Here is a 121896-nt window from a genome sequence, read left to right on the forward strand (position 1 = left end):
GCTTTGAGGAGAGAAGAGTGTGAATTAACCTGTCCAGGAGGGTGGGCGAGTGAATGGGCCAGGGCCCTGTGATGGGATCACCAGGCAGCAGTCCAGGTTTCTGGTCATGAATTGGAACTGAATGCAGCTGCAGGGGCATTTGTGTTTCTCTGGGTGTTGGAGCTGCTTGTGTGCAGGTGCAGTCTTGTGCAACCAAGGTGGGGTTTTACTGGTGAATGCCATGCAGGGAAGGGGGCAGTGGGGGCCCAGTATGTGATGCTGCTGCTGCCTAGGAAGCAAAGTGACGGTGTGGAGGATATTGCAGTAGTGAGGAGACGGTGGCCTCGGGGCACTTGGGTCTCCTGGATTGGGACAGTACTAAAGAGAGTGAGCTGGAAATCAAGGCATGGGTGGTGGGGATGTTTGAAATTGATGATGGAGGCAGTGCAGGCTTTGGTGATACAATCTGGGGTCTGACTTGGCAGGGGAGCAAGGCGAGGGAAGCAGAGGTGACCCAGAAAGCAAGACAATGCATAGGAAAATGGTCAAGAAATAGAAGCAGGGGCTGGTGCTCTGGTGTTAGCAACATAAGCCACCATCTGAATCTCTGCATCCCAAACGGGTGCTGCTCCACTTCCACCCCAGCTCCCTGCTAATGCACGTGGGAAGACAACAGAAGAGGGCCCAAGTGCTCGGGATCCTGCCACCCACGGAGAGACCTGGAATGGAATTCCAGGTTCCTGGCTTCAGCCTGACCCAGCCCTGGCCATTGCAGCCATTTGGGGAGTGAACCGGCAGATACAAGACTGACTCTCTCTCTTTCTCTCTCTCTTTCTCTCTATCTTTCTCCCTCTTTCCCTATCTTTGTAACTATTTCAAACAAATAAAATAAATCCTTTTTTTTTAAATAAACACAGCCATTAGGAAGCTCCCCTGTGGATTTTGTAATCATTGAGTATTTTAAATAATGGTAATATTGGCAAGGGTAGCAGTGAGTCAGGGCTGAAATCTTCATGGAATGAGAGGAGTGATGGGGTGGGGGTGCTGCTGGTAACAGCACTAAGGAGGGGAGCCTGTGCTGTGGTCCTGATGACAGCAGGTGTAGAGAGAGAGCTCAGTGGCCAGGAGAACCAAGAGGGCAAGTGTGGCACCGGGGCCATGGCACAAAGGGGCTGGCGGAGCAAGTGGTGGGGAAGCAGTGCCCCTGGGGAGAAGCCCAGGCCCAGTCAGCACTGGGAAGTGAAGGATACCTTCACAGACTGGGACGAGAAAGCACCTGGCTGACGACCAGCGTGTGTTCCACAGACAGACGCAAGGGCCTGGGGCGCTGGGCCGTCCAGAACTGGCAGGGGGCTGGGGTCTGGTGACTATGTTTATGTGCCTGGCAGCCTGGAGATTCGGAGCTTGTGTGACAGGCCCTGCCCAGGGAGGGGGCAGGAGGTCAGGGTGGGGTTGCTCTTGTTGGGTTTGATGGCTGAGGATGAGTGGTGGGGGCGGGGCATCTTGCCAGGGCCCCTCTGGTAACAACTGCATATAACAAATACTTAGGAGAGAGTGAGCGAAAAGACAAAGTCCTCGGGGTAGCTGCACGAAGGTGGTGGGATTGTGGACGATTTACCGTCGTCTTTTAAGGATTTTCCCCTGGAAGCACATCTAAGAACCTCACTCATGAACTCAGTTAAAAATTCTACCACCCTCTTGCTCATGATTTAAATAAAATACCCACTATTCTACAGGGTTCAGTGATGCTGTCTAGAATTCACTAAGGAGAAAACAGATGTTCAAAGCCACGATGGTGGTTGACACTCCTGCCACTGTCGTTCCCCTTCTGTTCGGGCTGTGTCTTTGCAGGATACCTCAGTGAAGCAGTGCCTGCCTGCCCCTGGGCTCGCTGGGCACCGCCCATCCTGCGGCAGGCTGCGTTGCCATTCTTCCTGGCCAAATCCAGACCTCTTAGTTTCTTCCAGGAAACGTGTTTCCCAAAACTGTCTGTCCCAAATCCATGAAGAGTTTTCCCGTGCCCAGGTACCCAGGTTTATAATTAGTGAGACTAAAGAATGTTTTTTTTATGTCTTTGCCAAGCCCTGGGAAGCCTCAAGAGCTGTTAGGAGTTAAGTTCCTCTTAATTTCTAGTTTGATGATCACATCTTTATTTTGATTGGAGGAAGAGCCAGTCATTCCCTTGATCAATATCCGTCCTTGTCCCCAGCAGCTCTTCTTTGCTACCAAGCCTCTTGGACCTACAAGCTACGATTAGTGCTTCATACAAACGTCTGGATCCATGATCCACCTGGCCCAATACACTCGAGGACACGTGGGGAGACTCTCTATCACACTCCGCTTTAGGGAAAGTGCATTGATTCTCCTCCAGGTTGTAGGCAGAGCACTAGTTTATCTGACGAGACAGCCACTGGATTGAAGAGACACACCAGGAATATCCTTAGCCTCAGCGTATTTCTGGAGAGAGTGAAGAATGAATGACGCATGTTCCATCAGTTTTACAAAGACCCTCTCAACCTCCAAGTATTTCAAGAGATGGACCTGGGTCCTTGCAGGAAAAGTAGAACTGCTTGAAACCAATGACACAGAAAAGTGAGTTCTTGAGTGTATAGACAAGTAGCTATGATCTTGGACCGTTTGCTCAGCCTCTCTCGTGCTCAGTTTTATCACCTAAAAGTACGAGAGAATTTGACAAAAGGCATCATAAGGTTTTCTAAAGTCTCTCAAAAGTTGGAATTCTAACTCATTTCCTTTTCCATTGTACTGCCCTGAGCTTTAAGCCACTTCCAAATCAAAAACCAGTGATTCCAACTGTAAAAAGGGCTTCAAAATTGCAATGGCTTTGCACCTGCCCACCCACAGTGCTGTCCACAGCTCCTGCCTTTTGAGCCTTCTCTGGGGACTTCTGAATCTTTCTTGTTGGATTTCACCTTGTTTACTGGAGAGACAGAGTGCTCCCATCCGCTCGCTCACTCCCTACTTTCCTGCAGTGGCTGAGGCTGGGCCAGACTGAAGTGAGAGGCTGGACCACAGTCTGGGTCTCCCATGCAAGTGGCAGAGACCCAACCGCTTGAGCCGGCTCCACATAGCCAGGAAGCTAGAATCAGAGGCGTGGAGCCAGGGCTTGACCCTAACATTCTGATACGGGACACAGGCATCTTACCCAATAAGCCAAATACCTGCCCCTCTGCGTCAAAAATCCTACATTGCAGTAGAAGCTGCACAGCTCTGTGAAAATGCGAGAAACCTCTGAGTAGTACATCGCAACAGGGAATGTAAACTACATCGCAACAGAGCTAGGTCAGGATTCTTCAATATACAGGTGATAGAAACCGGCTGCAACTGAGTTCAGTGAGAAAGGAGCGCTCACAGTCCAGGCCCTGACAAGTCCCACGTGAGCTGTCCCGGCATCTCACACAGTGGCACAGGCCTCGCAGGCTCTGCCTGTCTCAGCGTCCCTCATCTGATAGCTTCATGCCCAGGAAGGCCTTCTGCACAGGTGGGCCTGGCCACAGGCGGCTGACGTTTTTACCGGGTTAGCAATTGGAAGCAGAAACACTTCTTTCTCGGTAGCTCAGGGAAAGTCCTGGAACTGAGTGCTGCCAGCTTGGTTTGGACCACGTGACCATCCAGTAACAACAACAAACACTTACATAACAGGATGTGTCAGCTCTATTCTTTCAGCGTCCCAGTGATGGAGGTCAGGACATGCCCCCAAAAGATGGCCTGAAGGTTTTAAGCTGGAGGAATTTGAGAAAATGGTGGGAGCAGAACCGTCACTGATCCTGCCCCTTCCCCACCCCACTGCTGTTCCCATGTAGGTCACAAGACCCCGATATCAGTGGTGCCTTCTCTGTGTCCAGAGGGAACTTTTTTTTTCTTAAGATTTTATTTATTTGAAAGGCAGATGGGAGGGGTGGGGCATGAAGAAAGAGAGATCTTCCATCCTCTGGTTCACTCCCCTAACAGCCACAATGGCACGGGCTGGGCCGGGCCAAAGCCAGGAGCCAGGAACTCCATTCAGGTCTCCCACGTAGGTGCAGGGACCCAAGCACTTGGGCCATCTTCTACTGCTTTCCCAGGCCATAGCAGAGAGCTGGATGAGAAGTGAAGCAGCCGGGACTTGATCCGACACTCAGACACTCACATAGGGTGCTGGTGTGGCAGCTGGTGTCTTAACCTGCTGTGCCCCAACACCAGCCCCTAGGGGCATTCTTACCTCCAACAGGAAGAGCCGCAGAGAGGAATCCAAACAAACAGGCCTTTCTGAGTTTTGAGCCAACCCCACCAACTGCTTCCTACACTTACTTCAACACGTATTTCTCCACAGCTATCCACTCTTCATCAAACTGCATGAAAAACGCCCAGGTTTAATTGTTTCTGTGGGTCTTCATTTCCTTATGAAAATTCCTGTGTTACATAAAGCTTATACTGAATAAACGTGTATGCTTTTTCCCTTCTTAATTTGCCTCTTATTGCAGGAACCTCAGCCAGTGAGCCCAAGATGGGTAGGAGAAGAGGTGTTAGTGCAACGGTGCCGTCTTATCTGGGGTGCTGTCTTGAGCCCGGAATGCCGACTTGGGCTCTGGGCCGGCCGCCACCTCGTACACTAAGCTCAGCCTCTCCAGGACCCAGCCTGGCTTACTAGGAGTCAGGTGACCAGATGGCCCAACCATAGGCGTCAGCTCCACCCCCAATCCCTACCCACTGCAAGGCTATAACAGGACCTGCTTCCCATACACCATTTCTCTTTTCCCCTTTTGCCCTCTCTCGCCCTCTCCCTCCAGCCTGTTGGGTTTCCCCCGACCCGGCAATAAACCTCTCCTTTAACTCTGGTGTTTGGTGTGTTTTGTGGTGGCCTTTCAAAAGGTACTTTTCCTACCTGCACCATCGTATAGATGAAAAAGTTGGGGCCCACAGGGGGGAAGTCACTTGCCCAGGTCACTGAGTAGCGGTGGGGCTGGGATTTGAAATGCAGGCAGTGTGCAGGGAGAGTGTGCGGCCTTACTGGTCCTAAATGCTGTACTGCCAAGAGTCCCTGGGACCCAGAAAAGCAATGCTCAGGCTGGCCAGGCCTGGAGCACACCCAGTGTTACAGCTGTGTTCTCGCCTGGCACCCTACCTTCCAGACCCTTGAGGACTGCTCACGAATGGGTGTGTGATCATGTATGTGTGCATCATACATGGGTGTATCATGTATGTGTGTATCATATATAAACACACATAAATACTACGATGTGTATCCTTTTATAACGCTGTACATAAAGGATATATCACGTGGCTCTACGCCACACCAGGTGTCAGTGAACTTGAGGAAGCAGGTTTGTAAATGCCCACTGCTTCCGAGACTCAGCTGTGCCTGCAAGGTGTCTCCCTCAGGGGCCGGCAGCACCCCCTGACCCTAGCCATTTGGAAACAAAGCCTCAGAGTTTGTAAGACTCAGACCTCTGGATCCCAGAATCAGGAGAACGTGTCAGAAATGCTTTTTTTTTTTTTTTTAATTATTTTTATTGAACCCAGGCACTCCAATACAGAAAGCAGGTCCCAAATGACACTGGGCTAGTGCCTGTGCCCTAGTGAGTCTTTCTTATTTATTTATTTATTTGACAGGTATAGAGAGAGACAGAGAGAAAGGTCTTCCTTCCATTGGTTCAGCCCCCTAATGTCCGCCACAGCCGGCGCTGTGCCAGTCCGAAGCCAGGAACCAGGTACTTCTTCCTGGTCTCCCACACGGGTGCAGGTGCCCAAGGACCTGGGCTGGGCCATCCTCCACTGTCCTCATGGGCCACAGCAGAGAGCTGGACTGGAAGAGGAGCAGCCGGGACTAGAACCCGGTGCCCATATGGGATGCCAGTGCTGCAGGTGGAAGATTAACCTGCGCCATGGCGCTGACCCCGTATGTATAAATTAAAAAAAAAATTTGCTTGGGGGATGCCGTGAGGATTAAATGAAATAAAATATGCTCCCTAAGATTCCTACCCCATAGTAGGTGCTCAATAAGTAGCTTTTAGTATGATGGTTCTTGTTATTATTGTCAGCAAAACATTGTGTGGGGCATGAGGAGGGAGCTATTGCTCCTAGCAGTCAGAGAAGACTATCTGGAGGAGGAGCATTTGATCTGGGCCCAGGAGGCAGGAATTTGTGTTCTGTTCCTGCAGCAGGAAATATAACCTGCAAAAGCATAAAGCTCAGAGAGGCAAGGCACGTGCAGGAAGTGCTGAGTAGCTCAGAATGGCTGGGCTGCAGGTGAGGGAGCTGTGGAGGGGAAGAGAGAGAGACTGGTCAGAGGGAGTTTGTAGTGCGCACCTCAGGTTTGGGTGCTGAATACCCACCGAAGAAGAACCACAGGTGTTTTGTTTTCTTTTGCATTTATAATACTTAGGATCTAGTCAGGGCCTCCTTGGAGACAGGAGTTCCCTGGTGGGAGAGGGGCCAGCACAGCGGTGCAGTGGCGTAGGCCACCAGTTGCAACACGAGCATCCCATATCAGAGTGCCTCTTCAAGTCCTGGCTACTCTGATTCCATGCCACTTCCTGCTAATGTGCCCAGGAGGGCAGTGGAAGATGTGCCAGGGACCCTGCCAGCCACATGGGAGACCAGGATGGAGTACCCAGATCCTGGCTTTGGCCTGGCCCAGACCTGGCTGTTGTGGCCACTTGGGGAGTGAACCAGCAGATGGAAGATCTCTCACTCTGTTTCTCTCTCTATCTTTGTCTCTGTCTCTCTCTCTTACTGTGCCTTTCTTATGTATTAATAAATAAGCCTTATTCTTTAAAAAAAAAAAAAATTCCCTGGTGGCTTTAGGTGGCTCCATGACTCCTGAGGTCACTAGACTCTCCGCTGCTTGGTACATTCCCAGAGATGGTGCTAATTTGATTGTCACCACCATAGGGCGTTCTGGGCCCTAGGCCCTGGAGGACAGGAGGAGGCAGGAGAGCCCATCTCGTTTTCTGTTGGTTTGGTTTGTTTTGTTTCTGTGCAGACACAAGAGGGCAGCCCAAAGAACTGTGCTGAGCAGGTGACTTGAGCTGTTGTCTGTGGGATGGCTTCACAACCACCCCGAGGTGTTGGAAGCCTGGAGTACTACATAAGTGAATCGCCTGTTGCATTTGGTCTCTGGCACACCCAGTCCACTGCTGCCACGCCCATTTGGCATGTTCAGTATTGCATTGTACAGTGATGGCAGAAGGGCTCGAAGGTTTACAGGGAGTTTTCTGCTCTTCTTGTCTCTGTCGTTGGAGAAGGCCGGATCGTGGCTCCGTGAGATACGGACAGTGAGGGAACTGGCACAGGGCTGGGGTCACATGAAATCTTGCCCTCGGTGCCTGCTGATGTCAGAAGTGCTCAAGGGAGTGTCTGGAAGCTGGGCTGCTCTATAAATAGACTGGCTATACTGGTTTGTCTTTGGTTCGGGAATGCAAGGGCCAGAAACACCTCTGGGCGTCCTGTTGCAGGAGAGTATGGCACACTTGGAGTATTTTCAGGGATCAGACGTGGCCACAGGCTTGGGCCTGGATTAACTCACTTCATAGTCAATCTGCTTCAAGAGCACCCTTTGTAGCGGTGACAAGTGTATGCAGTGTTTCTAAATAAAGGATGTTTGGCAGTGTTTAGCTGTCACTGATTTTTTTTCTCTTTTTTTTTTTTTTTTGTTCGTCTTGAGTCAGTTGATGAGTGCTAGCACACATGTCCTAGCAGGTTGCTTCCAGGCTGAGTACTTTCTTTCTTTCTTCCTTCCTTCCTTCCTTCCTTTCTTTCTTTCTTTCTTTCTTTCTTTCTTTCTTTCTTTCTTTTTTCTTTAAGATTTATTTATTTATTTGAAAGAGTTACAGAGGGGCAGAGGCAGAGAGAGCAAGAGAGGTCTTTCATCCGCTGGTTCATTCCCAAATTGGCCACAATGGCCAGAGCTGCACTGATCCAAAGCCAGGAGCCAGGAGCTTCTTCCGAGTCTCCCATGCAGGTACAGGGGCCCAAGGACTTGGGCTACCTTCCACTGCTCTCCCAGGGCCATCTCAGAGATGCTGGATCAGAAGTGGAGCAGCTGGGACTTGAACTGGCACCCATATGGGATGCCGGCACTGCAGGCAGCAGCTTTACCCGCTATGCCACAGCGCCAGCCTCTGAGTACAGTCTAAGTTATCTTTTGAGGCCAGCATTGTGATATGGGAGGTAAAGCTACCACCTGCAATACCAGCATCCCATATGAGCAATGGTTCAAGTCCCAGTTGCTCCACTTCCAATCAAGCTCCCTACTAATGCACCTGGACAAGCAGCAGATGATGGCCCAAGTGTTTGGCCCGTCACCCAAATGGGAGATCCAGATGGAGTTCCTAGCTATTGGCTTCAGCCTGGCCCAGCATTGGCTGTTGTAGACATTTGGGGAGTGAACCAGCAGATGAAAAGTCTTTCTCTCTCTCTCTCTGTTGCTCTACCCTTCAAATAAATAAATCCAAAAGAGTTGTGATTTCAGACTTGCAATAAATACGGAAATATCTTGCATTTGTATAAAGCCCGTTCCTATTTCCGCTGGTCTTGATACCGTCCTGTTGATTAATAATTGTTAATGTTAATAAGCTCGTGGGCCCTCGCCACGTATTCAGAGATGAATTCTGAAGACTGGCTCAAATGGACCAGACAACATGGTAACTTTCAAGGATTTTATTCAGTGAGAGAAATGCGCAGGAGAGTGAGGGCTTTATTTAGGGAAAAAAGAGAAGTCTAGAAGCTAAGTTGGTTCCAAACCAAGCAGAGAGCAGGCCGGGAGCCGTGTGGAGCAAGCGTTTGGTTATGAGCAGCCCCAAAGAGGCCATGCCCCAAGGCAGGGCAACAAGGGAGGGGCCCACCATGGTCCAGGCCTTTTATTCATTCCCAAAGGGGCGTGGTTATATCGTCTGATTGGCAGGTGGGCATGCAGGTGGGGTCGGGTAGGGGCAGAGATCACACAGGGGCGTGGTGGAGGGCGTGTTCTTCCAGCTCACAAACCCAATCAATTTTATCTCTGTCTGCCTGCCTATATCAATGTGAATCAGCCCAGAACCAAGAAAGGCATAATGACCCTTCTCCCCTTGTTCCTCAGGGGCTACTGGCCCTGACGTTGGACAGCTCTCAGAGGGTCACACAGCCTGACTGTGAGAAGCTGGCCAGTGAGAGGAGCCACAGTGATGTGGTCTGCCCATAGGCCCCGTGTGGGGTCTCCCCACCATATCGCTGCAGAACAGGATGGCTTGACTGGTTTTTCTAAAGCCCCGAATTTTCATTTTCTCAGGAAAACCAGAATAGATCATCTTTTTGTTTCTTTGACTCAGTAACACACACTCTTTCATCTGTAGATTTTCCCATTTTCTGGGCTCTGGGAAGAAATTCTTACGCAGAGCCAAGGATTTCTTTTTGGCTAAGTTTCTCAGCACAATCTGAATTTCTTTGGAGCAGGAAGCAGGGAAAATAAATAACCTTATCTATACTGATTTCTCAGAGACCTGCTAAGGGGTTGAGTTTTAGAAATTCAAATTATTTCTTTTCACCTCAAATAAAGGCTTCCCTATGGGGCAGTCTTTGGGCCTGGAGGTTGAGACACCTCCTGGGATTCCCACATCCCCTATTAGAGTACATGGGGTGGAGGGCCAGCTCTGCTCCCAGTGCTGGCTGCCTGCTACTGCACACCCCAGGAGGCAGCAGGTGCTGGCTCCAGGACTTGGATCCCTACTGATGTGGGCAAGGGAGGTATCGACTTTACTCCAGGCTTTGGTTGTGCACAGAGACAACCATTCTTTGTGCTGACACGTAGAAGGTACACAAAGTGATACAGTTTATTCAACAGGTGGAAAAGTGAACAGATAGACACACAGGTGTGAGCATGATTGCCCCACTGGGAGAAATACCTGTGTGAGTGGGCAGTGGGCCAGCAGATTGCCAGAGAGGAGGAGTGGTGGGGGAGGGGACACAGAGCATACCCAGCAGCCCCTCTAGTGGTCTGGCTGAGAGAGAAGGCCCCTCTTGGTCTCTGTCGTGGGGTAGGGAGTGGAGCCTCCAGTTGTGAAGCCACCTGGGAATGACAGGGCACCCCCAAAGATTCCACATGTGGCTCAGGAGCCATATTCTCATATAGTCCCTCCTTAGGTCCTATATGAAATAGGCCTGCTGGGGCATTTCAGTTGACAAGTCGGAAGATAGAATTACGTGGGGGCTTGTGACTTCCGGCTCAGCAGACCTGTCTAGCTGCCTACCTATCCCATATCACTGCCATCCAGGTGGGAGACCTGGACGAAGTTTGGGCTCCTGGCTTGAGCCTGGCTGTCGCAGGCCTTTGGGGAGTGAACCATCAGATGGGAGGGCTTTCGTTGCTCTCTGTGGACATCCCCGCCACTTTGAACCATAGCCCTGCCTCCTTCTACTCCCAGGCCAACTTTGGAGAATCCTCAAGTCTTTACCCCCCTCTCCATTTGCACTTTGTCCAGGCAGGACACTGCCCAGGCTGTTGACAGTCACAGGCAGTGAGTGGGTCCAGCAGACAATTGTTAGGTCTCAGTTTGAGTCTTCTCTTGAGGAGGTTGTACACATTTTGACCTTGGGAAAGTTACTTAACCTCTTTAGAAGGTTTGTAAAGTGGGGGCAGCACCTTCCTCCTAGGGTTGTAGCGATGTCTGATGAGACAGTTTGTGGGAAGCAGTGAGCTAGTGTCTGCTCTAGTGATAGCAACCAAGAAACTTCAACCGTGCTTTTATGAACATACTCTTTCCTTGCTCTCCGTGACACTGGGTTTTCTTGTTTCCCCGTATCTTTGTCCCTTCTACCCCTCTCTGCTATCATAAAATGTCAGAATGTATTCCTTCCGCAAATATTTAGCAAGTGCACAGTTCACACTAGGAAATATTTTCTGGGCTCTAAGGATATAGCAGTGAGCACAGGCTACATGGAGCTACATTTGGGGGTGGGAAATTTTAAACATTATATATAGCAGATGAGAGAGAATATAGATGGTATAAGATGTATCACAGTATATAATACGAAGGCCTTCCAAAAGTTCATGGAAAATTACTGTTATAGAAAAACTGTGTATGGATTTCAAATTTTTTGCATCAAATTTGTCTTTTAGTTTTACTTGTCCATGAACTTTTTAGGTACCCTTGTATTTAAGTATACATATTTAGAATTATTATATTCACATGTATTTATTGCATGTAGATACATTTGCAATATATTTCTGGTAATACTGTATTATACCATATAATAAAATGTGATGGCTGCATACCATTTCAGATGGTATCAAGTTTTAGAAAGCCAGGAAAAGGAAAGAAGGTTGCAGTTTAGAACACAGTGTTCAAGGATTGAGTGTCACTGATGGGCTACAATATTTCACCCAAGATTTGAAGGAACTGAGGGCGAGGTATCTGTGGAATATCTATAGAAAGCCCTTTCCAGGCATAAGGAACTTCAAAGACAAACGCCCTAGGCAGGGAAGTGCAGATCTCCCTGGGTGGTTTGGTTCCAGGCTCCCTTCAGATACCAAAATCCTCGGATGCTCCAGTCCCTTCTATAGGATTTGCTTATAACCAAAGTACATCCTCCCGTATCCTTTAAATCATCTCTAGGTTACTTGTAATCCCTAACACAATGTAAGTGCTATGTAGGTGGTAGTCACACTGTATTGTTTAGGGATTAATGTCAAGAAAAAAAAATGTCTCTACCTATTCAGTGAAGATGCGATTGAAATTTTTCCATCTGCAGTTGGTTGAATCCATCTACGTGAGTCCTGCCCACACAGAGGGCCGACTGCACTTGGTCCAAGGGAGGAACAGCAGGACAGCCAAGGGGGGCTACAACAGAGGGACCCAGCACGAGTGGGGTGGGATGGAGATGAGCTCAGAGAAGCAGCCTGGGGTCAGGAGAGGGGCAGGGCCACGCATGTGCCATCTTCCAGGCATGTAGGGACTTTGTTGCGGGGAAAGTAGGGGAACCAGGAAGACTGGTTAGGAAGCTATAGAAATCCTGCAGTGTGTGCCTGCGCCTGTCCCAGACCCCCTTCCCATCTCTCTCTCTTCTAGACCACACCTGGCCTGAAATAGCACCTGTGTTGTACAGAGCTTCCAGACTGACGTCTCGCGCTCCTGTCTCTGGCCCCCCAGCCCTGCTTATCCACCTGCTTCCATTGTATCCACGATGACCCCTTAGTGCGCCCACAGGTAGCCGTGCTCCTCCACATCCCTCTGGCACTGCCGGGTTCCCACATTTTGTAGCTGGGTGCAGTGGCTGAAGCGTCTTGTCTGGCATGTATGCCAGTGGGAAGGCAGTGTGGTTGGAGCTGTAAGCAGAAAAGAGTTTGGGTTTGCCAAGCCAAGAGCAAGGTTCTCTTGTCACCCAAAATCAGGCTCCCTAAACAGCCAGAAGTTACAGGTTGTGTAGGGTTTGCTTCTAGGGAGTCCTGGGGTGGGCACGCATGCCCACTATTAGGCGTCCCAGGTTCAGCAGGCAGCAGGGAGCTGGCAGTGTTCTGAGGGGGTTTCAGGTTTCTGCATCAGAAGGGTGAAGTTGAGGAGGTGACAGCTGTTACGCCCAGAACCCTTAACGCGGCTTCTGGCAGGTCAAGGCTCATGACTGCTTACCCAGGGGAGTTCTCCTTTGGACTGTGTCTTTGTCCCATCAGTTGTGACTCATGGGTCCACCTGCCAGGCCATCTGGTTGGTTTGAACTAGGATTAAGCCAGAGTTGGGTGGTTTTCTTCTAGGGTGTGGGTGCTGCTGCGGGTGTTAATTTCAGTGAGTGGCACCACCGCCCAGCCAGCTGCTCGAGAGTCCCCATCAGAGGACCCCTGCAGCCCCTGATGCCAGGAGAGTCCCTGAGTCCCCGGGTGTGTCCTGCTGCCACTTCAGTCCTGGTCCTGTCACTCCTCAGCGACCAGGCCAGCTGCCTCCACGCTGGTAACTGCACCTACTCTGCCTTTCCAGCCGCAATTAGGACCGTCGACCGATCTTTTACACAGAGACATTGAAAAAAAACCTGCTTCTAAAGATGGGCCTTGGTCCCCATGGGGACCCGGTGGGGCTGCCTTGCGAGTTGGTCGAGGGAAGCTTACTAGCGTGCAAAGGGTTCGCTGTGGATCACAGCGCTGGAACAGAGCTAAGCCAGGGCAGTAGCTGCCCACCAATATTTGCATAACCCAAATGCTCCTTCCCAGAACAAAGAATGCCTTCGCCCTGATTAAGAATTTCAGCATCTTCCCTTGGTCACAGGAAGCCTGTTTCTGTCTGGTTTTGAATAATTATTTTATCTTACATCCTGTTACTCAGAGCACCCCACCACATAATTAGGGACTTTTTAAATTAAAAATAAAAAGACTGAGAGTGCAATACAGATGCATGTTCACTTCTTTTTATTTTTTTAAGAGTTTTATTTTATTATTTATTTGAAAGACAGAGCTACAGAGAGGCAGAGGCAGAGAGAGAGAGAGAGAGAGAGAGAGGTCTTCCATCTGCTGATTCACTCCCCAAGTGGCCTCAATGGCCAGAGGTGAGCTATCCAAAGCCAGAAGCCAGGAGCTTCTTCTGGGTCTTCCACACAGGTGCAGGGGCCCATAGACTTGGGCCATCTTCTGCTGCTTTCCCAAGCCATAGCAGAGAGCTGGATGGGAAGTGGAGCAGCTGGGTCTCTAACCGGCGCCCAAATGGAATGCCAACACTGCAGGTGGCTGCTTTATCTGCTACGCCATAGCGCCAGCCTAGCATGTTTACATCTTTGTTTTAATTTTTTGAGAAAGAGCACTGCTATACAGGTTATCTTGTTGCATTGCAGCTACAGCTAGAGTGATCTAAAAGAATCACAAATAATAAGAACAATCTGATCCTAAGATTGCTCTGGATGGGACTGATCAGTGCCTTCTGATTGCCTTGGCAAGACATTTTGGAGTCACTCACCCAACTTGCCAGGCTGTCTTTTCTGGTTCTTGCCTTCTCCCCAGCCTCATCTCTTTTTAAAATATATATATATATATATATATATATATATATATATATATTTGAAATATATACATATATATATTTGAAAGTCGGAGTTACACCGAGAAAGAAGGAGAGGCAGAGAGAGAGAGGTCTTCCATCGGCTGGTTCGCTCCCCAGTTGGCCGCAACAGCTGGAGCTGCTCCAATCCGAAGCCAGGAGCCAGAATCTTCTTCCAGGTCTCCCACATGGGTACAGGGGCCCAAGGACTTGGGCCATCTTCTACTGCTTTCCCAGGCCATAGTGGAGAGCTGGATCGGAAGTGGAACAGCCAGGACTTGAACTGATGACCATATGGGATGCCAGTGCTACAGGCGGCGGCTTTACTCACTGCGCCACAGCGCTGGCCCCCCAGCCTCATCCCTTAGACTTTCCAGCTACACTAGATTTAGCTCCACTTCTCAAGCGTACACCACTTTCCCTTCAGGTCTCGTTCTCTCCCTCTCCTACACCCACTTAAAAAACCGTTCTTCTTTAGACCAAGACCTCAAAGTAAATGTCTCAGCATGAGGTGTCTTAGTCCATTTGATGTTGCTATAATAGTTGAGGCTGAGTAATATATAAAGAAAAGAGGGATATTTGGCTCCTGATTCTTGTGGATGGAAAATCCGTTTTGCAGGGCCCATGTCGTGGCACAGTGGGGAAAGCTGCTGCCTGTAACGATGGTATACCATGCGGGCACTGGTTCACGTTCCGGCTGCTCCACTTCTGATCCAGCTCCCTGCTAATGTGCCTGGCAAAAGCAGCAGAGGATGGCCTAAGTGTTTGGGCACCCTGCCACACATGTAGGAGTCCCGGATAAAGCTCCTGGCTTTTGGATTCAGCCTGGCTTGGCCCTGGCTGTTGCAGCCTTCTAGGGGGTGAACCAGCAGATGGAAGATCCTCTCTCTCTCTCTCTCTCTCTCTGTCTCTGTCTCTCCCCCTCTCTCTGTAACTCTGCCCTTTAAATAAATAAATCTTTTTTTTAAAGTGCACCTTGCGGAGGCCCCCTGCAGCATGCCTCACAGCATAATGGGTAGCATCACATAGCAGAAGGGGAAGCAAGAGAACCGAGAGAGGCCAAATGCACTCTTTCATAGCAAGGCACTGTCTGTCACAGGAACGCATGCGCTCCCGAGAGACCTGAGCGCTGCAGGAGACCAGCACTCATCCTTCCCTGAAGGCAGTCATGAGCCAATCGCCTCCCACCAGGCCCACCTCTCAGGGAAGGTCCTGCTACCTCTCATGACTGTTATATGTAGGACCAAGCCTCCAACATGCGAACCTTTGGGGGGGCAGACCTTATCCAAACCATGGCATCCGGGGATCCTTCCCAACTCCTGGATCTGGTTATGTCTCCCATCCACACCAGCTGTCTTTCCTCTGCTGACGTCACACTGCACGTCCTTGTTGTGTGTCCGGCATCCCTGGTCAGTGCTGTGCGCCCTTCGGCTGTGTTCCCTGGGGCTCCGTCAGCGGCTGTAGCCTGGCAGCCCGGCCTCAGCCCGGCACAGGAGGCCCTCCGTAATCATCAGCTGGCTGGCTGGCTTGGGTTTTGAAGTAAATGTTAAAGTGTTTCATAAAACGAAATGTTGGCTGAGTAAGGATTGAAATTGCCACTCTCATTGGTTTGATGATCCATTTTATTAACAGGGGAAAAGTGCAGTAGTTGAAGGGGCTGTACCGGTTAAAAACAGAAACTGATGTTTGGGGGGCTGGTGAAATAAGACAGCAAGAAAGCTGACATAATCCTATGGCGGTGGATATGGGGCTTTTTAGGGGCTCAATTTCACTTGGTTCCATTAGATATGCTAATGACTTCATATGCCTAATCCTGCAAAACACTGGGTCCCACTTCAAAAAGTTGGTGGAAAATGGACTTAGCAGTTGGTTTATTTTAGAGCAAACATTTTTTGAAAGTTAAGCATAGTTTTTTCATAATACACATTATCTTTCTTTCCTTCCTTTTTTTTTTGGAGGGGGGGAGTGGTGGTGGTGAAGAAAAGCAGTATTGATTGAAAGGCACCGGGATAGGCCACACTCAAACGTGAGTGCGCGTGGCCCTGTGAGAGAGATCTGACCCCATAACGCACTTTTTCTATGAACGTTTGGGAGACCCATCATTTGCATGTGTTGCTGTGGATTCGTTCTGAGATGAGGTGCACAGTGCGGGCAAGAGGCGCAGAGACCCAGGCAGTCGGGTGAAAGCGGGCCAGAGGCGAGCAGCCCGCAGACTCGTTTATTTCCGTTGGTACAGGAGCTTAAGTAGCCAAGACAGCCAATCCAGTCAAGGGGCGGTTTATGCCCTAACCAATCACAGCCTGTTGCCAGGCAGGCTCCGTTTGTCATGTGGTTTCCAAAACCATCCAATCACAGCCTGATGCCAGGCAGGCTCCGTTGCCAGGTGGGTTTCAAAGCCATTCCTGAGTAACTGACGCTTGCTTGCCAGTGGCCATCTTGGCATGGCTTTCTCATTCCACCACATGCATGGATTGTAACTATTTTGTGCATCGGGATATGCTGATCTTTTCATTCAGTTTTCCATGGACTTTTGGAAGTGCCCTTGAAGCTGTGGGTGCCTGGTCGGTCCGGGGCTGGCTGCTGTGGGTGCCTGGTCGGTCCGGGGCTGGCTGCTGTGGGTGCCTGGTCGGTCCGGGGCTGGCTGCTGTGGTGCCAGCGTGTCTCACACGTTGCTCAGTGATGTGAGTGGAATGAAGGACAGGTTTCCCGTTTCCATCGGTGCAGGATGCCCTAAGTCCTGCCAGGAGTTTTTTCCCTTTTGAAAAGGTTATCTAAGCTTGAAGACTTCAATGTCCTTTTCGTCAGGAAATGTGTGTTTCTTCTGGGACACCAGTGGGATTAAAAATGGAGAAGGAAGTCAATTTAATGTCCTGAATCTACCTTTGGTAACTGAGAAAAGGCTGAGCTGAAAAAGAAAACAGGGACCGGCACTGTGGTGTAGTGGGCTAAGCCTCCTCCTGCGGCACCAGCATCCTATATGGGCACCAGTTTTGAGTCCCGGCTGCTCCTCTTCCAGTCCAGCTCCCTGCTAATGGCCTGGGAAAGCAGCTGAAGATGGCCCACATGCTTGGGCCCCTGCACCCATGTAGGAGACCCAGAAGATGCTCCTGGCTTTGGGTTGTCCCAGCTCCAGCCATTGAGGCCATTTGGGGAGTGAACCAGTGGATGGAAAATCACTCTCTGTCTCTCCCTCTGTCTGTAGCTCTGCCTCTCAGATAAATAAATAAAATCTTAAAAAAAAAAAGAAGAAGAAGAAGAAGAAGAACCGGTTTGCTGGTATACCACACTGGAGGGCCCAACTGCAAAAGGTGTTTGGTTGTGGCTGCAATATTTTCGTTCTTCCCTTTGAAGCACACTGCTGAATTGTGGACATGAGGATAGGAAACAAGAGATGCTCATTCCCTTCCCGCTGCCCGTTCTACTGAGGGTGACTCAAGGGCAGATTTAGATCTTCTCCATTGATTCAAAAGAAAGTTGAGTTTGTTAAGGAAAAATGGATTTTAAAACTTTGCCTCTAAAATTGTGCATTAAATATGAACAGGGGGCCGGTGCTGTGGCGCAGCAGTTAAAGCCACCACCAGCAGTGCCAGCATCCTATATGGGTACCAGTTCAAGTCCTGCTGTTCCACTTCCGATCTAGCTCTCTGCTGTGGCCTGGGAAAGCAGTAGAAGATGGCCCAAGTCCTTGGGCCCCTGCACCCACGTGGGAGACCTGGAGGAAGCTCCTGGCTCCTGGTTTCAGATCGGCCCAGCTCTTGCCACAGCAGCCATTTGGAGAGTGAACCAGCAGATCGAAGACTTTTCTCTCTGTCTCTGCCTCTGCCTCTCTGTAATTCTGCCTTTCAAATAAATACATAAATTTTTTTAAAAGAATGTGAGAAGTCACAAAAAGTATGCTGAGAAGTGTTCCTTAATGTTTTTATTTTTTGTGTTTTTAGCTTTTTTTTTTTTAGATTTATTTATTTATTTGAAAGGTAGAGAGAACAAGAGACAGAAAGAGAGAGGTCTTCCATCCGCTGGTTCACTCTTCAAATGGCTGCACCGGCCAAGGCTGGGCCAGGAGCCTGGAACCCCATCAGGATCTCTCAAGTGGTTGGCAGAGTCTCAAGCACTTGGGCCATCTTCTGCTGCCCTCCCAGGCACATTAGCAGGGAGCTGGACTGGAAGTAGAACAGCCAGGACTCAAGCCAGTGCCCATGTGGGATGCCAGAGTCACAGGTGGTGGGTTAACCCACTACGGCACAATGACAGCCGCTCCTGATGCTTGTTTAAGACTCACAGTGGGTATGGCACTGGCCTTCTATGAATAGGAATAATACAGCCCTTTGAGTACCACTGAGTGGTCTGGTCACAGGGTGCATTCTTACCCACTCGCTGAGGACATTCTGCCTTTCTTAGGGTAGGCTTGTGGTTTCAGGATGACCTTTGTATCCACAGCACTTTTGGGTGAACAGATGTGAAGCTTTAGGTCTTTTTTTTTTTTTTTTTTTTTTTGACAGGCAGAGTAGACAGTGAGAGAGAGAGACAGAGAGAAAGGTCTTCCTTTTCCATTGGTTTACCCCGCAATGGCCGCTGCGGCCGGTGCACTGTGCTGATCCTAAGCCAGGAGCCAGGTGCTTCCTCCTGGTCTCCCATGCGGATGCAGGGCCCAAGGACCTGGACCATCCTCCACTGCACTCCCAGGCCACAGCAGAAAGCTGGACTGGAAGAGGAGCAACTGGGACAGAATCCGGCGCCCCGACCGGGACTAGAACCCGGTGTGCCGGCGCCGCAGGTGGAGGATTAGCCTAGTGAGCAGCGGTGCCAGCTGCTTTAGGTCTTATTAGCTCTGTGGTCCCAGTGTGTTTAGCAGAGTTGACTTGTGGATGTGTCATTATCAGACTATCAAATTGGGGCCAGTGTTGTGGCACAGTGGGTTAAGCCACTGCCCGTGACGCCTGCGTCCCATGTCAAGTGCTGGTTCAAGTCATAGCTGCTCTGCTTCTGCTCCAGCTTCCTGCCTGCCAATGTGCCTGGGAAAGCAGCAGATGATGGCCCAAGTGCTTGGGCCTCTGCACCCACATGGGAGACCTGGATGCAGTACCTGGCTCCTGGCTTCAGCCTGGCCCAGCCACAGCTGTTGGGGCCATTTGGAGAGTGAAGAAGCAGATGGAAGGGCTCTCCCTCGCCCTCGCTGTCATCCTCTCTCTCCCTTCTTCTGACCGCCCTCTTCCTCTTGTGTGTGTATGTGTGTGTCTGTGTCACTGTGCCTTTCAAATGAATAAATACATGTATACATCTTTTATTTATTTATTTATTTTTTGACAGGCAGAGTTAGACAGTGAGAGAGAGAGAGACAGAGAGAAAGGTCTTCCTTTTCCATTGGTTCACCCCCCAAAATGGCCACTACGACCAGCGCACTGTGCCACTCTGAAGCCAGGAGCCAGGTGCTTCTTCCTGGTCTCCTATGGGGTACAGGACCCAAGCACTTGAGCCATCCTCCACTGCACTCCCGGGCCACAGCAGAGAGCTGGACTGGAAGAGGAGCAACTGGGACAGAACCGATGCCCCGACTGGGACTAGAACCCAGGGTGCCAGCACCACAGGCAGAGGATTAGCCTAGTGAGCCGCGGCGCCGGCCCATACATCTTTTTTTTAAAACTGTATCACATCTATATAAGCCAGGTATTTTTTTAAAAGACTTACTTATTTTACTTGAGAGGTAGAGTTACAGATAAACAGAGGGAGAGAGAGAGAGAGATCGTCTATCCCCTAATTCACTCCCCAAATGGTGACACAGCCAGAGCTAGGCCAGGCTGAAGTCAGGAGGCAGGAACTTCTTCCGGGTCTCCCACATGGGTGTAGGGGCCCAAGGACTTGGGTCATCCTCTGCTGCTTTTCCCAGGCCATAGCAGAGAGTTGAATCAGAAGTGGAGCAGCCAGGACTCTAATCCAACTGCCACCCATATGGGATGCTGGCACCACAGGTGGCGGATTTACCTGCTATGCCACAGTGCTGCCCCCTTGCTAAGTTTTAAATGTACATTCTGGACTTTCTGGTGTATAGTGTTTCTTTTATCTGGGAGCTGTTATGTCATAAAAAGACTTGGTTTCTGGTTTCAGGTGATCTTGAGTTTGGATGAGGTACCACCTGAGCCCTGTACCTTTTCACATCCCTCACCATGAACGTTAGATGATGGGCCTGTACAGTAGTGTCAGTGCATTGTCCAGTTCGGGTAGGGCATGCTACGGACTGCAGCGTTGCATTTCCCTATAGATAACCGCATTTCAAATAAAGACCCCAAAGATTATGGAATTCTCCTTGTCTGATTCAGTAAGGTCAACCAGCCAGGATTTCTCTGGACTGGTGCCCAAGTTTATAGTAATTCATGCTTTCTTAAGGAAACGTCAGAGATGCTGAGAACGATCCAGAGGCTGAGGGGACATAACCCTAGTATTTTGAGGAGCTATTGAATGTCGTTGTGTATCGTGCCATTATAAATACCAATTTTGAACTTAATGATGTACCTTGGTTCTGTTTATTAGAAAGTGCAGGGAAATGAAAAAGAGTTGTTCTGTGGTATCAGACATGCTTGGGTTCAAATCAGTTGCTCCTTTTGAGAGCTGGAAAGTTTTGTAACCTTTTGGGATCAGGAAGCCCGTGACAAGGTTGTTTGTTTGGAAGCTGTGTGTTTGTGAAAGCACCAAGGAGCAGACCTGAAACTCGGCAGGTGCCCACAATGATGCGCTGTCTCTTCTCCCTCTTCTCTTGCCTCTTTCGCCAGCTCGTGTTACATATCTCTATCTCGGTTTTCTCATCTAAAGAAGCTGGCTGAATCACACACTCACTCTAGAAAGTTCTACAATTCTAGGCTTTAAAGTATAAATACTTTTGTTTAAAAAAAGAAAAAAGTTTCCTACTTGAGAAAAAAAGTGGTGCCATAATTAGAAGTATGGTTGATTTGCAAATGAAAATCTCTACAGACCATGAACTGTGTCTGTTCTTTATGTTAAGATAAATTCTCCTGAGAACAAGTTAATTGGAAAATCCAGAAAGCATTAACAGTTTCTTGCATTCACCTTAAAAGAGCAGTGAAGTTCCATATCCTGCAGTCTTGAAACGAGTGAATGGAAGGATGTAAATATTTGTTGGAATGAGAGTGGAGCACGGAGAGCTCTGCTTTGTCTGCTGGTGGGTGGTAACACATCTATGGATCATTGTTTGCACTAAGCGTTTTAATAATCCCATCTGTTAAAAATGCATATTTGGAGGTACTTTGAAATTGCTATAAGCTACCTAGAAATTGGCAGGGAAGTAATCCTGGAGAGATTCCAAACTCTGCAGCAGCCCAAGAAATCCAATATAAATCAATATGTAATTATAAAATCCCATCTTTGGCCACAGCTCTTTAAATGTATTTATGTAGGCATGCTCCAGACTTTTAACACCACGAAACGAAACGTCACTGCAGAGTCGGTTGCTAGCCTCAGGTTTGCGTATTTAGGGGTAGCGTTTGATCTGCGAAGCCCACTAACAGCAGAGATTCCTCCTGCCCCCAGGTGCCATTGTCTCCATTGAGAACTTCCCACTTGCCTCCCTAGGCCTTTTAAGTAGATTACATCTCCTTTCAAAAATGAACTACTGTGTCTTACAGAAACTTTATGCTACTTTTTCCTTCCCATTGCCCCTTTTTCACACCAGGAGTTCGCTGGTTAGGCTCGCCCTGATCTATAAACACTCAAAACAAGCACCACTCGTCCCTTTGTCCCTGTCAGTAGTGTGTCTTTTTCTCACTGAACATCTTTCTTTTAATAAAAAACATCTCCTTCCTTGGTTTCTCATGAACCCTCTCTTCTGTTCCTAAGCCCCCTTTCTCCCTTTCTGTCCACGTCTCACAAGGCTCCACGTGTATCTGTCGGTGGAAATGGTTGCAACAGAGGTTCTTGTCTCTCTGCAAGGAAAGAATTTCAGGGGTGAGACAGAGAGCAGTGATAAGCAAGGCAGCAAGGTTTAATGGGGATAGAGCATCCATGAGAATGGATGGGTACCTCTCCAGACAGATCTGAGAGAGAGGGAGTGCCCAGTCATTCAGACCTGGGGAAACAAGGTAACAAAGTTGCCTGGAGAGAATACACCCGATAGGCAGGCAGGCAGGCAGGCAGGCAGGCATCCCAGTAGAGAACGAGAGCCGGATTTGCCTTTAGACTTAGAAGGGAATGGGATCCACTTCATTCCCCTGTTTCTCCTTCTCCCTACTCTCTTCTCCCGCACAAAAGGTTTCCTGGGTGCTAAGTAGATAGAATTTCTCCCAAGGATTTATTACCCAGAGTTTTACTACCCAAGGTTATCAAAGGTAGCCCTCTTGATGGTAGCAAAACAATTCTCCTGGGGTCTTTCCTTGGGGAGAAGGCTAGGACCACCGTGAAGTCACTGGGCTATGGTGCCTGTGGTGTAAAAGCCTGCTTTTGAGGCTGCTGCATTCCTTCTGCTTTGTTTTCCTTGGGCCCCTTTCACACTCATAGGCTAATTTCTATCTTCCTACCTAACACATATGTAAGTGTTTATATGTACATACATATATATAATATAAAGAAAATGTTTATGTATGTAACATTTTATTTTCATCTACTTAGAGAAAGGGAGATAGACAGAGACAGAGATAGAGCACAACTGAGCAGTTCCATCTGCTAGGTCACTCCACAAATGCCTGCAGCAGCTGGGGCTGGGCCAAGCCCAAGCCAGGAGCCAGGAACTCCATCCGGGTCTTCCATATGGGTGGCAGGGACCCAGGTACTTGGGCCTTCCTTCACTGCCCCCTTGTGCATTAGCAGGGAGCTGGATCAGAAGCCGAGCAGCCCAGACTTGCAGCAGGAGTTTGGAATAGGATGCAGGCATCGTAAGCAGCAGCTTAACTGCGCCGAGGAAATGTGGCTGCTCAGAGCTGGAGGAGGAAAGGGGTATTTGAGTAGAATCTTTCAAAACATTTAATGGGTCATTACCTCTCTAGTTATCTCTTTTAATGAAATTCTTTATGTAACTCTCTCTGTGTGTGAGAAGGAGTTTAAGAGAAGACCTAATCACAGCGAGCAGTTTCAACACAAGAAATCAGGGTTTTATCTCCCAGGGACTTGGCGTCTCTGCAGGTTTAGAGATGCCTTATCTGTGACTCCCAGCTGTTACATGTTTTTGTGTCTTGCAGCAGGGCTGTGAACATGAGGGTGGCACTAAAAGATAAGTTTATTTTGCTGCAAAAACTTTTGAAACACATGCATAATTTTTTGTAATATGCTTTTTCTGTGAGTTTATTAGAAATTCCTCATATGGGCCGGCGCCATGGCTCAACAGGCTAATCCTCCGCCTTGCGGCGCCGGCACACTGGGTTCTAGTCCCGGTCGGGGCACCGGATTCTGTCCCGGTTGCCCCTCTTCCAGGCCAGCTCTCTGCTGTGGCCCGGGAGTGCAGTGGAGGATGGCCCAAGTGCTTGGGCCCTGCACCCCATGGGAGACCAGGAGAAGCACCTGGCTCCTGCCTTCAGATCAGTGCGGTGCGCCGGCTGCAGTGCTCTGTCCTTGGCGGCCATTGGAGGGTGAGCCAATGGCAAAGGAAGACCTTTCTCTCTGTCTCTCTCTCACTATTCGCTCTGCCTGTCAAAAATAAAAAAATAAAAAATAAAAGAAATTCCTCATATGTTGGCATTTCAAACTTTTTGCACCAAAATAAGCTTAGTGGGTTTATTTATTTGGAAAGTAGAGCAATAGAGAGGGGGGAGAGACAGAGAGAGAGAGATTTTCCTTTTGCTGGTTCATTGCCCAAATGGTCACAACAGCTGGGTCTGGCCCAGGCCTAAGCCAGGAACTCCATCTGGTCTCCTATATGGCTGGCAGGGGCCAAGCAGCTGCTCCATCATCTGCTGCCCTCCCAGGCACATTAGCAGGAACCTGGATCAAAGGCAGAGTAGCCAGGATGCAAACTGTGCACTCTAATATGGGATGCTGGCCTTGCAAAGGGAGGCTTAACCCTCTATATGCCACAATACCGATCCTAATTTTATCTTTTAATTCCAATATTTAATGTACTTTTTGAAGTACCCTCGTCTATCTGTCAAATGAGTCATCATATAAGTACTGTATGGACTGAACTGTGTCTCCCTAAAATTTACTTGCAGAAGCCCTACCCCTCAGAATATGGCTGCATTTGGAGATAGGGCCTTTAAAGAGATAACTAAATTAAAATGAGGCTAGCAGATTGGGCCCTAATGTAATATGTCTTTTTAAGAAGACAGGGGCAAGCATTGTAGCACAGTAGGTTAGCATTGTAGCACACAGCCACCCCTTGTGACGCTGGCATCCCTTGTCCGAGTACTGTTTCAAGTTGTAGCTGCTCTCCTTCTGATCTACCTTCTTGCTAATGCGCCTGGGGAAGCAACAGATGATGGCCCAAGTAATTGGGCCTCTGCCACTCCCGTGGGAAACCAGGATGGATTTCCCGACTCAGACCTGGTTGTTGCAGCCATTTGGGGAATTAACCAGCAGATGGAAGATTCTCTTTCTGTGTGTGTTACTCTTCCTTTCAAATAAATAAATCTTTATAAAAGAAGAGGAGAAGCAGGCATTGTGGTGCAGTGGGTTAAGCTGCCATCCCATACGGAGAGCCTAGGATAGAGTCCACCTGACTTCCAATCCAACTTCCTGCTACTGTGCCTGGGAGGCAGCCACAGATGCGCCGAGTACTTGGGTTCCTGCCTTCCACATGGAAGACCCCATAGGAGTTCATGGCCCCTGGCTTCGGTCTGGCCAGTCCTGACTGTAGCAATTGTCTGGGGAGTGAACCAGTCGATGGAAGATCCCTCCCTCTGTCAATCAGCCTTCCAAATCAATCAATTGATCAATCAACCTGCCTTTAAAAGAGAGGCAGAGACCCCAGGGTTGTGGGAACACCCGTGTGAGGACACAGCAAGAAGGCCGCCTGCAGGTCAGGGAGAGGTTTCAGAGAAACCAAGCGTGCCGATCCCTTGGTCTCACACTGGTGGCCTGCAGAGCTATGAGACAATACATTGCATTGTGTAAGCTCCCAGTCTGTGGTCTTTTGTTATGTCAGCCCAAGGAAGAGGGGGCTTTGAAAACTTCATGGAAAATGGAATTAAAGATAAGTTTGATGCATATGGGGAGTCTTAGAAAAGCTGATGCCAAATGCATATTATAAAAGCTTTGCATGGATTTCAAAATTCTGTTGCACCAAAATAGACATATCCTTTAATTCAGTTTTTCCACGAACTTTTTTGAGGTGCCCATGTGTAGCCATAGCAATACGACATCTGCGTTGTGAACACACCACAGGATCAGACAAGAAAATCCAAGAAAGGCGATCCAGAAAACAAGATGGAACAATTTTAAGCAGGGAGTAAACTCATGTGAGAAACAGCCTGGAATGTGTGATATATGTGGTGTGTTTGAACATCTTTTTTTATTTTAATTATTGATTTATTTGAGAGACAGGGTGAGCTTCCTTCCGTTGGTTCACTCCTCAAATGCCCATGATGACTGCAGCTGGGCCAGGCTCAAGCCGGGAGTCAGGGATGCGACAGAGATCTGCCAGGTGGGTGGCAGGAACCCAGTTCCTTGAGCCATCACCACTGTCTCCCTCGGTGCAAGTTAGCAAAAAGCTGTAGTCAGCAGATGGAGCCGGGCATTGAACCCAGGCGACTGATGTGGGCCTGGGGCTCCTTAACCACTAGGCCAAATGCCAGCCCCCAGAACATTCTTCTTCCAACAAAGAAATTTCCCCACAGGCTCAGGCGTTCAGACGTGTAAGCACCTTCTACAGCGTGCAGAGAGATTCCTGTGCAGGTTGAGGCTGAACGCTCTGAATGTCTGGTGCGCGAGGGGCTACACAGACAGCAACCCACTTAGATCTGGGTGAGTGGAGATGAAACTGTGCTCAGTTAACAACAGCCCAGGCGGAGGTGCGTGGAGAGGTGCTGCTGACGCCCCGGATCACAGGCAGTCTTCAGCGGGCTTTAGGTCCCAGCTTTACGGAGTTAGCTTCAAAGACATCGTTAGAAGTCCCATGCACTGTAACTGAGTCCCTCTCTGTATTTGATGGCCTCCACCTCTGTTCTAAAAGTGTGACCTTTATAAAGCCACAAGTGACTTCTGTTCAATTCAATACATGAAAGCAGAAAGAAATGTGTTTTATGTTCCCTGATATGTAGGCATCTCTGAGATAAGTTCTTAAAAACCATCATTTCTGTTCTTTTTTCTTTCTGTTGATTTATTCCTGTTTACTTCTATTGATTGGATAGTACAATGGATATCAATGCTTTGGACAGTAATGTATCATACAGTTGATCTTGACATTTAAAATATTTAAAGCAGAGTAGCTTTTAAAAAAATCTTTTTGAAGACTTATTTATTTCAAAGACAGAGTGACAGAGAGAGTGGGGTTGGGGGGAAAGAGAGAGGAGAGAGGGAGATAAAGAGAGAGATCAATCTTCCATCTGCTGGTTCACTCCCCAAATGGCTGCAACGACCAAATCTGGACCAGGCTGAAGCCAGGAGCCAGGAACTCCAGGTGCCATCATCCAGGCGCCTCCGAGGCACATGAACAGGAAGCCTGATTGGAAGTGGAGCAACTGAGAATCAAACCCGCTCTCTGCTACGGGATGCTGGCATCACCAGTGTCAACTTAACACACAGCACCATGATGCCTGCCCCAACATGGTAGCTTAACAGGTGTTACTGGATGGAGGTTTAATGAATAAAATATATTCTAGTTGATCATCTTTCTCCTGATTGACTACATCTAAAATATTCTGGTACTTTCAGAATAAAGAGAGTGATTCCACTTGTGAAAGGACTGGGTGGCTGCCTGGAAGAACAGGAACGCCTCCTGCCGTGGGGTGTTATCTGGAGAACAGTGCTGCGGTCTAGCTACATTGAAACTTAGGGATTTTCTGCCTCTTTGGGTGGAGCAGAAAATCAAAATTGAGCTATATAAACTAGTCACCTGCCTCTTGGATCTTTTGCTTTCCCTCTTACTGCATACAAGGTCCTTTTAGCACATTGAAAGAAATGTTGTTATTGATTTTAACTCCAAATGGCCAAATCTTGTTCTGAAAGACCTACATGTTGAATTCTTTTTTTTTTTTTTTTTTTTTTGGACAGACAGAGTGGATAGTGAGAGAGAAAGACAGAGAGAAAGATCTTCCTTTTTGCCATTGGTTCACCCTCCAATGGCCGCTGCGGCCGGCGCACCACACTGATCCGAAGCCAGGAGCCAGGTGCTTCTCCTGGTCTCCCATGCAGGTGCAGGGCCCAAGGACTTGGGCCATCCTCCACTGCACTCCCTGGCCACAGCAGAGAGCTGGCCTGGAAGAGGGGCAACCGGGACAGAATCCGGTGCCCCAACCGGGACTAGAACCCAGTATGCCGGCGCCGCAAGGCAGAGGATTAGCCTGTTAAGCCACGGTGCCGGCCTAGAATTCTTTTTTTTTTTTTTTATGTTGAATTCTTAACAACTCCTGATAATTCCTTTGTATGTGTATGCATTAAGTGTGTACACATGCATGTGAGTGGGTATGCATGCCTGCTGGGTACCCTGGTATAGCGCTGTTTTTTTTTTCCCCCTCCTTTTGTGAAAGGCATTCCTTCTAGTGGAAGGAAAATCAATAGCATGTCAGCAATATTAGCTAGGACTGCATCAGCCCCCGCTGATCTGAGAAGAAGCAATGAGAATACTAGAACTATAGAATACCTTTCAAAACTGTCAGGACAGCGAGTACTTCTGAATATTTGCAGGAAATTGAACCTTCTCTTCCAAAGTGATATGAGAATTGATTTCTCACTTTGTGAAAGCTGAAATGCAAAAATGAAAATCTAGCAGAGCTTGGAGATTATAGACAAGATTGATAAGGAGCCTTCAGATGAGAAATAAAGCCATAATGATGTAATGTCAAAGTTTAAAAGCCTTGTTCCTTTTTTTTTTTTCCTTCAGGGAAAGAACAGGAAATAAGAGGCTAAGAATGTAGAAAGTCATTTGTCATTTTCCTGGGGTTATTAGGAGCCCTGGAGGGTGGTTACATTGTTTGGGAGAAGCAGGGCAAAGTTGAGCAGTGGGTGGGGTCAGTCGAGGTCACGTGGGTTCAGTGTTTTGCAAGGGGTGTGGGTCCCTGGAGTTTCCAGATGCCGCAAGGGGCTTCCCCATTCCTGTTCTCCTGCCAGCTGAGACTTTGGTAAACCCGCCCTTACTGCTTAACGGATACACATGATCTATTCTGCCAGCGAGGAAACGGAGGCTTCTCAAGGCGAAATAATAAATTGTTGGAGGGTGCACAGCTGGCGAATAAACTTGAAGGCAGATACACCGAGAATGCGGGTTCCGCTTCTGGCATTTGTTAGCTAAGGATCCTTGGTCAATCCCTTGGCTCCTCAGAGGCCCTGCCTGCTACATAGCACCTCTCACAGAGACGGGAGGCAGGAGGCTTGGTGGTAGCTCAGAACCGGTGCATCAGAAGTGCCCAACAGATCAAACAGGGAAAATAACACAACTTTTGCAAGTTACCTGGCTCTGGGCAGAGCGCTGCAGAAATACTGCAGGAAGGCAGAGAAGGAAGGGAGGAAGATTCCTCTGTTGCCCCCTGTGGCAGGGCCTCCTGGGCTTCAGATGACTGTTTGGTCCTGAGTGTTGGGGGAAAGGGGAGGGGTTAGGAAATAGCAACGTTGTTGTGTGAGGCACTAGCCATTGGAATATGCTTGGTAGTGATCCGTGTAGGTAAGAGAAAGGCCCTGCTGTGTAAAAGGAGCTAAGGTGAGAGACTCCCAGGTGGCCTTTTCATGCAGAACAGTTGGATTGTCAGCAGCACAGGACTGACCTTACCTGACCTACCGCCTTTATCCATTCCGTGGCTGAGGCTGGTTGGGTTGCTAACACAGGGGGATGTTACCGCTGCGGACATTCTCCTGCGCGCATCCCAGGCGGCTGTACTCCTGGGTGGATCCTGACACGTGCAGTGTCTGGCATGACAGCTCCTGCTGCTCCAGGTCGTTGTCAGCACTCAGTGTCAGTTTTCAATTTAAAAACATTTTCTTTTATTTGCTAGGTAGAGAGAGCGCCCATCGACTGGTTCACTCCCCCAGATGCCCACTACAACTGGGGTGCCGAAGCTGGGAGCCAGGAACCCTCCCAGGTCTCCTATGGGGGTGGCAGGGACCCAACAGCTTGAACCACTGACTTGAGTCAGCCAGCACTGACTCCCAGAGTCTGCATTTGCAGGAAGCTGGAGTCAGGAGCCTGAGCAGGCGACAGAACCCAAGCATTCCAGTATGGCATGCAGGCATCTTACCAGCATCAAGTGCCCACCCCCATAACACTTTGTCATTTTTGTCAACGTGATAGGCTCATCCTGATTTTTTTGTTGTTATAAATTTTCTGGCATCATTGCATAAACATTTCTTTATATGATTCTATATTCTTCCTGAGTATAATTTGCACCAGATGTACTTAACTTGTTATATGAGTATATTATTTATATAACCAATCCTTTATTTTTCATAAACAATGAGTAATCCTTTGGATTGTTTCCAGTTTTTTAGAGTGATAAAGCACTCTGATGGACAGTCTCTTTTAAAAAAAAAACATTTATTTATGTGAAAGAGTTACACAGAGAAGGAGAGGCAGAGAGGAAGAGAGAGAGAGAAGAGGTCTTCCATCCGCTGGTTCACTCCCCAGATAGCTGCAATGGCGAGAGCTGCGCCAATCTGAAGCCAGGAACCAGGAGCTTCTTCCAGGTTTCCCACACAGGTGCAGGGGCCCAAGGACTTGGGCCATCTTCCACTGCTTTCTCAGGCCACAGCAGAGAGCTGGATCAGAAGTGGAGCAGCCAGGACTCAGGACTGCTGCCCATATGAGATGCAGGCACTGCAGGTGATGGCTTTACCACTACGCCACAGTGCCAGGCCCTGATGGACACTCTTGTAACACTTTCCTAGAACCATCTCACTTCCTTAGGATAAATTCCTAGAAGCAGAATTATTAGGCCAAAATGTGCACAGCTACTTCATAAAGTACATGGAAAATGGAATTAAAAGATTAGCATAAGGGCCGGTGCTGTGGTGTAGTGGGCAAAGCTGCCACCTATAGTGCCGGCATCCCATACAGGCGCTGGTTCAAGTCTTGGCTGCTCCATTTCCAATCCAGCTCTCTGCTATGGCCTGGGAAAGCAGTAGAGGATGGCCCAAGTCCTTGGGCCCCTGCACCCACATGGGAGACCTGGAAGAAGCTCCCAGCTCCTGGCTTCAAATCGGCTCAGCTCTGGCCGTTGCGGCCATCTGGGAGAGCACAACCAGATGGAAGACCTCTCTCTCTCTCTCTCTCTCTCTCTCTCTGCCTCTGCCTCTCTGTAACTCTGCCTTTCAAATAAATAAATAAATCTTTAAAAAAAATAAATGTAAGGGCCCACACTGTGGTATAGTGGGTAAGGCCACCCCCTGCATGCCAGCATTTCATGTGGGCAACAGTTCAAGTCCTGGCTGCTCCACTTCGGATCCAGCTCCCTGCTCATGGCCTTTGGAAAGCAGCAGAGCAGTGGGCCCCTGCCCTGACGTGTGAGACTTGGATGAAGCTCCTGGCTTCCGGCTTTGGCCTGGCCCAGCTCCAGCTATTACAGACATTTGAGGAGTGAACCAGCAGATGGAGAATCTCTCTGTCTCTCCCTCTCTATGTAACTGTGCCTTTCAAATACATCTTTAAAAAAAATTTAAAAAGCAAATGATAAGTTTATTTTAGTGTAAAATATTTTAATTCCATGCATAGATTTTCATAATATGCATTTCCATGAACTTTCTGAGGACCCCTAATACAAGCAAAAGCCAAGTGTGTTCTGTGTGGGAGTGAGTGCCACTGAAGACAGATGTGAAGGAGGGAGTCTGCCCTTCTCACCCTGCCAGTGGGCAGGCTCTGCTGTGACAGCAAGCAGCTTGCTCTTTCTTCCTAGTCCTGCTTGTAGTGATGACCTCTGGCCTTGAAATGCACCTGCTGTTTCTTACAAACCTTCCAGGATAAAAGCGTAACTCCTCAAAGCCTTACCGTAAGGAGCAAAGGTATCACACAAAGACGGGTTAGGTCTGGTTTTGTCTTCTGCAGGCACTCACCATGCTCTTACTTTTTGAAAGCGCTTTGCATATATTATCTCAGTTAATCCTCAGCCACAGCATAAGGTAAATTCTGTTGTCATCCCCCCTTTTACAAATGCAAGAACCAGGACTTTATAACGAGGAAGCTGCCGTGCCAAGATGTAGATCCAGGCAGTCCGTCTCCTGCACGTCCGCCTGCCTCCCTGGAGCAGCACAAGCTCAGCGATGATGGAGTGTTGATGCCAGTCATATGTTGGGACTCAGAGAGGGAGGACAGGTGTGGCCTGCAGTGGACACAGAAGGCCTTGGCAAGCAGAGTGAGACTTGGATGTTTAAAAACACCATCACATCGGATTTCCCTAGCGGTTCACGTCCCACCATCCGTATCTCACAAAACGAGTTGATAAAATGCAAAGTGAATTCACGGACAATATGTTCCTGGAGTGTAACCAGCTCATCCTGCAGATTCAGTATGTGTTTAATGAAGGAAAAAAAAAAAAAAGAATTCTCTGGGGCTGGCTATGCCTGGAATGGAGTTAGCTAGGGATCCCCAGAGACCTGCTTTGTCTGTGGCAGGGCAAACTAGGAACCCAGGGCATCACAGCTCCAGTGCAAGCCTTAGCAGAATGGAACATCCTGTGCCTGACCCAAAGGAAGGCACTTCTATCTCTGTTTGTTTTCTGACATTGTTGTGGACTTCTGGGAAACCGCAGTAGCAGATAGCCAAGAGCCAAGCGCGGTCATCAGGGAAACTTTCTAAATGGTAGGGTCAAGAGGTTAGAAATAACAAAGCACTCAGGTTATAAATCTGTGTGTCCTTGACGCAAAACAAAGACTCCAACCAATATGGGAACCCCAGGGCAGGGCAGGGCAGAGCCGTGCATCTGTGGCATTCGCAATCTTACGATAAACACTTCTACTCAGCAATGCAGTATGTCATGTGCCATTTTTGTACCTGAACCAAACCTACAAGCTGCAATGTATCCTTCCAGCCAAATCTGACTTCATTATCCATCGTGTATTCAACAGCAAGCTTCCAGAGTGTCTGCTCTGTGCCAGCACGATGCTCAGGACTGGTGGGCCAAGCACAGAGGACGCGGTTCTTGGCCCTCCACTTGCTCAGGGTGGTCTTGAGGTTGAAATACTGCTTATGCTGGAGCCAGGTCCTGTTAACGAGTCCTTCCTTGACTCTAGATTTCTACAGCTGGTCCGCCTCTCAGCTGCAACAAGGTTGTAGAACCTGTAAGAACTTTGTTCTTTGGATACCTTTTCCAAAAAAAAAAAGTCCCTGAGGGACCAACCACTGCCACTTTTTGCATCCTTCCTCTCCCTCCCAAATCCGAGGTGTTTCATGTGGAAGTGGCCACAATGGCATCCAAATTTAAAATGTATTTTTATAAAGATTTATTTATTTATTTATTTGAAAGGCAGCTACGGGGTAGGGGGGTGGGAAGATAGAATGCCAGGATTGCAGGCAGCAGCTTAACCTGCTACACAGCACCAGCCCCTAAAATACAAGCTGAATTAATTTTTTTATTTTTAGATCATTGTGGGTTCATATGTACTTGTTAGGGGTACTACACAGAGATCCCAGGTACTCTTCACCTGGTTCACTCAGTGATATGATCTTGTAGTACAGATGTATTTAACACGGGTGGCATCTCCCACTCTGATTCAAATTTCCCCAGTTTTACTTGTACTTATTTGTAGGGGTGTGCATGTGTGGATTTAATCTCTATAGTTTTTTGTTTTGTTTTTTAGTTGCCTTAATTATTTCAAAGAGTAGTAGAGACAGAGTGTTAGAGAGAGGTCTTCAGTCTGCTGTTCATTCCCCAAGTGCACGAGCAGCTTGGGCTGGACCAGACCAGCGCCAGGAGCCAGGAGCTCCATCTGGGTCTCCCACATCAGTGGTAGGGACCCAAGCACTTAAGCCATTGCCTGCCACGTCCCGGCCTGTGCAGCAGCAGGTAGCTGGATCAGAAGCAGAGGCAAGACTCAATCCCAGGCACTGTGATATGGGATGCAAGTGTCCCAATTAGCAGCTTAGCTTGCTGTACCATAACAGCCATCCCAGTTACCTAGTCTTACCACACAGGTAGGATCCCTCTACCTTCCCTCTCAAACTACGCAACAGTTCCATGAGCCCTGGGTCCCTTCTATAACCCCACCCACCTCCCATTCCCAGCCCCGGCAGCCTCTTGTATCTTCATATCTATAATCGTATCATTTCAAGCCTGCTTCATAAGTGAAAGGACACTGCAGGTGGCCTTTGGGTTACTCAGCACAGTTCCCTGGAGGCTCATCCAAGTTATCGCATTGCAACAGTTTGTTCCTTTTCCTGGGTGGGTTGTATTCCATATGCTGTGGGTGTCTAATAGTTGTTTCCCATTTGCCTGATGAAAGGCATCTGGACTGTTTCCAGAGTGGGGCTGTTATGATGAAAGCTGCTGTGAACTTCCATGTATAGGATTCTGTGTGAACATGTTCAGTCTTTCTCTGGGATAAATGCCCAAGGGTGCCATGGCTGGGTCAGGTGGTTTTTGCATGTTTTAGTTCTATAAGAAACTGCCCAGCTGCTTTCCAGAGAGACCACACCATTTTACATTGCCACCAGTCATGCATGAATTGTCCAATTCCTCCACACACCTGCTGGCATGCAGTGCTGTAACCTTTTTGTGGTCTAGCCATTCTGATAGGCGTGCAGTGACGTATCCCTATGGCTCTCATTTATGTTCCCTGATGGCCAGGGACGTGCGGCATCTTCTCATGTGTTTATTTTCCATCCATGAATCCTTTCTTTCTTTCTTTCTTCTTCTTCTTTTTTTTTTTTTTTGAGAAAGCTTTTATTTAATGAATACAAATTTCATAGGTACAGCTTTAGGAATATAGCGCTTCTTCCCCCCATACCCGCCTTCCCACCTCCACTCCAGTCCTACCTCCTACTCCCTCTCCTATTCACTCTTCATTAAGATTCATTTTTTACAAGATTTATTTATTTATTTGAGAGAGTTACACAGAGAGAAGGAGAGGCAGAGAGAAAGAGAGAGGTCTTCCATCCGCTGGTTCACTCCTCAACTGGCTGCAATGGCCAGAGCTACGCTAATCAAAAGCCAGGAGCCAGGAGCTTCTTCTGGGTCTCCCATGTGGGTGCAGGGGCCCAAGGGGCCATCTTCCACTGCTTTCCCAGGCCAAAGCAGAGAGTTGGATCAGAAGTGGAGCAGCCGGGTCTCAAATCAGTTCCCACATGGGATGCCAGCACTGCAGGCGGCGGCTTCACCTGCTACAGCGCCGGCCCCTAAGATTCATTTTTAATTAACTTTATTTAGAGAAGACCAACTGTATACTAAGTAAAAGATTTCCACAATTTGCACCCCCCCTACACACACAAAGCATAAAGTACTGTTTGAAAACAAGTTTTACAGTTAATTTTCATAATACAACGCATTAAGGACAGAGATCCTACATGGGGAGTAAGTGCACAGTGCCTCCTGTTGTTAATTTAACAATTATATCTTGGGGCCAGCGTGTGGCTCACTAGGTTAATCATCTGCCTGCGGTGCCAGCATCCCATATGGACGCCAGTTCTAGTCCCGGCTGCGCCTTTTCCAGTCCAGCTCTCTGGCACCTGGCTCCTGGCTTCGAATCGGCGTAGTTGCGGCCAAGTGAACCAGGGGAGGGAAGACCTTTCTCTCTGTTTCTCTCTCACACTGTCTGTAACTCTACCTGTCAAATAAATAAACAAAATCTTTTTAAAAAAAATTATATCTTTTCTAGTTATGTATCTTTTTTAGTTATGTATCTTTTTCCCACTTTTTGGTTGTTCATTTTTTCACTATCGCATTTCGAGAAATTTTTTTAAAGAAATTTTCTGTGGTTTTTTTTTTTTTTTGTATCATGAAGCATTGATACATCTGAACAAATCAGTATCTGGGCGGTGAGGCACTGCCTTCTGCTTCACATCTTTGGGTTACTAGAGCATCTTGTCAGTGGTTTTAAAAATTAAAAAAAAAAAAAGGACAAGCTTTTGCATTTCTTTAGCCTCCCCAAGGTATGCTCGGTACAACACAAACCTCTGCAGTCGGATGTCCCGATTGTGGCACCCAGACATCACGCACAGCACCTTGGTGGCAGCAGTGCAGGGCGCCCACTCCCACCGCGGCCCTGTTTGTTTGTGGTTGACAATTGGGGCATCTGGTGGAGTGTGAAGTTGAGTGCCTGGCTGGGAGGAGGTCGGCCCAAGTGGTGCAGGGCGAGCCTGAACGTGCCATGGTGCAAACCCAAGCCTTGTTGATCTTCTGTACCAGGCACAGCTGGCAGAAGCCCACGATGGGGTCTCCGTCAGCCTTGCGTTGACCCACAACCATGCTGCTGATGCAGCTCGCTGGCCTGGGCGGATGGTTCTGGGCCTTGATGCTGTGCTGGATTTTTCTGGAAAGGAGAGCTTTCGCTTGGAACTGCTGTCCCCTCCCACGTAAGGCAATGACACATTGGGCTCTGTCATTATCCGATAACTGGTAGTCATATTGAATGACGCCGGATGCAGTCTGCTCACAGATTGGCTTGTTTCCCATTCCAGAGCGACACCCGGTCTCGCTGAGACCCCAGGGACTAGCGTGATGGTGGCTTTGGCAACCCAGAATGTTCTGCAATCCACTGTCCCTTTTGCATTCTGGGACTTTTTCATACCTTCTCAGGGCGCAGCCTGTGTTGGATTACGTAGCTTTGCAAACCTTTTCTCCCCGTCTGTATCTTGTCTTTTCATCTTCTTGACAGGAACTTTTTGCAAAGCAAAAATCTTTATTTTGATGAAGTAAAAGACCTTTTTGTGCTTCTTACTGTAGCCTTGGGTCTGTGGGGAAGGCAGACGATAGTGACAGCTCACAGTCTGTAGAATCCTGTGTGCTAATCTTTGCTCTTGAGAAGTCAATAGCACAGAACTATTGCATTTATTAAAAAAGGAATATTGGGCCTGCAGAGTCTTTCTACTTTGCTGTTTTTTATCAAAAGCTTGCCAACTGCAATGCCAGGTAATTACTAATGCTAAGCAAATACCAGAGATTGTTTCCTTTCAGTCACATAGGATATGCTGTATCAGAGATTCAGTGTAAATGTCAAGAATGGTCATTTCCAACTGGATATAATCCAGGTCGTTAAAATTAGGATTCACATTTGCATCAGGCCAGAAAACTTCTGATATTTATCAGCATGCATTCACTTCAAGCCAACTGAATACTTTGTTAAAAGATTTATTTATTGGTATTAGTAAAATGGTGTGGTCTGATCTGTGGCGTCATCTTTGCCCCGGACGCCATCTTGGGCCCTGGCCCCTGGCACCACCTTGCATAGTAGGCTGCAGTCCTAAGCCCCATAGCCCAACCACTGGTGTCAGCTCCACCCCCACCCTAATGGGATTTGCTGCTCCTTCCCTGCCCACCCCCCAGCAAAGGTTTAACAGGACCTGTTCTGGAACATGTGCGCTCTCTCTCTTTTTTTTATATATATATTTATTATTATTATTTTGACAGGCAGAGTTAGACAGTGAGAGAGAGAGAGAGAGAAAGGTCTTCCTTTTCCATTGGTTCACCCCCCAAGTGGCCGCTACGGCGCGCTGTGCAGATCCAAAGCCAAGAGCCAGGTGCTTCCTCCTGGTCTCCCATGTGGGTGCAGGGCCCAAGGACCTGGGCCATCCTCTACTGTACTCCCAGGCCACAGCAGAGAGCTGGACTGGAAGAGGAGCAACTGGGATAGAATCCAGCACCCCAACTGGGACTAGAACCCCGGGTGCCGGCACCACAGGCAGAGTATTAGCCTAGTGAGCCATGGCGCCAGCCTCTCTCTCTCTTGATCTCTCTCTTATCCTCTCTTTCTTTCTCGCTCTCTGCTCCGCCACCCCGGTTTCCCTCACCTGACAACAAACCTTTCCTCTGACTATGGTGTTTGGTGTGTTCTGTGATGGGCTTACAATTTGAAAGGCAGAGTGACACAGAGGAAAGACAGAGAGAGGCAGAGATCTTTCCCCTGCTGGTTCACTCCCCAAATGCGTGCAATAGTCAGAGCTGGACCAGGCGGGAGCCAGGAGACAGGAATTTCATCTGGTGTCCCACATGGATGGCGGGATCCCAAGGACTTGGGCCATCATCTGCTGCCTTCCAGGTGTGTTAGCAGTAAGCTGGATCAGAAGTGGCAGATTTCTTGGGACTCTGATGTGGGATAAAAGTGTCCCAAGTGTGGCTTGACAGTTTATGCCACAATGTCAGCCCCTGAATAAATTCTAAAACCCTGAGTAATTCTTTTTCCCTCTGTCCTTAAATGCTTAGTTGGGGAAAGCTGATTGTACTTTAGTCTTGTTCATGTCACCTCCAGAGGGAACAGTTCCCTGTGCTGTTTCATCAAAATGTAATATGAAAAGAAATGCATCTTCCTGGCCAGCGCCGTGGCTCAACAGGCTAATCCTCGGCCTTGTGGTGCCGGCACACCGGGTTCTAGTCCCGGTCGGGGCGCCGGATTCTGTCCCGGTTGCCCCTCTTCCAGGCCAGCTCTCTGCTGTGGCCTGGGAGTGCAGTGGAGGATGGCCCAAGTGCTTGGGCCCTGCACCCCATGGGAGACCAGGAGAAAGCACCTGGCTCCTGGCTTCGGATCAGCGCAGTGCGCCAGCCGCAGCGCGCTGGCCATTGGAGGGTGAACCAACAGCAAAGGAAGACCTTTCTCTCTGTCTCTCTCTCTCTCACTGTCCACTCTGCCTGTCAAAAAAAAAAAAAAAAAAGAAAAGAAAAGAAAAGAAATGCATCTTCCTTCACGGTATAAGGGGCTTGCATTTTCATCTTCAACATCAGGTTTTCCTTTGTGTCCTGCCTTCTCCTGGCTGCGATGGCATAGGAACACTCATACACCCAAGAAGGTGAGGTTCCCGGAAGATCACTTCTTTCCTTTTTCCTATTACTGTGCCAAGGACAGGATTATCTTGGTATCTATGGCAATTTGGAGTGGGATGGGGAAGGAATGACTGGATAAGATGCTTGTTTAGGATGTCTCACTCATTTTTGTATACCTAGCACCAAAAGCAGAGCCAGTCACACCAAAGGTGCTCAATAAATCATTGGAAAATTCACACCTTCAATAACTATAGTGTCCATGTCTGAGAATCGGTGACATCATCCAGCAACTTTTTTTTTTTTTGACAGGCAGAGTGGACAGTAAGAGAGAGAGACAGAGAGAAAGGTCTTCCTTTGCCGTTGGCTCACCCTCCCATGGCTGCTGCGGCGGGCTCATTGCACTGATCCGAAGCCAGGAGCCAGGTGCTTCTCCTGGTCTCCCATGCGGGTGCAGGGCCCAAGCACTTGGGCCATCCTCCACTGCACTCCCGGGCCATGGCAGAGAGCTGGCCTGAAAGAGGGGCAACCGGGACAGAATCTGGTGCCCTGACTGGGACTAGAACCCGGTGTGCCGGCGCCGCAGGTAGAGGATTAGCCTATTGAGCCACGGTGCTGGCCCAGCAACTTTTTATCCTTATATATTATTCATTCTGACCCCTTGAGGAAAACACTATCTTTTCCTTTTCTCTAGTGATTTTTTTCAAACCCCAGTGCATAGAAAATAAGTAGACATTTAGTAAATATTGAAGTCATTCATTCAGCAAGTATTTCTTAATATTCTGTTAAGATCTGCCGGGAATATTCACCCTTACCTGGAAGCTGGAGTCCTTTTCCCCAAGTAACCCAGAGGTGTTAGGAGGGGAGCATAGCAATTATGGCAGGGAATCTCTGAGTAGCAGATAAGTCATTGCAAGTTTTTATTTAAAACAAGATTTATTTTATTTATTTTGAAAGGCAGAGTTAGAGAAAGAGGAACAGAGCCAGGTCTTCCATCCGCTGGTTCACTTCCCAGATGGCCACAACATCCGGAGCTGCACCGATCTGAAGCCAGGAGCTAGGAGCTTCTTCTGGGTCTCTCATGCGGGTGCAGGGGCCCAAGGACTTGGGCCATCCTCCACTGCTTTCCCAGACCATAGCGGAGAGCTGGATCAGAAGTGGAGATGCTGGGACATGACATACCAGCACCTATATGGGATGCAGGTGGCAGCTTAACTCATTATACCACAGTGCTGCTCCCTAAAAAGAGATCTTTTATCTGCTGGTTCACTCCCCAAATGATGCCAACAGCCAGGTGTGATCCAAGCCGAAGCCTGTAAGTAGCCTGGAACTCCATCTGGATCTCCTCACGTGGGTGACAGGAGCCCAGGTACCTGGGCCATTGTCCAGTGCTGTCATAGGTACATTAGCAGGGAGCTGGATTGGGAGCAGAGCAGCCGGGACTTGAACTGGTGCTCACATGGCATGCCAGCTTCACAGGCAGTGACTTCGGCTGCTGTTCCACGACGCAGACCCCAGACCCCTTATGACTTGTTTTGACCTATGGCGGGGATACTTGGCGTGGCAGCTTTTTTTTTTTTAATTATTTATTTACTTGAAAGAGTTACACAGAGAAAAAAGGAGAGGCAGAGAGAAAGAGGGAGAGGGAGAGGGAGAGGGAGAGAGAGAGAGAGGTCTTCCATCCTCTGGTTCACTCCCCAGCTGGCCGCAACGGCTGGAGCTGTGCCAATCTGAAGCCAGAAGCTTCTTCTGGGTCTCTCACATGTGTGCAGGGGCCCAAGGACTTGGGCCATCTTCTGCTGCTTTCCTACAACATAACAGAGAACCGAATCGGAAGTGGAACAGCTGGGACTCGAACCGGTGACCATATGGGATGTCAGCACTGCAGGTGGTGGCTTTACCTGCCATGCCACAGAGTCAGCCCCGGCAGCTTTTGTTTTTGGTCTCTTAGAATCTAGCTGCCATGTAAAGAAATCCAGTGACCCTATGGAGAACAGGGACCCTTGGAAGAATAAGAAACTATAAAATACAAAACTAAATTATTAAAAAAATGTAGATATATAGAAATAGAAAGGCCTGGCATTGTGGGTCTGCATCCCACACAGGAGTGCACATTCCAGTCCCAGTTACCCAGCTTCAAATCCAGCTGCCTGCTAGTGTACCCAGGGAAGACAGCAGGTGATGGCTCAAATACTCGGACCCCTGCCACCCCCCTGGGAGTGTAGGTGGAATTCCTGGCTCCTAGATTCAGCCTGGCCTTGCCCTGACTGTCATAGGTATTTGGTGCATGAACCTTTAGATGGAAGCTTTGTGTGTGTGTGTTCCTCTCTTTCTTACTCTGCCTTTCGAAGAAATAATCTGAAAGAAAGAGGCAGAAGCCTGCCCCTGCCATTGCAGCCTCCCTCAGTGGTGTCCAAATGGAGCCATGTCGGATGCTCCAGCTGCAGCTCCAGCAATGGCACGCGGAGCCGAGAGAAGCCGCCGCCTTTGGAGACCTGCCCACATGGCAGAATCATGATTCGCGAGTGGTGGTTATTGTTGTAAGCCAACACATGATAGGGCAGTTTATGCAGCCTGTCATCATTGCAATCTTTAAATGAGTACAGCTGGAATGACCTGCTCGCCTTCTTTGATGCTCAGCAAGTGTGCCTTGTGCACCTTTCATTTCTTAGTTCACATCCCAGGCGTGAAGCTCTGTGTTCCTTGTTGTCTGACTGCACTTGTTACTTTAACAGTGTTGTGTTTTCCCTTGTTTGGGTAGGGAGAGGCTGTGGGAGGTATCATCAGAGACACAGACTTGTTACTGGCAGGAGACATTCTCTGCCCTCTCCCTGTCTTTTTTCCCAGGGCAGGCACAAGCCCAGGCATCAGCAAAGGGTGGTCTGTTTTCCCCCTTGGGTTCTACTTACCAAAAGGAGAGCCAGATGGCGATCAGCACTGCTTGTTTTCTTTCTTTTCTGGGGCGCTTGCTCTTCTGCTATTTAATTTGTGTATTCCAAAAAATTATTCTGTGCGGGTGCTCAGCAGAGCAGCTTTTGGGCAAGTAGCTTATGAAATAAATCGACACCACCTCCAAAAGAACATCCTCTGCTCACTGAAATGTGAGTGCCCGGTAAATCCTATTTCATCCCTCTCGCGGGGGACCAGCGGCACAGGATGGGGTGCCCAGGAATTTGAAAACAGATCAGAGTGGAAATCAGGCTCCTGCTGGCAGACTGCCCAGTGCGGGAGCTCCCTTAGGTGTGGCCTCTCTAAACTGATTCACACACACAGCTACCCACACACACTGGAGTACTACACTTCCTGGGGCCCTTAAGTTGCTGGAAAATACAGGGGGACTAGGGCATATGAGGGGGGCATTCCAGAGGAGGACTGCCACGGACGTTCATAGCAGATGTCTGTAGGAGAAGTTGCCACAGTGACTCCAGTTCATCAAGACGGGCCGTCTTGCACACTGATGGCAAGCTGTGTAGTTGCACTAGTGCTGTTCTGTGTGCTTCCTTCAGAAGGTGCCCCCGCCGATGACTGAATTCCAAGACTAAGAATGGTGTCGCGTTTGTCCCTTTAAAATTTTAAATTATTCTGAAACTGTATGTGTATGTCTGTGTGAATGGTTATGTAGTCAGTGTTCTGTCGTTTGATAACAAATTTATTATGTTTTATCCTTCTTTTCTATTGATTTGTTCTTCTTCCCGCCAAAAATAAGTATGAGGGGTCTACCAAAGTTCTTAGAAAAGATACATTATCTTGTAATTCCTTTGGGTGCGAACTTTCTGAGGCCCTCTCAAAAAACTCTGACATTTGTGTTTAGCATCCTGCTGCTTTTTTTTTTTTAAAGATTTATTTTATTTATTTGAAAGGCAAAGTTACAGAGAGAGTAAACACACACACACACACACACAGGGAAAGGTCTTCCATCTGCTGGTTCACTCCCCAAATGAACACAATGGCCAGAGCTGAGCCAATCTTAAGCCAGGAGCCAGGAGCTTCTTCCAGGTCTCCCATGTGGGTGTAGAGGCCCTAGGACTTGGGCCATCTTCTACTGCTTTCCCAGGCACATTAGCAGGGAGTTGGATCAGAAGTAAAGCAGCTGGGTCTCGAACTGGCACTCATGGGATAGGTGCCGGCATCACAGGAGGAGGCTTAACCTGCAATGCCACAATGCCAGCCCCAGGTTTATTTCTTTATATTTTTATACCTTATATGAAGAGGCTCTTACTGCATAGAATTTTCTGTGGCTTGCTTTTTTTGTTTCTCAGGCCTGTTGGTGAAATTCATCACTATTGATTTATTTTTAGCTGGAGTGCAGTCTGTGGCTTATCTTTTCATTTGATCATTTACTTTCATAAGCAAAAATTTAAAATGTCAGAATTTTATGGTTTATACTTTTTGTGAGCTGCTTTTTATGACTTGATATAATATTCTCCCATTTCCTTCAGACGGTCTAGTGTTTTTTCTTCTTTAGGTTTTTATTTGATACTGATTTTTTTTTTTTAAAGACTTATCTGAAAGGCAAAGAGGAGGATAAAGAGAATGAGCTCTTCCATCTACTGGTTTACTCCCCCAAATGGCTGCAAGCAGCCAGGGTTCAGACAGGCTGAAGCCAGAAGCCTAGAACTCCATCTGGGTCTCCCATGTGGGTGGCAGGGACTGGAATACTTGGACCATCTAATGCTGCTTTCCCAGGCACATTAGCAGGGAGCTGGATCAGAAGTGGAGCAGCTGGGACTTGAACCAGTACTTATATGAGATGCCAATGCTGCAAATGGAGGCTTAACCCACTGTGCCACAACACCCAACCCCTGTTTTACTCTTTGAATAGTTGATATATGCCCACAAGGCAAACATTCAAATTTACACAGCATGCACAGTGAGAAATAGATCTCTTCTTCATCTCTGCCTTCTGCCTAAGTAGTTCTCCTCTCTTAGCATCAATTTCTTGTCTGTTTCCCTGGCTTCTTGTTGATCTCCCCCCAGAAAAGCTGTGTATGTTTATGCACCTGCTAATATTCTGGTTTTACACAAGTGGTGGAATGCCACAGGTGTTATTCTGCACACTTTTTTTTTTTTCACTTAACTCTATGAGGATTCTTAAAAAGGTCATGGGAAATGGGATATAAAGATGTTTATTTTGGTGCCAAGGAATTTTGAAATCCATGCCTCTGAGGTTCATGAGTAATGCATATTATGAAAAAGCCATGCATGGATTTCAAATACGAGAAATATTCTCATAGCTGTATGTGGAGGATGACCTCATTCTATCACAAAGACCCAATGTGCTGTTGGATGGGTGTGCCAAGTCTCATTCTAAGGGCATTTAGGTTGTTCCCAGTATTTGCAATGGCCTTCTAACTAGTTAGTGTCCCTCGCCCATCTTTATTTGAGAGGCAGGCAGGCAGACAGACAGAGCTCCCATTCACTGGTTAACTCCCCAAATACCGGCACTATCTGGGGCTGACCCAGGCTGGAGTCAGGATCCAAGAATTCAACCCAGGTGTCCTCCATGGGTGGCAGGAACCCAGTCACTTTGGCCATCACCTGCTGCCTCCCAGCGTCTGCACTGACACAAAGCTGGAGTCACAGTCAGATTGTATCACACCCAGGCGCTGTGCCGCTGGGTCAGGTGCCCGCCCCTTACTCATCTTTAATCACTGCTTCACCCTGCTCTCAAGTGCGCCTTCTAGAATTTCCATTCCGATGCTGTCATTCCCTGTTCAGAAACCGGGAGTAGCTCTCCAGTACCCTCAGAATAAAGCTGAACTTAACCCTGAAAGCAAAGGCGTGGTCTCCACTGCCTTTTTCCAGTGTCCTTTCTGACCACACCTCCTAAATGGGTGACCGGAGGCTTTCCAAATGTACCTGACTTTATGTCCAGACTTCTTGTCTGCCTGACCTCCCTCCCCCAACACCCACATCCACTTTGAAGGGTGGAGAGCCAATCCCTGCCTCTCGGCCGGTCAACAGTACATTTTGCATCCTCTCTCTGAATACCTGTGTTTTAAACCTCTCAACACATTCTTTCCCTCGTGCACCCTGGTTAACCAGACAAGAGTTCGGAATTCTGGTTTCAGTGACTGATATTTAATCGTTCCCCCGATCAGTCCTTTCTCCTCGGACTCGCAGTTCATCGTGGCAAAGACTGTTTCACTGGGCATGAGACGGCTAAAGCGAAAAGCCACGTCCTGACTTTCAAAAGTAGCTTACAGTCTAATGGTGCATCCCACGTGGAAAATTAACACAACACGATATGTCTTAGTGCAAGTGGCAGTGGAATCATAGGGGAGAAACATCCCCCTCCTCTTTTTAAATCTCTGGGTCTGTGGCCTGATAAATGCCTGTTGAATGAAGATTCCCTCAGAGGAAGCATTTAAAGCCAGCGCTAACATCTTGCCTAAAAGCCATCTTGTATTAGGAACACACGAAGTCAGCAGATAGTAGAGATGGCGCCCATTTTTTTTTTTTTTTTTTTTTAAGCTGAAAGAGGGCAGCGTTGGTTGGCGGGCGCGAGGAGCGAGCCCGAGCGATGGCACCTGGGGAAGCAGCCAGCACCTGGGCACGGGGTCCGGCGCGGGGCGGGGCGGGGGCGGGGCGCGGGGCGGGGACTCGGGCTCGGCCCCGCCTCCCGGCCCCCGGCGGCGGCGGCGGCGGCGCAGGGCGGCCGCGCGGGTGTCGGCGGCAGCTGCAGCCGCCCGCGCCGCCCCCTCGGCCGCGGCTCCCCCGCGCCAGCCCGAGCACGGCCCGCAGCTCGCGGCGGTGCGGCCGCGCCACACGGCAAAGTTGCCGGCCCGAGCGCCGAGATGCCGGGCAGCGACACGGCGCTCACCGTGGACCGGACCTACTCGGACCCCGGCCGGCACCACCGCTGCAAGAGCCGGGTGAGAGTCGCGCGGGGGGCGGCGGCGGCGGCGGCGGGGCCGCGGAACGCGCGGGGGGCCGGGGCGCGGGCTTGGCGTTCCCCAACTCTTGCGCCGCCTGCCCGGCCGCCGTGCTGCGGTCGCGGCGGGCTTCCCCGACTCGGACCGGGGAGGGGGCGTCGGAGAGGGGCCTGCGCCGCCGGGGTCCCGGGCAGAGCCGAGGCCGGACCGCCGCGCCCCTGCCCTCCGCCGCCCCTCGGTCCCGGCGCGCTGCGGGCAGCGCGGGCTCTCGCAGACGGCCCGCGCTCCGCCTTCGTCCCCGCCAGGGAGCGCCCGCCGCGCGGCGCTGGACGCCGGGGCATCCCGAGCGCTCGCGAGCGCGTCCGCGGGGTCCCGGCCTCCCCGCACCGCCACCCCCGTGCTGGTCAGCGGGGGCCACCGCCGGGTCCCCCAGCCCCCGGGGTGGCCCGAGGCGCGCGGCCAGAGCGCGGGAGGCGGCGGCCGGGCCCCTGTGGAAGTCGGAGTCGTCTTCGCGCTGCCTCCCGGAGTTTGAGCCGTGCGGAGCAGGCGCCCTCGCCATTGTTTGCAGCGTAATTTGCTGTTGCTGATTTTGGCTGTGGGCGAAAATAGCTGCCTCCGAGCGAGCTGCGGAGACGAAGCCGCGGAGAGAGCGCTTCGGCGGCGTAGACACGGAGGCCGCAGCCGGCAGCGCCGGTCTCCCGGGAAACCTCTGCCCTCCCGGGGCTGTCGGCCGTCGAGGCTGGAGCCGCCGGCCCGCCCTTGGCGAAGGCAGCGCCGCGAAGGCGCTCCGGCGGGACGGACCTGGAATGGTTCTTGGCTGGTCCCGAGGCTGGGCAGGTGCGTGGCAGCCTGCCTGTGTGAGGTGCACGCGTGCGCGGGGCCGGGCTCCCGTCCCCGCCTGCCACCTGCGGGACCGCGGCGGCCGCAGTGGCTCCTAGGACCGTGCGGGGTTTGGTTGTCCGTCCTAATTGGAAGTCAAAATGCGTTGGCCCACAAAGGAAATCGTGAGCCCGTGGGGTGTTTCCCGGTTGCCTCCCCCTCCCCCCCTTTTTTCCTTCAGCGTCTGTTCATTTAACAGAGTGATTTAAGTTTTTACAGGTTAAATATATTTAGCGCACTGTCTCCTGCACCCAGTCTGCTCTGCTCTCCCACTCGTTCCCATTCTCTTATTTTTGCACTTTGTTTAAAAGTTTAGGGGGCTGGGTGTTGTGGTGCAGTGGGATAAGCAGCCGCTTAGGATGCCCGTTTGAGCACTGCTTCCAGCTTCCTGCTGGTGCATCCTGGGAGACAGCAGGTGATGGCCCAAATGCCTGGTTCCCTGTCACCCACGTGGGAGACCTTGATGGAGTTCTGCCTTCCTGGCTTAGGCCTGGCCAGCCCTTGTGTCCTGAAATGCCCCAGCAGGTGAAGATCTGTCTCCTCTTCATCACTCTGCCTTGCAAGCAGATGAAAAATTAACTTAAGTTTCATAACAACTTGGTATGAAGAGAGCCAGAAACTCCATTTGGGAAGAAACCGTGAAAGATGTTTAGTTACACTTGACAGGTGACCGCCAGCTAACAGAGTGAACTGAGGAAAAAGGTCTTGTCTAATGCATCTGTAATTGGGGGATGCTATAAAGTTAATGTTGCTGTTGACAGGAGCAGTTTCAGGCCATAAAACTTGGAAGCCCAGTGTCCTTTGTCACGGGTGTGATGATCTTTGTACTAACCATGAGGTTAATAATCTTCGAGAGACGGGTGGCCTGTTAGCTCATTTAAGTGACATGGCAGAACACAACACTGCTTCCGAAATGCACTCTCCATAATCTGAAACGCTGCGTCTCAGCTGCTTGGCTAGAGGGTGATAAAGCGGACAGGTAGCCCAACTGCAGACTGGGCTTGCACCTGCTTTGCTCCATTGCCCATCGCCCTCTTCTGGGGGAAAGGGCCCTGAGTGAAGGGGCGTGTTTTCTTTACAAGTCAGCTGAGGATAATCCACCTGCTAAACTGCTTTGTTTTGTGGAGATGCTTGATTTTTCATTTCTGTTGGAGAGGCAGAGAGAGCGAGCTTCTATTTGCTGGTTCACTCCCTAAATGTCTGCAACAGCTGTGGCTGATCCTGGTTGAAGTCAGAAGCCTGGAATTCCATCCAGCTCTCCCATGTGGGTGGCGGGGACCCAGTTACTTGGAGCCATCACCTGCTACCTCCCAGAGTGTTCTTGAGCAGGGCCTGGGCTCAAACCTAGGCACTCTCGTATGGGACATGAGTATCCTGAGTACCATCTTAACTACTAGGCTAAATATCAAGCAATGGCCCGAGGCACTTGATTTTTTAAAACAGACTGTTTATTAGGACTGAGTTAGACATATGTACTGATTACCCTAAATCAGTGTATTGGTCAAGTGAGAGCTAATGAGGACTAGAAGAAATCAGACAGTGAGAAATAGGGGAGAGTTAGCGATATTTAAACAAATTGTTTGAGTTACAGAGACAGAATTCCCATCCAGAGGTTCATTCCCCTGGCAGGGATGGGCTGAAGCTGAGAGCCCACATCTCTATCACAGTCTCCCCATGGGTGGCGTGCACCTGGTTGTATGTAGGTCCTCCCAGGGGGAGGAAGCTGGAGTTAGGACCCGGAGTCTGGAATGTAACCCATGCACTCCAACGAGAGATGAAGATGTCTTGGCCACTGCCGCCAACCAGGGAGATTTTATGGACTCCTACGAGCTTTGCTCAGGAGCAGATGGTGTAAGCTTGAGTCTGCCCTCCAGGCTTCTGTAGTAAAGGGAAGAAAGCAGCCGTTCCCCATGCAGAAAGTGTGCATCCCGTTAGGTGATCCTGGCTCTTGTTTTGTGGGACTCAGGTGCAACAATAGAGACTATTTCCTTAGACCTTGGGAGTATATGATGCAATAGGAAAATACCAAGTTATCCTAGGGTTTCATGTTTTAAATAAGATTGATTTAAGAGACCTTCTATCTATTGGTTCACCCCCCAAAATGGCTGCAATGGTTGGAGCTGGGCCAGGCCAAAGCCTGGAGCCAAGAACTCCATCTGGGCTTCCTTTGTGGGTGCAGGGCCCCAAGTACCTGGACTGTCTTCAGCTGCCTTCCCAGGCACCATTAGCGGGGAGCTGAATGAGAAGCAGAGCAGCCAGGACTCAAACCAGCACTCAGATAGGGGATGCTGATGTCGCAGGCAGTGACTTAAGCCACTGAAAGCCAGTGCCTGTCCCTGGTCAGGATTTGCAAAGAACTGTTAGGTGAACACATTGGGTAAATTAACTCCCCTAAAACCGCTAATGAGCGGTGCATGGAAGAGTTGATTAAACTATCAGGGATTCTCAGTTCCCTCCCAGGATGGGGCTGAGACTGTGATACCAAATTCCTGGTAACTGAATGGTCAGTTTTTAAATTCAAAATTGATACCCTGTCGAGATAACAGGGGAAACGCATCTCTCTCACGCTGGGTTTGTTCAGGCCTTTGCGGCTGGAATAATAACACGCCAGTGTACTGTTTTAACAGCGCCAACGTCTGTTTTTACAGCCAGGTGGACTAACCTAGTGAAGATGTAACTAGTGAGATTTGAGGCTGTCTCCAAGCTGACAAGTCAGGATCATTCACAGTTGTAAGCGTCATCTTTGTAAAACTCAGAAAAGGTAGTTGTTAACTTGGTGCACATAATCTCGCTCTCTCTTGAAAGAAAGAACATTCATAAGTAGAATCCTTTTTCTTCCCCGCACCCTAGATAGTGCAACCCTTTCGACTTTGTGAGGATACAGGCAGTCTCCTTTCTATACAGTGGCTGATTTTTGTTAACCAATTCTGTGTGAATCAATTTTTTCTTAGTTCTTCTGTTAAATGTTCTGAAATGCCCCCGTCAGCCACCTGCTATGGCAGTGGGCAGTCGGGGCTGCAGGTCAGGCAGGCAGTGGGCAGGGCCCCAGGCCACCGAGCCTCCAGGTTTGTGGGAGCGATCGTGAGTCTCACGTGGGAGAGCGTGCGCTCCAGTGTTCTCCGTCCTCGTCCACACGGAAGGTGCATCTTTTCCCTGTTGTTCTTTGGTGCCACCACTAATCAGAACTGCTGCGTGGAGTGCCTCCCTGCCACCTCTGTCAGCAACGTCCCTGGGGCTTTGACTTCTCTATGGAATTGGTTCCTTCCTCCCATGTCCCCTGGTCGTCTCCCACCCTAGACACTTTAGACACGCACTAGCTTCTATTCCACCCCACATGCACGGACCAGATTATTTTTCCATACGGGCCCGCCCTGACCAAAGGCAGGTGCCCAGAAGGAGGGTGTCGCCCTAGTGCTGCTTGCTGCTGGTGTGGCCTTGGACCCGGTAATCATTCTAATCCTTTGTTTCCTTTTCTATACAATAGAGACATTGCAAAGAATAAATTCAGTAGTGTCTGTAACACGTCTAACTCAATGCCAGGTACGCAGAAGGAAGGCAGTAGATGGTAACCTTTTGTTCTTGACAAGGTTTCGTAAGCTTGCAAATGGGAAGACGGCTAATTTTGTGAAGTGTTGGCTTCTCCAGCATTTTGTGCTTCCTCCTGTGTTGCCCATCACATTGATTGCTTCCATGCTTTCTGTCGGCAGGTGTTTGTAGGCAGACACTGGCACTCGGAGAGCAAGAGGCTTCATTTGTTCAGATTGTTATTGAGTATTTTCTATGGGGCAGCTGCTATTCCAGGTAGCGATGGTCTCTGGAAGCTTAGTACCCAGTGGCGTATCTTTTTTTTTTTTTTTTTTTTTTTGACAGGCAGAGTGGACAGTGAGCGAGAGAGAAAGGTCTTCCTTTTCCATTGGTTCACCCCTCAATGGCTGCTGCGGCCAGTGCGCTGTGGCCGGCACACTACGCTGATCCGAAGCTAGGAGTCAGGTGCTTCTCCTGGTCTCCCATACGGGTGCAGGGCCCAAGCACTTGGGCCATCCTCTGCTGCCCTCCTGGGCCACAGCAGAGAGCTGGACTGGAAGAGGAGCAACCGGGACAGAATCCGGTGCCCCGACCGGGGCTAGAACCCGCTGTGCTGGCACCGCAGGCGGAGGATTAGCCTAGTGAGCTGCAGCGCCAGCCAGTGGCATATCTTAATTGTATTGGGGGCTCCCAGGTGCCGTCCTTGTCTTTCACAGGAGGCAATGGTGGTAAGTACTCAAGTCTCCAACATCTGAAATAGAACCTGGGGTCGAGCATGACTGCCACCTGTAGTACATCTGTAAGTGTCAAAGGGTTTGTAGGCCGGCGCCGTGGCTCAATAGGCTAATCCTCCACCTTGTGGCGCCGGCACACCGGGTTCTAGTCCCGGTCGGGGTGCCAGATGCTGTCCCGGTTGCCCCTCTTCCAGGCCAGCTCTCTGCTGTGGCCCAGGAAGGCAGTGGAGGATGGCCCAAGTCCTTGGGCCCTGCACCCCATGGGAGACCAGGAGAAGCACCTGGCTCCTGCCTTTGGATCAGCGCGGTGTGCTGGCTGCAGCGGCCATTGGAGGGTGAACCAACGGCAAAGGAAGACCTTTCTCTCTGTCTCTCTCTCTCTCACTGTCCACTCTGCCTGTCAAAAAAAAAATAATAAATAAATAAAACAAAGGCTTTGTAAATAAGATGCATGGTTGCGTGGTGAGGAATGCCCAGGGCCACCGAGAAGCAGAGGATGCCGTGGCCCTTCTCACAGCTCAGTCCCAAGCTGATTGCATGCTCACTCCCGGGTAGAACACAGGGTGAGCGCAGACAGACTTCTACTGCAAGTGACGCTGACCCCACGACCTAGTCACCTGGGTCGTCTGTGAGTACTGTTGACAGTGATTGGTTTCAGCCTGGAGAGTTCATGAAGGAGACTGTAAAAGATGGTGAGTGTCTTCCACTGAAGCCGGTGTGTGTCCTGTAAGCCATGCCTTGCTGTGTGCCTGCCAGAGAAGGGGTTGCCCGCTGCCACCAGCACACCCGCCTGTGGCCCCGACATAGAGCGCCGAGACAGCTGCAGCCACACTGGGGCCTGGGAGGCGTTCTGTTAAGACACTGTGCCTGAATTTCCAGGGCTGGTGCTGGCCACAGAAAGCAGCCCCGTCTTCCATGGAAATGGCTCACACCTTGACCTAAGGAGAGTCTGCAGCGTCCAACCCTGCGGCTGCTTAATTGTTTCTGTGTTTTCAGTGGAGAGGGGTAGAGAGAGGAGAGGAAGAGAACCATGAATCACGGAGCTGTGATTCAGAATGAGAATTTCACACGCCTTGGAGAAGGAACATGAGGATGTATGGTTTGTGCCTGATCCAGCTGCTTCTGTCCACTGGGAAAGATGCCGCCTGAAGGGAAACAGAGTATAGCTGTTGGTTATTCCTCTGCAAAAAAGCACAAGAGGGGCCGGTGCTGTGGTGTACTAGGTGAAGCCTCCACCTGCGGTGCCAGCATCCAATGTGGGCGCTGGTTTAAGTCCCAGCTGCTCCACTTCCCATCCACCTCCCTGCTAATGGCCTGGGAAAGCAGTGGAAGATGGCCGAAGTCCACTGGGTTCCTGCCACCCGTGTTTGAGACCTGGAAGATGCCTCTCTGTCCATCTCTGTCTGTAACTCTGCCTCTCAAATAAATAAGTAAATCTTGAAAAAAAGGTATAAGAACATAAGTGGGAAGAATGCAGTAGTAGGCTGATAGTTCCTCGTGTACTGACTGCTTCCTACAGCAGGAGACGTTAACACTTCAGATACGCTATCTCCTTGATCCTGGCAATGCCCTCTATATGCTTTCACAGCACAATGGGAAAGCCAAGGTCCACACTGATTAATCGTTGTCCAAGGTCTTGTGGTGATTAGGAAATGCTGTTAGAGCTAGGATTTGAACCCAGCCTGATGCGTAGCCTATTCCCTCTCTGCATCTGTGATGAGCACCGGCGGGTCGCCCAGTCGTCACAGACCAGGCGGGTGCTCCGTGCTGCAGGTGCATGGCCTCTGCAGGGAGACTTCACAAATGGTACGCTCTGCATTCTCGCAGAACACGCTTTGCCAGTCTCTTGCGTGTAGTCATATGTCCCAGCAAACATTTGTGAATGAATCATACAGAATGGTGGATTCTCAACTATTTTTTTAAAATTATTTTTATTTAAAAATCTTTATTGATTTGAAAGGCAGAGTAAGAGGGAGAGACAAAGAGAAAGATCTTTCATCCTTCACTCCCCAGATGGCCGTTGACACCAGGTCTGGACCGGGCTGAAGCCAGGAGGCAGGAACTCCCTCATGGTCTCCCACATGGGTGAAAGGGGCTGTCATCTTCTGCCTTCCAGGTGCATCAGCAGGGAGCTGGATTGAAAATGGAGCAGCCAGGACTTGAACCAGCGCTCTGTCAGGATGCTGGTGCTGCAAGTGGCCGCATGACCTGCTGCGTCACAACGCCCTCCCCACCTTCCCACCCCCGTTGACGCATTTTTTATAACGCTTTGGCTGTGGGAATTTTGCTGGTAGTTTAGGGAAGTCTTAAAGGCCGTTCAGTAAGCTCATGACTGAAAGTCCTTGAAGAACCTGAAACTTATAGCCTGCAACTCGGTTTCTGGAGAGTGAGCTGTGAAAGAGCTCGGTTCTTCCCTGTGGCTGTGAGTTCAGAACGAGCCTGCAGACTCCGGTCTGCTCGGTAGATCCACGACTGGCCCACGTGTCCACACCTTCTGTTCTCCTGGGGCATGTAATTGGTCTCCGGGTGTTCTTCCTGTGAAGTCCCTCCACAAGGGGCAGTGCTCCGAGGGGCTCCCCTGAGGGGCACGGGGCCAAGAGGGCCAGTTCTGAGTCACCTGTGTCTGATGGGTATCCGTAGGGTGCCTGTGGCGAGTTACTGGAATTGCCTTTTTGCAAAGGACGGATTTTAGAATTGAAGGATGTAGCACATATAGAAAGCGCTCTTCTGTGCCAGCACCTGCCAGGTGCGCCATTGATATTCAGATGGGAGAGAAGCCACGGCAAAACAGCTGGCGGCATAGCCAGCCACAGACTGTGGACTGGAACTGCAGTCAAGTGGAGACCATGGGTATGATTTCCAGCACTCTGCCTTTGCTCCAGAGACCACGCCTTCTTGAGAACTGCTTCCTGATAGGCGTCCCATTTAGGCCTGGTCCCCTCAGGAAGCCAAACCCACACCCTAAATGACTGGTCCTCAGCTTGCAGCGGCCTCAGGTCTCCAGGGCTGGGAGGAGGCTGTGCTGAGGATGGTTTGGAACGACTTAGAGAACAGTAGCTCCCGGGCCATACCCAGACTCCCTGTGGGGCCATGGCTTGCTGGATTGAAGGCATGGGTGTCTGGTCCCTGGGAAGTTAGACCCAAAGGTGTTACCATGTTGACTGGGAGGGGATTGAGACATTCCAAAGCATTCCAGTTGCAGAAGAGGAAATGGGGGCTGAGTGTTGTGGCACAGCTGGGTATGCTACCCCTTGGGATGCCCACATCTCAGATTGGAGTGCCTGGGATTGAGTCCCACTCTGCTTCCAGTCCAGCTTCCTGCTATTGCGCAGGTGAAGGTTCAAGTCCTTGGGTCCCTGTCACCTACGTGGGAGACCGAGATAAAGCATCTGGTTTTGGCTGGTCTTGGCTATTGTAGTCATTTGGGGAGTGAAGCAGTATGGAAGACAGATCAATCTCTTTGTCTCTGCCTTTCAAATAAAGTAATAAAATGCCTATGACAATTTTGCAAAAAAATGAAAAAGAACATCAGTCAGACTATAACCTGTAAAATTATGTAATTAATATAGATTGATTGGGACTAACCCTTTTGCTATTATTTTCTACCCTAAAGAATTCCTTAAAGGATTATTGCTTTAAGTATTTATAAATACCAAGTTAATTATTAAGTTTTAATGGGCTAAACATCTCAAATTAGGTAGAATGAAAATTTAACATTACTTTCAGTAAGGAAATAATCGATGGAGGAATTTAAATGTTCTGAGTGGCAGGCATTTAGTACAGCCATTGAGATACCCGCATCCCACGGTGGGGTGCCTGGGCTCAAGTCCCAGCACTCCCGATTCCAGCTTCTTGTTAACGCACGCCCTGGGAGGCAGCAGGTGATGGCTCGAGTTCCTGCGTCTGTGCCACCACACGAGAGACCTGGGTTGTGTTCTAGGCTCTTAGCTTTCTCCTGGCTCTGCTCCAGCTGCTGTGGGCAGTTGGGGCATAAACCAGCACAGGTGAAAGCTCTGTCTTTCAAATAAAATAAAAGTTTTGAGTTTTCTGGGGGAAAAGTTGTATCCAAGTGATTGAGTGTTAGTGCGTTATCCTTCGGAATTCCAGACTAGGGGGAGAGCTGGAGTGAGGAGGGGTGCCCGTACATGTCTGGACCTATATGGCTACACTAGATACCGATACTTTGAAAAAGGGTTTTTTCCAAGGTCTGCTTCGGTGTCTTCATTTTTTTCAGGATAGTTTTGTGAAATGAGTCTGTCTTTGTTTTGACCTTTGGCTGGGGTAGGATGTGGGGTGAGAAGTGTGCAGAAGCCCAGGCTGTGGCCTGCATCATCCATACAACTAACCTAGACCTCATCGTGAGTCTGCCGTCGCCTCTGAAGCTCTCCGGGCCTGTGAGTCTCTCTGAGAGTGGCTTCCAGCACCAGGTGTTTTTAGTATGCACGTTGAGTATCCCTTACTGGAAGGGATACTGTGGGGAGCCAGGAGTGATTTGGATTTCAGGTTTTTTGTTTGTTCTTTTGATTTTTGGCTATTAGTGTATTCCCTTGGAGATAGGACCCAGTTCTAAGTGTGACATTTATATCTCGCGTACACGTAGCTGGAGTTACCCTTACACAGTGTGGTCAGTGTGCCCGTGTTTTGACAGCAACTTGAGGCCAGGTGTGGAATTTTCCACTTGTCATGTTGGTGCTCAAAAAAAATTTTGGAACCTTTCAGATTTTGGATTAGGGATGCCCAACCTGGATTTACTTTTTGTATCCAAGCTAAAAACCTCATTTAGTTCTTGGCCAAAGGAACAGTCACCTGCTCCAACAGTGGGGGAAGATAGGCCTAGAGGCGAGCGGCCTGCTGAGATGCAGTGTCTAGTGCCAGTCCCCACTCCTGCGTCCCCTGAGGGTGAGTCTCTGGCTTGTGCGTGACTTGAGGGCCCCAGAGTCAAGTGTGGGTGTTAGCGCATCATCCAGGACTTGTCCATGTCGGTGCTCCCTGGGAGTGTCGGACCTGCTTCATTCTCTGAGTCTCTCCCACTTTCCCACACAGCCCGGAGGCCTGGGATGTCCCCCGTCACTCCCACACCCACCACGCCTCTGGTTTACCTCTTGCATGTTGCTCAGCCACCTTTCCATTGGTTATTTCCTGCAGCATCTCTTAGCGTATCTCTGGTTTTGAGGATGAGGGCGAAGGGTTAAAGTAGGGACTCCGGAGTCCTACTTGGGTGTCAGCTCTTGCAGCCGCCTGAGCAGCTGTGCGCAGTGGAGTTAGCCAACCAGCACCAGAGAGCGTCTGTTCTGAGGTTGAGTCACTCCTGGTTTGCCACTGAGTTCCCCAAACTTCAGTCATTCCCGCACATCCTACACACAGCGTCCTTCACCTGTGCGATTATTGAATATTTCTAAGTTCACTCTTTGAAACTTAGACTTACTTTTAACGGATCAATGTTATGATTGTCGCTAAACATTGTCTGAGTTAGAGGCCTGCAGTGCCAGTTTGGGATTGGATTAGTTAGTGCTGGGGAATGAGAGAGCTGGTAGAGCCAGAGACTCCTGGACCACATCCACTGGATTGGACACGCTTACTTGCAATGAGTCTGTGTTAATGCTTTTGTCCTATTGGGAGCGATTTAGGAGACACAGTGTTCCTCATGTATCATTTCTCCTCATTTCTTTATGAGATGCTTATTTTTATGCCCGAGGCTTAAAAGATGCTTAGGCACATTTTTTTTTCCCCCTTCGTGGATTGTTTCCTTTTTTCTTTTGGCCAAACTCAGACCCAAACTTCAACAGAACTGAATGAAATTTTATGGATTGTTTTCTCTTCCTTGCTTCCCACCTACCTACTGACTTTCTTTTTGAAGATTGATTCATTTGAAAGGCAGAGACAGACATCTTCCATCTTCTGGTTCAATCCCCAGATGGCCACAACAGCTGGGGCTGGGCCTCCATCCAAGTCTTCCCACGTGGGTGCAGGGGCCCAGGAACTTGGGGGAGTCTTCCACAGCTTTCCCATGTGCACTTGCAGGGAGCTGGATTGGAAGTGGAGCAGCTGGGCCTCAAACTGGCCCTCATGTGGGATGCCGGTGCTGCAGGCGGCAGCTTACCCCACTACACCACAGCGCCTACCCCTTGGCTTTCTTAAATGATGTGTGATATTCAGCACTTTGCTATCAAATAAGCGTTGTGTTAGGTCATTCAGCCTGACTGTAGGCTACTGGATGTGATTGGAATGCATTTCAGGTAGACTTGGCTCAGCTGTGAGGTTCGGTAGGTGAGGGGTTTTAAATGCATTTTCATCTTAGGATATTTTCATGTTATGATGGATCTACCGGGAATTTGAAAATATCCTAAGTCAAAAATGCATTTGGGAACAGTGTTACTGTGCAGTGGGTTAAGCTACCACTTGCAAAGCTAGCTTCTCATATCAGGGCACTTGTTTGAGTCCTATGTGCTCCGCTTCTGATCCAGTTCCCTGTGAATGCTCCTGGGGAAGCAGTGGAAGATGGCCCAAGTTCTTGGGCCCTGCCATCTGTGTGGGGGACCCGGATGGCTTTGGCCTGGCCCAGCCCCAGCTGCTGTGGCTGTTTGGGGAGTGAATCAGTGATGAAAGATCTGTGTCTGTCTGTCTCTCTGTCTCTGACACTCTGCCTTTCAAATAAACGTCTTTTTTTTTTTTTTTTTAAATCTTCAATTAATAAACCTCACCCTCCAGCCCTCAAAGGTTAGTGACAACACCGTGGAGTGACGGTCAGTTCTCTGACAGTCGGTTCTCGTGACTGGGGCTGCCTGGGAGCTGTGGTTGCTGCTGCTGCTGCTGCTACTACCACCCAGCACCTTGAGAGCGAAGCAGGTGGCACATTGCTAGCTAGAGAAAGATCCAGATTCAAAGTAGTTGCTACTGAGTGTGTGTCACTGTTGCACAGTTGTAAAGTAAAAAAAAAAAAAAAAGATATTAAGTCAGAACCGTCTGTACAAGTGTTCCCTGTACATCCTGTAATCCACTTTAAATCCTTTGTGTCCCAGATGAGGTATCAGCCTGCTGATTTAGCTTCATGGAAATGATCTATGGGCAGACAGAAGCCTGCTTGGGATGGGAAGGCAGTCTAGTGTGCATGGAAACACCTGGAGGAGGGAGGCAGTGGGCAATGCTGGCTCCAAGCTGCGTCCCTGCATCATGAGGACCGGAGAGACACTGAGGCAGTGGAGGCCCTCAGGTGAATGAGTGGAGCACCCAGGTGAAAGAAATTCTTTGGGAGAAATAGGGTGGAGGGGAAGCATCAGCTCTGCATTTTCCTGAGGTTGAACCTGATTAAGGTTTGTAATTGAATTGTGCCTTGAGCTGCAGCCTCTCACAGAGATGTGGATCTAAGCTCTCGTCCAAAAATAAAGCACGCCCCTCGTGAAAGCTGCAGCACTTGGATGGTTTACTCCAGAGTGTGCAAGTATGTGGGGGCCAGAAGTCCCTTCTCTCTGGCTTTGTAAAGATGTGATCATCCCAAAGGCTGAGCTATTTTAGTCTCCCAAATTGGAACAGGTGGCCTCTGTTTGAGACTGAATCACTGGCTGGCATAGATTTTGATTTATCCGATGTTGTGAGGCCCATTCAGTAAAAGCTGTTCAGTCTGTGCATTGGCGTCAGGCAAAGTGCTCCAAAGCCTGATTAAATAGCACCCAGGACTGAAGAAACGGCAGTTGAGGCTGCTTGATTCAGTTCCTGAGCGTTGGGTGAGAAACCAGTGCAAGGGGTGTGGTCAGGAGTATTTGTCCAGGTGTGGGGGGGTCTTAAGGATCTCTGTTTTTGTTTTGCTTTTAATTTGTGTTTATTAGAAGGCCGGTGCTGTGGCGTAGGAGGTTAAGCCTCCACCTGCAGTGCAGGCATTGCATATGGGCACCAGTTCTAGTCCTGGCTGTTCCATTTCCAATCCAGCTCCCAGCTGATGGCCTGGGAAAGCAGTAGAAGATGGCCCAAGTCCTTGGGCCCTGCACCCATGTGGGAAACCTGGAAGAAGCTCCTCGCTCCTGGCTTCCGATTGGCCCAGCTCCGGCTACTGCAGCCATGTGGGGAGTGAACCAGTGGGTAGAAGATCTCTCCCTCTGCAATTCTACCTCTCAAATAAATAAATATTTATTTTTTTAAAATTGTATTTATTTGACAGTGTGACCTTCTGTCTGCCAGTACACTGCCCAAAAACCAGCAACAGCTTTGGCTGGGCCAGAACAGAGCCAGATCCCAGAACTCAGTCCATGTCTCCCACGTGGCAGAGACCCAAGTACTTGAGCCATCACCTGCTGCCTCCCGGAGTGCACATTGGCAGGAAGCTGGGATCAGAAGTGGAGGCAGGACTTGATCCCAGGCCCTCCAGCATAGGATGTGGGCACCGCAAGTGGGGTCTTAACCAAAATATCACCTTTTGATCCATCCTATAAGATGGCGTGGTTCAGGAGGACTTCATGCTGCCCCAGTTCATGTCTGTGGGACTGTGAACACATGTTCAGGCCCAGAGGGAGAGTTGCATCCTGGGTGACTCAGCTTATTGTGAAAGTGCTCTAATAAAATCAGTGGTGGTCCCCAGATACGAACTTCTCCGGCTGGATCACTCCTCTGCCTTTACACGAAGTGTGTGCTCTGCATCGTGTCTTGTCACTGAGCTGCTTTAAATAAGCAGGATGGAGTCCTCGCTTCGTAGGCTGACACAGTCTGTCATCGACCCCTCCCTGTGCTCCCGAGCTGTGGTCTCTTCCCGTGGGGATTCCCACGCCTCCTCCGGGCACCTGCCCCCTCCTCTCTCGCAGGGATGGTTTTGTTCTTGTTGTCCAGGCCTGGAGCCTGGCATGTAGGCGGGGTTTTGTAAATACTGACGGAACGAAGGAATGTGGGTATGTCGGGAAATGGCACGATGGGGCTTGAGAAGCAGGAAGACGTGTTCTCGCGATCCCTGTCGGCGCGGGCCAGTTTGCCTTGTTTTCATTGCTGCACAGGATTGCAGTGTGGCTTATTCCAGAACTTACTAACACTGCCTTAATAAAGGACATGTGTAATGCTTCCAGCCCCTGGTTATTACAGACACTACAGCGACTTGAAGAGACTTCTGTTTGCACAAATGAAAGTCAGCAGGCCCAATCCTTACAGCGGACTTGCTCAGCCAAAGGCCATGTGCATTTTAAATTACATTGCTGAACCCAATCTGTGTCAGACACAAGGGCTGGGGTGCAGCAGCGTCAAAACTGCCCTTTTGTTGGGTGTAATGGTTGATACAAACATCAGTAATGGACGAACATGCCCAGTCTCACGTGCCTTCCAGCACAATAGAGTGCCAAGTTGTTTGCTTCTTGCCATGCTGACGGGGGCAAACTGGTGACTTTTTTTTTTTTAAATTTTTACAGTTTTATTTGCAGGGTAGAGCCAGAGAGAGCTCCCATCTGTTGGTTTACTCCCCAAATGTCTGCAGCAGCTGCAACTGGGCCTGGGGCAGGCCAAAGCAGAGAGCTGGGAACCCAACCCGGGTCTCAGTCCATGTGGGTGCCAGGAGCCCAACTGCTTGAGCCGTCACCGCTGCCTCCCGGGGTCTGTGTTAGGAAGAAGCTGGAGTCCGGAGCTGAAGGGGAGGTGGCAAACCCAGGCACTGCCCTTTGGCATGTGGGCCTCTTGACCCATGATTTAACTGCTAGCTCAGATGTTTGTTGTTCATGACTAGGTGATAACAGATTACGACAGACTCAGCAGCTGAACAGCGCCACCCTTTTATTAGCTCACGGAGTCCAGGTGCAGCTTCCCTGTAGCACCCTGAAAGCAAGGTTCAGCCAGGACTCAGTCCCACCTGAGGCCTGGGAGCCTTCCTCGGGCTCGTTGGTTGTTTACACAGGCGACACCCATGTAGCTACACGGGACTGAGGCCCACAACCTCCGGGGTCTGCCCACTGTTCCCTGCCCTGCGGCCCCGTACAAAACACGGTGCTTTGCTTCTTCAAGGCGAGTGGGACAGTGCCTCTTGAGTATTTGTCTCTTACTTCTTAGATCTTCTTGTTCATTTATCTGTTTGGCAGACAGACACGGGAGGGCTCTCAACCTGCTGGTTCAGTCACCAAATGCCAGCTACGGCTGGGAGCAGGCTTAGACCAGAGCTGGGAGTTTAATCTGGGTCTCCCACATGGGTGACAGGGACACAACTAGTCCAGCCATACCTGTTGTCTCCCAAGGTGCACGTTAGCAAGAAGCTGGAATGGGGAGCAGAGCTGGAACTCAAAGACAGGTACTATGATAGTGGATGCAGGTGTCCCAGCGAGCGTCCCAACCACTCTGCTAACCATTCCCCTTGTCCCAGATCCTCTTTTAAAGAACTCGTCTGATTGGGGTGGGCATTTCACCAGGGATTAAGATGCCCGTGTCCCACCTGGCAGTACCTGGGTTTGATACCCAGCTCCGGCTCCCGAGTCCAGCTTGTTGCTATGCAGACCCTAAGAGGCAGCAGTATGGGCTCAAGTCATTGGGTTCCTGCCACCCACGTGGGAGACCTGGCTTGAGTTCACAGCTTCCAGCTTCCACCACAGCCCAGCCATTGCAGGCATTTGAAGAGTGAATCAACAGATAGGCGTACTGTCCCTGTCCCCACGCCCTCAGCTAAATAGCTCACCTAAGGCAGACCCACCCCTGAAGAGGACCTCAATTATGTCTGCAAAACCCCTTCGGCAGATAACATAACTTAGTCACAGGGTGAAGTGCCACCGGGCTCACAGGTCTCACTCTCGGCCGGGGGAGCAGGAGATGACGACATAGGGGCCATCTTAGGAGGCTGCCTGTCACACCGACTCAATTGGATATTTTCTGTGTGCTGAGCAGATAATTAGCATATAGCAATCACTGAATAAATATTAACCCGACTTTGCTGAGAAGAAAACATTTGGTGGCTTACTGTTTTGTGTCATTCTTAGAATAATGGCCTTTGTACTTTGAAATTCAGGAAAAACTCGTGTTCTCCTAATGAATGTTGTATGATTTTTATTTTTGTTGATTTGAGTCTTTGGACCAGTTAGATTTACTTGATTCCCTTTCAGATGTCCACATAGTTGTCCCAGTTCTTAATATATATATATATACATATATATATTTTGCAATTACCTTTCAGTAAATACACTCCTGTCCGTATGTACCAGGCTTTTATTTTTATGAATTTCTACTTTAATGAATTTTTGCTTTTTCAGAAGATTGTGAGTGTGGTACCTTTATTCTGTGTTGATTTCCCTCTGCCTCTCACCCTCCCACAGGAATTTGAAATGAGAATTTTGAAAACTCTAGCTCATGCATTTAGACATTTTCAAACGAGCGATTCCAGTATCATTTACAGTAAGGAAAGACCAAAACATAGGGAAAATAAGCTGAAAGAGGGGAGAGAGAGTGAATTAAAAAAAAAATAAATAAACTGGCTTTCAGTTTTGTTTTGAATCAAATAAGTGCCTCTCCACAAGTTCTATTTAATGTTACAAAATCCTGCCCTTCCACAATTTGCAAAAACTGCTCCGACCTAAAGAATGTCGCTTCCCAAGCCGGAGCTGCTGCCATGAGTAATCCTCAGATTAGCATCCTGAGCACAACATCCCCGCTGGGGACAGCGAGCAGGAGCCCAGTGTATCCGATTCAGCAGCCCTAGGCCACCTGCAAGCCTGCAGCCCTCTCATTTAGTAACTGGAGTTTGCCACCTCGGGTCCAGTTGTCACTTCTGTTTCGATAGTGAGCATTTCAAGATTGCAGATTTGGAGGTAAAAAGCTGCTGCTTCATTGTCTTCCTAGTTGCACGTGACCCCGGTGCCTCGCTGAGCTGTCACTCTTTAGGGGTCGGATCCCCCCACTTGTGATTACTTGAGGTCTGCTTGTCTCCCGCCATGGCCTGTGACACACGGGGAGTTCAGAATTGCTGGGCTTCCACTACAGCCCAGCCGTTGCAGGCATTTGAAGAGTGAATCAACAGAGGCGTGCTGTCCCTGTCCCCACGCCCTCAGCTAAATGAGCTCACCTAAGGCAGACCCACCCCTGAAGAGGACCTCAATTATGTGTGCAAAATCCCTTTGGCAGATAACATAACTTAGTCATGGGGGTGAAGTGCCACTGGGCTCACAAGTCTTGCTCTCGGCCGGGGGAGCAGGAGATCATGACATAGGGGTCACGATCCGGGCCCAGAGAGGAACAGATGACATTTCATCACCTGGCCCAAGAGCACTGCCAGGGGGGTGTGTGTGTGTCTTCACGGCACGTGCTTTCGTTGGGCAGAGTGCTGTGTTCCTGAAGGCTTCCGGCTTGAGCAGGTTATCAGTGGGATGTGCGTGGACAGCAAGCCATGCTCACCGCACGTGCCGGGGCGGTTTAAGTTCTTTTTATTACAGTAAGCTTTCATTTTGAAAGAAGAACTTCAGATGAGAACGCTGGAGCCTTGCTGCTGTTTTGGGACAAATGAGCTTTGATTTCTTTGAATAAATGGAGAATGGAATGGTTTTATGGTTTTGTGGGTTTTTTCTTTAAAAGATTTTTTTTTTTTTTAATTTATTTGAAAGAGTTACAGAGAGAGGTTGAGACAGAGAGAGAGGTCTTCCATCCACTGGTTCACTCCCCAGATGGCCGCAACAGCCAGAGCTGCACCAATCCGAAGCCAGGAGCCTGGAGCTTCTTCCAGGTCTCCCATGTGGTTGCAGGGGCCCAAGGACTTGGGCCATCCTCCACTATTTCCCAGGCCACAGCAGAGCTGGATCGGAAGAGGAGCAGCCGGGACTAGAACCAGCGCCCATATGGGGTGCTGGTGCTTCAGGCCAGGGCTTTAACCCGCTGCACCACAGTGCCGGCCCCTGTGGTTTTCTCTAACTGTAGTTTGTTCTCAACCCTTGTTTGTGAAATAATTTGTTGTGTGCTTGAGGTAGTTTTATTGGTGAGAGATCCATTAATAATGATATAGCTACTGTTGAAAGATAAAGAAATACTAGATCTGAATACATAAATTGTTTTCTGGTGCTTTGAACATTTCAGAAATTGCAATTACTTTGTTAGTAAATAATTACTTCTTTATTTGTTTACACAGTAGCCTAAAATGAGCCTGGATGTTTTTCTAGGGCACCCAGCTTATTAAACTCAGTGGATTTTAATTTTCTTAAGTTTATGATGGCTTTGGTTGTTGGGTTTCATTGAAGGTTGAGGTTAATGCCCTATGGAGGTACATGAAGTGACATCAGATTCCAAAATTAAAGGTAATGAAATGTTTCAGAGCGGAAAGTGTTCTGAGCCTGAGAAAGCCCCATGGCAAAGCATTAGCCAAATGGTTCTGATTAAATAATGAATAGACAGATTTATTTTGGACTGATTGCTAAATCCCTCAAACACGGAAACACATTTTAAGAAATACAATACCCACCTACCTCCCTCCTAGCCTTAACAACCTTTTGTCAGTGTTGCATCAAATTTCTGCCACTTTTTAAAAAATAAATTTATCATTTTTTTTTTTTTTTTTTAGAAAGAGATCATTGATTTCCTTGAGACACAGAGAAAGAGATAGACACAGGCAGAGCAAGCTCCCAGTTTGTAGTTCACTCCATAAATACCCACGAAGCCCAGGGCCGGGGGTCAGGCTGAAGCCGGGAGCCAGGAACTCCACTTAGGTCTCCTTCATGGGTGGCAGAAGCCCAATTACCGGAGCTTTCACCACTGCCTCCCAGGGTCTGCGTTAGCAGGAAGCTGGAGTCAGGAGCCAGAGCCGGGAGACCTACCGGGCACTCCATGTGGGCCGCGAGCATTTTACCTGCTAAGCTAAATGCCTGGCCCGGTCCGGTTCCTGTACTTTCAGTCATCTCTAAATTGCTTGTAATATCTAATACCATGTAAATGCTATGTAAATAGTTACTGTACCTTAGGGATTAATGACAATGGGGAAAAAATTGTACACATTCAGTGCTGGTGGCATTTTCTTTTCCCCACCATTTTTTATCCTTGATCCATTGACTCCGGGAATGTGGAACCTGGGCATCCAGGGACTTGCTGTACCATTCACAGAAAATAACAGTGTTTGTTTAAAAAGCGGCACAAGCAAGTGGGATATAAATAAAGCTGCCGTAGGTGTGTTGTGCCAGCATTGTGACAAAGGCTTTACCTGTGGTAAAATAGTTGTCACACAGTTCCAAGAAGGGGGTACACGACCCTTATTTTATGGATGAAGAACTGAGACTTAGAGGTTAAATGATTTGTCCCAGATCGGGCCACCACATGAAAAGAGCTTGAACTCCGGTGGGTTTGAATTCCAGAGCCTTTGCCCCAGCCCTTAGGTAAAAATACCCAGATATCTAGGGCACTGGTTGCCCACTACAAACAGTGAGAATGGGACATGTTTTATTCTCTGGCTCTATCTGTGTCTTCATACCTTTTCTAAAACAGGCATAGTTTGCAAGGAAGTGTACTTAAATAGGTAAACAGAACTTTTTAAAGGAACTTCAGGGGCCAGGCATCGAGGTGCAGCAGGTTAAGTGACCGTTGAGCTGCCTGGTTGGAGTCCCAGATGACTCTGTGCTTCCAGTCCAGCTCTCTGCTGATGCACCTGGGAGGCTGCGAATGACAGCCCAAGTACCTGGGCTCCTGCCACTCACATTGCAGACTTGGATGGAAATCTGGGCTCTTGGCTTCAGCCTGGCCCAGCTCCAGCTGTTGCAGGCATTTGGGGAGCAAACTAGCAGATGGACGATCTCTCTGTGTCACTCCGCCTTTCAAATAAAAACAAATCCTTTAAAAAATGCTAAATCTTTTTTAAAAAGATTTATTTGTTTATTTGAAAGGCAGAGTGACAGGCAGAGACAGAGAGGGGTCTTCCATCCACTGGCTCACTCCCCAAATGGCCGCAACTGTCAGAGCTGGGCCAATCTGAAGCCAGAAGCCAGGAGCTTCTTCCGGGTTCCTCAGGTAGGGCTTTCCCAGGCCTTAGCAGAGAGCGGCATTGGGAGTGGAGCACCCAGGACACGAACCAGCGCCCATATGGGCTGCCAGCACTGCAGGTGGCAGCTTTACCCGCTACGCCACAGCTCTAACCCCCTAACAAAGACATTTTAAACAAAGGAGGGTACTGGTAGTTCAGCTAGAAGGTCTCCATTTGAACCTTACCATAAATTTAGATGGGCAACTTTTGTCCTGAGAAGAAGATAAATCGCAGCGATGCTAAAGCTTGCCAAAGACTTTGCCTTCGTTTGGCTGCAGATGTGGGGAGAGGACAGCAGTCAAGACTGGTGAGCACAGTGATTGGTGCCAAAAGCGGCGCTGGGTGGTGGCATCCAGAATTCTCCCTGGCTGCCTCCTGAGGCAGGACCTGGGCCGAGTCTCGAGGTTGTGAGACAGTGAAGTGGCTGCCTTACCCCAGCACTCCCTCCCCCATCCTCGGTGCCTCCCTGTGTGCTCAGCACCGTGCCAGGCCCTGAAACCAGCCTCACAGAGCCTGGGCTGGGGAGAACGGGGCTACGGTTGAAGGGCCTTGCAGTGTGGCACGGATGGTTCTCCGGAGCCCTGTGTCTGCTTGGACCGCTCTGTCAGGAGCTGACCCACAGTCCACCCTGAGACTCTGGACTGGGCAGGTGGGAAGCCACTGCTGAGCCCTGCTGGTCCACCCTCCCTCCGTGTGCTTGCACCTGCTGCAGGGGAGTTTACACATTATTGAGGACAGATAGTGCCAGTTCTCAAGAGTTGGGTCACCTCTGATGAGCCTTTGAGATATGTTTTATACGTGTGTGTGTGTGTGTATATCCTGGTGCCACAGAAATACTAAATCACAGGCATCACAGATAGGTGCTTTGCTTTGGCTCCGATGGAAGAAGGATGGATGCTGAAGAACAGGGGGAAACGGGGATGTGTGTTGTCATGGCAACCCGCAGGTTTGTGTAGTGGAACACTGCCTTTGTAACCCAGATCCGTCACCTTTTTTCTGAGTGCAGGAAACAGACTGATGCAAACCCAAGAAATTATAGCACCACCTCTCAGTGGAAGTAATCTTGGGGTGATCTGAGTCCCCACGTAGAATTTCAGAACTGAAAGGCATCCTGTAAGTGCGCTAGCGTTTTATAAAACCCGGCGCTTACGACTTTCCTTTGATTATCCGTCATCTCCCGCCACCACCATCTCGACACCACTCTGATTTGTAAGCAGTGTAGAAGGACGATGAGTTTGGAGTGGGGCAGACGTTATGGATTTTGTGACACAGGCTCCTTGGAAAGTCTTCCATCTTTGGTATCTTTAGCAATTTACTCGGGAGAAAGAGCTCTCCCACATGCGTGTTTACTCCTCAGATGCCCCCAACCGCCAGGATTGGGCTGGGACTGAAGCTGGGAGCCGGGAACTCAGTCTGGGTCTCCCTTGTGGGTGGAGAGGACCCGACTACATGAGCCGTCCCTGCTGCCTCCCAGGGTGTGCGTTAGCAGGGAGCTGGAGTCAGGAGCCAGAGCTGAGACTGGAACCCAGGCACCACAGTGTGGCACACAGGTGCAAGGACCCTCACCCCCAACCCCATGTCTCTGACTACTTGTGTTGTGGGACCGCGTGCAGTCTCATGCTGGTTTCTTCACCATCCATCATACCTGTGCCAGGCACTGTGTAGGCAAGTCCCAAATCTGCCCTCGGCTGTTTGAGAGCTCCTGGAGCTTTAAACCCTTGTGGTTTTTCTTAGTAGCTGTGGTGAGGCCTCACAAGCGGGGAGCTACAAAAGGCTGGCGTCAGAAAGGAGCCCTGGGGCCAGCGCCGCGACTCACTAGGCTAATCCTCTGCCTGCGGCGCCAGCACCCCAGGTCCTAGTCTCGGTCGGGGTGCTAGATTCTGTCCTGGTTGCCCCTCTTCCATTCCAGCTCTCTGCTGTGGCCCAGGCGTGCAGTGGAGGATGGCCCAGGTCCTTGGGCCCTGCACCCTCATGAGAGACCAGGAGGAAGCACTTGGCTCCTGGCTTTGGATCAGCGCAGCACGCCGGCCGCAAAGCGCCAGCCGTAGCAGCCACTTGGGGAGTGAACCAACGGCAAAAGGAAGACCTTTCTCTCTCTCACTAACTCTGCCTGTCCCCCCAACTCCAAAAAAAAAGGAGCCCTTGTGGAGCTTGACCGGGGACAGTCCCTGAGCCCCTGGCGAGTGTCTTGGCAGAGCACACCTTGAAGTTGGGACTGTGGCCTCTGCAGAAGGGGAGGCTGGGGTTGCTTCTCTGGACAGTGGCATTGAGCTTGGGGGTACCTTGTGCCTCCATAGTATGTGGCATGGAGAAGGAATCGGGCTCCTACAGGCTCCAAGGTGATGAGTGAGGTCCTTGGAGTTCCTTCTTTCCCAGACACGCACCCTCCTCTGTCTCCTTACTCCCACCATCCCCTCTGTCAGGAGCATGGGAGAGGGGATGACAGGCCAGAGTCCCTTCCCGCGCAGCACCCCTGGGGATGTGGAGTTCAATGCATTCCTGCAACAGACTGAGAACCTGCTGTGGGGAGGCATCTCCAGTTGCAGAACACACACCCCTGCCCTCACTGGGCACATACTCTGGTAGGGCAGGGCCATGCAGTGCAGAGTCAAAAATAAAGCAGGGAGGGGGACTCGGGGGGCCTGATGAGGGGGTAGAGGGAGGCTCAAGGGAAGCCCATCTCACATGTAGCATCCAGGGAAGACCGTGGAGGGAACAGTAAGTACAGGCTCCTTGAGGTGGAACTGGGCCTGCGATGTTTGAGGCACACCAAGGCAGCTGGGTGACAAGGAGTCAAGTGGTGGGGCGTGGGGTCTGAGCTGCCCTGTGTGTGTCCTGCAAGGAACTCCAGGGCTGCTGGGTTGAAGAGAGATCCTGGGTGGGTGTGGACAGCCCATGGAGACCTGTGGGGTGTGATGGGATGGGAGAAAGCAGCAGCCAGGTCTAAACGCAGGCTGTGTGAGGCCCTCCCTCAGCGCCCAGAGCCCTGCACTGGGTGGAGTGAGGAGGCGGCCTGGTGCCAGGACCGCAGGCCTGTTTTTAAAATCCTGGTTCTGCCACTTGCGTGCTGCATGAAGTCAGCATAGCCAGTTTGCTGCACCCACTTCAGCTTTAGTTTTCCTGATGTAAAGGCAGTGGAGGATGGCCCAAGTGCTTGGGCCCTGCACCCGCATGGGAGACCAGGAGGAAGCACTGGGCTCCTGGCTTCGGATCGGCACAGTGCACCGGCTGTGGCAGCCATTTGGGGGGTGAACCAACGGAAAAAGGAAGACCTTGCTCGCTCGCTGTCTAACTCCACGTGTCAAAAAAAAAAAAGTAAGTGTAATTCTGCCCTTGTAAGGTTGTCGGAGGCTTCTGTAAGACCTTAATCAGCTCTGCCCTGACTCACATTCTCAGCTCACACCTGGCTCGACAGCTCCTCCACCCAGCCAACCTGTGCCCGAGTCCTTTGTGAGCTTCCTGGTCCTAGGAACTGGTGGCTCGCTTGTCTGTCTCTCCCTGGAGGTGAGCAGAGCTTAATCTCCAGTGCTTGGCGCATAATGCAAAAATAACCGGCTGAGGAGAGCAATGGGAGGCAGCATGGAAGGAATGCACTGAGAATTTCATGCATAGATATTAGCGTAATATTTGGATTCACACATTTCCAACAGACAGCAGGACTTCTTCTTTTCGGAGTTCAGTGTTTAAGTACATCAGTGATTAGTGAAAGCCTTGGCTACATTTTTATTTAAATAAATCTAATTAGGGAAGACATGTACTCTTATTTCCATATTTTAAAATTTATCTTCTCTGCTTTTGGCTTGGAGAAAAAAATGTTTGTTCAAAGATGCTAATTGGGGTTTTTACTTAGGTGTTCTTTAAGAATAAAGATTGTGTTGGCAGATTTCATTAACATTCTACAAGAATCTTCCCCGTAGCATTTTATTATGAAGATTTAAACAAATTACAGGCATGCAGAGTATGCAGGCATTAAATGAACGCCAAGTGAAGTCGCTGGTGGTGTGCGTCGGACCTCACGGTGTCGGGACAGCAGTGCCTGCCGCAGCCAGGAGGTTTGCACCTGAGCGTGGGATGCTTCTGTTTCCTCCTGGATGATGGAAAGGCGCCATCCTGGTGTGACTTTTCTCTCTCTGTAAAGCGCTCTGTGTGACACCTTTGCTTGCTCTGAGACCATTTGACCTTCTGGAACTGCAGAGGCATTTACAGTTAAATTCACTTAAAAAAAATTTTTTTTTAAGATTTATTTATTTATTTGAAGGGCAGAGTGACATAGAGGGAGAGACAGATCTTCTGTCCATTGGTTCATTCCCCAAATGGCCACAACAGCCAGGACTGGCCCAGGCCAAAGTCAGGAGCCTGGAACTCTATCCGGTTCTCCTCCATGGGTGGCAGGCCCCAAGCACTTGGGTTGCCCCTGTTGCCTTCCCAAGCTCTTTATCTGGGAGCTGGATTGGAAGTGGAGCAGCTGGGACTAGAACCTGTGCTCATATGGGATGCTGATGTTGCAGGTGGTGTAATTCGGTGCACCACAACACCGTCACCTAAAGTCACTATTTATGGATTGAATTGGGTCTCCCCACCTCTAGAAGAAATATCATGGTGCTAATCCCTATTACCACCCAATGCGTGCTTTCTTGGAAATAAGGCGTTTACAGAGGTAGTCAAGTTACAATGAGGTCGGTAGGACGGACCCTCATCCAGTAGGTCTGGCGTCTTTATATACAGGGGGTATAGGGACAAAGAGACAGACACGCCCTGGGAGAAGATGATGTGGAGACTTGAGGTTGTAGGGGTGATGCATCTACAAGCCAAGGAATGTCCCAGATCCCAAAGCTAAGAGGAGCGGCGTGGAGTGGAAACTTCCCTGGCACCTTCTATGCAGCCTGGCTTGCTTGATCTCAGGCCTCCAGCCTCCGGGACTGTGAAGCGAGAGTTCTGTTGTTCTGAGCCACCCAGATTGTGGTACTTTGTTGTGGCAGTGCTAGGAAACTAATGCAGTCAGTAAAAGTAGTTCCTTGTTGAGCCACAGTACTGCTGCCGGGTCCCAGTGGGAGTGGAAATGCACACACAAGAGGACCTGAAAGCCCAGGTGAGCCTTGAATAGCAGCCAGTCACCTCTGTGCGCCCCTGCAGGCAGTGACAGCAATCCTTGACCACCTAAGTAAAGGCAGCATTTTCAGTTGTTCGCAGCCAACTCCATGGACCAAGGCTGCAGAATGCGGGGGTATGAGAAGCAGCTCAGTCTGCGGATGTGGGCTCACGTCTTGTCTGACACTTGGCAGGTGTGCAACCGTGGTCACCTCGCCTCGTCTTTCTGAGCCTGTTTCTGTACCTGCAGCCAGGAGTCAGTGCAGGCCTCCCCGTGGGCTGTTTGGGGAACTGGAGATAATGAGAAAGGCCTAGCATTGGTCCTCGCAGGGGACAGGTGCTCAGGGATTGATTGAGGCCCAGAGACTGGGGTGAGAGGAGGAACAAAGGAAGGGAGCTGGAAGGGAGCGGGTTGGAGAGAGGTGGGTCCAGGCCTGGCAGACGGAAGGGGCTGACTCCCCCCGTTTGAACTTTACTGAGAGGTTTTCTGCCGCAGATGTAAACTCATAGATCGCTCTGCTCAAAGGGGCCAACAGCATCGGGTGCAAGTGTGCGACTTGTTTTCCTAAGGCCCGGAGACCCTGAGAGACAGAATAACTTGTCCCAGGTCAGGTGGTCTTATCAGTTGGGCTATTTGCTGTTTATCAGGATGATCAGCCAACAAATGGTTGTGTGCAATTTTCTTTTTGTAAAAAAAAAAAAAAAACAAAAGATTTAATGTGATAGAATTTGCATACCAGCATTCCATGCAAGTCACTCATTTAAAGAGTGTAGTTGGGTTTAGTATATTCAGAAAGTTGTGCAGTCATCACCATTATCAATTTTAGAATGTTCTCATCACCCCAAAAAGTTCCTCATAAGCAATCACTCTCCATTACCCATCCCCCTGCCCCCAGCCCCAAGAGTAGGCAACCATTACTCTTTATCTTTGGATCTGCCTATTTGAGACATTTTCTGTAAATGAAATCATAAGATATGTGATCTTTTGTGTGTGGCTTCTTTCAGTTACCATAAGTTTTCAAGGTCATCATTTTGCAGCATTAACCAGTACTTTATGCTTTTGGTTTTAATTTGAAAGGCTTGCAGGGTCAGATTTTCCCTTAGCCGTTTCACTCCTCAAATGCCTTCAACAGCCAGGACTAGACAAGGCTGGAGCCAGGAACTCCATGTGAGTATGCAGAGACCCAAGTTCTTGAGCCATCACCTGCCGTCTCCCAGGATGCACCTCAGCAGGAAGCTAGAATCAGAAGTGGAGGGGCCGGCGCTATGGCACAGCGGGTTAATGCCTTGACCTGAAGCGCCGGCATCCCATATGGGTGCCGGTTCGAGACCTGGCTGTTCCACTTCCGATCCAGCTCTCTGCTGTGGCCTGGGAAAGCAGTAGAGGATGGCCCAAGTCCTTGGGCCCCTGCACCTGCATGGGAGACCCGGAAAAAGCTCCTGGCTCCTGGCTTCTGGCTTCGGGTCGGCCCAGCTCCAGCCATTGCGGCCAACTGGGGAATGAACCATCGGATGGAAGACCTTTCTCTCTGCCTCTCCTCTCTCTGTGTACTGCCTCTCCTCTCTCTGTGTAACTCTGACTTTCAAGTAAAATAAATAAATCTTAAAAAAAATAAATAAATAAAGTGGAGCCAGGACTTGAACTCAGGCTTTTTTTTTTTTTTTGGACAGGCAGAGTTAGCCACTGAGCAAGAGACAGAGAGAAAGGTCTTCCTTGCGTTGGTTCACCCCCCAAAATGGCCGCTATGGCACTTTAATATGGGCGTCCCAGGTGGTATCTTAATCACTGTGCCAAGTACCTATCCCAGTACTTCTTTCTCTGGCCCCTTAAGATTCCATTGTATGGAGAACCCACATTTTATCAGTTGATGCCTCCACTTTTTGGCTATTAAGAACAATGCTTCTATAAACATTTGTGCCCAAGTTTTTATTTCTCTTGGAGATGAACCTAGGAGTAGCATTGCTGCACCATATTGAAATTCTGTGCTGAACACTTTGAAGAAGTGCCTGAGTGTTTTCCAAAGTTGTTGCAGCCAATTTATATTCCTACCAGCAGAGCATGGAAGTTGTGATTTCCACACATCCTCACCAACGCTTGTTATTGTCTGTCTTTTGATCATAACTGTCATAGTGGAAAGGGGTATCTCACTGCAGTTTTGTGTTGGTTTTTAAGATTTAATAAAAGTAGTTGTTCTATTTATAGTATGAGGAAATAGGTAAAAATATCCTTAGCTGAGAAGCTTGTGTAGTTAGTACTCTAACTTCAAAGTTCATTTCCATGCTTTGTCACACTCCTTGCTGGTCATTTCTTGAAGCTGGTTGTCCAGAACTAGTTGGGACAACTGTTGTGTGTTTGTTTTTGAGTTACTTATTTGAAAGTCAGAATTACAGAGAGAGAGAGAGAGAGAGAGAGAGAGAGAGAGAGAGATTGTCCATCTGCTGGTTCACTCCCCAGTTAGCCCCAGTGATCAAGGCTAGGCCAGGCTGAAGCAAGGAGCCTCTTCTAGGTCTCCCTTGTGGGTGGCAGGGGCCCAAGTACGTGGGCCATCACCCACTGCTTTCTCAGGCCGTTAGCAGGGCCTGGGTCGGAAGAGGAGCAGCTGGGACATGAACCAGCAGCTATATGGGATACTGATGTCACAGGCAGTGACTTTACCCGCTACACCACTCCACCGTGGCTGAGCTTGCACGAGAACCGCACCTGGTGCTGCCTGCTCCTCCCCTCCTCGGGGCCCAAGGTTGGAAGGCCTTGGGCACTGGAGGCCTCAGGACAGGTGTCAAGGAGGCCCAGGCCGTGCTGTCCTAGGCACTGCCCAGGGCATGGACTCCAGATTCTCCCAGCCGGCAGCTGCTGCTGTGTGGATGCAGCAACTGTTAGGGTGGGCGTGGCCAGAACTGGCTCTGCTGCCAGCAAAGAGGGACCCCTGCCCGCTTCACAGACCAGCATTCCCTGCTGCAGATTCTCTGGAGGAGAATGAGAAGCCTGACAAGCCCCGGAGCTCCTGCGAGGCCAGAAACAAATGTCGGCACAATGAATGAGTTAGAGGAGCTCCGGCTTTGGGTGCCAGACAGCGTTCCCGCATGGCAGCCGGAGCCCTGCCCTGCAGACCAGAGCGGGAGCTGCCTCCATGGCCGGGCAGTGTCACTTGGGCGTCTCTCAGTAGCCCTGCTCTCAGTCTCAGAAGCTTTTCTCTGCAGATTGCGTCCAGCCCCACTTGGACAGAGCACAGCACTGATTGTATTGTTTGAAATATATCTGTACAGGGAAGTAATGAGCTCTTGGCAAAACAGCATTGTGGGAAATGAATATTGCAATTTGGTAGCTGCTGATTGACACGTGTTTGCTAAACAGCTCTCAGATTTCAGAAAGCTTGCCTGGGAGGGGGAAAAAATGGAAGAAATCCTAAGAACATTTCTACCCGATGCTTAATCAAGTATGAACTTATAAAATCATCTTCTTTGGAAAGTCCTAGCTGAAAAAAAAAATGTTTTCTTTGTAAACCATTGGCTTCTTTTGGCTCCAGAGTTCAAATTAGCTTCAAACGTCAGTGGACTTAAAAGCGTTGGGTGCTTTTTGGAGCCTCTTGGCCTCACTTTTTTTTTTATTAAAGGAAGATCTGGTCTTGTGGTCACTGGGTCTTTTTTTAGACTTGCAGGGAAGTCATAGTAACAGGCTTCAAGTCTCGTTGGGTTCCATGGCAACAGGGGGTTGTGACTTTATTAAAGGAGAGTGGAGCATGCCAAGAAAGATACCAATCAGAGTACAGAAAACGTCTGAGCCGATGACTGTGGTTTTGGACCGTGTGCCCTGGAGCAGGAAGCTTTTTGCAGTCACTCTGAATACCACTAGGTCACGGGGATCAGTGCTTATTTCTAAAAAAAATTCCCTCTGTGTCTCTGTTTTTCATCCTCTTTTTTTTTTATTATCTTGGTATATTAAAAAAGAAAGTAATATTAAGAATCTAACCAGGGGCCAGCGTTGTGGTGTAGTGGGTAAAGGTAAAACCACTGCCTACAGCACCGGCATCCCATTTGGGCACCAGTTCGTGTCCCACCTGTCCACCTCCCATCCAGGTCCCTGCTAATGGCTTGCTAATTATTAGCAGAGGAGGGGCCGAGTGTTTGGGCCCCTGCACCCACGTGAGCTCCTGGCTCCTGGCTCTGGCCTGGCCCAGCTCCGGCCATTGAGGCTGTTTGGAGGAGTGAACCAGCGGATGGATGGCCTCTCTCTCTCTTTCAAAATCAGTAAGTAAAAATCTTTTTTTAAAAAAAGAGCCTAAAGAGAAGGGTTCTGATTTTAAAGGTGGAAAGAGCTGCAGCACCTTCTTCGTGGAACTGATCACAGCTGTGCGTTGGGAGACTGCGTGGGTGGGCCAATTACAGGCAATTAAAACTCACTTGGACTCTCCCTGAATCATAGCTCTCTGTGCGCTCTCCAGGCTGGGGTGGGGGGCACCGGTACCCCTTGCTGGCTTTAGAGACCCTGGCTCCCCGCCCTGCAGGGGCTGTCCCGTTCTCGCTGCCAGCGGCAGGTGCATGATCTTTGAGTTCTTGTGCTGAAGGTAGTCATCCTGGACCACGAGGCAGCGTGGACTCTTGGGTGCACCTGCTCCACTGGGCTGTAATTGCGGGCGGCCCGGTCTACTTTCCTGTCTCTCCTCATACCCCTCCTATACTGATACTGAAAGTGAAAGAAATCTGTGGGCGGGGTTCACGGGGGTGCAGCCATGCTGGGAGCCAGTGGCACGTTCTGACTGGTGCTCTGGGCACGGGCTGCGTGAGTCACTCGCTTACAGCCCCATCACGGTGAATCAGAAACTGCACAGATACTGGGCCATCCTGATTAAACAGTAACAGGCAGTATTGGTCTAAGAGGAAAGAATGAGCTCACCGGGTTTCTCCCAGCTGTCACGGATCAAGTGTAAATCCCTGGGGGAAATGATTTCACTCGCTAAGCCTTGATTTCCTCATCTTGAGGAGTTTGACCTGAGCTGTTGCTTGCTAAGCTTTCCTGTTTGTAAGAATAACCTGGGGCATTACACCTCCGTGAATAACACTGATTCACTAAGGCCTACAGATGGAGGTTTGGGGCTCCCTCAGCCAGCCCCAGGGTTTGAGACTTTGAGCATCAGAATGGGGTGGAGGCCAGCACCACGGCTCAGTAGGCTAATCCTCCACCTGCGGCGCCGGCACCCCAGGTTCTAGTCCTGGTCGGGACGCCGATTCTGTCCCGGTTGCCCCTCTTCCAGGCCAGCTCTCTGCTGTGGCCCGGGAGTACAGTGGAGGATGGCCCAAGTGCTTGGGCCCTGCACCCCATGGGAGACCAGGAGAAGCACCTGGCTCCTGGCTTCGGATCAGCATGATGCGCCGGCCACGGCAGCCATTGGAGGGTGAACCAACAGAAAAGGAAGACCTTTCTGTCTCTCACTATCCACTCTGCCTGTCAAAAAAAAAAAAAGAAAGAAAAGAATTGGGTGGGGGTGAAAGGGAAAAAGGAGGTGGGATGCAGTTTCCCTCTGGGTTAGGCAGGGCCTGGGCATCAGATGTGCACAGCCTCACCTTGAGAAGCATTGGCCCAGGCTGCCAGAGCTCCCTTCCAGCCCAGGAGAGCTGCCCCACCGTGTCCTCATCACCTCAAGTGAGCTGGAGGAGTTGCATTGAGGGGGGGTTTGCTTTTCCACCCCCCACCCACCCCTACCCCTGCGCTAACTCTGAGTCCCTCTCAGTGTTTGAAAATCGTGGGAGTAGTTCCTAGAATTCTCTGCATGGTGGTGTTTCCTTTGGGTGAGACAGGGTTAGCTAAGCATGGTCCATCCTCGCGTGCACAAGGCAGCGCCAGCCACATCTGAGTCACCTGGGGAGCCGACTAGAAATGCGTAGATTGGATTCTGGACCCGAAGATCCAGTACCATCCTACGAAGGACCAGGCATCAGCCTTTTGTTTATCTTGGACTAGAAGAGTTTGTTCCTTTTTTTTTTCCTTTCATTTTATAAGGCAAAACCTTATAAACTGACCTCACTCTAATTTCCTGGGTAAAACTAACTTTAGAACTAAACATATATTCGGAACAAGGAAGCCACTTAGCTTATAGGGCGAGAGCCCTAGAGAGAAACACCCCGATCTTCCTAGAAGCTGAGTTCAGCCAGTAGATCAGTAACTGTGAAAGCAGACACTCTATAACTGTCTGCTGGGTGGTTTCTGTTGGTGTCCAGTTTTTCTGTTTGCTGTTTAACAGAGGTTAAATAACATCGTTAAGTAAGTATGTAGTAGGTCAGCTGCCTGCCTCTGAATCATGGAGGTTCACTCCTCTCCCCATTAACCAATGTAACTTAAGAAGTACAAGTTCACAGGGAAGAAAAACCCCGTAGTATTCAAGATGAAAGGCGAAGTCCGTCTCTCTGGGGACTTGCTTCTCTCTCTCATCCTTCTCCCCAGAAAATGTAATGTTTCCCGGGCATCCCTACAGAAATGGCCTCTGCACACAGTCTGAATGCTGGTTAGGTAAGCAGTCATGTATTACACACAGGCAGGTTAAGTTTCTTCCAGGATGAGTTTGCCCATCTGTTGGCCTGGTGCTTCCCTCTGCTGTATTGAAGTCCTGGAACCTTACGTGGGTGGAGTTGTCGGTACCTGTACATGAGGAGAGATGGGAGGATTGTCCTTCGAGTGCATGCCCGATTTGCTGGCGAGATCTTCCTGTAGACGGCTGCCCGGCTCAGCCGAGGCTGGTACCACAGGTCAGCAGCTGCCCTCCTTGCCGCCTCAGACCCGCCGAAGGGCCGCTGGTGGAGGAGCTAAAGGGGCTTAACCTGAGCCGATGAAGACCAGGGGTGGCAGGGAGCAGAGGCTCGGGAATGGCTTATGGCACATAGCTGACTCTGAATTGGCAAGGGGAGTGTGTGTGTGTTGGGGGTGGGGGTGGCGTCTTGTGAGGTTGCAGGTGCTGAACTGGGTTCTGAAGGGAGTAAGACAGCTCTGGGCAGCATGAATGTGACGGTGAGAGCCTCGTGCTCTGGATTACTGGGAACTCTGCCTAGATGTGCCCTGCCCCTGTAGCCGAAGCCAAGCGCAGTTGGGGGTGAAGCGTTCAAGTGATGAGAAGCTCTTCATGCTAATCACCTCCGATGCGACTGGTGGCGTCGTCCGGCTGACCCGTGTCCGTGTGTCGGAGTTGCGTCCTGCTCGTGTCCTGCTCAGACTGCATCTCCCGGGTATCTGAGGGATAGCTAACGCACACCACGAGCTTGGTGGCCTGGTGGCGGGGGCGCTACTGGCTACACGGCACCTGCTGTCTCCTCAGGTGGCTGGATGAGATGGAAGAGGATCCTGTAGACAGGTACAGAGTTGGTATTGGAGTTGGAGTGGTTCAGGGCTGGCAAGGCAGGGAAGAATTGGGTCTGGGTGAAGCTTGGGGTAGAGGGATGGTGGGCGTACTGTGAACGTAAAGGGAGACACTGTGGTCTGGGGGACCCCTGGAGCAGCCAGAAGCTCCCGTGAGAAGCAAGCCCTTCTCAGCTCCTGGGGCCCACAGCGCCCCCGCGGACTGGTCGTGCCTGCGCCACCTATGTCAGGCGCGGCCAGGCTGAAGACAGCCAGGAACAGGAGAAATCCCAGAGAGCGTTGGCTCTGCATCGCCTCGTTCTCTGCGGTCTTCCTAAGGCTTTCAGTGAGCCAAACGATTAGCGAGAATACTCGGTGACAGAGATGGTCTCACACTAGAGCGGTGGTCATGGGAACGGGTGAGGCCAGTGAGAGCCCAGACTCGCAAAGCTGGAAGGAAGAGCAGCAGGCTTGGCCATGTGGAACTGGAGTGCTTACGTCTTAGTGATCCGTCTGCTTACTCCGTCTCTCCATGGAGATGCTCGTGCACTTCCAACAGGGTTTCACTGTAAGCCTTGCAAATCAGAAACGCACTGGTGACACCTGAGCTCTGAGCACCTCAGCCCCACTACACACGGCGAGGCCACCAGGGAGCAAGCGCTGACCACACAGCCTAGCCCAGAAGAAGGATCAAAATTGACGGACACTTTCTTAGTGTGGATGGCCTTCACGCCGTGGCAGAGTTAAGAAATTTAAGTAGAGGCGCTGGCGCAGTGGCGTAGCAGATAAGGCCGCCGCCTGCAGTGCTGGCCTCCCATATGGGCACCGGTTCAAGACCTGGCTGCTCTACTTCTGATCCAGCTCTCTGCTATGGCCTGGGAAAGCAGTGGAAGGTGGCCCAAGTCCTTGGCCCCTGTGCCTGCGTGGGAGATCTGGAGGAAGCGCCTGGCTCCCGGCTTTGGATCAGTGCAGCTCCGGCCATTGCGGCCCTTTGATTAGTGAACCAGTGGATGGAAGACATCCCCACCCCTCCCCACCGCCACCTCTTTCTCTCTGTGTGTAACTTTTCCTTTCAAATAAATAAATAAATCTTGGAAAAAAAATCAACACCACGGAACCCAGAGGAATTCTGAGATCTTTGGGCACTTGTTACTACATGTCAAGGGCAGGAAACTCGTGGTCCCTAGGCCATCCTGGCCCGAGTTTTTCAGGACTTGTAGCAATTCAAATATGTGAGAGTCTGTGCATACACGGGAGGCCACGAGGGATTTAAAGGTGAGTGACGGGCAGCAAGCAGCCTTGTGATCTGCTGCACGGCTTCCGTGCTCAGGCTAGTGTAAAACAGAGCGGTGTATGATCTCAAAAGGGCAGGAGGAAGACGGTAAATGTCTTCTGTCTGTCATGACAGTGGGGGCCTGTGCTGAATTCCTCCCAGGAGGAATTTGCTTACATGAGACTGGAGTCTGAAAAAAAAAAAAAGCTAATTGACCCGCCCGAGGTCATAGCCCTGCCAGGAGCCGGAGCAGGGGTTTGGTCAGCTCTGGCTGACCCCCATCGTCTCGCTCAGATGCCCACAAAGCACTGTTGCTGGTGGGCTCCGCCGCCCGCTCTCGGCCCGTCTCCTGCTGAGTGGTTGGCAGGACGTCTGCGCTTCGATGGCCCTCCCACAGGAAGCTCGGGCCCTCGTGTCTGCAGCCGAGTCCTGCTCCCGCCTGTCTCTGGCGGCTCATCTCGTCAGCCACCAGCACGAATGGGACGGACGTGGAGTTCCCCCTTCACCCCAAATCCAGCTGCCATGGAGTCACTTTGGCTGGCACTCGCTACCCCTATCCTAGATGCTGTTCTCTTGCTCTCACTACCCCCTGTATGCAGCCTTCAGAAACTCCTGCCTTAGGGTGCCACAGCAGGCTCCAGTCTGCTGCCCTGCAAGGCATTTTCCATCCTGCTCTCTCAGAACTGGGCTGCAATGGGTCTGATCCCCGCTAATCCCGTTAGCAGCTGCCAGGTGTGTGAAATCCACACCCCAGCATGATGTGATCGCGGTGGGGGCATTCAAGGTCCAATCGCGGTGTGCTCTCCCTGCCTCTCGCCGGATCTCCCAGACCCTTCCCGGCCCCCCGGCTGACTGACTCAGAACTCAGTTTACCTCCGAGTCTCTCCCGTCCTCCCGTCTTTGTCTCAAGGGCCCCCTCAGCACCAAGTACCTCCTCTCCTGGTTATCAGCGCTGTCATTGTTTCTGTCCCTGGCCGCCAGCCTGGGAGGGGGCTGTGCCCTTCCGCCTCTCCAGCACGGCTCCCTGTGCCTGACACACAGAGGCACCCAGCAAGTGTCTGCCTCTGGATGAATCAACAGAAGAGAGGGCCCCCTACTCTGCTCACTGCCTGGGAGCTGCGTCCCTTCCCTGGGAGCCGGCTGCTTGCTCTGCCTTCATCCATTGTGGGTGCTCCCTGTGCTCAGCCCTCTGCCTTGCCGTGTGCTGTGTGCGGCCAGGGTTTGTGGCGCTGATCCTGTTTCCTCACCAGTAACCCCGGAGGACCAGACTGAATGTCCATTCTCTGCCAGAGTGGTGCCTCTCCCCGGGCTCCGTTCTGGCAGCCGCCCCGCGGAGACTCAGAATGTGTGTGCCTCCCGCCGCAGCACAAAGAGCCCATTTGTAGGGCAGGCTGCTGAATACGGCGCATTATGGCCAGCAGTCAGAGTGGGTCCAGGGCGTGGAGTTTCTCTGAGACAAGCACAGGAATGCCCTGAGATAGGAGCAGTCTGCACAGTGCAGGGTGAGTCATGTGGCAGGTGCGGCCGGCAGGATCTGGTCTGCCTTCCCCGCCGACCCAGTTGCCTCCAGGCTGGAGGGGAGCTGGCTGCCGGTCCCGCTCTGCTCCCTGAAGTGTCGTGGGGTGTCGGGTAGGTCCCCCTCCAGCCAGCGTGCGTGTGTGCGTGTTGTAGAGCTTTGTGGTAATTCATATCCTGGGAGCCGGCTTGAGAGAAATGCAAATTATGTTTTGTGCTCTTGATAACTATCTTTGTGATCGCTCAGTGGGGATCTAGGAGTTTCAGCTGCCCAGATGCCACGTATATCACCTAACTCTCTTCTTGGTCTTTTTTAAGAATGTGAATCTGAGGTGAGTGATTGAAGAGCTGGGTAAATAGCAGGGCTTGAGTGTGCCAGCTGCCGGCTGGGAGTGAGCCAGCGCTCCTCCCACTTCCCCGGCACGCCGGGAGGCTCTCGGGGGTCTCGCCGGGCTCAGAGTTGGGATCTAACTTTGTACGTCAACATCTGGTCTCTTGACAAGTGGCGGTCTGTTCCCTGGGAACTCGAGGCTCCCTAAACTTGACTCTGGGTGAGGCTGCCTGCCATTGTCAGCCCAGCACGGGAAGAAGGGCGTGGTGGCTGCCACCGAGCCATGAGCTGTGGCGTGTACCTTGGAGCTGGCTGACCTGGGACACCCCACAGGGGGCTGCGGGTTGGGGAAGGCTCCATTTCACGTGGCTCCTGCCCGTGGGAGCTGCTGGTTCATAGGGAATCTGTTTTCACTTTGTGGCTGTGACACAGAAGGCTTCTGTATGTCGCTGTAAATAAATATTTTCTTTATTCCCTGGATGTTACAGTATTTGACACGTATATTAATTCAGGCTCTTTTCTCCTGGTTGTTCTGTATCAAAGATTTATCGACAGTGTCACATAGGAGGACCTGTTGTGGGTAACTGTCTCCAGTCTTTTTTTTTTTTTTTTAAGACGTTTATTTGAAAGGCAGAGTTACAGAGGGAAAGGGAGAGACAGATCTTCCATCCTCTGGTTCACTCCCAAAATGGCTGCAGCAGCTAAGACTGGGCCAGGCTGAAGCCAGGAGTTTCTTCCTTGTCTTCCCACATGCATGGCAGGGGCCCAAGCACTTTGGCCGTTTTCCGCTGCTTTCCTAGGTGCATTAACGGGGAGCTGGATCAGGAATGGAGCGGCTGAGACACAAACCAGTGTGCATATGGCCAACGACTTCAAATACAACCCGGGCCCTGTCCCCAGTCCTTAGAAACCAGAACAGCTTGGGGCAGGGGAGGGAACGGCCAGGGGGCAGAATTTGCTCCTTACTGTCTGATCTTTGATCTCTTGCTTCTTGGAGGTTACTCCTGAGAGCACAGCTTCTTGGAGCTTCATGGCATTGGCATTGTGATGCAGCAGTTAACGGAAGGAAAGGGAGAATCGCTCCCCAGGCTCCTAGAACCCTGCGTGTCCAACAGCGCCAGCTGCCTTCTGGGAAAGGGGCCCTGTGGCCAGCGCGCCCCACGTGCCATGCTCTAGAAGCCCTCCCAGCGCCCAAGGCTCTCCTGGCCGGTCCTTCTCCCTGGTTCCTCTCCCCCAGCCAGCTTAGGGCTAGAGGGTTGTTGATGCTGCTTTGTGGGGTAGGGGTTGGGAGAATGTGGAGCTTCGTCTCCACTGCATGCTTCACGTTCCCGGGTGTGAACCAGCAAGGATGAGGATCCAGGAAGATGGAGCCCATTGTGCAGGTAGCCTGACGGCCGTTGAGAAAAATAACAGTTTAAGCAGGGTCTCAACTTTAGATTTTGACATCATTACCCGGAGTACTAGGCATAGTGCCAGAAACGGAGCAATAGTATTGAAAGATGTTACTCGTTCTACACCTTAACACAAACACACATTCATGAAACAAAAAATGTTTGTCTCCGGAGTCCCAGTCCTAGTCCAGAGATAACTGCCATCCAGCAGTCTTAAGATAGCCTTCTAGAAATTTCCATACAAGGTACACTTGTATCCACCTGCAGTAAGCCTCCCACCCCACTTTGGAAGCACAGATGCGCCGGCACCGTAGGCACGGCTCTGCACCTTGGCTTTTCTCTTAGCAGCTTGGCTTGGGTCGCTTCCCATAGTGGCCCGTTCATATCTGTTCTCCATTTTGGTGCTCCATCACTTGCCATTGTGCTATAACTTTTTTTTTTTTTTTATCTTTTTGACAGGCAGAGTGGACAGTGAGAGAGACAGAGAGAAAGGTCTTCCTTTTTGCCGTTGGCTCACCCTCCAATGGCCACCGCGGCCAGCGCACCACACTGATCCAATGGCAGGAGCCAGGTACTTCTCCTGGTCTCCCATGCGGGTGCAGGGCCCAAGCACTTGGGCCATCCTCCACTGCACTCCCTGGCCACAGCAGAGAGCTGGCCTGGAAGAGGGGCAACCGAGACAGAATCCAGCGCCCCGACCGGGACTAGAACCCGGTGTGCCAGCACCGCAAGGCGGAGGATTAGCCTAGTGAGCCGCAGCGCCGGCTGTGCTATAACTTTTTAAAGTGGCTCCTTACTGATGGATGTCTGTGCTGCTTTCGGAACTGGGAAGGAAAGGTGGTGCTATTGCAGGGAGCAGGAGACTCCTGTGCGGGAAGCAGCAGAGGGGAGCCAGGAAAGAGCAGAAGGCTTGCAAATACTCTGCTCTCGATTTTCGATTTTGCTTTAAAAGATTGGTTTTCATTTATTTGAAAGGCACAGTGACAGGAAGAGACAGAGACAGAGGTCTTCCATCTGCTGACTCCCGAAATGGCCACAGCGGCCAGGGCCGGGCCAGGCTGAAGCCAGGAGTCTAGAACGCCATCTGGATCTCCCACATGGGTGGCAGGGGCCCAAGTGCTTGGGCCATTGGCTGCTGCCTTCACCGCAGCATTAGCAGGGAACTGGACCAGAAGCCGAGCAGCCAGGACTGGAACTGGCGCTCTGGTAAGGGATGTCAGCATAGCACACGGTGGCTTCACCTGCTGCACCGCAGCGTGGGCCCCTCTGTGGCTGTTTAAAATCTCTTTGTTTTGTTTTATTTTATTTTATTTATTGCCTTTGGGTGTATGGAGAACCATACAGAAGCTCAAAAGGGCTAGCCCTAGTGCCGTGACAGTGGAGAAGGAAATTGTGTGATGCTTAAACATCTGAGGAAAAGGAATAATGAGGGGTCTTCTAAGATTTCACGGCGAGTGTGTGTGATGAAACACTATGCATGGATGTCACAACTGTGTCGCACCAAAATAGGTCTTTCGATTTCATTTTCCATATGACTATGTGTGTGCCGTATTTACAACCTAGTGGTAAAGAATTGGGAATTTGCAGTCTCGTCTTTCCCACCGCTGGCTCAGATCCTCCCTGTGGCAATTGGACGATTGTAATAACCCGACCAGCACACCTTCTTGTGATAACCCACGTGTTTGGAAGTGGGAGAGTTTCATTACACAGAGATTACCATTGCACTTGTTACCGGAGGAGCAAAAGGTCCTTGTCTTTGTGCAAGAAAGAATTCAGGCGTGAGACAGCAATGGAAAGCGACATAGCAAGGTGTATTAGGGTAGGGACATCCGTAAGAACGGTGGGCACCTCTCCAGATAGAACCTGAGAGAGTGCGTAGTTCACATTTAGGCTGGGGCTTTTAAGGGGATGGGTCTTGCCTTCCTGCCTTTTCTCTCCCCTCTCCTTCTCAAAGGACTTGTTGGGTGTAAATAGGAAAAATTCCTCCCTGAGTTTTTCCCCTTGAATTTATCAGACAGGGGAAGCCTGGCTGGCATCGCCTTGCCTTAGAGGAAGGATGTTTATCAGGCCAGGTAGAAGGGGCAGGACCCCCTGGAAGGTCATCAGGATCCAGGCGGGACATTGAAGTGCAGATACTAGGCTGCACGTGGAAGGTTATTGGATAGAAGGGGCAGGACCCCCTGGAAGGTCATCAGGATCCGGGCAGGACTTTGAAGTGCAAGATGCTGGGCTTCTGGAGCTTCCGCAGCAGGTGCTGGTCTTCAGGCCTTTCTCATACACACATAGGCTCAATTTCTGACTTCCTGCCTAACACACTGATACAAGGGTTCTGCAGAACGTTTGTGTAAAAATAGAATTACGAGATAAACGAGGGGCCGGTGTTGTGATGCAGTGAGTTAAGCCGCCTGTGACACCAGCATCCCATATGAGTGCTGGTTCGAGTCCCAGCTGCTCCACTTCCAATCCAGCTCCCTGCTCATGTAGGTGCTGCTGCTGCAGCCTCCCAGTCGTGAGGGCACGGACATGTGGCTCAGTCTTGGCCAAAGGGACCAAGGCGGAAATCTGCTAAGGAGCTTCTGGAAAATGTGTCCACCCTAATAAAATACGAAAGAAGACAAGCAGCCTCATCTGCAGCCGGAGTGTCTGCATGGGAGCCCTGGAGCCCCACAGCTCTGTGGCCTGCCTGGGGGAACAAGCAGTGTCCTGAGGGAAGAGCGAGGAGCATGGAAGGGCTCGGCCCTTGGCTATCGGTAAACCACCAAATTAGCCCTGCCCTCTGAAGTCTCATATTGCTTTAGCCCTGGTGCCCTTGCTGTTGAATTTTCTTTTATCCAGTTACTGAAATTATCCTATTTGATAGAGACTTTTAGCCACAGGAAGTGGTTTCAAAGTAGCAAGACAACTCACTATGAGGAGAGTCGAATGCCTGCTGTATGCAGCAGACATATGAGCACCTAGGGCTGTAAAAAAACAAACGCACACTGTGGCATAACGGGTTACGCTGCCTCCTGCGACATCAGCTTCCCATATGAGCACTGGTTCCAAGTCCTGGCTGCTTCACTTCCAAAAGCAGCGGAAGATGACCCAGGTGCTTGGGCCCCTGCACCCATGTGGGAGACCCAGACGAAGCTCCTGGCTTTGGCCTGGCCCAGCCCTGGCCGTTGCAGCCATTTGGGGAATGAACCATTGCATGGAAGATCCCTCTCTCTCTACCCCTCACCCCGTCTCTGTAACTCTGCCTTTAAAATGTTTTTAAAAAAACATAGTGGAACGAGGTGGTAAAGGATTTAGTGCAGCAGGAGGGACTTGGTGAGAGCAGCAGGAGTTCTGAGTAAGTACTGCTTACTAGTATGGGGTAGGGGTGGGGAAGAGGCCATCAAAAGGACTTTGTGTGGGAGGTGGGAAACTGAGGCAGGCTCTGCAGGAGCCCTGAGGTGTGGGTGATGTGGAGAGTTGGAGATGGTATTTCAGGAAGCCCGGAGGCTTCAAAAAGAACACAAGTTGTGGAATCTCACCTGGGTTCAGACCCTGGCTCGTCCTCACCTTGCTGGTGACCTTGCCAAGTTCCTTAATTTCTTTGCTACACTGAGCAGAGCTTGCAGAATTGGGGTGAGGACTAGAGACAAAACGTGTCCAACATCTGTCATGCTGACAGGTGCACAGCTGGCCCCAAGTAGATGGTGAGGGTGTGAGCGTGTGGCGACTGCTACGTGCTGGGGTGGCGGGGGGAGCTGAGGGAAGCTCATTGACAGGCCCCTGGCATGCTGTGCCTGCTCTGGGGGAGGCCCACCGGCTCCGGCCAAGTGGTGTAGGTCGCGGAGTTCAGAGCACAGAACCTGGTTTGGGTCAAGACATGGAGGACCCTTGACTTCTGGCTTGAGGAATTTAAACCTCATCCTGTAGACAAACCTCTGTGGTAAGCGTTGAGGGGGGCAGCTTGGAGGCCAGGGGTGAGAAGATGGTGGCAGGGGGCCAGCTGTGCAGTGTGGAAGACCAATACCAGGCAGGTGGCAGGTGCTGGAGAGCAAGGAAAGGCCAGATAGCAGAGTGTCAGCAGAGAAAAGAGACAGCGAGGGTTGTGTGGGAGGCAAGGGAGCCGGGAGACTTGGCCACAGTCCTGCAGGCTGAACCAGCAGCTGTCAGTCAGCAAGTGTGACATCCAAAACAAATTCGTGATGCTTTAAGGTAATCACACCCTAGGCCGGGGGAAGGACAGTTGGAAAGATTCATTGAAAATTTGGATGCAAGAGGCTATATAAGTGGAAAATAAGTGATGGTGCCTAAATATGCTTTTTGTTTAATTTTTGCCTAATTATGCCTGTCAGTTTTTCTCTTTCTCTGGTTGTCTACAAAGCTCAGCTCCGCTGACGGATGTGCCTCTTAGGAAGCACTTGCCCCTGATTGAATAGGCTTGAACTTTAGGGCCAGCCCTCGGCTCTGAAGCATATATTCACTTGGTGCTGACTGTGTGTTTATGGAGGATTAAAAAGCCATTAAGCAGTGTCTCCCTGACACAGGATGGTACTTCCAGATAGTTTTACAGTGGCCTTATTAATAAAACACCAGTCATAAAACATCTAAAGCAATAAATGACATTAGAGGCATCCAGGATACAGATCAAGGAGTTTTGGTTCATCACATTCGGGGTAACGTCTTGGGCTGATGTTGGTGAATTGTGAACAGATGGTCCTCTAGTGTTTGGAAATGCTGAATAGGTTTGGGGGACGGAGTCGCATTAATGAAGTGCCCCCACATCTTGTGTTATGTAGTTAGCAGCCCAGCGTCGACGCCTCCCTAGACCGTCTTCTATCTCCCAGCCCCTTTCTCCCTTTGTCTATTCTAATTTGTTTTTTTATTTTCAGGTGGAATTGGAGTCAGGACCTAGTTAGGCAGAGGAGGTGGGTGTGCAGTGGGCTGTCCCGCACTTAGAAGAATCTGGGATGCCTTCTGCACCTAGGGCTGAGAGGGAAGAAGCTGTGAGTGGCTCCCAGGACTGAGGGATTTCTTCTCCAGTCCACAAATACATGGCAGACACAGCTGTCTCCTTCAGGGACGTCATCTTTAATTCCTGCCTTTCCTTTCATCCAAGGTGAGATGCTCCCTGTGTGGTTCGCCGAGCTCTGAGATGAAAAGCACTGAGGCTGCAGTAATAATCAGAGTTGGCTTAGTATTCTAGGTCTCCACGAGAGAAATGAGTGGGGGTGTCGTGAATGACCACCCCGTGTGTATGAGGCAGAATGCTAGATTTTCCATCATGAGAGAGATAACGCCTTTTTTTTTTTTTTTTTTTTTTAAGGTGAGAACTCAGCTATCCTTAGCTGCAATTGGTGATTTTAAAAATAGGAGGGAGACTTGTGTGGCATAGCGGGTTAAGCCACTGCCTGCAATGCCAGCATCCCATATGGACACCAGTTTAAGTACTGGCTGTTGCACTTCTGATTTAGCTCCGTGTTAATGCTTTTTGGAAAGCTGTGCAGGTCAGCCCAAGTTCTTGGGCTCCTGCACCCACATAGGAGACCCAGAAGAAGCTCTGGCTTCATTCTGGCCCATCTTCAGCCATTGCGGCCATTTGAAATGGGAGTGAACCAGAGATGTAAGATCTCTGTCTCTCCCTCTCTCTGTAACTCTGCCTTTCACATAAATAAATAAAATACATCTTTAAAAAAAATAGGAGGGGCTGGCACTGTGGCGCAGTGGGTTAAAAGCCCCGGACTGCAGTACTGGCATCCCATTGAGTGCCTGTTCAAGTCCCAGCTGCTCCACTTCTGACCCAGCTCTCTGCCTGGGAAAGCAGTAGAAGATGGCCCAAGTCCTAGGGCCCCTGCACCAATGTGGGAGACCTGGAAGAAGCTTCTGACTTTGGATTGTCGCAGCTCCAGCCGTTGCAGCCATCTGGGGAGTGAACCAGCGGATGGAAGACCTCTCTCTCTCTCTTTCTCTCTCTCTCTCTGCCTCTGCCTCTCTGTAACTCTGCCTTTCAAATAAATAATAAATAAATCTTAGGAAAAAAATAGAAGGGCCAGTCATCTGATCCCTGCATCTGAGTCAGTGTCGGTGTGCAGTGGAGTGACAGTGAATAGGCAGATACTGTCCACATCATTCAGACTCACTAGTGACTCGTTCTTGATGGGACCAAATCTGAAATCCCCACACACTAGAGAGTCACAGTGCTGTATGTTTAGAAATGGAAGAATCTACACAGTGTCTGTGTTCAAGATGGAATTGAATTGGTTCTTCTTGATGTCATAGCTTCTTTATTTCTCAGCTTTTGAGGACCATGATAAAAGCATCCCCCCAGAGTGGTCCACAGAGCCTGGTGCAAGCCACATTCCTCGGCCCCATAATTCCCACTTTTAAGCATACTCGTCCCGCACCTCCTTTTCTGCTCCAGCCCTCAGTCACACCCTGATTTAGATGACCCACTTCATTCTCCAGCCACTTTGTGTTTCTGAAATAACCTGCTCCCTGCCTCTGCAGCCACGCTTGTGCTCCCTGCTTACAGGTTCTCACCACAGACATTGCACCTGCTGCTCTGGGCCCAGCTTCCTGGAAGCACGCGCACCAAGCCCCAGCTGGCGGGCTCGCGTCTGTGTCCCCTGCAGCACTGGCTGCACTCATGGCGTCCTGGGTGTGTTCAGGCCCAGAGAGGGGACTCCCCGGCCAGAGCTCGTCACGTTTCTCTTTGTGACTCCACTGCACACTGGCTGGCTCTCAGAAGATGCCCAGAAAGAAACATTTTCCAAGTGGAAATTCTGTGTTTTGGTAGGCCTGCGTTGGATCCCCAGTTACTTCCATCCGCTGTCATACAGACAATTTGGGCTATGTGTACTACATCGATTTCTGCCCTTTGTTATTTGCTTGCTTGCAAAATATGGGTTGAATACCCCTTCCTTGAAATGTTTGGGACCAAAAGTATCTCAGGGTTTTGGAGTTTTGGAGTTTTTGAGTTTTTTTGTTTTTTTGAATTTCGGAATATTTGCACATTCTTCACCAATTGAGCATCCCTAGTCTGAATATCTGAGGTCCAGAATTCTAAACTTGATGAGCATCATGTTAGCGCTCAAAAAAATGGAGATTTCAAAGCATTTTTGATTTTTGGGTTAGGGATACTCAAACTGTACTAACAAAAACATTTATGAGATAATTTATCATGAAAGATTTTTTTAAAGATTTATTTATTTCAAAGGCAGACTTAAAGAGATCGTGTATCCTCTAGTTCACTCCCCAGTTGGCTGCAGCAGCCAAGGCTGGGTCAGGCTGAAGCCAGGAACCAAGAGCTTCTTCTGGGTTTCCCACCTGGGTGCAGGGGCTCAAGCACTTGGGCCATCATCTACTACTTTCCCAGGTGCACTAGCAGGGAGCTGGATCATAAGTGGAGCATCCAGGACAATAATTGGCACCCATATGGAATGCCAGATCGTGGCTTAACCCACAGTGCCCTGGCACTGGCCCTATCACAGAAGTTGTTATTTTTTAATTTTTTATTTATTTTATTTATTTGACAGAGTTAGAGAGACAGGGAGAAAGGTCTTCCTTCTGTTGGTTCACCCCACAAATGGCTGCTACGGCTGGCGCTATGCTGATCCGAAGCCAGGAGCCAGGAGCTTCTTCCTGGTCTCCCATGCGGGTGCAGGGCCCAAGCACTTGGGCCATCCTCCACTGCCTTTCCAGGTCACAGCAGAGAGCTGGACTGGAAGAAGAGCAACTGGGACTAGAACGTGGCGCCCATATGTGATGCCTGCGCCGCAGGCTGAGGATTAACCAAGTGAGCCACGGCGCCGGCCCCCTATCACAAGTTTTAAAAACTTAAAAAATGTTAGAGAGCTGAAAAAATACCATACAAATGGATATGCTAATGAAATTAAAGGTTCTTCCCTAGTTAATTGAACAGTGTGAGTACTGCATGTTAAATCAGCATTTCTTAATTGAGCAGTTGCAGTAGTAGTTTGGACAGCTCCTACATTTTCATTATCTTTGTTGTTTGTATTTTGGTTTTTGACTTGTTATTTATACATCCCAATTGTGGGTTTGGATGCTTTTGAGGTGTGCACTAACATCCACATCAGTGCTGTCAGTGCCCCAGGGCTCCCTGGTGCCACCTCCTGGTGACTTGTTCTCCCTACTCCTGTTCCCACACAAGGGTAACCCCCAGTCTCACCTCCCAGCCTCCCGTGCATTGTGTGTGTGGTTCTTTTCATTATTATTACACACGCGAGACGAGTCTGTGTTGTGTGTTAACAGTTCTTCATTCCTTTTACTTGTTGCATATGGTTTTTAATGTGTTTTTGCTGACTTTTCCTGTTGATGAGTAATAATTACTCAATTTGCACTTGTGGATGTGTGCTGATATATTATCTTATTAACAAGACCAGTGGCATTCTGTGCAGGGCTGCAAGCCTTTCTCAGTTCAGCCACCTCGTTCTCCGAGTGATCTAGGGTCTGCAGGGTTACCTGGCAGCCAGGTTCCCTGATGGGTGAGGTTCAGGTGTATTCCTGGGGTCAGTCTTGGTCTTCTGGATGACAGTAGTGCACGGGAAAGCTGTCTTTGGAATTGAGAAGTTCAGCAGCTAGATTTAAATGGCCCTTACACAGCAAGAGCTTCAGTGACGGGATCTAGAAGTTTCATTCCCTCATCTGGAACATTTCCATACTAATATCAGTTGGAGGCAGCATTCCTGATCTTGTTCATGGGAGTAATTTTTTTTTAAGATTTATTTATTTGAGAGGCAGAGTTACAGACAGGTTTTCCACCCTCTGGTTCACTCCCCAAATGGCCACAATGGCTGGAGCTGGGCCAATTTGAAGCCAGGAGTTTCCTCCAGGTCTTCTCAGGTAGGTGCAGGGGCCCAAGCACTTGGGTCATCCTCCACTGCTTTTCCAAGCCATTAGCAGGAAGCTGGATCAGAAGAGGAGCAGCCAGGACATGAACTGGTACCCAAATGATACACTGATGCCGCAGGCAGAGTCTTAACCTACTACGCCACAGCGCCAGCCCAGAAGTTATTCTTTGATTAAACCCAGCTCTGACAGAGAAGGAATGGGAGAGAGTGAGCAGTGCACCTGTTGTGGCGTTTTCAGTTTGTCCTGGGTGTAGTCCTTTGAAAGCCCCGATGAAAACCACAGGATTATTCTTGGGATGGGACGTCTTCAAGTAAAGTCTGATTCTGTGATTGCTGCAAGTAAAAAAGCTAGTCCTTGATCTCACACCTGCCTGCCAAGGCCGTGACAGCTCAGAGGAAGGATTTCAAGGAGAGATTAGTGGACTCGCAGCAGTGGAAAACTAAATCCTTTATTGACCCACTCACTGGCCTGGGAAAAACCACAGAGCATTCTTCAGAACGTTAGAGCCTCCTTAGCTGTGATTAGCAAACACAGAGACAAGCCGTGGCTCTTTTTCCTAATTATGCGGTACTGTTTTTCAAACAGGATTGAAACCCACTAGTTGGTCATGAAATAAAGAGTAACAGCTATTGCACATTTTACCTGGGCACGCAGCAGAACGGTGCTGCAGAAGCTCCTCTGCCTTCTCCAGCTTCAGCAGTTCAGAGCTTTCGTGTTTGCTGCATGTGTGTGACTGTTGGGGGCGGGGTTTCTGTTCAAAGTAGTCAGAGGCAGCCTTCTCTTGGTTTCTGGTGTGTATCTGCAAACAAGGACTTTGTCTGCTTCGTAAAGTTGAAGTTGCCTAACAAAATTAAAATTCCCCAATGTGCAGTTGTCAAAAAATAAGGTAGCTATTCTTAAAACCTGAGTTACATAGCATGTAGTAAAGGAAGTGTTTTACCCAACTTGTGTTTCGGTTACATATACATGCAAATGTAGGTAAACACGTATTTCTTCCTGTGGGCTCATTCCGAATATGGAATCTACCACATGATAGCATAGTAAAATGGTTCCATAAATAGGCATTTGCTACAACTAGGGCTGAGCTGAGTGTTGTATGGTGCTTGGAGTAATGCATTCAGAAACCTAAAAATCTAACAAGGAAGAGAAGAGAAGTCAGCGCCCACTCGGCAGCATCAATAAGCGCCAGAATGGCTCAGGCAGGAGGGGAAGTGCTTTCGGAAGGCCTGGTGGAAGAGATCCTGCAGGCTGTGGGTGAGACAGGCCTTGGAGACACGGTGTCCAGAAGGCAGCGACAGAGGGTTGTCGTGCGGCGGACTCCGGTGCTTAGATCTGCAGGAAGGAGGAAGGCAGTAGATCACCGGAGTAGAAAAGCCTGTCCCAGGGTTCAGGTACAGCAGGAGGAGCCCAGTGCCCCTGGAGAGGGACAGCTGTGGCAGGTCTTGAGCAGTGTCGGAATGGGATAAAAGAGGAAACAGCAGTGGTCATCTTGCCTAGTGGTTAAGGTACTGGTTGGGCGGATGCCCACATTGGTGCACCTGGGTTCAGGTCCTGGCTTCTGCTCCTGACCCCAGTGCTGGCCCTGGGAGCCAGGGTGTTGGTTCAAGCAATGTGGGAGACTCAGAGCTGGCACTCCTGGCTCCAGCCCCTGGCCACGGCAGGGATCTGGGGAGTGAGCCAGTAGGTAGGAGCTCTGTCTGTCTCTCAAATAAGTAGATCCGTGGGTTTTTAAAGTGCGAGTTGAGAAGATTGCTGTAGTGACTTTCTGGGGTTGACGCAGACACACATGGAAGGCACGGACACCTGGTTGCACCCTTGCCCTGTGTGAAGGTGAGATGGGAAGTGGTGGGGATCCTTGTAGCAAGGGAGGGCCCTGGGAGAGTCCTAGACGAAGAAATGGCAAAACTGAGCGACCGTTTTGAAAAAGGGAAGGAGAGAACACCCAGGTGAAAGATGTTTGTCTTTAGGGTCTTAGTTCAGGGTCCCTGTTTTACTGAAAATAACAACTGAGAAGACTGCCAGTACTTACTATAAAAACAGTAACTATTGGGATTCGTAAGCTGTAGGCACTGGGGGTGTTGCACCCTTTGAAGGGTCGGATTGACTTGCTCAGATGTGAGGTGAGGCTCTGTAAAGCAGTGTCTTATGCTTTGGGGTTCGTGACCAAGAAATAATGATAAACGCATTGTCCTTCCTGCTGAGGTTGGAGGGCCCTCGCTCGTCACGCGTTCAGGCCCTGGCACACCTGCTCCATCAGACACAGCAGTGGTGATTGGTTCCCCCGCCTCGGCCAGCCAGACCACACACGGCCTTGACGTGTCTGCCCCCTGTGTCTTTGCGCATGCTGAGCCCTCTGCTGGGACCTGGACTTGATCCTTACGGGACCTTCTGTTATGAATTTGAAGACTGTTTGTCGTGCTCCACCCCCACTTCTACAAGTTGCATACACAAGCAAATTCCGTGGCTGTTGGGGCGGCGGAGGCAGTAACCAGCTTCTGCTGGAACTGCTTCATCACGACAGTGGCAACATCACTGGTCTGGGCTCTGGAGTGTGCTGAAGCCCCTAGCTCTCCGGGGATGTTAGGTTTAATAAGTGATAGCCGCCACTTAAGCACTTACTCCGTGAAGGCTCTGCTCCAAACGCTTCCCAGGCCCGGCTCCCTTCCGTCCTCACACTCTCCCTGGGGAGCACGTACAGCTGTCCTCGTTTTGCAGCTAAAGAAATGAAGGGCAGAGGAAACAACGTGCCCGAGGTGGTACCATGAACATGCAGAGCTGGGGTTTGAACCTAGGCTCTCTGGCTCTGGGATCTGGGCCTTTCACCACCAACTTATGCTACCCCCTGGGAGGTAACCTCTGCTTCGGACGCGTGGCTGTGGAATCAGAGCTTTCCGACCAAGTCCGGGGTGCCTGGTAGCTGCAGGTGTTGTGAGTGGGCCCTGGTGGGCTGTGCCCTCTGTAGTGGAAATCCAGTCCATCCAAATACAGACGTGGCTCTCAGATGGTCAGCATAGAGCGTTTGTCTTAAAAAGCACAAGTCACCATTCCTTTTTCTTCCTCCTGATCCCACACACACACCCCCACCCAAGTTTACACAGCAATATGTTGCTAGAGCACACTGCTCTGCCTAAAACATGAGTCTTGGGCGCCTTTAGACTGCCGTGGGCCTCTCACCAACATCTGGAGAGCAGAGGATTTAATGAACATGCTGGGGCTGTAGCCAGAGGAAGGAGCTTGTATGGCGATGAGAATCATTATTAGCGGCTAAAACCGAAGCAACCTACATTTCTCATTACGCAACGTATCTGGGGATTTCAGCTAGTTTCTTCTCTTATTAATGTCAGATTGAAAACGGCTCTAGTAATTGCCCATGGCACCAAGGCCTGTTTAAAGCAAAGCGTTCTGTGTTTGCTTCTCTGGCTTCTCTATCGCGTGTTCCAAATATGCCTTTGGAATATTTAATAGGAATGCAATGATTTAAGTAAGCTAAATAAAGTTTGTGGGCTTAAGGGGTTATGAAAAACATGTATGTGTCTAATCGATGATTTGGTATATTCAATAGGCTCTTATTCTTGGAATATTCTACCTGTAAGCTGGAATCACAGCACTGCCACTTACTAACTTAGTGACTCCAGATAAATCCCTTAGTCCTCTCATTTGTGAAGTGGGGGTAATTAAATTCTAATTGCATCTTCTTGAAAGGAAAAATTCAATCATGTACACAAAGCATTTGGAAAAATATTTGCAGGGCGGGAGTTTGGCTCCATGGTTAGGATGCTGCGTGGGACACACACTCCTATTTTGGACTGCCTGAATTGCATTCCTGGCTCTGTTTCTGATTACAGCTTCCTGGCTGTGTGGACCCTGGGGGCCTGCAGGTGTTGGGTGAAGTGCTTGGGTGCTTGCCGCCCACTTCAGAGACCTGGGTTGAGTTCCCGACTACTGGCGTTAGTTTGGCCTCGCCTTGGCTGTTGTGAGAATTTGAGGAGTGAGCCAGTGGAAGCTACGTCTGTCTCTCTGCCTTGCAAAAAATAAATCTTTTTTTTTTTTCCCTAAAAAGAACATCACTTAAAAGTCCTTAAAAGTTGGGGGTGTCTCTTTTTCTAATAGATCCAAACTGTCTTGCCAAGATCTGTCCACTCTTGGGCCATTCCTCTTGGATTCTGCCTTGGTTTTTCAAACAAGCCACTGCCCCCTGGGACTCTGGAGGGTGTAAATGGACACCTTTATTGTTGTATTCATGTTCAGTACAGTTATGATTTCCTAAGGGACAAGAAACTGCACGTGATCAGTTTTTGTTATTGGCAGTCAACAGCTGTGTATCTTTATAGGGTCCAGTGTGATGCCATGGGAGCATTTGCACATTGTGTATTGATCAACCCAAGGAACGTAGGCTATCCACAATCTTAAACATTTATCACTTACTGGCAGTGAGCGCATTGCTAGCTGTTTTGAATTATATGATACAATGCTGTTCATTGTAACCATCCTACTGGGCAGTATAGCACAAGAACTTTGTCCTCCCTGGCTATGCCAGCCCATGAGCAGTCTCCATCCCTCTCCCCAACCTTTTTATTTATTTATTTATTTTTTGACTGGTAGAGTTATAGACAGTGAGAGGGAGAAGAGAGAGAGAAGTCTTCTTCCTGCTGGTTCACTCCCCAAATGGCCTCAGTGGCCAGAGCTGTGCCAGTCCGAAGCCAGGAGCCAGGAGCTTCTTCCAGGACTCCCACATGGCTACAAGGGCCCAAGCACTTGGGCCATCTTCTGCTGCTGCTTTCCCAGGCCACAGCAGAGAGCTGGATTGGAAGAGGAGCAGCCAGGACTAGAACCAGTGCCCATATGAGATGCCAGCGCCACAGGCAGAGGATTAGCCCACTGTGCCAGAGCGCCGGCCTCCCACCCCCATCCCTCTTCCCACCGTGACCACTCTTCTGCTCTCTAGTTCTGTGCGCTTAGCATTTTTAATTCCACAGACAAGTGGCATCGTGTGGTATTTGTCTTTCTCTGTCTGGCTGATTGCACTGAACGTTACGACCTCGGGTCCATCCACGTTGCCACAGCATTTGACGGTCTTGCTGGTGCATGCGTTTTTCATTCCATGCAAAACCAGCCTTTCTTCCTTATGCCATCCCCGATAGTGAATCGAGTCAAAACATACGGGTGTGTCTGGGGCAGCAGGCCTCTGGGCTCTCTGTGACAATCAGAATGGTGCCCACAGGGAAAATGTCACCTGGGAGGAAGGGCACACACCTGCCTGTTGGGTGCATTGTGGACTGAGTATTGATCATTTGGTAACTGACAGCCTGTGTTGTGCTTGGAGCAGCAGAGAGCCATGAGACACACCAGCTTCCTGTGTCTTTGACCTCTCACGTGAATCAAAAGCAGTGACCAGTTCAGGTCTAGTCGGTCTTGACAGCCACCCAGCACAGCCTCAGCTGCAGGTTTCCTGGATCACACGGCAAACAGCTGAGCAGAGGGAAGCAGGTGGGACAACTGGCTGCCCCAGTTGGCTGTGTGTCAACCACTGACTCACACGGCAGGCACCGCGGTCCCCGGGGAGGAGGGAGCAGGGCGCAGGCACGGGTGGCTTGTTAGGGGAACCTCCTCTACAGGGAGCCGCCAGGCAGTGGGGGAGCAAATGTCGTGCAGATCCTTATCCTGCCCAGCAGAATAAGCACTGAAAAGCGGCCAGAGGCAAACTGGAGGGAGAATACCCAGGAAGCAGTCAGTGCCAGTGGGGCGTGGGGTAGGGCTTGGAGGAAGAGACCCTCTTTGAATTGGCCCTTGAAAGGGAAGCTGGGTGGGAGGCTCTGCTAGTCTGAGGAGTGTAACAAGAGGAAAGTGCATGAGGTGTTCCGGAGTGGCTGGCTAATGAGCCAGATGGAATAAGATGATGGCTGAAGGTTGGACCTTGGTACACATCTTGGCTCTGTCGTATTCTTTTTTTTAAAAAAGATTTATTTATTTATTTATTTGAAAGAGAGAGAGAAACAGAGGCAGAGAGAGAGAGAGAGAGAGAGGTCTTCCATCCAATGGTTCACTCCCCAGTTGGGCTGATCTGTAGCCAGGGGCCAGGAGCTTCTTCTAGGTCACCCATGTGGGTGCAGGGACCCAAGAAATTGGACCATCCTTTATTGCTTTCCCAGAGAGCTGGATTGGAAGTGGAGCAGCCGGGACTCGAACCGGCGCCCTTATGAGAATGCTGGCACTGCAGGCGGCAGCTTTACCAGATACGCCACAGTGCCAGTCCCTCTGTCGTATTCTTCATGCCCTCCACCTCATGGAGCCCTGAGCATTAAATGAGTGTTTATCAGGCTTGCTCTAGTGGTTGTATAGTCACAACGGATGTTTATTAGTATGAATATTAGTATTGCATTAGTATTATATATAATATATTAGTATTACATAATGCTAGCAGTACATTAATATAAATATTGAGCCATTTTTCTTCTACTCCCTTAAAGCTTCTTGTTTCTAAACCCTGTCTGGTGGCTGGTCGTGTCCTGTTCCCTTTATAACAATATTTTATACTACAGATTACCCAGTTTGTGTTTTCCTTCCAGCCTATGTTATAGTCTCAAAAGTAAGGCAAACTCTGGCCTGCAGGGAATAATGATGAAGTTTAGATTTGGGCACTTAGTACTAAAAATGTTATTTCTTGGTTTGGGTTTTTTGTTTTTTGAAACCATAGTGACAGAGGGAGAGACAGCCAGACATCTTCCATCTGCTGGTTCACTCCCCCAAAATGACCTCAGCAGCCAGAGCTGGGCCAGGAACCAAGAACGCCTCCATCCAGGCCTTCCACGGAGGTGGTGGGGCCCAAGTACTTGGGCCGAGAGCAACAATGGCTTCACCCCCACAACACCTGCTCCTGGTTGGGTCTTACATAGCAACTTCGTAAAGGGTGTGAGTCATGGGGCAAGCCCAGCATGGCTCTCTATAGCTGCTCTGCTGTTAAAGGAAGGAGCTGTACCTGCCCAGGAGCAGGTGCCTCCCACCGCCCTGCCTTCATTGTTTGTGTCCTGTTAGGTACAGGCAGGATGACATTGCCGCATCTGTAGACTACAGGACACCTGCCTCTTCCCACTGAGAGCCAGATTGTGATGAGGCTCAGAAAAAAACAGCAGTGATACCCAGAGAGCCGCAGAAGGAGGGGAAAACAAAACGACGGGTTTGCCTCTCACCTCCCAGCAGCCAAGGCAGAAAGGGCAGCCTGGTTATTGTTATCTGGAGGACAACCCCTATTACAGTCATTTATTTATCCGAGCAACTGTAGGCGACAGGTTACTTCCTCTGTCATGTAGGGTGCCTGTAAGGAACAGAGCCTGGGTTCAAAGTTCCAGTTCAGGCTGCTGCTGTGTTTTCCAGTGGGGGCCGGGGCAGCTGAGGCCTCTGAGGACCCTTCACCCACTCCGCAAGTCCACCCTGTGGAGCAGGTCTGTGCCCCTCCCCAGGCGCTCCTTGGAAGTGCTCCCTTGGAGCCCTCACTGATCTGTTGTTCATCGTGCTTGTGTGCACCCCAGGGGGCACTAAGACGCCCTCCAAGAGCTCCTTCAGATTGGAGGAGCCAAGCTTGGGGCCGGAGGGCAGGCCCTGGATCTGTAGCTGTCATTCAGACATTTGGAGTAAGCAAGAGGGGGGATGAGGGAGGCAGACCCGCCCCTAGGGCTGGCTTCCCCCCCCCACACACACACCTGCTCCCTAAGGGCCTTGGACACCCATTTTTCCTTGTCTTTTAAAACCATCCTGCTCCCTCACTTCTCTGGGCATGGAACAAGCTGTTTCTACTTCCCCTTCCTTGCTGGGCTCCATTGCTTTCTGGTGAGAAACGGATGGAAATGAACTAGAAGGTTCTAGAACACTCCCTGTCCCTCAGGGCATTAGTTTTAGTGCCCTGGGGCTCTTACCCCTTTGTTCCCTTCCCTTCTGAGTTAGGGACCACTAAAAGCCTCAGAGAACACTCATTCTGTGTTTACTCCTAAAATTGGGGCTCCCCACTTCCTCTTTGTCAGAACTCCCCCTCGCCCCCATTCCATCTCCTCCCGAGAAGGAACTGGGGTCCCCTCCAAGAAGGCCTGGTTCTTGGTGCGAGAACCATCATTCCAGATGGTACATGCCCGCTTCCCTTTCCCGCACTGGCCTGTGTTTTTTTTGGGGGGTTGGGGTTGTGATGGGGGCTTGGTCCCCAGAGACTCCTTCTTGGTCTTGGAGATAGCCGCCTGGCTCGGCACTGTGTCCCCAGGGCACCGCGGCCATGCCTAGCTGTGACCTGCGCTCTATCCACGTGTGCTCGGTGCACCTGCCCGCCCCTGGCCTCTTGCACCCTTTAAGCGAGGATCCTTTTGACTCTGCCAGCTCCCTTCATTAATTCCCGGTTGGTTTCATATTTAGTAAATCCTTCCCGGGTGAGACTGATTTTGAGAGAGATTAGTTGGCATTAATTGAGAGTGTGAGTGGAGAGCTGTTTTGGAGAAATATGTATTTTCCAGTGCCTGTAATGCAAAGCAGACTACCCCTGTCGCCGGTAGAGGCTTAATGAGGAGATAATTATTTCTAATTACAGTGTCAAGTGTTTGTAAGTGTTTGAGGATGCTTGAGGGATTTGTCTTTGAGAGCCTCAAACACTCCCTAATTTCCCTCACACTAGTAACGCACAACTGTGGAGGAAAGACCAGGGTGACACAGGTGCGTGTCCTCTGCCCCAGTGACCCTGAATCCCAGGGTCAGCCAGTTGTCCCCTCCCTGCCATCAAGCTGCTGGTGGCAGTGATGCTGAGAGCGGAAGGGGGGGTGGGTAGAGTTGGGCATTTGGCTCCGTTCCTACCCTGTACACAGTGCACTCTTCCCAGGTTCAGAGCATGCTATTGTCAGGCCTGACCCACGAGAGGAAGTGACCAGAACACGCCTTTGGCTCAGATGCTGTGCTGGCAACAGAGCCCTCTGAACACCATCAGGGTCCCCAGAGACGGTGTGCTGGGGGAAGGTATTGAGTAGTCCGCAGTGGCGACCCACTGATGTGGACGGCGAAAAGGCTGCTCGCGGGTGCCGAGTGCTCGGTAGCTCCAGGAGCAAGAGAGCAGGTGTCTGCTGCCGGCGCATGTGGTTTGCATCCACTTCCTGGCTCTCCTGTCCACTGACAGGGTGCCTGGCAAATGGCCACGAGGCGGCAAAACCGAGGATGGCTTAGCAGGATCGCCTATGTGATGAGGTCGCAAGGGTGCGGAACCTTTTTTCTGCACAGGGCCACTTGGGTATTTATAACGTTGTTCATGGGCCATAGGGAAAATTGTCAGTTTAAAACCGAGCTTGGCTGGCGCCGTGGCTCACTAGGCTAATCCTCCGCCTGCAGTGCCTGTACCCCAGGTTCTAGTCCCAGCTGGGGCACCAGATTCTGTCCCGGTTGCTGCTCTTCTAGTCCAGCTCGCTGCTGTGGCCCAGGAGTGCAGTGGAGGATGGCCCAAGTGCTTGGACTCTGCACCTGCCTGGGAGACCAGGAGGAAGCGCCTGGCTCCTGGCTTCGGATTGGCACAGCGCGCCGGCCGAGGTAGCCATTTGAGGGGTGAACCAATGGAAGGAAGACCTTTCTCTCTGACTCTCTCTCTCTCTCACTGTCTTAACTCTGCCTGTCCAAGGGGGGAAAAAAAAAAAGGAAGAAGAAGAAGAAATAAACCAAACCTGCTGTGAGTTTATTGGATTTCCCACCTGCACTTGCCTTGGCAGGGCCAAACCAAATGACCTTGTGGACCTTGTGTGGCCCTCGGGCAGGTGTTCCCCGTCCCTTGGCCAGGATGGAAGTGACATGAGATGCCTGTTCCTCTGGTGGCACACAGGAAGACCCCCACCACCACCACCTGCTCTGGTCCCCAGCATTGGGAAAGCGCCCCCTGGCCTCCAGCAGCATCCAGGGCGCAAGTCGGCTGGGTGCCCCCCCATGTGTTCAGGTACCACCCCCTCGCTTTCTAGACCCTTAGACATGGCCAGCTTCTCCCTGGTCCTTTATCTTCTCATTTTTCCCTGCTGCTGCTGTTGTATCCACTCTCTCTTCTTAATGATTGTAAATGCTTGGGCCTTGTTCCCAGAAAAGCCACACGCTTTTGATTCTCATAAAATGGGCCCAAATCACTGTTTATGTTTTAGCACAGGGCTCAGCAAGGATGGATTTCACAGGCTGTTGAAACCTGAGAGTCCAGGGGCTCCAGGAAGCAACCCCAGGGCCAGGGATGATGGTGAGTTACAGGAGCAGTGCCTCGAAGTTCAGGTTGAAGGAGAAGCTACAGGCAGGGTAGTCTGAGCGAGACCCACAGCGCCCATCACGTCTGCATGGCCATGCCATGACACTGCAGAAATGCTTCTCACATGGCCACTCGTGCTGCTTCATAAACCTGTGTTGAGCCCTGGCTTAACTGGACCTCAAAAAGCCTATGAGGGTACTTCAAAACTGGTGTGGAAAGGGATTTGGCACAGTGATCAAGACACTGCTGGGACACATGGATCCCAGAGTTCCGGGGTGTGCGTCCTACCCAGCTTCCTGCTAACGTGTACCCCTGGGAGGCAAGTGATATCTCAGCTGCTTGGACCAGCCCACATAGGATACCTGGATGGAGTTCCCAGCTCCTGGCTTCAGCCTGGCCCACCTCAAGCTTTTGTGGGTATTTGGGGAAGAGACCAGCAGATGGAAGGTTGATCTCTCTTTTTCTTGCTCTCTCTCATTTCAAATAAATAAATTTTAAAATGGGCTTGGCACCTTGGTGCAGTAGGTTAATCCTCTGCCTGCGGCACCAGCATCCCATATGGGCGCCAGTTCTAGTCCTGGCTATTCCTCTTCTGATCCAGCTCTCTGCTATGGCCTGGGAAAGCAGTGGAAGATGGCCCAAGCCCTTGGGCCTCTGCACCCACGTGGGAGACCTGGAAGAAGCTCCTGGCTCCTAGCTTTGGATCAGCTAGCTCCGACCATTGCAGCCATTTAGGGAGCAAACCAGCGGATGGAAGACCTTTCTCTATGTCTCTCCCTCCCACTTTCTGTAACTGTACCTCTCAAATAAATACGTAAACATCTTTTTAAAAAATTTAAAAATGAAAATTTCATGGAACATACAAGTAAAAGATAAGTTTTTTGGTGCAAAAAACATTGTGAAATCCATGCACAGTATTTCCATAATGCTCATTTTCCGTAAAACTTTTTGGTGACCCCATGTATGCATTGATTTCAACATGTTTTTGCACCACAATAAGCTTTATTTTTAATTCCATTTTCCAGGAATTTCTTTCAGTCTTCAGTGTTCTCATAAAAGAAGGTTGGTGTGAAAAACATGACAATGTCTGACTTGTGGAAAAAAAAAAGTACTGAGTTTTTTTAGGGAGGTGGACCCTGGAGACACCAGTAACACAAGCCCTGCCATTTATGAGCTCTGTGCCCCTCCCCCCAGCAATTTATTTCACCTCCCTGTGCCCAGTTTGCTAACTTGCAAAATGGTAATGATGGAACCTGCCTGGGAGGATAGTAAACATTAAATGAGATACTGTTCGTGTGGCTCTCATAACATTTTCCCCGCCTGGCTGTGTGGGAGGATTGTACTTGCCTGTCCCTTGGGAGTTGGGGAGTGGCGGGAGTCGCAGGTGTGTCTGTCCTGGGACCTGCTCTGGGAGAAGTCCACAGGAGCATTACAGCTGGGCAAGCCCCAGCACGGCCCATAGCCGACTCGAAGACGACTTGTTAATGCAAGCAAGGAATACACCTTTTTCAAAGAGCCCCTAAGATTTTGACATGGTTACCATGGCAAAGCCTAGCACAGACTGGCAGGCACTCTTAAGCAGAGTTGAGCGAAAGCAAGTTATAGTAAACAGTGACGGTGACACGGTTACCTGGGCCGCAGACTTGAAGCTGTTCCTTCCTGAGCTCCTGTGGGCCCAGGTGTGAGTGTGTGCCTGCAGGTGTTCTGAAATACCTGTTGCCTCGCAAATGACCGCTTGACCCTGCCCTCCGTGTCCGAGCCCAGCTTCATCATCCCCAGCGTGGGCCCCGGCAGGCATTGCTGTGGCTCTGCCCTTGCCCCGGCGTTCCAGCCACTCTGTGCCCCCAGAGCCTCAGTCTGTATTTGTCAAGGGTGTCTTAGCCCATCTTCTGTCACTGTAACAAACTGCCTGAGGCTGGGTGGCTTACAGAGTAAAGGGGTTTGCCTGGCGCATGGTTATGGTGGGTGGGAAGTCTGGGCCTCCCCTTGGCTGTCACAGTGTGGCTGAGGAGGGGCAGGTGCAGGGCTGGCCTTGCTTTATAACAACCTGCTCCAGGAGACCCGCTCACTCCCATGAGACCAGTGTGGATGCATTCCTGGGGTGGGGCACTGCACCCAGTTACCTTCCCCTAGACCCCGCCTCTTGGAGTTCTACCTCCTCAACATCTGTACACCAGGGACTGAGCTCAAGGCCTGTCCACACCAGAGCAGGGACTCCTGGGAGCCCCTGTTCTTCCCTCAGGTTCTGTGATCTGGGAATTTGGGGGACGGGCCTCTGCAGTGGGTAACCTTCTGTTTCTGTTCATCACCATGGAAATGACAAGGGGCCAATGCAAAGCATGATGGGAGATGTGCTCAAAGCCTGAAGCTCTGGGTCCCGGAGCAGTGCTGGGTGGGGCCTGCGTGAGATGAACCAGCACAGGAGGGTTGGCTTGTGCAGAGATGACTCAAGGCCACTGTCTGACGTCTGTCCAGGCCTTGGGCTTTTCCTCAGCCTTTGTTCCAGAGCTCTGAGGAGACGGCGTACGGGTCTGTGTTGTGGGAAGGAAAGCACAGTTAGGGAAGGCAATTTGCTGGGATGCTGGTGCCACCTTTCATCTGGGTGATAACAAGTCCTGGGCGAACTGCAGGGGACTGGCCGTCGTGTTCGTAAACAGCATCTTTTCTGCCAAAACACTTAATACACTTCCTTTTTTAAAAAATCGGAAAACACAAAAACATAATAAAAAGAATGAACCCGTGTAACCCTGCAGTACAAAAATAACCATTGTTACCACTTTGGAGCTTGTTTTTCCTCCAGAGTTTACATGCAGGTAACAATACCACACAATTGACAAAAGCCTCCCCCTCCCCCCCCCCCCCCCCCCCGCACTCCATGTACCAGGAGGTCTGTAGGTCCTTTAAACGCATTATCTCTTTTATTCCTCACAACGAATCTTGGAAGAATCATTATCTTCATGTTCAGAAGAGGAAATTGAGGTGCACAAAGGCTGTGTCGTGGAAGGGAACCAGAGTGTGGGTGTTCAGGGTGGCAGTGAAGTCACCGCGTCCCATATCAGAGGCCCTACTTCGAATTCTGGCTGCTCTGCTTCCAACCCAGCTTCCTGCTAATGAGCATCTGGGGAAGCAACAGATGATGACTCAAGTACTTGGGTCCCTCCCACCCATGTGGGAGGTCCAGATGGAGTTCTGGGCTCCTGGCTTTGGCCTGGTCCTGTTCCAGCTGTTGTAGGCATTTGGGAAGTGAACCAGCAGCTGGTGGAAGATCTCTCGCCATGTCTTTTCTGTCTCACATAATATTTAAATAAATAAAAAAAATAGGCCGGCGCTGCGGCTCACTAGGCTAATCCTCTACCTGCGGTGGCGGCACACCGGGTTCTAGTCCCAGTCAGGGCACTGGATTCTGTCCCAGTTGCTCCTCTTCCAGTCCAGCTCTGCTGTGGCCGGGGAGTGCAGTGGAGGATGGCCCAAGTGCTTGGGCCCTGCACCCGCAAGGGAGACCAGGAGATGCACCTGGCTCCTGGCTTCTGATCAGTGTGATGTGCCGGCCACAGTGGCCATTTGGGGGTGAACCAACAGCAAAAGGAAGACCTTTCTCTCTGTCTCTCTCTCACTGTCCGCTCTGCCTGTCAAAAAAAAAAAAAGATTTAAATAAAAAAATAATAAAAACCTAAGGAATCCAGAGTAGACTCCGTGATGTAGACTGTTATGGTCTTATTGTTGCACAGTACTGTGTCATAGTTAAATAGCTTGGATTATATTTCCTGGAATTGTTTGGAATTAAATGATCTGATTCCATCTTCCTGTTCTATAGATTAGGGAATGAAGCGTACAGAAGTGGCTTGGTTGACCCAAGAACACATAGCCAGCAAATGTCCGCGCCCAAAGTGGAGTCCGTGCCTCCTGATTGACTTAGTCACGTGCAGGTTGGCTCCAGGTGATCCATGAGCCGCTGTCCTCATGTCTTCCCCCTAAACCAGGCTGCTCTGTGTAGGGTCAGTGCCAAGTCCAGTTTAAATGAAGGATGGGGGACTCTGACTGCTCTCTTCCTAACTCAGGCACATAATTTCAGTTTGTGTTCAGGGAATTTATGGGCATCTAACAAATATATGTGTGTGTATGTGTGTGTGTGTGTTAGAAATATATATTTCAGGGAGCTCTCCCAGCTGCTGGTACATGCACGCCCCAAATGCCTGCAATGGCCAGAGGTGGGCTGAAGCTGAAGCCAGGAACTGGAACACAGTGCAGGTCTCACACATGAGTAGCAGGTGCCCAAATATTTGAGTCATCACCACTGCTTCCCAGGGTGTGCGTTAGCAGGAAGCTGGAGTCGGGAACCAGAGCTGGGACTCAAACTCAGGTGTTTCAGTGTGGGATGTAGACATGTTCATTGCCAAGCTAAATGCCCACCCTAACGTTATTTCTAGCTGACCCTTGACTAACTGTGAACGGTCAGGCCATAAAAAGCCGGGAGGTACAGCCTGGCAGGAGCTCCAGTCTGAGACCCTCATCCCACACTTGGGACTGAGGTCTGTTGAGGAGCAGTAGGACTGCATTGTTAAGGCTTTCCATGCTTCCCCCTCCCCCCCCCCCCCCCCCCCCGCCCAGCCTCTCAAGGATGTGCCAAGCATTGTCACAGCTTTCAAGTAGGACAGGAGTCAGTCCGCGTCCGTGTGTCAGCATTGCCGCAAGCTGGCGCGGCCATCCCCGTGCCGTGCACTGGAGGCAGGAGAACCGCGGAGTCGGGCAAGGTAAAGTGTGGACCCCTGGCTGTCGCAGGGTGTTGGTGGGGGGGCTTCTCAGTAGAGAGTACCCAGCAGGTTTTGTAAATAAGCTAATTGACCTGATCTGATCCGTAAGCTCCAGGAAGGCAAGCGTTAAGTCCTCACAGACCCACAAAGAGTGTCGGGAGAGTGACAAGAGGAACGTGTGTCCAAGTCTGGGACCTGCGACACGAACCAGTGCTGGCGGGCATCAGGATCCGCGGACCTGGAGTGGGGGGTTGTGGTTAAAGGGGTCACGGGTTGGGAGGGGTCTGATCTGTTTCTTTAACTGGGTGCTGGCTACACAGTGTATTCGGTCTGTACAATTTCACTGAGTTTTATGCTTAAGTAAATGTTATTTTTGACAGGTAAATTACACTTCAGTTAAAGTCTGAAAGTCTTTATTTGCCCATTGTGTGGCACACTAGCCATCAGAAAAAAAAAATCTCCGTATACTTGAATCCGAAATGGTGCCAAGTTTATTAGTATTACAGTCATCTCCACCTGGAGTTATCAGGGCTGTACAGGCAGAACTTCTGAGGTTGGTTTTTTTGTTCTGGTTAACTGTACCTCAAATGCCTTCAGTGTAGATTTCTTGGAAGCAAGCATGATGTCACCTGCAGCAAACAAACGTTGATTGACAGCCTCCTGTGAAGAAGGGAGGGGTTCCCAGTGCGCTGGCTGCTACGGTGGGGTCACCTCTCCCCTGAAGGAGCCTGCAGGCTGGGGGCGGGGGAGTTAAAGTGTCCCCGGGGAGCTGGTGGTGGGTGCAGCGATTCAGACGCCAGTGCCCGGGCTTGAGTCCCAGCTTTGCTTCCAGTTCCAGCTTCCTGCTAATGCACATCCTGGGAGGCGTCAGGTCATGGCCCAAGAGCTGGGCCCCTGCTGCCCACATGAGACCCAGATGGAGTTCTGGGCTCCTGGCTTCGGCCTAGCCAAGCCCTAGATGTTGCACATACTTGTGGAGTGAACCAGTGAACGCTCTGTCTCTCACTGTCTCTCTGCCTTTCTTTGGTTCGTTCTTTCTTAAGGTTTATTTATCAATTTGAAAGGCAGAGTGACAGAGGGAAAGAGACCTTCCATCCACTGGTTCATTCCCTAAATGGCCTCAACAGCAAGGGCTGGGCCAAGCAGAAGCCAAGAACCTGCAACACCATCAAGGTCTCATACCGTGGATAGATGAGTCCAAGCACTTGGACCATCTGCTGTTTTCACAGAAACATTAGCAGGGAACTGGGTCAGAAGTGGAGCGGTCTGGGCTTGAACCTGTGCTCTTATGGGATACCAGCATTGCAGGCAGCAGCCTAACCTACTGATCCACAACCCTGGCCCCTTCTCCACCTTACAAAGAAAATGAAAATAAATTTCGTTAAAGTGCCCAGATGAGTGATAAATGGAGAAGTCAAGTGTGTGCGAGGCATCGAGATGAGTACGCTTCATGGACAAAGAGGCCTGCAAAATGGCTTGTAGAGAAGTTGTAGGATTCTGAAATCAGAATTGGGTAGGTGGCAGGCATTATAAATATCGTAGATGTTGGGGCTGGCGCTGTGGCGCAGCGGGTTAAAGCCCTGGCCTGAAGCACCGGCATCCCATATGGGCGCTGGTTCTTATCCAAGCTGCCCCTCTTCCAGTCTAGCTCTCTGCCATGGCCTGGGAAAGCAGTGGAAGATGGCCCAAGTCCTTGGGCCCTGCACCCATGTGGGAGACCCAGAAGAAGCTCCTGGCTTCGTATCAGCACAGCTCCAGCCATTGTAGCCATCTGGGAAGTGGACCAGTGGATGGAAGACCTGTCTCTCTGTCTCTACCTCTCTCTGCCTTTTAAATAAATAAATAAATAAAGCTTTTAAAAAAATATCATAGAGGTAAGAAATACCCATAGAAGATGTGTGTATTTTCTGGGAACTTTGGGGTATATGGCTCACTTAAGACAAGCGGCGTGTTAGGTCCAGCCAAGGACTGGGCTAAGCTAGGGCTCACGGTGGCCAGTGTGTGCTTCCTTAGGGAGGAGTGGGGAGCCGAATGAGCGGCAGGGCAGCATGACCAGATCTGGTATCTCCAGTAGAATCGGGTTTCCCACCTCGGTGATTCTACGTTTACCATTAATTACCCACAAGAAAGGTTTTCTAGGCTCCGTGCGTGCCTTGTTGCTCTGATTTAAACCCGTGCCCCTTCGGATTCCCTGACAAGCCGCCCGTGCATAGCTTCCCTGCCGTTTACCCGTGTGGACCAGGGGAAGTCCACTTCCGTCTTCACTGATCTGTTTTCTGGTCTCCGGTGATGTGCATGCCTTTCCTTGCATCCCTCCCTGTGCGGTGCTCTTCTGCCAGACAAAGCAACCCGTGCCTTTCGCTCTGAGCAAAGTTGTGCGGTGCGGGAAGAGGGGGCCAAGAACCGTGAGCAGACTTTGTGAGCGGAGAAGGAAGCCTGAGCGGCGGTGTGGGCTTGTGTCCAGGGACCCTCCAGGCTGCGGGGCGGGGGGATTTACCCTGCAGCGGAGTCCCTGAGTCTGGGTGCCCCAGACCCGGGAGGCCTGGTAACGTCTTTGCTGATTTTTTTTTTCTGTTACCAGCCTTCCAATCCCTAAGAGGAAGAAAGGCTAATGTGCTGAACATTGTCTCATCTCCCCTTCGGTTGCTGTTAAGCCCCCCCGTTTGGACCTTACTGTATTCTCAGAGGGTTGTTACCTTGCCAAACAAAGACGCCTCCGTTTAGATCTTGGTGATCACTGTTGGGAGATTGTGTTGCAAGGCCACAAAGACCCCCTGTGCATCCTCTGAGGACAGAGTGAGTAGACTGTCCTGCTGTGGAAAGTGGAGGAGAGTCGGAGTCACCTGGGTTCAGATCTCCGATCTTTTACTTTCACTTCCTGGATGTTTACAGGTTTGACACATCTGTTACAGCCATGGTGATGAGGTCAAGCAAGATAGCTGGAGGGGGCGGAAAGTCCCTGGAATCCACCGCACCCGCTGACCCTGACCTTTCCCTTGAGAGCGAGAGCTTGCCACCCCCTTGCCCGACACTCAGTGCTACCCTAGGCGGAAGGCTGTGTCACGTGTCTTAGCAAAGCATGGTTCCTCTGTTCTTTGCATCACCATGAAGTGCTCGGGGGGGGGGGGGGGGGTGTGATTTGTTTCCGTATCTTCATTCTGTTGTTGTAATTGCTCGGTTATTGAAATTAATCTCGCACCATATTGTCCTGTCACATCTGCTTAATGATTCCATTAAGAAAAGGATTTTCTTGCATGATAGATGTTCTTGCTGGAACTTTATTTCTTTTTCCTTGTTTCACCCCCTTTTTGTCAAATGAGTGAGTTCTGAATGGCGCGTGGCAGGTGTCCCAGTTACCTGGGCCCTTGGGAAGCCAAGGTGACTGGTGACCTCATTGCATTCCGTGCTTTCCACCCTGGCAGCCGGCAGACACTGCCTCGGCAGGCGGAAAAGCCGACAGCCTGGGAGCTCTGCCCCTCACAGCTCCTTCTCAGCGTACGTGTCCACCTCCAGCCCACAGGGACGGCCGTGGGCTCTTGTCCTGTGACACCTGTGGTGTGGGGTGGGTGTGCGGAGATCCTGCCTCCACGAGCTCGGGTTGAAAGTGCGTCTTTGCCGTCTCTTGCAGGTGGAACGTCATGACATGAATACCTTAAGCCTGCCCCTGAACATCCGCCGTGGGGGGTCGGACACCAACCTGAACTTTGACCTTCCGGATGGCGTCCTGGACTTCCACAAGGTCAAGCTCGGCGCAGACAGCCTGAGACAGAAGATCTTGAAGGTGACGGAGCAGATCAAGATCGAGCAGACATCCCGGGACGGGAACGTGGCGGAGTATCTGAAGCTGGTCAACAGCGCAGACAAGCAGCAGGCGGGCCGCATCAAGCAGGTGTTCGAGAAAAAGAACCAGAAGTCGGCGCACTGCATCGCCCAGCTGCAGAAGAAGCTGGAGCAGTACCACCGGAAGCTCCGTGAGCTCGAGCAGAACGGGGCCTCCCGGAGCGCCAAGGACCCCTCCAAAGACAGCCTGAGGGACATCCAGCACTCCCTGAAAGATGCCCACGTGAAGTCCCGGACGGCCCCCCACGGCATGGAGAGCAGTAAGTCGGCCATGCCGGGCGTGTCCCTCACTCCCCCCGTGTTCGTCTTCAACAAGTCCCGGGAGTTCGCCAACTTGATCCGGAACAAGTTTGGCAGCGCCGACAACATCGCTCACTTGAAAACTTCCTTAGAGGAGTTCCGGCCGGACGCGAGCGCCAGGGCCTACGGGGGCAGCGCCACCATCGTGAACAAACCCAAGTACGGCAGCGACGACGAGTGCTCGAGCGGCACCTCGGGCTCTGCCGACAGTAACGGGAACCAGTCGTTCGGGGCCGGGGCCGGGGCCGCCGCCAGCCGGCTGGACAGCCAGGGGAAGCTCGCCATGATCCTGGAGGAGCTGCGGGAGGTGAAGGAGACGCAGGCGCAGCTGGCCGAGGACATCGAGGCGCTGAAGGTGCAGTTCAAGCGGGAGTACGGCTTCATCTCCCAGACCCTGCAAGAGGAGAGATACAGGTAGTGCACGGTGCTCTGCCGGGCTGGTGCGCGTCGGGCTCAGGAGGCACCGGGGGAGGATCCGTAGTTCTGGCCACCCCGCACGATTGTTAGCTGTGCCGTCCAGCTGACAGCAGACGTTACACACGTGGGTCTGTTAAAATGTCACCGTAGGCTGTGGCCAGCTTGCCTGTTAAGATCTGGATTCAGTAGGCTGCTGTTACAGCCCCATTACGCTAATTCACAGGTCTGTGTTGGATGGTCCTCCCTAATAAGTAAGTAAAAAGCTAATTCATGGTCCAGCAAGGTGGATTTTATTTGGCATGTCAATCTTGAAATCTTTATATACTGCATTTTTCTAAGGAACTGTAATTTACCCTAAATGAAGCTTTCAAAAGCTGCCCTCAGATTGACATATACTTGAGTTATATCAGCTAATTTTTTTTAAAAAAGGTTTTTTTTGTAGGCTAACTTTTATGTGCCTATAACATAAAGTGCATGTGCTCAGATATAAGGTGACTTTTTTTCCCAATGAAAAGATCCCCCAGACGTTTGTTGGACAGAGAGAATACATTACACTCTAAGAATGCGTGTGAATTAGTGAAATGCCCATCACGTATTTTAACCTTTACCTTTTAAATCTAGTTTGCACTTTGCTTTATAATTGACGAATAATTGTAATGTAGAGATGTAGCTTTTCCGTCTCCCAAGTTTCTGATCTTTCCATGGGCATGCTCGGGCTCTTTGTCACAACAGAACTGTGCTGGAGTTGCAGCTTTTCCAGGGAGTGTTGACTTCAATTTCATCCAAGTAGTTTAGGATGTAGCACTTTGTATTTTACCCCAAGCCACAAATACCCACTTACATGCACGTAGGACAGTTTCGATCATTTTTATTTGTCCTGTAGTTCTGTTTGTGGCCCCCGTGATATAGCCACTTAACTATTTTACTGTTTAAGACCTTTGAGATAGCGCCTTTGTCTATAATAGCACTGACATTTGGCCTGAGACTAGTCCCTAAATCACATTAAGCTCTCATGCCTCCTTTTTAAAAATGATTCTATCAGGTGACCTATATAAGCAACTAAAACGGGCATTGGTCAAAGCCACTGCAGGCTAATGCCTCTCCCCGAAACAGTGCATCCCGTTGCACTGATATGTCTCAACATATCAGACAAATCCTCTTCCCTGACGAGGGGCCAGCGGGGGAGCGGGAATCTTTGAACATCTGTTTTTTTAGATTTAGGCCTTTGAAAATGCCCCATCATGAGCCGCCTGCAATTCGTCTCAAGCTCCATTTCTTGTTGGCCCTTAAGCTCCAAGGGGGTGTGCACAGGGGAAGAGAGGAGCTGGCTGCAGAGTAGCAGCTGGTACTAAATGCATGCTTCTCTCCTCATGGGCTGCCCGCCTCTGCAGCCCTGCATACCGTGGGGGAGCAAGGAGCCACCGCAGGTGCAGGGGGCCTGCCCTGAGCAGGAGCCTGCACAGCCGGCTCCAGACTGGCCCAGGCGAATGGGGTTGGTCACGGGGTCTGTCCTGTTGTTACCGTAGATGGCTTATGGAGCCAGCCCGACGCCAGAATCAGATCAGGTTTGCCTGCTGCTCAGCAGTGAGGCCAGAGGGTCCAGCCCCACCCAGAGCTGGAGTGCAGGGTTATCCAAGCGTCAGACTCACTCTGGGGAAATCAGTCTGCCCAGGGGATGAGAAGCAGCCCAGGTTCATCAGTGACCAGGCATAGGACAAAGAGGACGTCAGCCTGGAAGGTGCCCATTAGACCCAGGAACCACCACTGACGCTCAGAATCCGCCCCTGTCGTTGTCAGGTACGAGCGCCTGGAGGACCAGCTGCACGACCTGACGGACCTGCACCAGCACGAGACGGCCAACCTGAAGCAGGAGCTGGCCAGCATCGAGGAGAAGGTGGCCTACCAGGCCTACGAGCGTTCACGTGACATCCAGGTGCGCAGAGCCTCCCGCGGGTGCTTGCCGGGCTTGTGCTCACTGAGCAAGCTGAGGGCCCTCCCCTGCGTCCCAAAGGCCCTAGGGAATGGGGACGAAACAATTTCTAGGTCTTATTACAGACGTGACATTCTTCATTACTATGCCCCTTACGCCTCCTGCCTCGATCACTTAGCAAGTGTCTGTCATCCACCCCCAAGCACATCACCACCACCATTTTTTATATGCGACCCATTTTGCCTTCAGGGAGCTCATTGCCAAGGTGAGGACCGGCTCACCGGCCAGGCAGCTCCGCACCGCATGAATGAGAGCCAAAGTCTGTGCACAGACTGCACAAGCCACAGACATGGGGTTGCTGCCTGGCGCTCAGCACACTGGGAGCTGGTGGGGCAGTGAGTCAGCCAGGGCTCAACCAGGGGGCCTCAGTCACCAGGCTGCCAGTTACCTGCCGCGAGGCCCAGAGCAGGTCCCTGTGCATCCCTGTGACACAGGGGCTTCCCTCCTTGCGAGGGTTGTAGGCACTGGAATGCATCCTGCGAGGCAGCCTCTGGCAAATACTTGTCTCTGGTTTTCCCATTCACTCCGCAACAGTGCTGTTCCTTTGTTCCTGCTATCTCCTCCTCCTTAGAGGTGGCGCTGAGGTTAAGCAGCCTGTACGGGGTCTTGCAACCGCCCTTGAGGGAAGAGTGTGGCTGAGCATCCTGCAGGAGGCAGGGCTGGGGAGGCGCCGAGCGGGTGGGAGGGAGGGGTTGCTGGAGCAGTTCAGACACGGGCACCGGCCGGGACTGCAGCTGGAGCTGCTGGGATGCAACCCTGGGCTTCTCGTCACCTTTGGAAAAAATACACGCGCTCTTCAGGGAGTGCTGGGCTTCGTTCTCGGGGATGTCAGTCGGAGACACTGAGCATCTTCAGTTCTGCGCAGGCCGTGCACGGGACGAGGGAGGAGGTGAAATATAAAGATGGCAGTTCCTAGGTGGGGGGTGCTTGGCGCAGTGGTTAAGATGCTGCTGGGGGTTGCCTGCGTCTGCTCTCAGAGCGCCTGGGTTCCAGTCCCAGCTCTGCGTCCTGCCACTGCGCGTCCTGGGAGGCAGCAGGGATGGCTCAGGCGGTTGAGTCCCTGCTCCCCGTGGGAGAGACCCAGGTTGAGGTCCGACTCCTGGCTCCGGCTGGCCCAGCCCTGCCTGTAGCAGGCATGTGAGAAGTAAACCAGCAGCTGGAAGATCTGGGCCGTGCCTATCTCTGCTTTTCGTGACTTCTCACACAGTGTGTGGGCTGGGGTTTGGACCGCCGTGTGCTGGGCTGGTTCCCGACGTTCTGACAACCAGAGCACCCGAGCTGACGGGAAATGCGGCCCCCGGAGAGTGAGGTGCAGGAGACGCCCGGGAGATGGTGGCTGTGCTCTCGGTTAGGACACGTGGCCTCACCAGCCCCAGGTCTGGGAAGACGGAGCCTGCTGGGAGTGTTGAGTGGAGCCTGCGCAGGGCGCAGTCGGTTCACTGGCTCACTGTATGGAGGAGCAGGCCTGGGGAGTCGCTGCGTGCGATCTGAGTGGCCGGTCGTCTTCTGTGGGGCACAGTTCCATTCCTGTTGTTGTTCCGTTTTGTTAAGCACCATCACAGGGGTGGGGAGGTCAGACGAAGGGAAGGACTTCACAGAGGGAACTTAAAGGTGAAGAGTTCACTTGGGGCGTTTTCGAGTTCAGTCTCGAGGTCAGAGTTGCAAAGAGAGCCTCGGTGTAATGACCCAGGGTCTCTGTTGTCTCGGTCAGGGTTTTACCCAGCTGCTTATGCCTCTTCTAGGCGACCTTGGCTGAGTTAACTCTGCGGGCCTCAGCGTCATCTGCAAAATGGAAATATCAGGGAGTCCTGTTTGAAAAGGGTTGGCAAGCTTAAGTGGTTAATGCAGACAAAGCACTTAAGTTTTTGCCTGACACGTAATAAAGAGCGAAAAACCAAGGCTGGCTGCTCTTTTATTTTACTTTATTGGCTAATCTGTGTTCCTTCGGGGGCTTCTCTGCAGCTGGGTCTGCTCAGCTTCCTTGTTCCCCTTCATTTCTTTTGCTGCTGCAGGCAGGATGGTGGCCCAGGCTCAGCCGTACGGATGAGGTGGGCAGTTGCTGCCAGGATGCGGGGGCTCTGTTGTCCAAGCAGTTGAGCTGCTTTTTATTTATTCATTATCATATCATCTGAAAGACAGAGACAGACAAAGGTCTTCCACCTGCTGGTTTCCTCCCTCAATGCCTGCAATGGTCAGGGCTGGGCCAGACTGGAACCAGGTTTCACATGGGTGGCAGGAACCCCAGAATTTCAGCCATCGCCTGCTGCCTTCCAGGGCACACATTAGCAGGAAGTGGGAGGTGGAGCTGGGATTCCAGCCCACTCATTCCAATGTAGGATGCAGGAGCCTTAACCTGCTCACCAAATAGCCAGTCTAGCAGTTTTTATTATTATTATTATTATTACTATTCACCCTGAACTCTCTCTCGGTTAAGTGTTTCAAGGCAATCCCTTGTTCTGTCCTCATCCTCTGCTGAGTACTGGATCCAAGGAAGTACTAAAAACTGCGAGGCTGAACATTCCTGGTGCTCTCACTAAAATTCCCTGCAGTTCACTGCTTGATTCTCCTTTTTTTCTTTATTTTTTGTGAAAAAATTTGCAGTTCTAGGATCAGTGCCCTTGTATATGTAATTCGCCCACCCAATCACATGTTAATGACTTGGCCTAAAATGTAAAGATTTTACATCGTTCCTTCACCTGCTGGGTGCCGTGCCTGAGACGGTGGAAATTTGGGGCCCGACTAGCGGTAAAGGAGGCCTGACTTCTGGGTGCGCGCCTATGGCTGTGGAAAGCCAGCGCCGTGGAGGGCGTGCAGATCTGAGCCAGTCCTGGCCTGTGCTTGGAAGTGTGCTGGAAGGAAGGTTACTGTAGTAACAGGGAGCCCCGTTGTTTGGCCCACTGAGTACATTCAGCGGAAGCAAAGCGGATCAGAGTTGGAGTCATGAAGCTTCTTGAAAACCTGCAGAGACGCGACGGTGTCTCACTTGAGCAAATGCACAGTGGCAGATGAGTTAGACAGCAGGCTGGTGAACTCACAGGGGCTCACAGTGCTCCCTCCGCTCAGCCATCTCCTCCCCAGAGGCCCAAGGGCTCTCCTCTGCCGAGTGTCACATCCTATCACTGGCACCCGATGGCTTTCATCCCCCGCCAGTGTGGGGCACCTGCTCTGTGCTGGAGAGAGAGGCTGGACAAGACAGTGACAGCAAGCTGGGCCGAGAGCCTGTCCTCGTGCAGCTTCTGTGTCTCGTGGTTGGGAAGAAGATGGGAGGGAGACATGGCCAGATCCGAGGGGTCCGGGAAGGCTTCCCTCAGACCCTGACAATCAAAGTGAGCCCTGGAAGATCCACAGGTAGAAAGGGCAGGGTACACGGTGTGTGCAAAGGCCCTGAGGTGGACACAGGCTGTTTTCAGAACTTGGAAAAGGCCAATTTGACCAGGGGACTGAGAAAGCAAAAGTGGCCAAGCCTGTGCCATCAGCAAGGCTCCAGGGGCCGGGTTGATGGGTTTGAAAGGTCTTAGGAAAAGGAGTGAGAGCCCAGATGCTCCTTTAAAGAGCTCTCGGGCTGCTGTGTGGAAATGGGTTCCTAGGGTTGGGAACAAGAGCTGTGGAGGAATTGACGCAGGCTGCGGCAGGCAGGGCAAGCCAGCCTCTTAGGCCATGATGGAGACTGGGCGGAAAGAGGGAAGGTGGAAGCAGGCGCTGGATGTTGCATGGACCGGCTGGGGGTGGGATTGCAGGAGCGCAGGGCAGAGGGGTGCCTGCAGCTGTGATGAACCAGTGCTGGTTCCTGAGAATAGGAGGCCTGGAGGGGACACGGGGCTGGCTGCAGGTGCGCCAGCCGTGTGATCCGCACCTGCACATGGCATGCGCTGCGTCGGGGGTGTCAAGGAGGCAAGTGCCTCTGAGTCCATCTGAGAATAGATGGGGGGCTGGAGGAAAACTCAGGACCCTCGGTGCTGCGGTCATTGTGGGCTGGGGATGCATGAGGGCCGGAGTGTCCCAGGGTGAACCGAGCACCCCCCTGTATTCAATTCTGCCCCGTCCCTCGCCAGACACAGACTCAGCAATGGCAGTAAGGACTAGCTGGGGCAGATAGCAGATGCCAGCTCTCTCGCCACAGCACCCTCGTGTCCCTGATGGCCAGTATTTCACGTCACTGTATTCCAAATGCACGTGGAGTCAGAAAAAGTAAGCCCGCCTTCTCGCTTCCGGCGTGTCACGGCTGCATGCGCATGTGCCCGCGCCCCTCTGGAAGGAACCTTGGGGTTCTGGTGTTTGCATCGGGCGCCCCGAGCTGGGAGCGCCGAGGCCCACGATTCCAGCAGCGTTTGATGCACGCTCTCCCTCTCGCCCACAGGAAGCCCTGGAGTCGTGCCAGACGCGCATCTCGAAGCTGGAGCTGCACCAGCAGGAGCAGCAGACGCTGCAGACGGACGCCGTGAACGCCAGGGTCCTGCTGGGGAAGTGCATCAGCGTGCTCCTGGCCTTCATGACGGTCGTGCTGGTGTGCGTCTCCACCGTGGCCAAGTTTGTCTCGCCCATGATGAAGAGCCGCTTCCACATCCTTGGCACCTTCTGTGCTGTGACTCTGCTGGCCATATTTTGCAAAAACTGGGACCACATTGTGTGTGCCCTGGAAAGGATAATAATACCGAGATGAGGGCCCGCTTCCCCGCCGTCGAGTTCTTGCAAGGTTTTATTTTAAAGAGAACTCTGTGCACTCTACCAAATTTTAACGCGGACGGTTGCGCTGGGTGAAGACGCCCAGAAGTGGCGTGTGGTGTAAAAACTCCAGTGCTCTCAACTGGGCTGCAGCCGCCGGCGCAGCTCCCCCGTGCTTGGCTCCCGTGAATCTGGCTCCGAACGCCCTCCACCTCGCCCACTGCCTTAATCAGACCAGGTTCCCTGTCCACCTGAGCAGCCCGGCTCGGTGCAGCTGTGTCCAGTGAGCACTAGGCATTCTTAGTGATGCAGAACAAAGTGTGTGTGTGTGTGTGTGTCTATCTATCTGAAATCCCTGTCGAAATTCAGCTTCACTCTTGCTAATGTAATAGTTGCGTCTTCCCTGGGCCCTGAAGCAGCAAGGATAGGACAGGATAGGGGGCGGTGGAGGAGCACAGGTAGTGGTGGTGGTGACGCTGTGGCCTGCGGGGGCATAATAATCCCTGTGTCTAGGTCTGTGGGTCCCGCTGTGGCCCCAGCAGCTGTGTCCTCAGCAGCCAGTCGTGTGCGGGCCCTTGCACCTGTTATCCACCGAGTACAGCAAACAGGACTGGCACCTGCGGCTTCCCCAGGGCGCCACACCGCCGAGCTCGTCCTACCTGGCTGCAAAGGCCTTCAGACATGCGCACGATGCTCGCAGAGCATTGCTGTGGCCTGAGCAGCGAGCTGGGGTCCTGGGGCACCGCTCGGGAGGTTTGTGCTTCGGCAAATCTCAAGTACGATCACCCCCACCTCAAGGAAGTGATTCTTTCTGATTCGCCTGATTGCCAGGGCTGTGAGCGATTGCAAGCCTCCCAGCGAGGAAGTGGGAACAAACCCAGGCTCGTGTTGGGCTTTTCTTCCCTGAGGAAGGGCGTGGGCGTGGGAGCGGGAGCGTATGAAGCCCCAGCGTGGAGGCAGGTGCCGCAGAAGCACAAGGGGAATGGGACGTATGCTCTGATTGGACGGGGGAGGGCGAATACGTGTGAGCACCTCGCCCCCTGAAGGTTGAGCAGCTCCTCTCGGGGATGCTAAGGCCAGCGAGAGTAGACGACACTGAATCCCGTGTTTGAGGCAAGGTTACCTTGTGTTTTCTGGGATCATCGTGAAAGGCAGCCCCGAGGGCATAGGGTGACCACACTGCCACGCCGGGGGAGTGTGGCACCTAGCATCTCTGCCCGCCTTGGGGGTGCCAGTCTCTGCCTTCAGCCCCCGCGATGCCTCCTGGGAGTCTGTTTCTTTGTGTGCAGGTGGAGGACCTGTAAGCCTGCTCTCCAGCTCCTCCTCCCGCTGCTGAGGGTGTAAGATGCGCATTCGCGTGCGTCTTCTCCTGGAAGCCATCAAACTTCCCCAGTTTAAATTCCGTGCAATATTTCACTCTCCGCTGTTCTTTAGAACATCTCTTGGAGAAACGTGACAGGGTGCGCAGGGTGGGAGAGAACCGAGTGGTTGGGCGTTCAGTACAAGTCCACTGCGGGGGATGAGTGAGACGCTCACAAGGTACGCCTTCTGTTTTTAAGGTGTCCGATTTATCAGTGGTTCAGCCGTCACCACTAGTGCCAGTCTCAAGCTTTTTAAAACAACCAATGTCCTTGCAGGAAATCTTTGGTAATAAGGATTCTGGGAAGAGGGAGTTCCTAGGGCCACCTTCGTCAGCAGGGCCACGTCCTGTCACTGTCAGACTCTCCCAGGTGGACTGAGTGTTCACTGTGAGGTGTCAAATCCACGAGGAAGATGGGGCTCTAGGTCTGGAGAGGAGAGGAGCATGGCCCTCCTCCTCTTGCCTTTGTTTAGTCAGGGCCGTCAGACACAGGTGGGCTGAGAGCCCTTGAATGCAAGCAGGGCCTGGGTGGGCTGCTTCCTATTTGTGAACCTTCCTGAGGGCTGCGTCGGGCAAGCCAGGGTTTGGGTGGGTGTAGACGCAGCTGTTAGTTGAGAGAGAGTGAGTGAGTGAGATCTGTAGCCCTTGAGGGTGAAGGGCTCGGGGAGGACCGAGAATGGCCTCATTCTCGTGGCACCATGCACCATTCCATCACACGGCCTGGCCAGGTTGCTGTGATGCACACTCAGACCTGTGACCAATGGGAGATGCAGAGGTGAGGATGGGAAGCTGGGAACGCCACCCCGCGGTCGGAGCTGGCGGCACCTGCTGGAACCCGGCCCGCTTCTGAGGTAGCGTCGGCTCTCACTCATGCTACTGATGATGGAAACCCCTCTGCAGGAACTCACCTGTTCATCCGGAAATGTTTTCGCTTGGGGGTGCACGGCCTCTGCGCAGCATATTTTACAGTTGTGTGGAAAGTTCATGAAGCTTTTTAATAAGACGGTAGAATGCAAGGAGGCTTGTACCCTCTGCAGTTTATTTTTCTCTGAATAATCCCCTACTGCCTGTTCTCTTTAATGCATAAGGAGATAAATTTTATAAATTAAAAATGGTAATAGAGCTACAGCATATTCTGGAATTGGGAATTTCATTACATTTGTCTTACATTTAAGATCCTCCTGCCCCTCTCGATGGTGGTAAGCATTGTGCATGCCTGTTGAAGACAGCCCGTCGCTGGACAGCCGAGCACCCGGCCGGTCACTCGGGGAGCGCTGCCGACCTGGGTTAGCACTGGGTTTTATCACTAGGACAGTGGTAGTTTGTCAAAGGCAAAACAAAACCCTTTAAAAAAAAAAAAGACTTTGCTCTGTGTTTTACAGTTGGTTATTTTAGCTCGTATCCTGAGTGGCATTAAGCCAGAACAGAATCCTCCACTCCCCAGAACTCAAACCCGCCATGAAACAGCCGCTCAGAGTCGTCCATCTCTGCCGGGGACCGGGAACACCGGGCGAGTCCCAGCGTCCGGCGTGACCCCCGCGTCCGCCGGGATCCTGCTACCCTGATCTGTCAGCACTCGGGAGAGCGGCCTTTCTCCACCTGTAGCTCTTACTTTCTTGTGATACTGCTCCACTCTATAAAGGGTACTTGAGAAAACAGTGAGAGAATGGAATGAAAAAATAAGTTTATTTTGGTGCCTAGTTTTGTTGAAATCCATGCATAGCTTTTTTTTTTTTTAATCATACCTATTTTCCATGACTTCCTAAAGAACCGGGGATGTGGGTTGCCCTGCCGTTTCTGCAGCGAATCAGGCTTAATTATGAGTTCAACAAGTCACTGCTTCTGTCCTTTCGGGTTGGATTTTACATACCAAATTGTTTGGCGTTGGATAGGGACGTTTTTGTCTGCAATTCAGATACGATTGTATTGGTTTGGAAAAAGGTTAAATGTGTTTCTTATATGGCCATGTGTGACTAAACAGCCTATTTTGCATGTTTTTATAACCAGGAGGGGTGGGCTGGGGTAGGGAGAAGTGACACTGCTTAAAGTTCAGGACTTGTCTGGAGCTCCGTGTCTGCTGAAGTGTCACACACTCAGGATGGAGTGGGTCTGTAACACTGAGGCTGGCCTGTTAGAGATAAGCTTAAAAAAAAAAAAAAAGTACAGTAAACAGGAGCTTGGTAACCCTTAGATATAAAGCAGAACTAACCTGTCATTTTCTGAAGCCGATACAATTCTGTGTTTATTTAAAGCTGGAAAGTAATGCACCTGGATTGTTTTAGGAATGATGTATGTCTTGCCATTTTAATTTATTTAAAGCATGTCTATTCTGTTTGTCCTATGAAAAATGTTTCAACAAAACATGCTCTGTGTGTTGTATGCTTAGGCAATAGTCAGCGGCTCTGAACCTAGAAACCGGGAATGTTTCTTGTGAGGTCCGTGGCAGAATTTCCATTTTGTAGGGTAGTCCGTAGTCTCACATCAGCCTAAAATTGCCATTTCTCTGTAGATCGTCACCCTGTGATGGTATCATCAATGAATTCAAAGCAGGTGCCATTATTTTTTTAAATAAACACTCGATGTTAGCTTTGGTGTTAAATAAAGAATTAAATTTCTTAAATTTTCACATTGGTCAGCCCATTTCAGTGGCGTGTGTGTGTGTGTGAGAGAGAGAGAGAGAGAGCAAGAGAGAGAGAGAGAACGAGAAAGAGAGACCTTGTGCTAGTCAGAGCTTGGAATGTCCTAGTGTTGATGACGAAGGCAAAGCAGAGCCCTGAGCTGGAACGCAGAAGACAAGCAAGGCCACCTCAAGGGTGCCCAGGACCAGGCACCGTGGTGGGCAGTCCTCGCTGACTTGAACAGTCTTTTTAGTGGGGGTCTCTCTTGTTTGTATGGTGCTTGCTTTTGCTTTTTTTTTTTTTTTTTTTTTTTACAAAGCAGTTTATTTTGGTAGTGTGTGGACTCATCGTAACCAGTCTAATGGATGCCAGTACCATTCTCCGTATGTGTCACCGACCAAAGGTTAGACACATTCGGCTCCCAAGGTCGTCGCCGGGAAGGAGGCAGGCAGCACTCTGCCTTTTCCCCATCCTGCTCTCTGCTTCCGGTCAGCTCCATGTCCTGAGCAGTGTTCTCCATTGCTTGTCCAGCACTCACCCTAGAAAACGAAATAGAACTTCAGGTGATAGAAAAGTTCTTAGCCGCATCGACCCTGGAAAACAGGGCGTGTGAGAATCTGAAAATTTTATGGGACACAGCTATTGTTTTGGGTACTTCCCACCTGATGCTTGAAGATGTCAGTACAGAAAATGAAGTGACTGGATTACAGATGTGTGTTCAGTCCAACATGTTCCCAGATGTTGCTTTGTGAGAATTCCTTCCCAACTCCACTTCCCTGGGGAGGAGGGAGGGATGGAAAAAAGTTTGATTAGTTGAGTTCCAGCTACAGATGGAAGAGACTGCTAGAGACTAAATGGACTTCTAGGATAAGAGGAAAAGCTTCTCCATCTGAGAAGGTCCATAGTCACAAAATAGCTTTATGAATATATATATATATTTAAGATTTGTTTATTTGGAAGGCAGAGTTAAAGAGAGAGACAGAGAGGTCTTCCATCTGCTGGTTCACTCCCTAAATGGCCGCAGCAGCCAGAGCTGGGCTGATCAGGAGCCAGGAGCTTCTTCCAGGTCTCCCA

At 50.6% G+C, this 121896-nt stretch overlaps 1 protein-coding gene and 1 pseudogene across 1 annotated transcript; one reads left to right on the forward strand and one right to left on the reverse strand.

Moving 5' to 3' along the window:
* Positions 1–35183: 35183 nt before the first annotated feature.
* Positions 35184–35647, reverse strand: LOC133767997 (nuclear transport factor 2-like; annotated as a pseudogene).
* Positions 35648–44720: 9073 nt separating this feature from the next.
* On the forward strand, positions 44721–120828 carry TMCC3 (transmembrane and coiled-coil domain family 3). The gene is made up of 4 exons (XM_062203117.1): positions 44721–44820; positions 109264–110189; positions 111990–112125; positions 116540–120828. The coding sequence occupies exons 1-4, from the start codon at positions 44743–44745 to the stop codon at positions 116840–116842; spliced, it is 1443 nt and encodes a 480-aa protein (XP_062059101.1). The 5' UTR covers positions 44721–44742; the 3' UTR covers positions 116843–120828.
* Positions 120829–121896: the final 1068 nt, after the last annotated feature.

This window comes from Lepus europaeus, chromosome 10 (genome assembly GCF_033115175.1).
Source record: "Lepus europaeus isolate LE1 chromosome 10, mLepTim1.pri, whole genome shotgun sequence".
Lineage (NCBI taxonomy): Eukaryota > Metazoa > Chordata > Mammalia > Lagomorpha > Leporidae > Lepus > Lepus europaeus.

Bases quoted from the DNA above. Each gene is read 5' to 3' on its own strand.
- TMCC3 (XM_062203117.1), top strand. From the start codon at position 44,743: ATGCCGGGCAGCGACACGGCGCTCACCGTGGACCGGACCTACTCGGAC. The intron at 44,821-109,263 runs GTGAGAGTCGCG...CGTCTCTTGCAG, and splicing joins ACCACCGCTGCAAGAGCCGG to GTGGAACGTCATGACATGAA. The intron at 112,126-116,539 runs GTGCGCAGAGCC...TCTCGCCCACAG, and splicing joins AGCGTTCACGTGACATCCAG to GAAGCCCTGGAGTCGTGCCA.